Source organism: Danio aesculapii, chromosome 18, assembly GCF_903798145.1.
Source record: "Danio aesculapii chromosome 18, fDanAes4.1, whole genome shotgun sequence".
Lineage (NCBI taxonomy): Eukaryota > Metazoa > Chordata > Actinopteri > Cypriniformes > Danionidae > Danio > Danio aesculapii.
This window is the reverse complement of record NC_079452.1, coordinates 53,768,867-53,913,045: the sequence shown is the minus strand read 5'-3', so window position 1 is coordinate 53,913,045 and position 144,179 is coordinate 53,768,867. Positions and strand designations below refer to the sequence as shown.

At 34.4% G+C, this 144,179-nt stretch overlaps 7 protein-coding genes across 7 annotated transcripts in view; 4 read left to right on the top strand and 3 right to left on the bottom strand.

Annotated features, from left to right (window-relative positions):
- The first annotated feature begins 14,730 nt into the window (after nt 1-14,730).
- rcn2 (reticulocalbin 2) lies at nt 14,731-23,199 on the top strand. The gene is made up of 8 exons (XM_056478338.1): nt 14,731-14,835; nt 15,170-15,297; nt 15,396-15,498; nt 20,019-20,215; nt 20,336-20,449; nt 20,532-20,625; nt 22,679-22,821; nt 22,921-23,199. The coding sequence occupies exons 1-8, from the start codon at nt 14,790-14,792 to the stop codon at nt 23,062-23,064; spliced, it is 969 nt and encodes a 322-aa protein (XP_056334313.1). The 5' UTR covers nt 14,731-14,789; the 3' UTR covers nt 23,065-23,199.
- Nucleotides 23,200-26,815: 3,616 nt separating this feature from the next.
- Nucleotides 26,816-60,480, top strand: pstpip1a (proline-serine-threonine phosphatase interacting protein 1a). The gene is made up of 15 exons (XM_056478270.1): nt 26,816-26,971; nt 31,400-31,500; nt 31,576-31,650; nt 31,785-31,819; nt 34,307-34,413; nt 34,550-34,612; nt 38,418-38,522; nt 43,603-43,648; nt 43,786-43,865; nt 44,950-45,048; nt 50,492-50,588; nt 50,764-50,851; nt 53,778-53,860; nt 56,154-56,266; nt 58,553-60,480. The coding sequence occupies exons 1-15, from the start codon at nt 26,939-26,941 to the stop codon at nt 58,682-58,684; spliced, it is 1,257 nt and encodes a 418-aa protein (XP_056334245.1). The 5' UTR covers nt 26,816-26,938; the 3' UTR covers nt 58,685-60,480.
- An 8,294-nt stretch (nt 60,481-68,774) lies between these two features.
- Nucleotides 68,775-86,594, bottom strand: tspan3a (tetraspanin 3a). The gene is made up of 7 exons (XM_056478581.1): nt 86,415-86,594; nt 80,779-80,970; nt 77,319-77,393; nt 76,229-76,330; nt 75,982-76,134; nt 72,715-72,798; nt 68,775-69,788 (listed from the first exon to the last, which is right to left on the bottom strand). Exons 1-7 carry the CDS (start codon nt 86,478-86,480, stop codon nt 69,696-69,698), a joined length of 765 nt encoding a protein of 254 aa, XP_056334556.1. The 5' UTR covers nt 86,481-86,594; the 3' UTR covers nt 68,775-69,695.
- A 2,269-nt stretch (nt 86,595-88,863) lies between these two features.
- On the bottom strand, nt 88,864-90,813 carry ch25hl1.2 (cholesterol 25-hydroxylase like 1, tandem duplicate 2). Its single transcript, XM_056478636.1, has one exon. The coding sequence runs from the start codon at nt 89,927-89,929 to the stop codon at nt 89,099-89,101; it is 831 nt and encodes a 276-aa protein (XP_056334611.1). The 5' UTR covers nt 89,930-90,813; the 3' UTR covers nt 88,864-89,098.
- A 371-nt stretch (nt 90,814-91,184) lies between these two features.
- si:dkey-24l11.2 (uncharacterized protein LOC100034462 homolog) lies at nt 91,185-118,465 on the top strand. The gene is made up of 12 exons (XM_056478489.1): nt 91,185-91,331; nt 94,641-95,324; nt 100,852-100,911; nt 100,996-101,048; nt 101,168-101,312; nt 104,457-104,821; nt 109,032-109,260; nt 112,038-112,155; nt 115,426-115,537; nt 115,674-115,785; nt 117,643-117,755; nt 118,237-118,465. The coding sequence occupies exons 1-12, from the start codon at nt 91,302-91,304 to the stop codon at nt 118,304-118,306; spliced, it is 2,091 nt and encodes a 696-aa protein (XP_056334464.1). The 5' UTR covers nt 91,185-91,301; the 3' UTR covers nt 118,307-118,465.
- A 2,698-nt stretch (nt 118,466-121,163) lies between these two features.
- Nucleotides 121,164-125,765, top strand: ch25hl1.1 (cholesterol 25-hydroxylase like 1, tandem duplicate 1). The gene is made up of 2 exons (XM_056478918.1): nt 121,164-121,240; nt 124,701-125,765. The coding sequence occupies exon 2, from the start codon at nt 124,789-124,791 to the stop codon at nt 125,635-125,637; it is 849 nt and encodes a 282-aa protein (XP_056334893.1). The 5' UTR covers nt 121,164-121,240; nt 124,701-124,788; the 3' UTR covers nt 125,638-125,765.
- Nucleotides 125,766-131,705: 5,940 nt separating this feature from the next.
- The window catches only part of slc28a1 (solute carrier family 28 member 1), a 15,651-nt gene continuing 3,177 nt past the window's right edge, over nt 131,706-144,179 (bottom strand). The window contains exons 6-18 of the mRNA XM_056479058.1: nt 143,237-143,378; nt 140,635-140,748; nt 140,313-140,387; nt 139,608-139,688; nt 139,421-139,501; nt 137,936-138,061; nt 136,349-136,479; nt 136,088-136,256; nt 133,621-133,815; nt 133,150-133,231; nt 132,924-133,022; nt 132,626-132,731; nt 131,706-132,482 (exon numbers count right to left, since the gene is read on the bottom strand). Of these exons, the coding sequence (XP_056335033.1) occupies nt 132,371-132,482; nt 132,626-132,731; nt 132,924-133,022; nt 133,150-133,231; nt 133,621-133,815; nt 136,088-136,256; nt 136,349-136,479; nt 137,936-138,061; nt 139,421-139,501; nt 139,608-139,688; nt 140,313-140,387; nt 140,635-140,748; nt 143,237-143,378 (1,513 nt within the window). The 3' untranslated portion in view covers nt 131,706-132,370. The remainder of the gene's footprint in view (nt 132,483-132,625; nt 132,732-132,923; nt 133,023-133,149; nt 133,232-133,620; nt 133,816-136,087; nt 136,257-136,348; nt 136,480-137,935; nt 138,062-139,420; nt 139,502-139,607; nt 139,689-140,312; nt 140,388-140,634; nt 140,749-143,236; nt 143,379-144,179) is intronic.

Genomic DNA, 144,179 nt, shown 5'->3' with positions numbered 1-144,179 from the left:
ACGTACTGCTCGTGTATAAACTTGAATCAATACTTGATCAACTTTTATTCCTAATTCATTGCTGCTATTTTATAAGGTCTCTTGAAAAACATAAGAAATCTTGAAACAGGACGATTTTCAAGTTCAAACGTAAAAATATCACAATAAAGAAAAACAAAATTTATTTATTTAGATCCATGGACCCTTTATTATTATACATAATAATTATTAAGATATTTTCTGTATTTATTACCATTTAAAAAAATCTGCACTGCTCAAACACACAGCTCGTGCTGCTCTAATTGACTTGACGCTGATATCAATTATTGTGTACATTTAAATGACCCTCGTCATTCTGTCACCATGGCAACCTGAGATCGTTTAAAAATCCACACAACTGTCTATAAAGTTATCAATCCTGATCATCGCTACTCTGAACAAACCTCCTGTTGGCTGAGCTTCATCAGTTTGTCGACTTTGGGAAGTTGTTTTGAAGTTGTTCGTGATGAAACTGCGACGCTCTAGAAGGACCAGGACTCTTCCAGCACACCTGAAGAAGGACTTCCTGCTGGAGCGCGTCTCCTCCGTTGAGGAGCGGGCAGCGGCGGTCAGGCCGGACACCTCCAGCTGCGTGACTGACACTTCTCTGGAGGAGAAACACCTGAGGAACGCGGCTGTTCTTCCTGACCTCCTTCCCGCCGCCTCAGTCTCCTCAGTGGGTGAGTGTCCGCAGGAAGAGCCTCTCTCCATCCATGGCCGGAGTGTGCAAGACTATCAGCACATCTACCACAATGTGATGGGCTCCACCAAGAAGAGGCGTGGTCGGTACAACCTAAAGCAGGGCCTGGAGATCAAGCAGCGGCTGTGGGAGAAGCTGGACCGGCCTGCACTGCTGGAGACCGAGCAGGCTGATGGACGTGTGTTCATCACAGAGGTCAGATCCGGGTCCAGCGTCGCTCCTCAAATCTTGGTGGACATCAGCAAAGAGCCGCTGCCCAGGGAGCCCCGAAGAAAGAAGGCCAGGCACTGAGACATCCTAGTGCCAGATGGAGGATCAAGGGCACGTATGTACATACTGTATATATTGTATATAGTTAAAGAATAAGTTTGCAATACATTAAATTTGACTTTTCATTGATGTTTTATCACATTGCTGGATGTTTTGGTGATGGTCAGTGCTGTTGACATTCGGCTCTTGAGTTGTTGGGTTCTGTTGGATGGTTTGCTGTATGTTGGCATGCGTTTAGCAAGGTTTTCTAGGCGGTTTCTTGCGTGTTGCTGGTCTCCTCTGAGTGTTTTTTGGCACATTAGTGGTTGTTAGTGTTGGCTAGGTTAGGGTAGGTTAGGTTAGGTTAGGGTCCCTCACACGGTTTGCAGCTTGACGTGCTGTGAGGGCTTGTGTGCATCAGTGATGCTGAGAGCTATGCCACTGGTACTTCACAACTACCGGTAGGGTCACCCATAGTGGACAGGTCTCAGCTGAGATGCCCGACCAAGACAAACCACCTGATTCTGGACAGCAGCAGATTGACCTGATGCTCCATACAGAAGATTTCACCTAAATGGCTGGACGACACTTCAAAATTCTACGTTTAAGATTATAAAATTGACTCTGAAATTTCCGCCAAAAGAAGATTTCTATTCCCTATCATGTTAAATATGAAAAGAAGTAAATTAACATTTATAAAAAATAATATACAGTACATTACAAAGAAATACATACAGATTTAAATGGCATTGAAATGGATTTTAATACAGTAGATTTAAATGGAGTGTGTAAATGATGACAAAATTATTGTGTGTGTGTGAATTATACCTGTATTTTAAAGAATGAAGTTTATTGTACTTTATTGCATTTTAACATGAAAATATGATTTTTATAAATGAAAATAATCCTCAAAATAACAATCTAAAACAGTAGGTGGTGATAATATCTAATGAGTGAGACGATTTATTCAAACAACTGAATCATTTAACAAAGAAGGATCAATATCAATTTCTCAAAATAATTTAGAATGCATTTAAAACCTTATAACTCTAAGGTGAAGATATGTAATTATAAAATTTTATTTTGGATGTAATGACATTGTAGTTACATTAGTATACCATTGTATGTACATCAGAGATGTAAAATGTAATTTCAAACTTTTATCTTGTGTACAATTACTGCATCATTACATTGTAATTACATTGTTGTTACATCCAAGATAATATTTATAAATGTAAATGTTTCTTTGTATATTGCACGTACAGTATTTGGTTATTTATAGTTGTAATCGTAAATATACACAGTACTCATGTAATTACACACTTTTTATTATGTAATTACGTTGTTATTACTTTGTTATTACATTGTAATTACTTCCAAGATAATATTTATAAACAAATGTTTCTTTGTATAGATCATGTGTCGTATTTGTGTATTTATACGTAAATATACGCAGTACATATGTAATTACAAACGTTCAGTTTGGATGTAATTACAGTGTTATTACATTATAATTACTATGTAATAACATTGTATAATAGATTGTTTTAACATTGTAATTACAGCTATAATAGTATTGTAAATGTGTTTTTGTATATTTCATGTACAGTATTTGTGTTTTATAGGTATATACATAAACACAGTACACATGTGATATGTAATTCCAAACTTTTATCTTGGATGTAAATACTATGTAATTACATTGTAATTACATTGTGATTACATTGTAATTACATCCAAGATTTACAAACGTGTTTGTATATTTCATGTACAGTGTGTATTTATATTTATATACTTAAATATGCACAGTACACATATATGTAATATGTAATTACATATGTCATTACTTTGTAATTACATTGCAAATATATTATAGTTACATCCAAGATAATATTTAGAAATGTAAATGTCTTTGTATATTTCATGTACAGTATTTAGTTATTTATAGTTATTTACGTAAATATACACAATACACATGTAATGTAATTACAAACTATTATCTTGAATGTAATTACATTGCTATTACATGGTAATTACATCCCAGATAATGTTTATCAATGTGCTTCTTTGTATATTTCATGTACAATACTGTATAATATGTAATTCCAAACTTTTTTTGTATGTAATTACTGTGTCATTACATTGTATTTACTCTGAAGTTACATTGTCGTCACACTGTAATTACATCCAAGACAGTAAATGTAAATGTGTTTTTGTATATTTCATGTATAGTTTTTGTAAATTATAGTCATATACATAAATATATACAGTACACATGTAATGTGTATTTACGAACTTAAATTTTTGGATGTAATTACTATGTCATTACATTGTAATTACATTGTAGTTACATCCAAAATAATATTTAGGAATGTAAATATTTGTTTGTATATTGCATGTACAGTATTTGGATATTTATAGTTGTATATGTAAATATACACGTTACATATGTAATTTCAAACTTTTATCTTGTGTGCATTTACTGTGCCGTTACATTGTAATTACTATGTCATTACATTGTAACTACATTGCTATTACGTAGTAATTACATCCAAGATAATATTTTTAAACGTGTTTCTTTGTATATTTTTAAGTACAGTATTTGTGTATTTATATGTAAATATACACAGTACATATGTAATTACAAACTCTGATTTTGAACGCTTTGGACCACTTACCTACACTTACCTCCAATACTTTTTCCTCCGTCAGCTGTGATTGATGAGTGCACGCGTCATATCACAGGCATTCCGTCATCCCTCCACAGTCTCATCTCTCCCCTCCAATCTCTCACGAAGCATACACTTACACACAACCATTGTCTTCGTGTCTAGGAGGGTTCGGACTTCAATGCGAGACCGGCAGTCGAGTAAAGGGATGGGCAGTTTATGATATCAGAAGTCGCTCTATAGTGGTTTGCGCGCACACATGTAAGTACAAACTTAATTACTATGTCATTACATTGTATTTACATTGTTGTTACATTGTAACTACATTTAAGATAATAATCAAACAATTGTTTCTATGTATATTTGTATTTATTGTATTTATATTTGTCTGGCAGTTTATGATATCAGAAGTCGCTCTATAGTGATTTGCACGCACACATGTAAGTACAAACTTAATTACTATGTCATTTCACTTTATTTACTATGCTATTACTTCGTATTTACAGCTAAGATAATATTTATAAACTTAAATGTTTCTTTGTATATTTGTATTTATACTTAAATATATGCAATACACTTGTAATTACAAACTTTCATTTTGGATGTAATATTGTAATTACATTATAAATACTATGTAGTAACATGGTAATAACATTGTAATTACGTTCTTATAACGTTGTAATTATGTTGTTATTGTTATATAACAACGTTGTAATTACGTTATAATCACTATATAATAACATTGTTATAACATTGTAAAATGCATTGTTATACCATTGTAATAGCATTGTTATAACATTGTAATTGCCTTGTAATAACATTGTGAATGCATTGTTATAACATTGCAATTACATTGTTATTACATCTAAAAAAATATTTATCAACTTAAATCTTTTTTGTATATTTGTAGTTAAATTACTATGTAATAACATTGTAATAACATTGTATTAACACTGTAAGTACATACTTATAATGTAATCACATTGTTATAACATGGTAATTACTTCTATGGTAGGATTGTAAATGTGTTTTGTACAGTATATGTCATGTACAGTATTTGTGTTATAGTTACATACACATACACAGTACACAAGTAATATTTAAGTTTTATCTTGTGCACAAATACTGTCATTATATTGTAATTACATTGAAGTTACATCAAAGATAATATTTAGAAATGTAAAAACTTGTTTGTTTATTGCATGTACAGTATTGGGTATTTGTAACTGTATACGTAAATATACACAATACACAAGTAATTACAAACTGTTATCCTGTATGTAAACTGTTATCTTGTATGCAATTACTATGTCGTTACATTGTAAATACTATGTCATTACATTTTAATTACATTTCTATTACATTGTAATTACACCCAAGATAATGTTTAAACATATGTTTCTTTGTACATTTCAATTACAGTATTTGGGTATTTAAATGTAAATATACACAGTACATAATTATTGTAGGTACAAACTTTCATTTTCGATGTAAAGACATTGTAATTGCATTGTTTTAATTGCATCAGAGATGTAATATGTAATTACAAACTTTTATCTTATGTGCAAAATACTATGTCATTACATTGTAAATATATTGTAGTTTCATCTAAGATAAAAATTTACAGATGTTTTACAAATGTTTCTTTGTATATTACATGTACAGTTTTTGGTTATTTATAGTTGTACACGTAAATATACACAGCACACATGTAAGTACAAACCTAATAACTATGTTTTTCATTGTATTTACTATGCTATTACATTGTTTACTTCTAAGATAATATTTATAAACTTAAATGTTTCTTTGTATATTTGTATTTATACATAAATATATGCAGTACGTATGTAATTAAAAACTTTCATTTTGGATGTAACATTGTAATTACATTACAATTACTATGTAATAAGATGGTAAAAACATTGTAACTACATTGTTCCAACATTGCATTTCCTCATTATTGCTTTCTAATAACATTGTTGTAACATTGCAATTGCATCGTTATCGCTATGTAACAACATTGTAATTACATACTATTTACTATGTAATAACATTGCTATAACATTGTGATTACATTGTTATAACATTGTAATAGCATTGTAACAACATTGTTATAGCATTGTAATTGCATCACGATAACATTGTATTTACATTGTTATAATATTGCAATTACATTGTTATGACATCTAAGATAATATTTATAAACTTAAATGTTTCTTTGTAAATTTGTATTTATATTACTATGTAATAGCATTGTTATAACATTGGAATAACCATGTTATAACACTGTATTTACACTGTTATAACATTGTAATTGTATTGTTATAACATTGTAATTACATCTATGATAGTATTGTGTTTTGTATAGTTCATGTACAGTATTTGTGTGTTATATTTACATACATATCCACAGTACACGTGTAATTTGTAAATACAAACTTTTATCTTGAGTGCAATTACTGCCATTACATTATAATAACATTGTAGTTACATCAAAGATAATATTCAGAAATGTAAATATTTGTTTATTGCATATACAGTATTTGTAATTGTATATGGAAATATCCACAATACACTTGTAATTACAAACTTTAATCCTGTGTGCAATTACTGTGTCATTACATTGTAGTTACTATGTCATTACATTGTAATTACGTTTCTGTTACATTGTAATTACATCTAAGATGATATGTTTAAACATGTTTCTTTGTACATTTCAAGTACATTATTTGTGTATTTATTTGTAAATATACACAGTACATAATTACGTAAACAAACTTGGATTTTGGATGTAGAGACATGTAAATAAAGGTGAATTGAATTGAATTGAATTGTAATTACATTGTTATAACATTGTAATCAAATTGCATTGTAATACATTGTAATACATTGTAATAACATTATGACATCTTGATTACATCTAAGATACTATTAGAAATCTTAAATGTTTCTTTGTATATTTGTATTTATATTACTATGTAATAACAGTGTAATAACATTGTTATACCATTGTTATTACATTGTTATAACATTGTAATTACCTCTACAGTTGCATTTCTAAATGTGTTATATATTTAATGTACAGTATTTGTGTGTTATAGTTACATACACACAGCACACATTTAATATGTAATTACAATTACATCCAAGATAATTTTTTTAAACATATGTTTCTTTGTACATGCCAAGTACAGTATTTGTGTGTTTATATGTAAATATACACAGTATATAATTATTGTAATTACAAACTTTGATTTTGGATGTAAAGACATTTTAATTACAATGTTATAACCTTGTATTTACATCATAGAATATATTGTTACAAACTTGTATCATGTGTGCAATTACTATGTCATTACATTGTAATTACATTGTAGTTACATCCAAGATAAAATTTATGTTTCTTTGTATATTGCATGTGCAGTATTTGGTTGTTTATAGTTGTATACAGGAATATTCACAGTACACATGTAATTACAAACCTAATTACTATGTCGTTTCATTGTATTTACTATGTTATGACACTGTAATTACGTCTAAGATAATATTTATAAACTTAAATGTTTCTTTGTATATTTGTATTTATACGTAAATATACGCAGTACGTATGTAATTACAAACTTTCATATTGGATGTAACATTGTAATTACAGTATAATTACTATGTAAAAACATGGTAATAACATTGTAATTACATTGTTAGAACATTGTATTTGCATTGTATTGCTATGTAATAACATTGTTATAACATTGTATTTGCATTGTTATCGCTACGTAACAACAGTGTAATTACATTATAATTACTGTGTAATAACATTGTTGTAACATTGTAATTACATTGTAATACCATTGTTATAACATTGTAATAGCATTGTTATAGCATTGTAATACCATTGTAATTGCATTGTGGTAACATTGTAATTACATTGTTAAAACATTGCAATTACATTGTTATTACATTTAAGATAATAATTATGAATGGAAAGGTTTTGTATATTTGCATTTATATTACTATGTAACAACATTGTATTTACATTGTAATAACATTGTTATAACGTTGTAATTACATTGATATAACATTGTCATTACATCTATGGTTGTATTGTAAATGTGTTTTGTGTATTTCATGTACAGTATTTGTGTTATAGTTACATACATACATAGTACACGTATTATGTAATTACAAACTTTTATCTTGTGCGCAATTATTTTTATTACATTGTAATTGCATTGTAGTTACATCAAAAATAATATTTAGAAATATAAATATTTGTTTGTATATTACATGCACAGTATTTGGTTATTTATGATTGTATACATAAAATATACACAATACACATGTAATTTCAAACTTTTATCTTGTGTGCAACTATTGCGTACATTGTAATTACGTTTCTATTACATTGTTATTATATTAAAGATAATATTTTTAAACGTGTTTCTTTGTACATTTCAAGTACAGTGTTTGTGTATTTATATGTAAATATGCATAGTACATAATTATTGTAATTACAAACTTTGATTTTGGATGTAAAGACATTGTAATCACATTGTTATAACATTGTAATTACCTCAGAGATGTAACATGTAATTACAAGCTTTTATCTTGTGAGCAATTACTATGTACTTACATTGTAGTTACATCCAAGATAAAATTGATAAATGTAAATGTTTCTTTGTATATTGCATGTACAGTATTTGGTTATTTATAGTTGTATACGTGAAGATACACAGTACACATGTAATTACAAACCTAATTACTATGTCATTACATTGTATTTACTACGCTTTTACATTGTAATTACATCTAAGATAATATTTATAAACTTAAATGTTTCTATGTATATTTGTATTTATATGTAAATATATGCAGTACATATGTAATTACAAACGTTCATTTTGGATGTAACATTGTAATTACATTATAAATATTATGTATAAACATGGTAACAACATTGTACTTACATTGTTCTAACACTGCAATTGCAATGTGTTGCTATTTAATAACATTGTTATAACATTATAATTGCATTGTTATTGCTATGTAACAACATTGTAATAACGTTATAATTACTAGATTTAACACTGTAATTACGTTGTTATAACATTGCTAAAACATTGTTATAACATTGTAGTAGCATTGTAACTACATTGTTATAACATTGCAATTACATTGTAATTACATCAAAGATAATATTTGTAAGCTTAAATGTTTCTTTGTATATCCTTTTATTTATATTACTATGTAATAACATTAAAATAACATAGTATTTAAAATTATAAAAACATTGTTATAACGTTGTAATCGCATTGTTATAACATTGTAATTACATCTACGGTTGTATTGAAAATCTGTTTTGTATATTCCATGTACAGTATTTGTGTGTTATAGTTACATTTACACAGCACATGTGTAATATGTAATTACAAACTTTATCTTGTATGCAATTACTGTCATTACATTGTAATTACGTTGTAGTTTCATTGAAGATAATATTTAGAAATGTAAATATTTGTTTGTTTATTGCATGTACAGTATTTGGTTATTTATATTTGTATACGTAAATATACACAATACACGTGTAATTACAAACTTTTACCTTGTATGCAATTACTGTGTTGTTACATTGTAATTATAATGTCATTACATTGTAAAAACAATTCGATTATATTGTAAATACATCCAAGATATGTTTAAACATGTTTCTTTGTACATTTCAAGTACAGTATTTGTTTATTTTTTATGTAAATATACATAGTACATAAATTATGTAATTACAAACTTTGATTTCGGAGGCAAATACATTGTAATTACATTGTTATAACACTGTAATTACATCAGAGATGTAATATGCAATTACAATCTTTTATCTTGTCTGCAAATACTATGTCATTACATTGTAATTATATTGTAGTTACATACAAGATAAAATTGATAAATGTAAATGTTTCTTTGTATATTGCATGTACAGTATTTGGTTATTTATAGTTGTATATGTAAATATACACAGCACACATGTATTTACAAACCTAATTACTAGGTCATTACATTGTATTTACTATGCTATTACATTGTAATTACATCTAAGATAATATTTATAAACTTAAATGTCTCTTTGTATTTAATATATACATAAATATATGCAGTACAAATGTAATTACAAACTTTCATTTTGGATGTAACAATGTAATTACATTATATTTACTATGTAATAACATGGTAATAATATTGTAATTACATCGTTTTATCATTGTAATTGCATTGCAATACTGTCCTGGACTGTACTCCATTCAACTCTCCCAATAAACTCCAGGACTCATTGTTATTACATTGTAACTACATCCAAGATAATATTTATAAACAAATGTTTCTTTTTATATTTCATGTATACAGTATTTGTGTATTTATACATAAATACACAGTACATATGTAATTGCAAACTTTTCGTTTGAATGTAGTTACATTGTCATTACATTATAATTACTACGTAGCTACGTTGTAGTTACATTGTTATAACATTGTAATTACATCTATGATAGTATTGTAAATGTATTTTTGTATATTTCATGTTCAGTATGTTTTATATTGTGTATTGAAGAGAACAATTGCAAAAAATAAAGACATTACTAAAGCTGAAGATTTTAGTAGTTTTTAGAAATCGTGATTTTAAATTGAGTATTAACGATTTCTATTGCAAAAATAGAAATATTGAAATATTTAATATAAAATATTTAAATATAGCACTTTTAAGAGATAGCAATTTTCACAATCAAGAGATATAATATTCCAACTCATTATCTGCATTAAGTGATTTTTACAGTGATTAAAGGGATCATCTTCAAGACAATACTTTCTGTGTGAAATTTGTACAAAATCTATACTAAAATCACAGAGAAACACAAGTTACTTTTTATGTTTAGTAGAAGTGAATGAGTTGACAGAGAAGCTGACTTAAACTTGCTCAGAGAAACGCTGTTGCTGTCAAACATTGTTTACTTCAATAAGCCAGTTTAATGGTGAAGGGATTGATCCAATAGACATATTCATGGAAGGTTTGTGAAGAAATGTCATGCTCCCTTGTAAAAGTATTTTGTAGTATTTTCAAAGTACAAAAAATACAGAATTTTATTTTGATACATTTATGGCTGCTGTATTTTGTTGTTTATTTTAATTCACTTAAAATTTAGGTATTTGGTATTTTAAAAAAAATACATTTCAATATATTTTGCCCACCCCTGACTGCACGTATACACATAATTTCATACTGGTGAATTTTTAATTCATTGTTTTACTGATCTCTTTGTGTTTCAGTCTTTATTAGAATTTTGTAAAAAAAATCACTATCTAATAAATTTCCAATGGAAATAAAAAGATCAACAAAAAGAACAATTTTTTTTTTTTTTAATTCAATGTTTGCTGCCTGCCTCTCGATCCCATATGCTGGTTCATGTGAGTTCATCTACAAATACTTGGTGCCAGTTTGTTATTAAACTGTGTTTCATAAATGTACTGCAAATGGATCCCTCGTTGTCAGACTCCCCATTACATTTACAGTGTACAATTTTTCTATACCAATATTTCTATAATATATAAAATGTATTTAGTGTTACTTGCCTTATAGAATTAAATTCAAAAATAAAATATATACAAAAGTTCAACACGAAACAAAAATAATTAAGTCATTCATTTATTGTTACTATTATTGTAACACGGGGAGTGACAGAGACAACTGAGGTTTAGGATCCACGTGCAGGTTTATTCAAACTCAGGGAGGCAATGGTCAACACAGGTGCAAACAGATGTATGAAGGCAGTCCAGAATCGTAATCAGTCACAGGCGAGAGGTCGGTAGACAGGCGGCAGACAAGGCGAAAGGGAAACCAGGCAAAGATCAAAACACAGAGGAACAAGACTAAGGGAACCGCGTTGTAATGTCACTTTACAGTTAAACAAGACTCGGCAAAGGCAGGGAGTGTGTGTGTTGTTTAAATAGTGTGTGTAATCAGTCTTTGACAATCCTCAGGTGGTGCAAGTGTAATCAGTCAAAATGAGGAAGCATGTGTGTTTGTGAACGGAGTGCATGTATGAAAATGTAGTCCATGAATGGCGGATTTGTAGTCCATAGGTTATTGTGAAGGTGAGTGTTTACCAGCGACCTCTGGTGGTTAGAGATCGCTGGTAATCATGACGATTATTAGACGCCTGCATAGTATTAAAACAATCTAGAATGTAAATATTAACAGTACATATTAATTATTACACATGCTATTCCAAACTTATTTTTATATGTCCCCAAAAATAGCAATATTTTAGGTGTAATGTTTATATAAACGCAATATTATTGTACTCGTTACAATTATACAGTATATTTATATTTTTTTTTAAATCAAGATTTTTTAAATAATAAATTAATGTTTAAATAATAATTTAATGCTTTAATTATAGTAAAGATTATATCATAATATTTTGTAGGTGTTAGATGTTAAAGGGATAGTTCACCCAAAAACTTAAATCTGTCATCATTTACTCATCCTTTCCTTGTTCCATTCCATAGTGATTTTTTTCCCATGTTGAACAAATAAAGAAGATATTTTAAAGAATGTTGTAAACATGTAACCATTGACTTCCATAGTCGGAAAAATAAACTTTTGCCCTTTATTGCATATATATATATATATATATATATATATATATATATATATATATATATATATATATATATATATATATATATATATTTCACAGATGATGTTTAACATAGCAAGGAAATTTTGACAGTTTGTCTGATAATATTATTTCTTCTGGAGAAAGTCTTATTTGTGTGGAAGCCAGTTCCCCCCACTAAATAAAAAAATTATAATTGAAATATATATATATAATAAAAAAATTAAGTCAGAACAGAATTCTGAGTTACAAAGTCGTAATTCTGAGTTATTAAGTCAGAATTCTGAGTTATAAAGTCGTAATTCTCAGTTATTAAGTCAGAATTCTGAGTTATAAAGTCGCAATTCTCAGTTATTAAAACTAAATTCTGAGTTAAGTCAGAATTGCGAGTTATTAAGTCAGAATTCTGAGTTATAAAGTCACAATTCTGGGTTATAAAGTCAGAATTCTGAGATATAAAGTCGCAATTCTGAGTTATTAAGTCAGAATTCTGAGTTATAAAGTCGCAATTCTGGGTTATAACGTCAGAATTCTGAGTTATAAAGTCGCAATTCTGGGTTATAAAGTCAGAATTCTGAGTTATAAAGTCAGAATTCCGAGTTATAAAGTCAGAATTGCGAGTGTTAAAGGAATTTCCTGTTATGGCGATTGGCCATAAATGAAGTGTTAAAGACTCTTTCTTTAGGTTCTCTGCTGGTTGTACAGTATTTGGTTGACACTTTTACTGAACTGAAATATAAACTAATACAACCCTTTTAGTTTTAGTCCTTTATAATGTCTATGTACGATATGTCTGCAGCTCCCAAGTACACCACACGAGGGCACTCTTGCAATATGAAACAAATAACAGCTGCGACAAAATGTAAATCATATAATTGTTAATCATATAATAGATAAATATAGAAATCCTAATTTTAGACTTTTGGAGGAATCACACAACCTATAGCTAGTTTCAGGCGCTCTGTTTAATGCTTTATAATTGCTATTTAGACCAAATGTTAATAATTAAAAAAAAAAAAAAAATCCATACGAAAAATTCCTTTTTGAAAGCGTGATAAACAATAAAAAGTCAGATATAGGCTTTGTGTTGTGATTATGAGCTAATGTGCATGCGTCTTTAAAACTCCATTTATGGCCAGTCGACATTACAGGAAACTCATTTGTAACTCGCAATTCTGAATTACAACTCAGAATTGCGACTTTATAACTCAGAATTCTGACTTAATAACTCAGAATTGCGACTTTATAGCTCAGAATTGCGACTTTATAACTCAGAGATCTGACTTTATAGCTCAGAATTGCGACTTTATAACTCAGAATTGCGACTTAATAACTCAGAATTGCGACTTTATAGCTCAGAATTGCGACTTAGTAACTCAGAATTCTATTGAATTTGAATTCCACCTATTGAATTTCACAAATATGGTTTCCCATTTCAGTCATATCATTATTATATCGTAACGAATATTTTAACATCTCTGTTTCTGAACTCATATTATGTAAATAAAAATAATTGGTTAAACACTTATGACTTTATTCACATGTAAACATTCACAAAGAAAACATAATAGACTGTCTAATTGTAGGATTAAGTGTAATCCTAACAGATTATCTGATTATAAACTACTATCTTTTACTAAACTGTAGCAACTGTATATATATATATATATATATTTTTTTTTTTTTTAATTTTTTTTATAATTATTACATTTTAATTCGTTTGTAATGCTGAGTTTGTTTCAACTATTATTGCAACCTGTACTTTGTGGTTTAAAAACAACATATTGCTTACTATAAACTATAGCATTTAATGTGGGAAATTAATAATAGAAAAATATTAGAGAATTAAGCAACTACACACAATTAAATTGCTGCACAATTAAATACATTTATTACATGTAAAAAGATTTTTATTGCATATAAAGATGTCTTATTGCCTATATTAACTTGCTATTATTTCCTTCATTATAAATAAATACATTATATAAATAAAACCTGTCCAATTTAGAGCAAGGCCAGCAAATTATTGTCTATATTGACTCTGTCAGATAATGATGACTGATAAAAAAAAACGGTTCAGTCAATTAATGGCGTTCGGAAACACTGCTCCCCATTTGCCCGTCTCGATTGCAATATTTGTGAAATAGTACACATTATTGTTTATTGTGTACAATATTTCTTAACAATATATATAAAATTATATCGATGACGATGTCTGAGAATACGTTAATAACATTAACATCCGTCGTAACCATATTTGGTTTGCCTAGATCGCGTGAGCTGGATTATGTGTGCCTGAAACGTGTGTGGCTCTGCGGGCCTGCAGCTGGATATTATTGCCTACTAAAAAGACTCCCTGTATACTGTATATCTCTATGATATGTCTATGAAGAGACTCTGCCTCCTCCAGCCCTGCAGACGGCAGTAACACAAATTCCGACGATGATCGAAGCGCAGAAGAGAGAGTCCAGAAGATGACCGAAGCGCACCATGGCAACAAGCTCAGCTGAAAACTTTAGCAGTCCACCTCACAAAAGTAAGAGTTTTGCTCCTTATACAGTTATAATGAGCTATTATTGCAGTTGCCTAAAGCAAACAGACAATTAGCTGTTAGCTTTACACTATTTAGACGTTTTTTATGTTGCATTTTCAAAGTAAAAACATTCGTAGTCTTCCCAAAACAACTATAACATAAGTTAGCAGATAAACACAAAAGGCAAGATGTGCTATAGATATGTAAAATACTTATAGACTGCACTTACTGTCAGTATTGTACAACGCTTTAACATGGAAATGTGTAATAACCATCACAAGAGGGCTCTCGGGGTCATCGTTTCAATGTTTGCTTTGTTTGTGTTTGTGTTTATCAGGTTTAAAGATCAGATACACCTTTCTCTTATTGCTGGTGGCTTGTGTATCAGGAGCTGTTGAAAACAGCGAGGATCATGTTTTCAAACATAACCATGAACATAATGCAAATACATTCCTTGGCTCTGAGGTACAGTACCGTCTCCACGATTCTTCATCACAGTTATTCAGATCTTCATATTAAAGTGATACAGTATAATTCACCAGCTGCCTATTACTGACTTTCAGGACAAAGATGAAATACAGAAACTCAGTCCATCTGAGCAGCGCAAGCGGCTGGTGGAGATAGTGAAGAAGATTGACACCAACTCTGATAAATATCTGACTCCAGGTCAGTTCTGCAATCTGCATCACTTGATATGTTTATTCACACATACACATGAAACATGCCTGTTGTGTGCTATCAAGTTATGTTTTTTAAAATGTTTTAATCTTCCACTCATCGCTGTTGCATTTATTTAGTCAAAAATACAGTGTTATGAAAACTGATTACAATTTAAAATGTGTGTATGTATAAATACAGTGCTCAGCATAATCGAGTACAGCACATTTTGAAAATGAATGATTTTCTCCATTTCTCAGTGAATATAGGCGATGGATTTTGCTGCATTTAAACAAAACAGATTTATTAAAGAGATATATTTATTAAAATAATATTTTAGTCAACAAGCATATTTAGAAATTGCAAGATAATAAATTTAAATTCAAGCAAAATATTGCAAAAAAAATTACAACCTACAACATTTCAAGAAAAAAAAATTCTTCTCTTGATTTTTCCTTATTTTTTTAATTTGTATTTAATATTTTCTAAAACATATAAATTTGGGTGTACTTGTTTTTGGACCGCTATCGTAAGTTATTTTGTTAGATAAGCTCCAGATTTGGCTTCAGTACTGGCTAAACTAATATATATGCACAAATATAATATTGTAGAGCTTTCTAGAAGCAAAAGATAGATTTCTTAGGGATGTACTTACACATGCTGAGTACTGTGTATGTATATACACAAACCGAACGATTCGATTCAGACTAATATCTAAAAAGATAAAAGAGAATAAGTACAAAATATAATGTTTTCAGTGCAGCAACCCTCAACATGACATCCCAAATGACGTGGCAGACAACATGCTGCCTTCCCCGCTGCCATGTTAAACAGTAGAACATCGCATTTGAACTCTTGCTGCCTTCTGTGTCAGCCTGCCCGTGCTGTTTCCGCCCCCGTTTCCCCAGCAACCCTGGACGCCGACACAAAACAGCCAATCTCAATAACCTGTTCACATATCACCACACCCGCCCACATCCAAACACTACTCCAGTCAGGCACGCGCTACACTAACTCACAAAATGGCTAGTAACGTTAATGTAATCCCAGACATCCCAAGTCTCCCGGAAGTTTCGGGAGTCTCCCACAAATGCATAGAGACTCCCAGATGCCCACAAACGAACGATAATCTTCCGGAAATCTCCCGGTCCTTAAATACATCGCACACCCCTCTCCACCGCATCCCTCCCAGCTCTTAAGGTAACGTTGGGCACAGAGCCGGCCCAAGGCATAAGCGAACTAAGCGGCTGCTTAGGGCCCCGTGGCCACCAGGGGGCCCCCAAGAGTGCACGAAATGAATGAGTGACTTTCATTTTATGTTTGTTTGTTGGGTTATGGATAAGGGGTGGGACAAAACATATGCCCATTTATCATGTTATTTACGGCCGCGATACATATTCTGGCGCCACGTATCGATACTTATATAAATTTACAAAAGATATGAATTAATTACTTAGTCTTTCACACTGACTGCAACAGATTACCGCTTTAAATACAGTACACTCAGCCACCACCAGGCGCTTCCCATAATAGCAGATCATCAGAGATACACCAGCGTCATGTAAACCGCTGACAGGTGAGACATTGCAATGGTGGAAATCTCAGGCATACGGACATTCTTCTGTCCAAGCTGGACCAAAGTATTTGTGTTTCAGACATCCAGCTCCCCCGAATTTTCCGCTAGTTTCTTCCTCACAGACGCGCTTTCACTTCGCTATATCGCTCGCGCGTGCCCGCGGGCAGTGCTGTGACTTAAATGTGCTCAAACATTTTAATTCCGCCAAAATATGTATTAGATAAAGATATCAATAGGGGGTGAACATATAATTTAAAAGGCCTTGCGTTTATTTAACCCTTACAGATTTTGGCAAAGTCTTGTAGATGGTATTTTGGCTAAAAATATTAGGGTAATTAAAAAATCTTTTTAAATAGATGAGTAAATAACTGATGTTCTCCACTGCTGAAAACTTCATACGCGATCAGAGGAGTCTGTTCTCACCTCTCAGAGCATTCTGATCAGTTAAAGAAAAAATATTAATGCATAAAAAATATTACAAATATTTAATGCATGATTGTTTATTCAAAATAAACCAGAGCTAAGCATAAAAACTTTCCATGTTTTCATAAAATAAGTTCATCAAGTTACAGTTTATAGTTTACAGAAAACTAGAAAGCAATAATTGACTATTTTGACAGTGTTTTCTTAAATGCATATTCCACAAAATTGAGATTCTGCTGCTATGATAGAGATGATTGTGATTTTCAATCACAAACTGCTCTTTGCACATCAGCATTGTTAAGTTGTTTGACAGCGGAGCGCTTGTTTTACATTGTTGCAATTTTAGAAACATGCTGTCATTAAAAGAAATGGATCAACCTTTTGATGCATTTTTTCCTTTTTGCATTTTTTTATAATTTTTTTTTTTCATTTTCGATGCATTTTTTTATGATATATTTGTGATTGGTTTTCTGTTGATTTATCGCAGAATCACTGATATCGTGATTGAAGCAACAGTGCACGGCACAGCAGCAAAACGCTTCATAAACTTGGTGATAAAAAATAAGCTTCTGATTTATACATTTGTTTCAAATTTTTTATTACACAGCCATTAACTATGGATGGTAAATACACTGCAAAAATGATTTTCTTTCTTCTTTTTTTGTCTAGTCCAAATATCTAAAAAAAATTTAACCAATAAACATTTTCTAGACAGATTTTAGTCAAAATTATGTGCTTTTTTTTTTTTTTCATAAAAAAAGCTCAATAATCTGCTAATTAGGATTAATAAAAGAATATTGTTTTTGGTTTTAAGTAAGATAATTTTACTTATCTCATTGGCAGATTAATTTGTTCACTTTACAGAAAAAAATTCACTTAATTTATAATTATTTCTGAAAACTTAATTTTTTTTTTCTAGATATTTAGTAATATGCTATATGCGAATATTTCTACAAAATGCTTCCTGATTTAATTTGAATTTGATGTAAATAGTTTTAAGCTATTTGAACTACAAAATGCATTAATGTAACATTTATCCATTTTTAAAAAAATTACTTTTATTGTCACTATTTTTGACTGTTTGGCAGCGTTTTATGACTGAATAATAATAATAATAATAATAATAATAATAATAATAATAAGTATGCTATTGGCTACTTCCAACTGTTTTTGTTTCTGTCAACATTAATTACAGCTTAGATTAATGTTTTGTGTCTAATTGTTTAGTTTTGTGGCAAGTAGTCATATAAAAAGAGGGATCAATAGGCAGTTGATCAATAGGCAGTTGTTTCTGCAGTATAATATTTGGAATTGTCTTTAAACATATTTTATGAGTTAAGTAACACAACTACAGCAAATAAAATCGATAATGCATATTTTAAATTTACAGTGTGCGAATAATCAAGGATCAACGATAATTTGTCACATTATTTGCACCAAGGGGGCCCCAACTAAAATCCTGCTTAGGGCCCCCTGAAGGCTTGGGCCGGCCCTGGTTGGGCACAACTCACCCCCGCCGGTCAGGTACATCGCATGCACACGCCTCCACCGCTCTTCAGATACGTCGCGCGCACACGCTCCCACAACAGGGCACAACAAATCACCGAGATGATTGGTACGTAGCTGTGGATATGAGAGACCTTAATCGGTAGTGGAAATTTCGGGTTTTAGGAAAATGTTAAATGTATTAGAGCCCCGTTACATTATTCCTTCATAAGCCCATTTCAGTCAGATAATTCCTGCTTTCAGATCCACTAAAATGGAAGGTGACAGTCAAATCAAGCAGATCTGTGCTGTCTGAAGAAAAGGTGGACACTCATCTTTCTGAAAAAAGACTTAAAAAAAGATTGAAACAGAGTTCCATATAAAAAGGAAATTGTTCTTTTCTTTTTATTTGTTTAACTACTACAATATTATATTTATTTTTACTAATAGCTCTAACTGTCTTACTAATAGTACTAATAATATTAAAGTAATTGAAAAGGAAATATTAAATTCACTTTAAACACTATACATGAATTAATGTATAAGAAGTGCCTATTCATTTAGAGAAGTATTTAACATTAATAACTTTATGTTTGACAGTATTAATAAATGATTAATGAAATTGAGCATGCACAGATAAATACTGACCAATACTGCTACACAATGGAAATGGTTCCAGTATAATGTGGATTCTTATGTTTTACCCATATTTCAGCATATCGTACTTTGGGTCAGATTATTGCCGTTTTATTATAAAACTATATTTCAGTTAGTGAAGTTTGTTAAATTCTGCTCCATTTTTCTAATAATAATAATAATAAAAATAGTACTAAGAATAATGGGCCACGTTTAATTTTTTAATGGTATATTTTTATGATAATTATTGTTACAATTACTATATTGCTCAAAATAATAAATATATTGCAATACCACCAATGTACTGCAATATAAATATATTAATAAAAAATAACTTTTGTTAATATTGTGTGTTATAACAGCAGCAACAACAACAACAACAAAAAAGCATTTTCTGTTCTGTTGCTAGAGGAGATCACAGTATGGATACAGAGGGTGTACAGAAAATATGCACTGGACGATGCTGAGGAGCGCTTTCCTGAGTTTGACTCCAACAGTGATGGCTTGGTATCTTGGGATGAATATAATGTTGTCATGCACGGTCATATTGTGGAAGTGGATGCAGACGCTGTACTTGAAGACCCAGAGGAAGAGTCTCTCAGATTTGTAAGTTGAATTGTATCTTAACATTTCATATTGTGGAACAGCACTGAAAGCTTTTAAAATTTTATTTATTTATTATTTATTTATTTGTTATTAATTATTATAAATCTAATTCATTCATAGCTCCACGCAAAGGAAAAAAGACGTTTTGATTTTGCCAATATGGATGGATCATCTGGTCTGAATCTAACAGAGTTCCTTGCATTTACTCATCCATCTGAGGTGGACCACATGGCTGTAAGTGTAAAACTGAGTTGCAGTAAATCAAAAATGTGAGTAGACGAAATATTCATGCATGTGTGCTTGCATTTTTTTCCAGGATTTTGCCATTGAAGATGTGCTATCTGAATATGACATGGATAAAGATGGGTTCATCAGCTTGAGTGAATTCATTGGAGATCTCAGAACAAATGGTATGAATATCATGTGATCAATAATAATCAATGTAATAAATCATTATACTGCTGATTTCGATTTTATTGGATAGTTTGATTGCAGGAATTGAGGTAATTAAAAAAGGCTCCCAATATTCTCGATTTTTTTTCTTATTCTTCAAAAATATATTTGGTAACAAGTAAATAGCTGATATTATATTTCACTAAACCCTCTTACTAATAGTACTAATAATATTAAAGTAATTAAAAAGGAAATATTAAATTCACTTTAAACACTACACATGAATTAATGTATAAGAAATGCCTATTCATTGAGAGAAGTGTTTAACATCAATAACTTTGTTTGACAGTATTAATAAATGATTAATGAAATTGAGCATGCACAGTTATATATTGACCAATACTGCTACACAATGGAAATGGTTCCAGTATAATGTGGATTCTTATGTTTTACCCATATTTCAGCATTTCATACTTTATTTCATTAGAAATTGATGTACATTTATTAATTTAGCTGACGTTTTCATACAAAGTGACTTAAAATGAGGATAAAAGAAGCTCTTCAAATCACCAGAGAGCAGAAAAAGTCTTGGTTAGTTTAGCAGTTTTATTTTTATTTATTAGTATTGGGTCTTTGTAATGGAGAGTTTGCAAAAAAACCTAGTCTACTGCGTTTTTCCCCCAGCAACAAAAGATGTTAGCTTCTAGATGTAATTGAACATATATTCGGGCTGCACGATATTGGAAAAATCTGACATTACGATATTTTATTTTACCGCAATATGTATTGCGAAATGGGCATCACTGTGGCGCAGTGGGTAGCACGATTGCCTCACAGTAAGAAGGTCGCTGGTCACCAGCTGGGCAAGTTGGCATTACTGTGTGGAGTTTGCATGTTCTCCCCGTGCTGGCGTGGGTTTCCTCCGGGTGCTCCGGTTTCCCCCTCAGTCCAAAGACATGTGGTATAGGTGAATTGAATAAGCTAAAATTGGCCATAGTGAATGTGTGTGTATGTATGTTTGGGTTGCAGGTGGAAGGGCATCCGCTGCATAAAACATATGCTGGATAAGTGGGCGGTTCATTCCGCTATGGCGACCCCTAATTAATTAAGGGTCTAAGCCGAAAAAAAAATGAATGAACGAATATATTGCGATATGAATACAATTTCACCAGATGATTTGAATGGCTCTATTTGGAAAGATTTCATTTATTTATATCGACTGGGATGATCAACTCTTCTTTTCTATGCAGTGCATCTGCATAAATTATATTACATTACACGCAAATATAAATAAATAAACTGTGTTTTATGGTTTTCTGTGGAGTCTAACAATAATCAAGTTCAGAAATTGAACCATCAAATGTAAAATAGCATGGTCATCATTGAATAAATAATTTAAAAAAATAATAATATGTGTTTTAGTATTTGTGTTTTAATATTTAATAAATAATCTAATCCTGCGATATGACTATTGCGGATACACACATTGCGATGTCGATGCTCAAACATTATAATGTGCAGCCTTAATATTTATTATGATTATTTATATACAGTTGAAATCTAAATTATTTCCCAAGTGAAGTTTAACAGAGCAAGGACTTTTTCACAATATTTCCTATAATATTTTTTCTAGCAGCTTTTAATTGTCAATATAAATTTTAAGGTCAATATTATTAACTCCCTTAAGCAATATGTTTTTTTTTCTAATTGTCTACAGAATAAACCGTCATTATACAAAATGTGCGCACTTAACCACTAGGCTATTGGTCATTCATTCATTTTCTGTGTTTATGTGTTTAATAAACACATATATTCATAAATAATGTTTTCTCATTAAGTCTATAGTTTTCTTTGGATGTAGTAAAACATCTACAGATGATGGGGATCATGTCTTTGTGGCTGCTGGCGATTAAAGGATGATGCTAAGACTTTTGACCTCGCAAATGGCTGTAGAACACCAACATTTAAACAGTATTTAGTGAAAAAATATTACAAAAAAGCATGCCAAAAATGAAAGAGAAGCGTTCAGCAATGATGATGCATGAATAAGTCTGCTTGTGTGTGTTTAAGAGCAGGACGAGCCGTCACAGTGGGAGATTGAGGAGACAGTGCGGTTTAAAGATCTCTATGACCAGGATCAAGATGGAAAGCTCAACAGGGATGAACAGTTGCGCTGGGTCGCTCCAAATAGCTATGGCTCTGCAAGAGAAGAAGTCAGTCAACGTCCCATCAGTCTGCTAATGCACTTTTTTTCATCTTCAGCAAATAAAATTCTAATTGTTTTTTTTGTTGTTGTTTGTAAATGAATACAGGCCCTTCATCTAATCAAGGAAATGGACCACGATGGGGATGAACGGCTCTCGGAGACAGAGATTTTAAAAAACCAAGACACATTCATGCACAGTGAAGTGACAGATTATGGAAGACAGCTTCACGTGCCACATGATGAACTGTAATAGTATTTTTTTATAAATAGTTCTTATGGTGCCATGAAGAAAGTTTACTTTTACTGATTTTTTTTTGTAAGAAAACTGGGCCAATAGTTAAGTGCAAAATGCTAATAAAAGTTGCCAGTGGTAAATGTATCCCATGTTAGAGTTGTAATACTGTTGTGTTTTGAGTATGCCCCAAATATTTTGTATCAGAAAGGTTTTAGTTAGGTTTGTGTTTATGCAAGTGAGACAAATGTGGTGCTAGACCACTAACTATGATGAGCAGTGGCCTCAAAATCTCCCATTGTAAATGAGTTAAATCATATGCACAAGTTTTATTAGTCAAACATGGATTGGAATACCCTGTTCACTCACATTCACAGATATCGTAAGCTTGATTATCATAAGGACTATCATAAAGCCAATCAACATTTACAGTAAATACATGATCTAATAAGATCCTTCAGTTATGATAGATAATGCATGATAAAAAAAACATGTAACAACTCTAGTTACATTGAATTGTTCCCACTTCCCAGAACCCAGTATCATTGCAAATAAGACTGTGGGCACTTTACTTAAGCCAATATAAAACATGATATTTACAGTACATAGTGTAACAGCTTTGGTTACATTGTATTGTTCCCGTTTCTCATCACACACAGTATTGTTACAAACAACCTAGAATTGTTTTATTAATTCGCTCCAAACATTAAAATTATTAGACATTAATGTTTGTTGTACAAAGTTAAGTTGCAGTTTTGCAAATGTTAAAATGTTATTCTGTCCAATTTATCCATGTTGACAAATTATACCCACAAAAGCAAACCTGCAAAAGTTATTAGGATATTTTGAACTGTTGTAGACATGTAGCCGCATTCATCTTTTCTTTGGCTCAAGATAACTTTGAATTCTTAACACACAGGCACAACTCCAGTTTTCACCTGCATCCTCATGCTATGTTGATACCTGTTCTCCTGCCACAACCACTTTCATTGCCATACACAATGGTATCTCAGCACTATTAGAAGTCAATGATCAGTCATCTGAGTCCTCTGGCTCCGCCAAATGATATTGTGTTTAAAGCAAAAGTGACTTCTCTTGTAGAAGATGCATCTGCGATCATCCAGTGAAGCCTCTTCTTGAATGAAAACCATATATCTGGTTAGCAAACGGTAGATTGTACTACTTTTCTTGCTTTCTCCTCTAGTAGCCAGCAGTAAGACTGTTCTCCAGACATTGTTACAGGTGGAAGAAGAGTCTGACCCTTGGTGTTAGGATGATTGAGTGCAATTACAGCTTCTCTTAAACAATCCCTCCACTCTGTCAGATCCCATTTGTCTCCTGATGTTTTCAGTTTTTAAAACAATCCATTCCGTACACCATGGTCACAAAACAAAGACACAGGCTTGCATACCTATTCTCACTGATGCACATTCATTGTGATAGTCATCTCCAAATACTCCCATCTTGGTTCCATTCCCTTAAGTCACCTAACTCCCCTAATTTGGCAACTGTAACCCCTATTGTCCAATCCTCTAATCTCAAAAGAACAGCCATATCAGGATTTTATACTGTGCTTGGGCATTTATGAAAGAATTTCTCATAGGTAATGTCAACAGAGTGTCATCTAGATCTCCTGCATGCCCTGTAATTGCAACAACTCTCATCTCTTTTACTCTTGGGACGCCTTCCTTTAAAGTGTCCCTCCTTAGAAGGGAAGCGATCCTCATTCAGTACCAACACTGAACCAACCCTCCACCCTTTCTGAGTTCTCTGGCCACTGACTTGTACAAAGTATCTTCCCATTCGGGGAATACATCAGGCTCTGGTTCCTTAACTGTCTTGTGAAACATCTTATCAATATATCCTTCAAGAGTTCACACTTAGCTGATGATTGATTATAAAGCTTGTTTAGCATGCTGTCCTGGGAGAGAGCCCTGAGCTCATAAGATCCTCGAGCCAGTGGCTCCCTCCCGTTTGCAAGGCAAGAAGGGAGTTTGAACTCGGGTAGATCTTGAGAACTCCCCTTCTGTATAGCTAATGAACAGATAGTGATTGCTCTTAAGAGATTACTACTTACTAGGAGCTTGTCTATGGTGCTGATTTGGATTAGTCAATTAACTTAAGTTGCATGTTTTTAGATGGTTGGAGGAAACTGGGGAACCCGGGGGAACCGCACGTGAGCATGGGGAGAACATGTGGAACTTAGGGTATTTATAAGTGGCTTAGGAATCATCTGATTGATGAATCATAAACTGAATAATGTGGGACCCCACAAGCAATCATAAGCACGTGATTCTCTCAAAATTAGTTTATAAATAAACTTCATTTACAGCAACCTATGAGACCTCCTCTGTCTCACACCAAAATCACTTCAAATGTCCTACAAAACCTGCCGACTACGCCAAAATGTTTTAGTATGCCCCAAATTTTGAGTATGTAAACTGTTTCAGCATACCAAAAAGGTTTTAGTATGGTTTGTGTATTTGCAAGTGAGACAAGTGTGGTGCTAACCAACAGGAGGAGACACCAATAATGGGTCCATACACCAAACTAATCAAGCAATTCAGCTGTTTATTGCTGGTACACACAGCTGATATCAATTATCACCGTAAAGCTGCGGTCACACTGGGCTTTTCTCCCCATAGACTTCCATTCATACGCACGCGAATGCATCAGACCGGAAACGCAAGCTCATGCATCAAGTTTTGCAGGTTGCTGCGGTGCAAAGTTCAAGCTTGGTGAACTCAGACCTGCGAAATCGCATCACTTGACTGCGTGAGACCAATCGAGGATCAAAACATGACCTGTCTGGACAGAAATTTAAAACATGGAGCAATCGCTCGCTTTATTAGATGTCTAATCATCTTGTTTAATCCCGCCCCTTTTCGCAGCGCCGCACGACATAATTTTGCAAGCTCAAACTCTAGTGTGACCGCAGCTTAATAGCCGATAATCATGAATAATTGACCTGTTATGACGCATTTATCAGCATCTTAAATTCTTAAAGTTTTTATATTTCGATTTTTTTTTTTTTTTAAACATATGAATATTTGTATGTATTTATGTATGAATTTTATGATCTTTGATACAAATTACAAAACCAACACGGTTCCAAGAATCCCAGACGATGCACGCTTATGCAACCTCTGAAATTCCAATGTTTCAGCAAGAAACTTTACAGTCAAAATTTGGGTGCTGGCTAAAAGTCGGCCAATTAGGTAAGAGAGAAGATTGATCAGATGCATTCTCTCTCTCTCTCTCTCTCTCTCTCTCTCTCTCTCTCTCTCTCTCTCTCTCTCTCTCTCTCTCTTTCTCTCTCCCTCCACTAGGTGCACATTATTTCAGATTGCAAAACTGCACATTGTAATGTGAGCATGATTATCTGAAAAAAGTGTGAAGTTGAGCTCAAGGCAAGGGTGTAGACACTCTCTTGACATTGATGTCGTTGAAATTTTTATCCTTTCACCATTTCATACTGTTCTACTGTTTGGAGTCAAATGATATTTAAATCTGCATGTCTTGTCAAGTCTTCATGTAACTGCCACCAGCTTGCTATTTCATGAGTTGTGTTAAAGCAACTGAACTTTGTTTAGAATTTGATGGCTTTGTTTGTTCTGAGCCTCTTCGACACCTATAGACTGAATCATTACAGTTTCCACAATGCCTGTGTATCAGATGCCTGACTAATATTCAAATGAATGTATGTGTATTATCTGTGGTCACTAAGAGGAGAAAGAGCTTCCTCATTTGAGTCAAACCTCAGCACCACGGGCTTGCTGCAAAACACTGGTTTCCTGAGTATTGTCTGTTCTTTCTTTCTTTTTTCCTCATTTCGATTTTTGTTTTTTTGTGTGCGTCCTTTTCATTCATACTGCCGTGAACAGCCTTCAGAATGACAGCGTTGCAGTTCAAAGATTACTTTTGGGTGAGTGGAAAAGTTTGAGTTATTTTGACTACACTGAACGTTGTTGTCTGCTAGGGCTGAGATGACTGATGCTAACGTCAATTGAAGAAGTAGATTGTAAATGTGTTTAACTTTATCTTATTCAGCAGCATCAACGTATACATGCAGAAATTATGTAACAGTTGTATTTACTTTTTATTAGGAATTGATTCAAGCTTTTTCTAAAAAATTATGGTGTTTCAATTCAATGCTGGTATCGTTTTTTTTTATTGGCAGCAAGGTATTAAAGGGATAGTTCATCCAAAAATACACATTTACTCTCAATGTACTCAACCTCAAGTGGTTCCAGTTTCATTCTTTGTTAAACACAAAAGATATTTTGAAGAAAGCCAAAAACCTCTAAAGACCGACATCCATAGTAGGAAAAGCAAATACTGTTGAAAGTCAATGTTATAGGTTTCAAGCTTTCTTCAAATCATCTTCTTCAGTGTTTAACTGAAAAAGAAAAAGTCAAACCCATTTGGAAACCTGTAAATAGTGAATACATTTTTATTTTAGGTGAACTATCACTTTAAGATGGAAGACATGATTGACTAAATCCTGAAATTCTATTCTTGATTATTTGATATTTGATTTGTGAGATTAATAGTCTCATTTAGATTCTGCATTTGGTGGTTAAGTGTGTATTTTAGAGATTCATATACTTTGTCATAGAGAAGATCTGTGGGCTTCCTGTTGAGTGGCTGTCTGTGTGTCCGCTGTGCCCTCTTTTTGCTTTGATCTGTGTTGTCAGAGCGTTCATCTACAAAGCAACTTCTGGGTGGATTTGCATGTCAGCATGCCCTGCTGGTGCAGTCCAGTGTTAGGTGTTAAACACTATGATGTAAATATAGCACTGTTGTTTTCTTCCTGTTGCAAATGTAACAACTGTGAGAGAAACCAAGAGTTAATTTTTGAGCATTATTCTTATTGTAACTATACAATGTTGAACCACCCTAGATAGTTTGGTACCACATATAAATTATTGCATAGATACCAACATCTTTAAATAAGACCTGTTTTTAAACATGTATAAAATCCCTTACACCATGTCCTAACACACACACCGCGATGTACTGAAATGTATCTTTTCCTTGTCAGTAAGAGTTTTTGTTCTAATCATCTGCGATTCACAAAATTTCCATTTTAGAAACAGTTTCTATTTCCACTACCTTATTTTTTTATTGATGAGCAGAAATAGCTTAAATCTTATTTTTAATGTTTCTTGCTGAATTTGACTCTCTTGTTTCCCCTCTTAAGTTTACTAAAAACAAGAAACGTGCTATTTTTTTTTTGGTACATCACGACAACCTTTTTAAGGACACACAAATCCCTTTCTTTTCTTTTTCTTTTTCTCTGTTACATGTAATATGTTTTAATTTCAAGTAATTGTAGCCTAAACCCATTCAAGCAAACCCAAATTTTTTTGGGTTTACTTTCTTGTTGTTGTTGTTGTTGTCATTTCCCTCTCAATGTTATCTTAACACTTAAGAGATTGTCTCATTTCCCTGTTATTGTACAAGTTTTACAATTTAAAAAAATGGTGACATTGTGGCAAAACATGGCAATTATCCCTTTAGGTACAGGTTATGTGCTGTATTCAATGTTGAATGCAACCAATGTGAGTTTGAGTACAGTGTGTGGCATTTATGGCCATATTGGAGTAGCAGCAGCAGATAGTTCACCGCAGATCCTGTAGATAAAATAACAAGTAAACGGTTTGAAAATGAAAGTCAGATCTGTGATAAACCAACATCAGTCAACCAACATCTGGCAGGTTGTTTGGTGCAGACAGCCAAATTGCTTGTCGCTGGAATCTTGTAGCATTGCATGCAGTTAGGACACGGAGGCCTTCTGTTGACTTTATGTAACTTTGCAATATCCATTAGATAAGAGTATATTTAACTTGTAATGTACTTTGTTTAATATCTTCTAACACTTAATCTTGATTCTCCTCCAATGGACATTATATTGGTTATAGCCCCTTTCCGCATTTAAACTTTTTCTGTAAATTACCATAAGTAGATCATCTGTGAACAGAAAAATATATATTAGAAAGTTAATTCCATCAATTTTCTAGAATGAGAGGTTGTAACATTACCGATAAATCGCTGGAATTCTGTGAATGCAGAAGGAAAAATTGCCAGTATCAGCTTGTACAAGTTTAGAATGCAAGTGATGTGACATGTCTGCTAATTTGAGAGTACATGTTAACTTACACTACTAACTCTAGACGAGCATGATATAAAGTTGACTAAAGCCAATGAAACATATGCATTGTATTTATGTATTCATTGGATGTGAGGCAACATGAATGACAAACCATTGGGAAAAAAACTGATGGCTTTTTCTATTTATATCCTGCTGAAACATAAGACAGAATTTGCTGTGAGTTCTTCATCACATACATCCAAAGTAGCCAATAGCTCATGTGAAGGGAGTTACAATGTTGCATCCAAAAGATTCAATATCATGTAGCAAAATAAAGAATAGGCTATTCTAAGAGATTCAGGATCAAACAAATGCACAAACCTATATTCTAATAAACTCCACATGAAAAAGTGTGTGCATATATATATATATATATATATATATATATATATATATATATATATATATATATATATATATATATATATATATATATATATATATATATATATATATATATATATATATATATTTGACAAACTGTGTTAAGTATATTTAAAGTAATTTAAGTTAAAATTACTCAAGGTTATTTTTATTCAACTTAAGGGGTGGTCCACTACAATATCATATTTTAAACTTTAGTTGAAGTTTAATGTAGCTGTGTGACCATAAACAACATCTCTGAATGTAAAATGCTCAAAGTTCAATCCAAAGGGAGACCTTGGTTTTTACAGAGTTAGCTTAGCAAAGCCTACAATGAACAAATTTTGGGGACTACAAAAACAGGACTACTTCCAGGCCTGTGAGATCACAGTACCGCACACACACACTGCGCAGCTAATGGGCGTGGCCAGAGGCGCTGTAATGTTACAGCAGAGGGAGAAAATGCCATCCTGCTATTTCCACAGAGCTTCTTCTGTTTCTGTATTTGGGCTTCCAAAAGACACGACACAAAGACAGAAGTGCTTACAGTTCAATATTAATTATGTGCTGGATTCGGGTAAAATCTCCTCAAAGAAGGAGCAGCTCCAACAAGCAGAAGCGGTGAACTCTGAGCCACGACCTGTAAGTGTTTTTATTTGTTAAAATTGATCATGACATGTACAGTGTCTAGCCTTAATAGTATGAAATGCTGTTTGGCATCGCTAACGATTTAGCTACAAATTCATGTATAGCAGTCAAACTGCTTTAAACACACACACACACTTCACCAGCACTTGCAGCGTCTCTCTATGTGTGTCGACTGTGCAGTGTTTCTTTACAGGCAGCTTTTCGGTGCGTTTTACATCTCAGATAATGAACTCGCAAAAGATATGTGAACGACTCATATTACTTACACATGCATATTTTGAATATATGTGAAAGACGTTGAGTTAAAAAAATACAAGAGAGCTCGCCTAACTCGTGTAGCAGCAGAAAAATCAATCAAGGCTCACACAGGTCGTATCTCACATCTTGTGCTTTATTCTTCTGTCAACAGTGTCACTGTGTATTACAGAACAATAACTTAATCCGTGCATTAGTGAAAAATAAAAATAAACATCGGTCCTGCGCACATGCTCTTCTCGTGTTACACGCATCTACAGACAGTTTATAGTAAACACACGCGCACCTCTTAAAGGAGCCGCACCCCATTTTCACTCCTTACAGACACTTGTCAGATGTTATTTTAGAGAGCAGGCATGAGGTTGACTGACGCGCGTGCTTGGATGGGCGTGATGTGGAGCCGATCTGCGAATCGCAGCACATTATGACACATGACCAATCAGAATCACTTGAGGACGGGGCTTTCAGAGGAACTAGGAAATATATCAGTCGTTTTCATGTTAGCAGAGTAGCTGTATATAATCAAAGTGAGATTTATGAAAAAATAACGTGATTTCCTTCAAGTGAAACATAAGCACACATTGCTTTGCATCTTATAAACACAACCAAGCCTTAAAATTACATTCTGGACCACCCCTTTAAATATATAATATTGCAATACACTACAGTATATGGTAGTTAAAAACTAAAGTGTCCCATAGTATTTCAGTTGTACAATATGATGCTGCATTCATTAACAAACAACACATATACAGTATATTATATATAAACTTTACTATAGTAAGATTCCAAAACTCTTACTTTCAAAACCAAATTACTATAGCACTTTTTCATGCTACAGGGGAATAATTCTAAACAGAAATAAATTACTGTTATCATTATTGATCAGGTTAAATTAACAGTGTTAATTAAATCTAATCCCGTTGCTTCCAGGGCCCGGAATTTACTAGTAACACTGGATATGAGATTCTTATCCAGAGGCTGTGCGATGGACGGCGAACATGCAAAGACATGGAAGAGCTTTTAAAAATGAGGTAATGAAAATTGGTTAAAAGTATTGATGTTAAGGTCTCCTAAAGCCAAAAGATAATGCATTCCTCTACTCATAGGGCAATGGCAGAGGAAAGGTACGGCAAGGAATTGATTACTATTGCACGGAAGACAGGAGGACAAACTGAAATTGGGTATGCAAATAGTATTTCTTGTTTGTTTTATGTATAAATTGACTTCTGGTTTTAATATTTTGCATGATACACTGTGCTTATGAGCATATATCTGTTAACTGCATGTTTATTATTTTCTTGCTTTGGTCTTGTAGCACTTTAAAGGCATCCTTTGACCAACTGAAAGCTCGTAAGTAACTTTGTAAATGATAATTGGTAAGTCTTTACAATAAAGTTTCATTAGGTGATGCTTGTTAATGTATTTACTAACACTATGCTAGCATTTACATTGCATTATATTCATCTTGGTGACATCAGTTAATGAAAATAAAGTTGTTTATTGTTAGTCCTTGAACTCAATGATTTAAGTGAGGGATAATCAAAGTCCTGTCTTGCATTAAAGTATTTTAAATGCACGCTGTGGATGCAAAGAACCACTCAACTTAAAGTGCATTCAAAATCTTTAGAAACACAGCAAGCCATTGGTTAGATAGATTATTGCATGGTCATTTGCCAAGTTATAGACAAGGTAATACTAGTTTTGCTCTTTGCAGTGCAATATTTGATCTCCGAGTCCCCATTTTTAATCAGTCATAGGCATCATGTCATCATGTGTGTATGTACTGTAAATAACACAAGCATGTCTAATAGCTCATAGTGTGATAGCTACCTCTTTATAAATAACTGACTGAAACTACCCGTGCTTTAAACAATTTTATTGCATACCTTTCAGCCAATCATAATCAAGAATTTCAACAAACCACGAAATAACTAATGTTATTACACTGCTCTCTGGAATTCTTGATTCTGATTGGTAAATCCTGACATGCCAAGGTATGTTGTTCCAACACAATCTTATGCCAATTCCTCACTTTTTGATTTAGTATCTAATTCAAATGAATTTGGATGATCTCTCATTCATAGATTTCAGTAAGTTTAAGTTTATTTATTTTTCACAACAAGGGACAGTGTACATTAATCCACTTTCACGAAAAACTTAAACGAAAGATTTGTTCATCCCCCAATGACGATTGGGTTTAAAGGTGTGGGAGCATGCCTCCTTTTAAAAATAGAATTGAATACATTTGTACGAATAGGCCAAATAAAATAGTTTACAAGAATAAAACAACCAGTAAAACTACCCTGCAGGCTCAGCTGGGTACTTAGTCATCTAGACTGTTAATATATATATTCACGTATGCTCATGCGTCACTCCCTTGTTGGTGGCAGCTTGAAGCCTTTTAGTGACTTAATAATAAAAGTATTGGTATCACTTTATTTTGATGGTCCCTTAAATGTATTTTGTTGAATTTAAGTTACATTGAATCCACATGCCAACTAAGCAGACTGCTAGGTTGGGGTTAGATTAGGGTTAGTGTAAGTTAACATGTACTTGCAAAGTTTCTTATAGTCAGTTAAATGTCTGTTGAAGCAGAATGAACAGATATTAAGCAGACAGTCTACTAATACTCAAATGAGAAGTAATTGGCATGTAGTTGCAATGCAACTTTTAATCAACAAAATGTGCAATGAGGACCGTCAAAAAAAGTCTTAAGTATTTTAAGTATTTTAAAAGTATTTTAGTGTAAGGTGTGGCACGGTTAGCACTGTCGCCTCACAGCAAGAAGGTCGCGAGTGCCGGCTGGGCCAATTAGCATTTCTTTGTGGAGTTTGTATGTTCTCGCTGTGTTGGTGTGGATTTCTTCTGGGTGCTCTGGTTTCCCCAAGTCGAAAGACATGTGCTATAAGTAAATTGAATGTATTAAATTGGCTATAGTGTATGAGATAGTGTATCAATATGAGAGTGTATGGGTTCCCAGTACTGGGTTGCTGCTAGAAGGCCCTCCACTGCTTAAAACATATGCTGGAATAGTTGGCAGTTCAATCCACTGTGGTGACCCCTGATAAATAAGGGACTAAGCTAAAGAAAATTGAATGAATGAAGGAATTTTAGTGTAAACCGCAACGAGCCATTTTTCTTTTTGCATGCATTAAAGAGTTAATAAATGATTACAGCTAAGACCAATTCATTCATTTTCCTTTCGGCTTAGTCCCTTTATTAATCTGGGGTCGCCCCATCGGAATGAACCGCCAATTTATCCAGCATATGTTTTATGCAGTGGATGCCCTTCCAGCTGCAACCCTGGGAAACATCCATACACATCATTCTCACACATAGACTATGGACAATTTAACTTACCCAATGCACCTATACCAAGTCTTTGGACTTGTGGGGGGAAAACGAAGCACCCGGAGGAAACCCACACCAACATGGGGAGAACATGCAAGCTCCACACAGAAATGTCAACTGACCCAGCCGGGGCTTGAACCAGCGACCTTCTTGCTGTGAGGTGATTGTGCTACCCACTGTGCCTCCCAGACCAATGTTTGTGTCTAATTGCTTAATTTTGCAGCTAGTAGCCATGTAATATGTACATCTAGGTAATTGTTTTTGCAGAATAAAGCTTTTCAGTCTTACATAACAGCTGATAAGCTTTATAAGTTCTAGATGTACATTATCCTTTACTTAATAAAAGTTATTCATTTTCAGTTCAGGTTAGTATATGCATTAACTGACATTAAGTAATGGCACCAAAGTCTGACGTGCTAATGTACTTAACAAATAATAAGCTCATAACTTTAAGACCACGAATGAATAAGTTGTGTTCTCACCTAGAAATGGAGAACATCGGAAATTTGCACATTCAGCTTTCTGGGATGTTACGAGAAGAGGCAAAACGAATGGAGCACTTCAGAGAGCGACAGAAGGAGCAGCGGAAAAAGGTGTGATGCTTGATTTAGCCAAACCACCAACCACAAAATTGTCATAGACAGTTTTATATGGGGGAAAAGAATGTGTACTCAAACCAGACTGCTTCTTGAAACCTTTATGACCTGCGTATATAACTTATTTTCACAGTTTGAAGGCGTCATGGAAAAAGTTCAGAAGATTAAAGTTTCATTATATAAGAAAACCATGGAGGTGAGTCTTGCACTCATTGAAGTGACTTCATTTTTATTGGTTGCTCAGCGAATCCGGTATTTGCCTAATAGAGACTAAAAGCAGAATATCAGGAAGAGGAAAGGCGAAATGAGAGTGATTTAAATCATCAGCCTGGTGTGTGTGTGTGTGTGTGTGTGTGTGTGTGTGTGTGTGTGTGTGTGTGTGTGTGTGTGTGTGTGTGTGTGTGCTGGGGGATGGGCCTTCAAAATGTTGTAACTGTCACCTCAGGAAGTCTCACTTCTCTACTATAAGTGTATTTCTTTTTTGCCTGCACACTTCTGTTTGCCCTCAGCAAGGCAAACTCTTTTCAGTGTTAGATTTTTTCTTCCTCATATATTTGCAGTTTCCTGAAAACAGACAAGTGCTATTGTCAAAGTAGATGCGTTTCCGTTTTTTCTTGGTATTCAGAATGCAAAAAGTGTATGTTTGGAGTCCTGAGGAGATACGATGTTAAAGTTGCCTATTTTCAGATCATTATCAGATAATTTTTAATCTTATTTATCTACGTTGATGTTGTAGAACGGAACTCTCAGGGTGGTTTTGTTGTTTTAGTGGTTAACGATGAGGGTTACAAGGTAATTTAGACATAGTGGTTCTTGAAGTGCTGCCATTGTTCATAAGCAGACTAAATGATGAGTGGGACTGTCCCTGTGGTAAAATATACATGTTTTGGATTAGCAGTAGTGTACTAAATAAGAGCAAAGTGAAAGATGTGTGTGATTTAGTTTGTAAAACATCAGTTATTGGCTGATAAATTAGATCCAGACTGCAATTGCTTTTATTTAAGTTTATTTTTATACACAATAAAAATCCTTTTTTTCAGAGTGGACTTTTTTTATTTATTTATTTATTTTAGTTTTTCCAACAAAACAGATTTTTTTAAATTGTTGATTTTACTCACATACCCAACATATTACACCCTTTTTGTAACATACTTTGACATTATACTTTTCTTAACGGTCCCTTGAAGTGCCTTGAAACATGCAATGTTATTCAGTGTCTTGACTTAATTTGGAAGTGAGAAAGCATGGTAGGGTATGTTAAGCATCTACTCGTGTATTTTTTTTTTAAGCCAGTAGCATTTTTAAAATATATCTTTATCATTTCACAAAAAAGCCACATTCGAAGACTTATAACAGCCAATGTGAAACCTGTCGTCTTTTTTTAAGTGAAGTTTATTTATAACCTAATTTCAAGAGGATCACGTGCTTATGATTGAACACGGCTGGTCTTGCATTAGCTATGTATGATCCATCAATCAGACGATTCCTAACCCACTATAAAGAGCCAAGGTTTCTCACTACACTACAGTCATCTTCGATTTGAAGAATCCCCCCTTCCACCCCTACATCTCCACCTTTATCAGGACGGCCGTTGTTTCTGTGCAATCATTTTAGTCATCAGCTCTTATCAAGGGACAGTTGTCGAGATCTACCTGAGCTCGAAGCTCCCCTCTCGCTCTGCAAACGGGAGGGAGCCCTAGGGCTCAAGGACCTTTTGGGCTCAGGGCTCTCTCCCGGGACAGCATGCCAAACTTGCTTATAATCAATTATCAGCTAAGTGTGAACTCTTGAAAATAACTTGAACGCTATACTAATGTGTAACAACACTAATAGACACTGGCATGAAACCAAACTTTACCATTTCATGTGTGTAGGGCCCCATAAACTATATATATAGTTTATATATATATATACTACCTGACAAAAGTCTTGTCATCAATCCCAGTTGTAAGAGCAACAAATAATAACTTCTAGTAGATCATTTGGAAAAGTTGCAGAAGGTAGATAAATTGTCGGTTAAACTGCATCCCAATCATCACAAATACTGCAGAAGACCTACTGGAACTTGCAGGGACCCAAGATTCTCACAGAAATCAGCAGGAATTAGCGCTCCTTCTCATACTTCAGCCTCCACATCAAAGTATCTGAAAGCAAAGAAGGTCAAGGTGCTCTAGGATTGGCCAGACCAGTCACCAGACATGAACATTATTGAGCATGTCTGAGATAAGATGAAGGAAGAGGCATTGAAGATGAATCCAAAGAATCTTTGCAAGAACATTTTCTTTATTTGAGTCATTGCAAAGATGTATGGATGCAGTCCTCCAAGCTCAATACACCGATTCAAGGAGAACCTAGGTCAACTGGGAGATTGCAAAAGATCAGCTTCAGCTTAACACTGGACTGACTAGATATTTACTATTAAATATCTACTATTCAGAAATTTACAGACAAATGTAAAATACAGCAAATTAAAACACCCCTAAATCTGTTGAAACGCGTTGATCTAATGGCGGTTGAGTTTGCAGCTGAATGTTATTGGGAGATCACTGACAAGGACAGCAAAGAGCTCTGCCAGAGTGCGTCTGAAGCTCATATGCAAGTTTATTTTACATTTACAGGGACAGTTTGTTATTAAACAATCGCAGGACATTAATTTGGACAACTATGTGGATATATTAAGTAGTTCACACAAAATACACAAAGAGAGCCTTTCACTTCACGCACAGTTTGTGAATGAACAGATTACTTGTAGTTGCAGACACGATCATGAGGCTGTTTTTGCATTGAGTTTGAAGTAATCAACCAGAGAACAGGAGAAAGTGCGTTACTTAGATTATTTTAATATAGCATATTAATAATGAAATACAAAAATTATAGTATAATATTGAGAGTTAATTTAATTCTTGCAGCCCACCTGCAGGATTGCTGAGGCCCACTAGTGGTCCGTGGCCCACCGGTTGAGAATCCCTTTGAGAGGCCTTTGCCTTTCATATAAGTTACTTCTGATACCAAATCAACTAAAAGTCAAGTTAATATTTGCTGTGCTTAAAACTTGGATAGGTGACAAGACTATTGTCAGGTAGTGTGTGTGTGTGTATATATATATATATATATATATATATATATATATATATATATATATATATATATATATATATATGATTGTTGTTTTTACTTGTGTTTGTTATTCCTGGTTATTTCCTCATATGCAAATGAATCAGAAGTTCAAAAACAATAACAGAAAAGAGTTTACTTCTGCATTGCAGCATAAGGTCAATACATACGTACATAAATATATTCATTGATACACATATATCTATGTTCACCAAATGGAAAGCAGTAATTTTGTAAATGAAAGTGTTTTAGCAACAGCTTCTGTAGCATCTTTATACTGTATATTAAAGCTAAAAACATACATCTTTATATCACTATTATCTATCCTCTTTTCTTGCATGATCATTTTCAGAAAAAACCTTGTTCCCTGAAAGAAGGAATAGAGATTTTACAGATTGGGGATTCACTTAGAAACTAGCAATTCATAGCTATAGAGATGGCACATAACATCTCGGTTCCCTCCTGAACTTCTCAAGTTGTTACTCTGTAAATGATAGTTTAATGTTGTTGTGAGGGATTTGATAATTCTCACCTATTGTTTCATATCAAACATAGGATTAGTTTTTAGCTTGAACCTGCTGTACAACCATTCACATTGATCACCACACAGTTTCTGTAAGAACAAATAATGCAATTATGATGATTGTTTTTTAAAACATTCATCTGTAGCAGAATTGGAAGTAATTGTGTGTGAGATTGGCTATATGAATTGGAGAAAGAATTGCATAATTTAAGCTCAGTTTCTGTGAGATTTGGTCAAGGATACAAGTTTAAAGGCTTAGAGAAGTTTCCAGTATATTCATTTACATTTTTTGATTGCATATATTTAACTTAAAAAGGTCATTTGTGGTTCATGTAATCACCATGTTCTTCTCTCCATTTCACAGTCTAAAAGGACATATGAGCAGAGGTGTAGAGAAGCTGATGAAGCTGATCTGACTGCTGAGAAGCTCAACAGTACATCCACTGTCACTCCTAAACAATCTGAAAAGGTAAAATATGGATTATGATGGGCAGAATCTGTGTGGCAAATTGAAATATTAGAACATATAATACCATTCAGAAGTTTGTGGTCAGTAAGATTTCTTTTTCTCCGGCAAAGTAACACTTCAGTTCAGCAAGGTTGCATTTAAACTGATCAGAAGTGACAGTGTAATTTAACATTTATACTGTATATATACTGTATTCATCATAGAATACAGATTTTTGTGTCCAATGAGCATATAAGAATGATTTCTGAAGAATCATGTTACACTGATGATAGTAGTTATGATGCTGAAAGTTCAGGTTTGCTGTCTTAGAAATATAAACATTTACATGTATTTACTTAGCAGTCACTTTTACTCAGAACGATTTACAAATGAGAAGAACAATAGAAGTAAACAGATCAATAAAAATGCAACAATTTTGTACGTGCTGTGACAATAATTGCTTCAACAAAATATACACAACAAGGCCATTTAGATGAATTAAATGAAATACAGAAAAACGGACCGAAAAAAAAAATGTGTCTAGCCATTTATTGAGTACACAATAAATATTTTAATAATTTATAAAAAAATCTAATGTTTTTATTAATTTTTCAAATTTTTTACTGTCTTTTGCTGTACTTTTGATCAAATAAATGGAGCATAAGTACTGAAGCTCATTTTTAGCATGGAAAAAAAATTATATATATAGTTCTCTATAAACTGTCAGAATTGTGAATTTCATTCAGTTGTGGATTTCTAGCAATTTGTATGATTTTCTTCTTGATATTTATTCTGTTTAATTGATAAAAAAAATTTGATAAAAATTGTTAGAGAAAATTCATTCAGGTTCATTGGAAATATCTGTGTCAGCCTAGAATTCTGTGGAAATTTTTGCAAATCTGAAATAAATTACTTGCCGTACATTTTGTTGAACATTTCAGATGTACAACCTTGTACACGTCCACGAGAAGGCAGGGTTTGTTGTAGAGATCACCTAGACCAGAGGTGCCCAAGCTTTTTTGTATAAAGAGCCAAAAACCAAGTAACATTGATAGCTGTGGGTTGAAGATAAACATACCAAACTATTTTACATTAAAGTTGCCATGGGTAATTGCTTAGTTCCTTTCATAATATATAAAAAATAGAAAACATTACTGTGAATCGTATTAACTAATGCAGTATAACTGTTTTAAATGATAACTTATTTCGATAAAGACATAATCACATTTATTACACAGTGGAGTTTAATGCTGAATACACTATTCAAGCAGAAGCTGCCTTTGCCTTGATTTGCTCACCAAAGTCTTTGCATTGTCCTCTATGCATTGTATGTACATGTTAAACAAAATCTGATTCATTTAAACCTTTTAAATTGAAACATTTAATTTCAGAAAGCTTTATAGCTTAAAGGTGCAGTAGGTGATCTGCCAAAATGCTAACCGGTTAGCATAATAGCTTGGAAACGCAGTCCCACCCCTGCCATCCAAAGCCACGCCTCCTGAAACACAAGCGCACGCATGACAGCAGACAACACACTAGTTTAGCACATTCGCCAGTTAGAAATGTAGTTAGTGGTTGGCCGGCGGCATGCAGGAATTAGACTTATTACTAAGCCATAGTTACATGCTATTTCAGACTGTATATTCAGAGAAGCGTGGTAAACAATATAGGGAGCGTGTCACAGGTTGTCATTGTTCAAAAATGAACCAATGTGAATATAAAGCCAACTTCACCTCAGTAAAGCAGGCGAGGCTGAATAGCGCTATTTACTTCTGTTTTGTTGTTAAATTAAATAAAAATCTACATTTTCGATGCTGTAAAAGATCCCTTATGAAATTGAAAATAGTCACATCAATTTTTCACAAGAAAATTTCAATGGCTGAACAACACTTCCGTGCATATAACCCATTCGTAACAACATCTATATAAGCTCTGCGTAACTAAAATAGTTTTAAAACAGAACATTACCTGTCTAAAAGAAATACTTCAGCCATGGTGTCATCCTTTCTTCAGCTGCAAAAGTATCTCCAATATTGATTTAGGAATTTTAAGTTTTGATTCAGCATTTGATTTTACCGCTGTGAACTCATGTGTCTTGTGTGTACATGAACTCGTGGCGCGCATGCATGCACTAATGGCAGATATGCGTGAACAGATGCACAGATGTACAAATCTACATTTGTTGACAGACAGTTTGGGCTACTTATCAGAATTATGAGAATTGTCAGCCCGACAATATTTAATTGAATGAATTTTTTTTTGTTTTATACCTTACCCAGAATATAAAAATACATATAAAGTAAATATGTTTAGATCATTTACTTTAATAATTTCTATTGGAATGTGAAAAGACTTTCAACCAGCACAACAATAAATGTTTCTGAAGACAATCACCTACCGCACCTTTAACAATAAAACAAACAATAAATAAAAGGTTACATTAAAATTGAAATGACAATCTCTAAATCAGGGGTGCCCAAACTATTTCTTATGAAGGGCCAAAAACTAAACTTGATTGAGGCTAGTGGGCCGAATGTAAATATAGTTGCCATGGGTAATTTCCTAATTTATTTAATAATATTTAAAATTAACTAGAAATCACTGTATCATATTAACTAATACAACATATATATTTTTTACTTTTATAATGAACTTATTACAGTAAAAACAAAAAACAATCTCATTTATAGCAGAATGGAGTTACACTAGTTTTTTCCCTGATTTGCTTACCGATGTCTTCTGCATATTCCTCTGTCCGTCGAGACATTATTTACATTTCAAAAAATCAGATTCATTTATAACATTTAATTGATACATGCTTTTTTTTAGCTCAGCAATAAAAAAAAATAAAAAAAATTACGTCAAATTAGAAATGATGATCTCTTTTAAAGGCATTTTCCCCTACCCTCTCCATCATTCTCACTCTCTTCTCAGATGGGATGGTGGGTCAATTCAAAGGTTACCATAGGCCCGCGGGCCCTAGTTTGGGCATCTCAGACCTAGACCTAAACCTTTCCCTAAACACAACCAAATGTGCTTTCCAAAGCAAGCGTTAGAAAAAAAATGCGTTGTTTTATCTTGATTTTGCATTACTTTTTTCTCGTTTATGAAAATCTGAAAAATATTTATGACTCTTTCAAATTGTATATTTAACAGAATCAGTGCATCAGATTTTCTTAATTATATTTTGTATACCAAAAGATGTTATCCAGCATAATTAATTGCAAATTTAAAGGATTCTACTAGCAATTTTACATGTATGTGTTTGTCAGAATTGCGAGATTTAAAGGAGCAGTATATGTAGGGTTATTGCAGTCAAAATATAGGACTAAATAATAGTGGACTCAGGTCTTCTTCTTCCATTCACCTCACTGTTCCCCCTGTCCGCCCTATCACCATAGGGAGCAGAGCCTTCAGCTGCTCTGCTCCTCAGCTTTGGAATTATCTTCCTCCTTATCCCTGTAATTTAAACTCTCTATTACAATTTAAATCCAAACTCAAAACACATCTATTTAAAACAGCTTATTCTCTTTAACTCAACTGCACTTTTTTAAAATTTATATTGTATTCTATTGACTTTTATTGTGTTTTTATTTGAACTGACTGTTCTTGCTGTCCTTTAAGGTGACCTTGAGTATCAAGAAAGCAAAAATAAAATGCATTATTTATTTTTTCCCTCCTCCGATGACACAAGTTGCCTGATTGATGACACAAACAGAAGCGAACGTGACTGAAGTTTGAGCCAAGATGCACCAAGCTGCTGCCAAACAACGAGCAACTGTTTTGTCATTCCACAAAACAAGTTTGATAATCTAATAATCCATATTTGAGAAATGTAGCGAAAATACATCCATCTATCTTTGTTCTTTCTTGAGTTAAATTGTTTACTTGGTTGCGTCACATCAGTTTTTCTTCTAGTGCTCGGATTCATTGCTGATTAACCAATCAGAGCACTCCCTTTAGCCAATGGCCAACGTTGATCCTAATAAATAAAAAATTGATCTATTTATTCATTTTCCTTCAGCTTAGTCCCTTTAATCATCAGGGATCACCACAGCGGAATGAACTGCCAACTTATGCAGCATATGTTTTACGCAGTGGATGTTATTCCAACTGCAACCCAGTATTGGGAAACATTCATACACACTAATTTACACACATACACTATGGCCAATTTAGTTCATCCAGTTCACCTATACCACATGTCTTTGGACACTAGGAGAACATGTAAACTTTACACAGAAATGCCGACTGACCTAGCCGGGACTCGAACCAGTGACCTTCTCGCTGTGAGGCGACAGTGCTAACCACTGAGCCACCGTGTCGCACCCTAAATAAAAAAAAAAATTATATATTTTATTTGCCAATTAAAAACCACCTCATGTGGATTTTTATAACTCTGAATCTGCGTCTCTGTTTGAAGGCTGCTGCTGTTTTTTAGATGTTGCAATTTTCACCTGCAGCCACATATATTGACTGAAATAAAATGCGCTCTATTTTCCACCAAGGGAAGTCGCTGTGCTAAAATAGTCAGCAGTGGGCGGAGTTATTTAGACCAAAACAAAGACAGACATTCTGACAAAGACAGACATTCTGTAAAAAGCACATTTTCAAAGGAGAATAACTGACGACAGCATTGTTTTTCAGATGAACAAGTATGCTCATTTAGCATGTTTCTTAAATAGCTACAAAAATATTATGCGCTTTTATGCTTTATGTATTTATGTACACACAGCACCTTTAAACTCACAATTGCAAGAAACAAACAATTCTGAATGTAAACTCCATCATTCCATTGTATTTTACACAGGGTAAGCCTAAAAACTCAGAGTTGCAAAAATATCTTCTGAAAAATAACTTCTTTAATTCTGAGAAAGAAACATCACAACTGTGACTACTTCTTGAAATGCTTATTTGTGTGCCTTATAATAATGTTGCGTTTAAATATTTATCTTGTATGACATTATTGAGATCTTTCAAATTTTCTGTGCATTTTTTCATAAATGTTAGTAATGTTTTCCATACGATTTTCTGATTACACTGGATACCTTTTGAATTTGTAGACCTATTTTAAAAAATGTTGTGTTCTATGCCATAACAGACACAAAACAAAGCAAAACAGTGCAGGGATGCAGCAACAGATGCAGGTGAGAAAAAAAATGCATTTTGTTTTCACATATTTCACACCTCTGCTTGCAATGCAACATAATCATAACCAAGAGATTAATCAATAACGCTGAAGTTCTAAAGTGCTGCAGTGCTGATACGTTTTCTTAATCAACAGAAAAACAGTACATATCTAACGTAGAGCAGCTGGATAAGATTCGTCAGGAATGGGAAACCACACACGAGTGCACATGTGAGGTAAAACAGAAAAGCACACACTCCTCCTTTTGCTGTCCTTCAGAAAGGAATCTTTTGCTCTGCCGAAGCTGAGAACATCTCAGAGAACACTAAAAATGAACTTCCCGTTTTTTCGGTGTTTTGCTCACCACGTACCACAAACCACAAATACTGAACTAAACTCTAAAATAGACTTTGCTTTGGCCTATTTAAACAAGTATCCATAACAGCTATCTTTATAGTCTCAGCTAAACTAACTCATCATTAATTAAAGTCTGTGTCAACTTTCTGTTTTATTTTGGCTTCGGTCCATACACAGGCTTTTATAAATTCAATTCAATTCACCTTTATTTGTATAGCGCTTATACACTGTAGATTGTGTCAAAGCAGCTTCACATAAAAGGTCACAGTAAATAGGAACAGTGTAGTTCAGTTTGTAGTGTTTAAGTTCAGTTCAGTTGAGCTCAGTCCAGTGTGGTTTAATAATCACTACTGAGAGTCCAAATATTGAAGGGCAAATCCAACGATGCGCAGCTCTACAGATCCCGAACCATGCAAGCCAGTGGCGACAGCGGAGAGGGAAAAAAAACTTCACTAATGGCGGAAGTGAAGAAAAAAAACCTTGAGAGAAACCAGGCTCAGTTGGGCACGACCATTTTAATTTCTCCGCTGGCCAAACGTCTTGTGCAGAGCTGCAGTCTCAGTGGCGGAGGCTGGAAGCTGGCCTCAGCGAAGACTCGTCTGTCTCTGGAGCGTCACAGGAATCAGTCTCATGTTCTCCACTCTTCCATGACCATCACAGTAGCTGCTCAGGATTCGGCCTGGTCCAGGATATGGAAACCTTGGGATCATCTCGTCGTTGGTCTTGGATCGAATCAGTGACTCTGCATAGTCTGAGGGCCTCGGGAAGAGTATCCCCAGGTGGAAATGGAGAATAAAGAAAATTATTAGCGTAGCTGATGTTCACAGTGTATATCAACAAGATGCATAACCTGTGTGGAAGCCTGTGTGGATGCATAACCTGTGTGGTTTTATAAACCACACTAAGAACATGCAGATGTATTTAAAAGCATGATATTAAACTGAATTCTTTAAATTTCTCCAGGTCTTCCAGCAGCAGGAAGATGATCGCATTAACATTTTGAGAAATGCCATTTGGGTGCACTGTAACCATTTTTCCATGCAATGCGTCAAAGATGATGAGGTCAGTATTGCTTCATGCAGCTTTAAAAGGGATGGCTCACCTCACGTATCCTAAAAATATAATTGCTGTAAATTTACTCACCCTTGTGCCATTTCAGTGTAAAGATATTTTTAGCTGAAGCCTGAAACTGTGGTCCTTGGTGTTCATAAAATGCAAGTCAATGGCTACTGACACTTTTAGAGTTAAAAAAAAACATTTACAGGCAAAGCAAAACTAATACCTCTGTCTTCTGTTGATACATTGAGATAAATCTAAATTTACAATGTTTATTTTGCTAGCTCACATTAGCTGCATTTCTATCCACCTATTTTTATGTGCATTTTGGATATGCGTATAAAAAATCAGTTGATGGAAACGCCAATTGTGCAGAAATTTTGAAAATGCGCATAAAAAACATGCGCATAATGGAGTAGGATAAACGTTTCATTTGATAAGAAAAGATGCCCTCAAACTACGATGGAAACACTTATAGCGAACAAATTCCAGTATGCGCATTAAAAAAAGTCATGTGGTTTTGTTATAAGAGAGCATGTGACTGAAAAAATGTGTGTGAATGGACAAACCGGCTGGCTGAGCACACTGTAAAACATCTGAAAGCTTGTTTTGGTCATTCTAAAATGCATTAACTGTTTCAGTATTAGTGTTATTATATTATTAATTACCTCCGGAATTGTTAAGAGCATCTGTGGTCTGTGTCTGGCACCGTCAAACACCATCACACGTTCAATTGCATGTCGGCATTTGTCTTCTGAGGCGCGAGTAATTTATTAAATATGAAAAGATTCACATAGCTTCTCCTACCGCAGCAAATTCCATCTTTACTGTGGATATTTGGCGCCAGATAATCAGGAAGTGACTATTTTGTTCTCTTTGACTCGTTGGATGGAAACGCTGCTTTAATCGCATGTTTTATATGCAATATTCCAGTTACAAGCATAAATTTAATTCGCATCTTTGGATAGAAACTAGGCATCGGATGATAACCGTTTTCAAGGTATACCGTGGTTTTGAAATGTCAAGGTTTTAAAACCGCCAACATATTCTGCAAAACCGTTCCTAAGGAATATGTATGTTTTTTACGTTTTTTTTTTTGTTTTTTGGGACAACAGTATCTCAGCAAAGAAGATATCCAAAGATACCGTTTTAAATTGTTATGTAATATTTGTGTTTGAAACTAATGAAGAAAGCAGAAGCCAATGATTCATTTCAATTATTTAGTCTGACATGTTTACTGCTCCAAAATATTTTAAATGTTTTCCAAATTTAAAACAAATTGTGTTCAAAGTGGAAAAAAAGTTCTTGTTTTTTACCCAGACATTTAAAAAGAAAATATTTTAGAGCAGTAAAATATATTTTACAGCAATGCTAAAATATTGTGAAACTGTGATATTTTTATCCAAGGTTATCAAACCGTCATAATCTCATACCGGCCCATGCCTAATGGAAACATAGCTAGTGTTATTCTTAATGTGAATAATTAGTCTGTGCAAGTTAATCAACTAAAAAAAATAGATTGTTTTGGTAATATCAAAGACTATAGAATACACAAGGCATGTCACTCTTATGGTTTTGAATGGGGAAAAGTGTTATGTCAATAATGGCAAATGAAGCCCCGTCTACTAGTACAGGAGTACTACTAGTACATTTCTCTGGGTTAAAAGCTCAGACCAGACGTGTGTTTTTACAACAGTTTGGGGGTTCACAGACCTTAAAGAGCCCATATTATACATGAAATAGGGTCATATTTAGGTTGTAAGGGTCTCCAACAACAGTCTAATATGCATGCAAGGTCATAAAACACTTTGATGGTCTTATAATCTGCATTTATTTTTACCTAATTATCCCAACGACTCCCATATGAATCGTTCAGCGATTCATTTGTTCCCAACCCCCTCCTCAGCGCGAAGATAATCTGCGCTGATTGGACCGATGACAGCCTGCTGCGATTGGTCGACAGTGACAGGCTTCAGCACGAGACAGAGTGAAATGCCCAGCTGGTAATCAACTATATAAAAGTAGTCACAGTGCACACGCGCTTCATAGTGTAAAGCTTTTTTCACATACACACACAACCCTCCTCAGAAGAACTGGGGAGATCGACGCGAGTCTCTCTCTCTCCCTCTCCCTCTCTCACACACACACACACACGACGCTCCTCAGAAGAACTAGGGAAAGCGACGCGAGTCTCTCTCTCTCTCTCTCTCTCTCTCTCTCTCTCTCTCTCTCTCTCACACACACACAACGCTCCTCAGAAGAACTAGGGAAAGCGACGCGAGTCTCTCTCTCTCTCTCTCTCTCTCTCTCTCTCTCTCTCTCTCTCACACACACACACACACACACAATGCTCCTCAGAAGAACTAGGGAAAGTGACACGAGTCTCCTGTCTCCTAGCTTACGATCGATCGCCATAGCAACGACAAACGGCAGTGGAACGCGAGCTCACAAAAGCCTTTAACGTTAAATCCGTAAACAAAGCGGCACGCGTCGCGTTTTTAACGTGGCTTACATGTGATAAGAGAATATAAAGAGTAACCGCGTGTACTGTACCAGGTTAACAACTCATCTTTGGGTAGAGACTGTCAATATTATCCATCTGAGCACAGCGTGACTTCATTCGACCGGCGGCGTCTGTGTGTGTGTGTCTAGTCTTTTTTCTGTGTTAGTGGGCGGGGCCGCAGGTTTCAAATCTCCCTGGTTTGCGCGCGTAACTACTGGCGAGGCTTGTGTTTCGTGGCTGCGTCATCGCGAAACACCTAATGACTCGTTATCAAGGCGACTCGTTTGAAGCACTATGAGTCGACTCTTTTATAGATGAATCAATAGTTTTAAACACTGTACACTTACAGATTTAAGCCTTAGCTGGATATTTCACTTCACTTAAAGCTGTGTTACACACTACATGGAAGGGCATTTTCAAAAACCCATAATATGGGCTCTTTAAGAAATATGTCCAAATAAAGCTTTAAATAAGTATTTTAAATGAACCAACTACACATGAAAATAAAATTTTTTTAGTTTTGTAATCTGTATTAAACAAACACAAGGTAGAGCCCATCCTGTTAAACGCATGTCATATGACAGCAACTACTCAAACGCCCACAAACTTGTAAACAAAGAGTCGCTGTCATTTCTGGATGAGATTCGTCATCATGACCAAGAAGTCAATTACTTCAGAAGACTAGCATGATCAGACGAAGCATTCTTCAGAGGATGATAATGTGTAGAATGGTCATAAATGAGGTTGGTGTTGTGATTTCGTTCCTTTTGAGTGCACATGCGCATTAGCTCGGGCAACCTGACGATATGCAGGTTTTGTTTGATTTGAATGTTTAAAAATGAAACTTATGAAATGGATTTGTTTAATTTTACTGGTGACAAAATGTCAGAGGCATTTCAAAGATGGCTGCAGAGTGAAATGATTTGCCTTAAAGGGACTTTGGTAATATTAAATGGAACTCTTAAAAGTTGCTTCTGCTTTTGGAGTGGCGGTCTTTTGTTGATGTCAACGTGAGGACTTCCATAGCAACTGCATATTCATACTCTCTTACCGTTATGACGCACAAATGAAAGCCCCTTCCCCTACTCAATATTCTGTGTCAGTCTGAAGTACATCAACATACTGAAATAAAAGTTTCAGCAACTTCCATTTCACACTGACTTTAATACTGAATGTTTCTTTTCATAAGACCTCAGTGTGTTATTATGATCATTTTCTTTGCCTGTTTGTTAGTATTTGTTATTGTTGTTTTGTGTTGGTGATTTTACTTGTATCACCAGGACTACAATTTCAGCTGAAAATCTTTCTTAATGTTATGTTAAATTGCTTTGGACATTATTTTTGTTTGATGGAGTGTAGGGATGTAAAGATTAACCGATTTTTACTATTAACCATGCTTTAATTAATCACGGTTAATTAATCGTAAAGGCTTCTCAACACCGCGTTTCTGCACAGAACAAACCTGCTGCGATTGAACAAAGTTATGCCAGCTGTGTGCTAGTTTAAAATTCTGAGCCTGTACACCAAGACAAGGCTAATACCCATGCACACTGGATATAGTTGACATAATACTGTATGTAGTTGATCAGAACTTCCTTTCAGACAGAGCTTCAGCAGCCTTTGACTAGATTTATTCTCCTTTAAAGAGAAATACTTAGCTAATGTGTAGCTTAGATTTACATTAGACAAATACTTTCTTTTAATTTATTCTTATTTAAATTTTTTTCTTTATTAATTCATTTATTAAGTCATTTATTTTCAGTGTAAAATTATAACATATGTTTAAATGCCAAAAACCTTTTTAATTATTTTTAAGTCCAGAGAGAAATGGGCTATTGTTTGTTTTTATTATTATTATTATTTTGTGCTGTATTATTTGGGTACTGATCAGCAATAAATAACACGTATAAGGAGAAATATAAGGAGTTTTGATGTGATTTTGTAAACTAGTAGTGTATTGAAATTATTAAATGCATAATAATCTTGATAACCGTGATTATTCCTCAGATTATAATCCTACAACCAAAATCTATAATCGTTCCATCCCTAATAATGAAGTGATAAAATATGATATGGGTCAAAGACAAAAAGGAATCTTCAAGCATCAGACAAAATAAGAACTCATTATAAGATCACAATGAGTCACATTTGTCATACAAATATAAATTTACTGTATCTTTAACTGAGGATAGAACATTATTTCACACATTTTATTTGGCATCTGTTTTTATTTTTTACTTTATTTGTACTGCTTTTAATTTAATTTAAAATATTAAACTAGACACTTTACTTGTATTTATTATACTTTCAAAGTATTTTAAAAAATAAAGCACTTTTGTAAATTTGTCATGAACAACAACACTGATGGTTGTGGAACAACACTGACTTTCTGGTTTTTGACCTATAATTTCACCCTAAATTATCTGATTTCAGTTCTTCAAATTTTTGAATATTAGTGCACATTTACTCAGATTAGTCTTTTTTGCTCATTTAAATGAGATGACGCACAAAAAGTTGTAATACAAAATAACTGTCTTGAAGTATTGCAATTGAGTAAACTCAGAAAGTGTGGGGAAAACAATCAAAAATTCTATAAATGTTTTTACGAAATTATGTTACAATGTAAAGTGTTACAGTAGCAAACTTGTGAAACTGTTTCTGTGAGCATTGATTTAAACTTCGACGTTTTATAGAAAATGACCAAATAATTGGATGACATAATCAGCTTTTACACAAATGCAGCAAAAAGGATTTTATTGTATTCAAATTCAGTACTAACTCATTGCAAGGAACCATATATATTGTAACTTCAATAAAATTGATTACAATAAAATTTTCAAAAGTCTTGTAATAACTCACAGTAACACTCCTGGGTTTTTCTGTATAGGCATGAGTATGTTAATTTAAGTAGAATATATTGTCAGAGTGCTTATGATTTTTTTGTAGTGTTATGAGGACGTGAGGACTACTTTAGAAATGTGTGACATCACGGAAGACATAAACAGTTTCGTCAAGACCAAAAGCATTGGCAGCACTCCTTCAGGTCTGTGCTTTTCTGTATTGTTTCCATTGGGTTCTCATGTTAAACTTTTAAAAAATCACAAATCACCATTATGGTGTAGTGTAGGTAACTGCATGATTTTATGATGATATAGTATAATGATATACTGTGGAAGTTTCAGTAGAGTGTTTAAAGTTGATCAAATCTGTGTCTGCAGTGCCTATTGTGTTTGAGAACTATTATGACAAAGAGCCACAGGCAGACAGCAATGGCATCATCCGCTTTGGAGGAGGTGTGATGAAGAGGTGTGTTTTATAATTCATAATACATTTCCTTTGCTGACAAAACAATGGAAAGTATAAGATGCATTATGCTATTTTTACATACATATGTAATTATACTTGGGGTTGTGTGACATTAACATAAAAATCAACATTTTCATGCCACTTAATGTTGGCTAATCATTCACAAACGTACTAAAACTACCTTCTAAATTGCATATTTTATTTTTTTTTTATCTCTAAAAGTATTTCACAAAGCATTTTAGGACTTTAACTATCTTCTAAATCAGGGAAACCTTAGAAGTAGTGGAGGGGATTCTTAAATCACTAAAACCAATGCCAAACTATGCTAAAATGGTTGTTGCTGGCAATCTGTCTAAAAAAGAAAACATTTTAAAAACATTTGACCACAGCTATTGCACTTTTAACAAGTTTAATCACTTTAATTGTGGATACAGTCAGAAATATATTTTCATATATTTTTTTTACGTTTATTTTAAAAACACAATAAACAGCCAAAACATATTTTCTCAAATGTTTTGTCAAATTTCTTTTGACTGTTTTGGCGCAATCTTGTAAATGAGTGATAAGTAGGTTAGTTGATGCTCCATTCAACAATATTAATTTTTGTTAGCTTTGTGTTTAAGGTAAAGAATTATAAAACTATTACGGCTCCGAACAATGTTTTGTGTCTAATTTATATGTTTTTTTTACAAGTAGCCATGTAATAAGCAAGCTAAAGTACATTCAGCATGGTTGTTTTCTTTAAATAAAGCGCCTTTGGTCTTATACAGCAGTCCGCCGCTTAGCATCAGGGAGCTGATATGCCTGTCAGGCTTTATTCTGCAAGAACAACCTCCTGGATGCACAGTACTTTATGCCTAATATAACAACTGATAAATCTACAAACACAAGGCTCATCTGGGTACTACCTATCATCTTAGTGGATATGCTGTACAGTGCATCCGGAAAGTATTCATAACGCTTCACTTTTGACACATTTTTTATGTTACAGCCTTATTCCAAAATGGATTCAATTAATTTCAATTCATTTTTTAAATTGTTGCAAATTTATTACAAATAAAAAACATGAAAAATTACATGTACTGTATGTACATATGTATTCACAGCCTTGACATTGAGCTGACATTCACTGCATTGTTGTGAAGCCACTTCATTTATATATGTATATATATATATATATATATGTATATATATATATATATATATATATATATATATATATATATATATATATATATATATATATATATATATATATATATATATATATGTATATGTATACATGTATTTGTGTGTATATATATATATATATAAATAAATGAAGTGGCTTCACAAAAACTCTGTGAATGTCAGCTCAATGTCAAGGCTGTGAGATGCTGTAAGATGAACCGTCGCCCCAGTCTGAGGTCAAGAGCACGCTGAAGCAGGTTTTCATTCAGGATGTCTCTGTACATTGCTGCATTCATCTTTCCCTCTATAATTAGTAGTATATGTATAATTAGTAGGGCTTTTTTCCTGCTGATGAAAAACATGCCCTCAGAATGATGCTGCCACCATCATGCTTCACTGTAGGGATGGTATTAACCTGGTAATGAGCAGTTGCTGGTTTTCTCCAAACGTAATGCCTGCCGTTCAATCAAAAGAGTTAAATTTTAGTCTCATCTAGGAAGAGTCCTGGTGGTTCCAAACATCTTCCACTTACGGATGACGGAGGCCATTGTGCTCATTGAAACTTTCAGAGCAGCAGAAATTTTTCTGTAACCTTCACCAGCCTTGTGCCTCGAGGCAATCCTGTCTCTGAGGTCTACAGACAATTCCTTTGTCTTCATGCTTGGTTTGTGCTTTGACATGCACTGTCAACACTGGGACCTTATATAGACAGGTTTATGCCTTTTCAAATCATGTCCAATCAACTGAATTTACCACAGGTGAACTCTAATTAAGCTGCTGAAACATCTCAAGGATGATCAGTGGAAACAGAATGGTCCTGAGCTCAATTTAGAGCTTCACGGCAAAGGCTGTGAATACTGATGTACATGTGATTTTTCAGGTGTTTTATTTTTATTAATTTGCAACAATTTCGAAAAATCTTTTTTCACATTGTCATTATGGTATTGTGTGTAGAATTTTGAGGAAATAAATTAATTTAATCCATTTTGGAATAAGGCTGTAACATAAAAAAATGTAGAAAAAGTGAAGCGCTATGAATACTTACCGGATGCACTGTAGGCTATTCATTCGTATATGCTAATTATGCTACTGTTTGGCACCATCTTGCCTCTGAATATCAAGTATGCTGGTGTAAGCTACATCCAACTGTTTAAGCTTTAAATTTATACAAAGAGCGAGCAATTTATTACAGTTCAAATCAATGTTTTATGTCCAATTGTTTAGTTTTATGGGAAGCAGCTGTGTGTTAAGGACTTTGCATCGGCTGCTGATTAGCCCGTCAGGCTTTGTTCTGTGAGAACAACCAGATAGATCCCAGTGCATTTAACTTCTGTGTCTTCAGTTTTTGTCTTGTTTCATCTTTTCTATGTGGTGTTTATTTATTTTTTTTTATTATTTTTTGTCTTTGCTCACAAACCATGACAAAATGACACTCAATAATGTAAGCTCACACAGTGTCAAAACAACATGATATTATCTTTCATGATACATTTCACACACCCAAAACTTACACACTTTAATATGTTTGAACATGTTGTCTTGGCTCATAAAGCTGCTATTTTGGAGCAAATGTGTCACGTTGAGAGCAACGCAGGCTGGGCTGTGATATGAAGTGCAATAAATTGAAGTACAAAAATAAATCGTTTAATGGGTCTGTGGTAATCAGTGAATACACGTAGACATCTAAAAGTATTCTTTATATAGAAAAGGCTTTGTACGTGTCTTTTAATATTCTGTGTTATTTTCTATTTGCAAGGTTTTCAAATCTCTTGCAAGGCAACTGTGCTGTTGGCTCCAGGAATAACAATGAATGTATTGTGCCGTCAGCACCTCCATCAGGTAAATATTACAATAATGTCTTGACATTACATACACTACAATGATAATTTGCACATTGCACTGGTTTGAATTAAAGCCATCTTCAGCTTGTAGTTGAAGGGTAGTTCACCCAAAAATAAAAATTCTATCATCATTTACTCACCCTCATATCATTCAGTCCACCAGTCCAAGTTTGGGACACAAAATAAGATATTTTGAAGATATGTTTTTGACCACATAGTTTTGGTTACCACTGATTTACTTTGTATTGTAAAAATATTATAGAAGTCAGTGTAAGGTAAGTATTCTTCAAAATATTGTTATCCACAAAAGAGTTTTGGTGAACTAACCCTTCAACCCTGAAAGACTAAATATGGGAAAATAAAGAACAACCTTTCAGATGTCAAAATGTCATTTTTTTTACATTATTGACATTTTAGAAAGTTTTTAGGGAAGTTTTGTAATATTGATTTGCAACATTGGGTCTTTGAGGTAGCAAAAATTCTGTAATTTTACTCACTTTCTCAATAAATTAAAGAACATCCAAAAGCTTTATTTACAGGATGTAGTGCTTATGCAAGCCTTTTACAACATCCTATATATCATGCCAATGATTATAAATTATTTTAAAATTATATAGAATATTTGTTCATACTAATATTTATGAAATCCGATTTAATAAATAAACTTCGATATTACCTGAAAAAAAAGACTATTTTTCAAGCTAAAAATTCATTTAAAAATCACAAAGGAAAATCCACTTTTTTGCAAATAGGCTCATTTTCCATTTTCCAAATTCCTACAAATATCCAGTTAAGTTTGAATATTTTTCAATCTATTCAGCCGATTTTCAGCCGAAAGGCAGGGGCTTAGCATAAATCATTGAATTGGATCAGACCGTTAGCATTTGATCAAACAATAAAAAAAACTCTTCTGTAGTTCCATTATAAAAACCAGCATGTATCCATAAATAGGTTTTTCCACATTGATGAGATGGGAAGCTTAACTCTATGTACAGTTGAAGTCAGAATTATTAGCCCACTTGAATTATTAGCCCCCCTGTTTATTTTTTCCCCAATTTCTGTTTAACGGAGAGATGTGTTTTCAACACATTTCTAAACATAATTAGTTTTAATAACTCATTTCTAATAACTGATTTCTTTTATCTTTGCAATGATGACAGTAAATAATATTATACTATATATTTTTCAAGACACTTTTATACAGCTTAAAGGGCCATTTAAAGGCTTAACTAGGTTAATTAGGTTAACTAGGCAGGTTAGGGTTATTAGGCAAGTTATTGTATAATGATGGTTTGTTCTGTAGACTATAGAAAAATATATATAGCTTAAAGGGGCTAATAATTTTGACCATAAAATGGTTTTTAAAAAAATAAAAAATGCTTTTATTCTAGCCAAAAAAACAAAATCAAAATAAGACTTTCTCAAGATGAAAAAATATTATCAGACATACTGTAAAAATGTCCATGCTCAGTTAAACATCATTTGGGAAATATTTAAAAAAGAAACAAAAATCATTGGGGGGGTAATAATTCTGACTTCATCTGTAATGTTCAAGATGTACAAGAGAATCTTTCTACCTCTTTGACCTGTGAAATAACAACATCGACACAAGATAAAAAAAAAAGAAAGCATTTTAAAAGCTTTGAACAGTATTTAAACATCTGCAGGATTGACACAGTAACTGAATATTAACACCTTTTGATTGTGCAAACCACGTTCACAAAAATGTGAGCAGGTTTATTTACAGTAAGTACAGCTAGAACTGATGTTGACTATGACTATAAAAACAGTCGGCCTGAAAGGGTTAAGTAGTTTTTAGCAGCCCAAAGTAGCTGTTTAGCTGATATTCACCACAAGGGGGCACTTCAGCCCAATGTATAATTTTGTTATCCAGAATTAAAAGTGTTTTCCATCTTCATCTTCAAAATTCTACATTAAAATTTTATTGAGTACAAATATTTTTATCAACTTTTATCTCTTTCAGAACGAGTGATAGGAATATTTATATGTTGTAGCTTTTGTTATTATATTAATTTATGTACAGTATTTATTAATATTTGTAATTAAATTAACTTTTACATTTTTTAACTGTTGGTAATTATAGTTAGTTTGGCTAATTTTGTAATATTTAAAAATATGTCTTTATTCTTAATTAACTTTGTTTTTAGCTTTTGTAATTTTAGTATTTCAGTATATAAAAGAATATTATTAAATGTCATTATAGGAGGATCTTGCTGACAGAATAGACAGACCCCTATCTGTTAAAATAAAAAAAACTTTTCTCTTTTCAGCTGACAACTCAGATGGAGTTTATGCCTCAATTCCTGGATTTCCACAAGAAACCTCGAACATCACTGCTTCTGAGAACGGCAAATACCAGGCTCTATATGACTATGTGGCTCAGGTAAAACAACACAAGAGGGAGAAAAAAAATAAACTTGCTTTAAGGCATAGTTCACACAAACAATGACAATTCTGTCATCATTTACTCAAACTTGATTTGTTCAAAGTTTATTTCTTCTGTTGAACACAAAAGATGGTGGCACCGATTGACTTCCATATTTATTCATTTCCTACTATGGAAGTCAAAGAGTGCCAACAACCAGCATTTTTAAAATATCTTCTTTTACATTCAAAGAAATAAAGAAACCCATAAAAACCACAAGAGGTATAATTTTGGGTGAACTATCTCTTTAAAAGCAATAGTATAAAATATGCATTCATAATAATAAAAATGTTGTATCACTTTATTTTGATGGTCCCTTTAATGCATTTTGTTAAATTTAAGTTACATTGCATCCACATGCCAACTCTCAATAGATTATAAGTAGACTGTTAAGTTAGGGTTAGTGTAAGTTGACATGGACTGGAAAAGTTTCTTATAGTCAGTTAAATGTCTGTTGAAGCAGAATGAACAGATATTAAGCAGACAGTCTACTAATACTCAAATGAGAAGTAATTGGCATGTAGTTGCAACTTTTAGTCAAAATGTGCAATAGGGACCATCAAAATAAAGTCTTACCAAAATCTTAAAAAAATCTTAAAAAAAGTTTTTATTTTATTTTATTTTTTTAATTACCTTTTTTTTTTACACGAACCAATTATTTAACTTCTCAAGACCTCAGTATGTCATCAGGAGCCATGAGTATTGATTTGGACTTGTGTTTATCAATAAAAAAAAACTGTCAACATTCACTACCATTACATGAATCACCAAGGATCACAGATTGAGCTAAAAATAATCAAATCAGTAAAAATCGATTTTCTTCTGAAGTAAAAATAACTCACCAGCATCTTGGATGATGTGGGTGAGTAAATTAATAGGATTTTTCTTTTTTTTGGACGAAGCATCCCTTTATGCATCGGACTATGTGCAAGCTTTCTGTGCATGAGAAATTTTTCAGAAACAAATACGAAAAAATGCAACATTTAACACTTCAGCATGTAAAGACCAAATCAAAGAAAGACAATTCAAGAGTTCACACTTAGCTGATGATTGATTATAAAGCTTAATTGGCATGCTGTCCCAGGAGAGAGCCCTTAGCTCACAAGATCCTTGAGCCTGGAGCTCCCTCCCCTTTGCAAGGCGAGAGGGGAGTTTGAGCTCAGGTAGATCTCGAGAACTCCCCTGCTGTAGTAGCTAATGAACAGAGATAGTGCTCTTAAGAGATTACTACTTACTAGGAGCATGTCTATGGTGCAGATTTGGATTAGTCAATTAACTTTAGTTGTTAAGTTGCATGTTTTCGGATGGTGGGAGGTAACCCGGGGGAAATGCACGTGAGCACGTGGAGAATGTGTAAACTCCACACAGAAACGTCGACTAGCTTGGTGAAGACTAGAACCAGTGACGTTCTTGCTGTGAGGCAACAGTGCTAACCATTGGGCCACCGTGCCACCCATCTTGTATTCTTCAAAACAAAGATGGTTGTTTTATGGAACTTAGAGTATTTATAGTGGCTTATAAATCGTCTTATTGGTGAATCATAAATGGAATAATGCGGGACCAGCCGCAAGCAATCATAAGCACGTGATCATCTCAAAATTAGTTTATAAATAAACTTCACTAATCGAAAAAGAAGAGGTTATTACTTCTAGATCGCAGCAGGGGGCTTCTAGTGGACACATTTACTTTTTATGGAGAACACTCTAAACTGACGCAACTGGGTTTGTCACTTTTTAGGGGTCCCCTACATATTTCTGTTGTCTGTGCTGTTTGCTGTGCATTTCTGTATTTGCATGTGTTGTGAAAATTTGCCATTTTCTCACTCAGTTTTGTTATTTCTCAATTATTAGTTTTTACATTTGTATTTTTTCTTAACTTTTTCTTAGCATGTTTAAACTCTCTGAGCCACCGTAGATTCTCATATGTTACCTTTAACATTCTACTGAAGCAGAAATAGTAATAATATTATTATTATTACTACTACTACTACTACTACTACTACTACTAATAATAATAATAATAATAATAATAATAATAATAATGATAAAGTACACCTTGGAAATTAACTGGAAAAGTTCAATTTGGGGTGAACTATACTTTAAAAGTTTGCATGTTTATTCAAAAAATCTCTATTAGCTGTTACCTAAAAGCCAAAATATAATAATATGTATAATGTGTTTATAATGTTAGATGATGATGTTTTGTTTACACCATGTTTTGGTGATTGTGTGCGTGTGTATGTAGGGTCCAGATGAGCTCTCCATAGCTGTGGGTGAAGTGCTGCTGGTGGTGGAGCAGGGTGGAGACGGATGGTGGACGGTGGAGAGAAATGGTCAGACTGGACTGGTGCCGGGCTCATACTTGGCAATAATATGAATCAACTCTCCATGTCCTTAAACGCCCCTCTAATAGCACAGCAATTAAAGCCATTCCTATGAAGCTTTATGTTTGCGTACATCCAAGCCATAAAAAACTATCAATAGAGTAGTGCGTTATTTTGTATAATAAAAATATCAATATTGTTGAAATAGAGATTTATATTTATTAGACAGAGTATTTATTGTGAATAAAAAACATCAACAACAAGAGAATGTATAAGACAATAACAAGGCACTACGGAACTACCATGATTTCGTTCATGTGAAAATAGTATAAACAGTGTACACTACCTGACAAAAGTCTTGTTGTCGATCCCAGCTGTAAGAGCAACAAATAATAACTTGACTTCTAGTTGATCATTTGGAAAAGTATCAGAAGGTAGATATTTCCCATGAATCATCTGTTGAACTGCATCCGAATCATCATAAATACTGCAGAAGACCTATTGGAATCCACATGGACCCAAGATTCTGACAGAAATCAGTCAAGTTTGGTGAAGGAAAAAAATCATGGTTTGGGGTTATATTCAGTATGGGGGCAGCCGGGAGATCTGCAGAGTGGATGGCAACATCAACAGCCTGAGGTGTCAAAACATTTGTGCTGCCCTTTACATTACAAACCACAAGAGAAGGCAAATTCTTCAGCAGGATGGTGCTCCTTCGCAAACGTCAGCCTCCACATCAAAGTTCCTGAAAGCAAAGAAGATCAAGGTGCTCTAGGATTGGCCAGCCCAGTCACCAGACATGAACATTATTGAGCATGTCTGAGATAAGATAGAAGAGACATTGAAGATGAATCCAAAGAATCTTAATGAACTCTGGGAGTCCTGCAAGAATGCTTTCTTTGCCATTCCAGATGACTTTATTAATAAGTTATTTGAGTCATTGCAGAGATGTATGGATGCAGTCCTCCAAGCTCATAAGAGTCATACACAATATTAATTCTTTTCCCACTGCACCATGACTTTATATTCTATACTGTACATTATTTCTGTTAAGTTACAAGACTTTTGTCTTATCAAAGTCAGACCTTACTGTCCTAAATAAATAATTTAAAAATCAAGGCATGATCATATTTTATTTTGGTAAAATAAGCATTATCTAGAGGCCTTTGCCTTTCATAAAAGCCACCTCTGATTCCAAATCATAAACTAGAAGTCAAGTTATTATCTGTTGTTCCTAAAACTTGGATAGGCGACAAGACTTTTGTCAGGTAGTGTAATGTACATATCTTTACAGAATGTCATATGTAGTAAGGTTTTTAAAGTTAAACAATGGGATAAACATGAGGTCAGATATACATTTTTTACATATTAACCACAATAGTTAGTTGTTTATAACTTCTTAACACAATTTTATTTTATTTTTGTTGTCAAATTCAATCAGATTGTTTTTTTAAAGTTTGATTTTGCAACAAAGCAATCCACAGTCAGACATTTCAAATCAAACTATTGATTTTTGAACATTATTTTTTTTGACTTGTGAAATGTGGTGAACAATAAAGCTGGATAAAGGTAAAGCACATTGCCTTTGTCTAAATGTAACTTGGGTAGTGGTTTGTATGTTGAGAAGGTCAAAGTTTAACTGACCGAGAGCACCGAAAGAAGAAACTATCCCTTTGAAACTTTTAACAGACTGACCTTCTTTGTGTCCTTAAGTTTCAAGTTTCCAAAAGGCGAAGGAATCAGTCCGCGGACATTTAAAAGCATTTCTCAGTGTCATTTTTTGGAAATGTGAAGGATATTTTAGGCACATAATGTACATATTTTATAATCTGTCAATATCTGCAAGATAGTAGGAAGCCTAAAATACAAGATGTATAACAGTTTTTAGCATTAGTGAATTTATTATATACATTTGAGTATATGCTATCTATAGATTTACATTTACATTTACATTTAGTCATTTAGCAGACGCTTTTATCCAAAGCGATTTACAAATGAGGACAAGGAAGCAATTTACACAACTATAAGAGCAGCAGTGAACAAGTGCTATAGACAAGTTTCAGGTGTGTAAAAGTCTAAGAGGCAAAACAGTAGTAGAAAATTTTTTTATTTTATTTTTTTTTTTTTGAGAAAGAGAGAGAAAGAGGGCTCAGTTAGTGGTATAGCCAGAGAGGCAATTGCAGATTAGGAAGGAAAGTGGAGACTAAACAGTTGCGTTTTTAGTCGTTTCTTGAAGACAGCAAGTGACTCTGCTGTTCTGATGTAGTTAGGGAGTTCATTCCACCAACTGGGCAGATTGAATGTGAGAGTTCGGGAAAGTGATTTCTTCCCTCTTTGGGATGGAACAACGAGGCGACGTTCATTCACAGAACGCAAGTTTCTGGAGGGCACATATATCTGCAGAAGTGAGAGCAGATACGAAGGAGCAAAGCCAGAGGTCACTTTGTAAGCAAACATCAGAGCTTTGAATTTGATGCGGGCAGCAACTGGCAGCCAGTGCAAACGGGTGAGTAGCGGAGTGACATGTGCTCTTTTGGGTTCATCAAAGACCACTCGTGCTGCTGCGTTCTGAAGCAGCTGAAGAGCTTTGATAGAACTAGCTGGTAGCCCGGCTAGCAGAGAGTTGCAATAGTCCAGTTTGGAGAGGACAAGAGCTTGAACAATGAGTTGAGCTGTATGTTCAGACAGGAAGGGTCGGACCTTTCTGATGTTGTAGAGTGCGAATCTGCAAGACCGAGCAGTTCTAGAAATGTGGTCAGAGAAGTTCAGTTGGTCATCAATCGTAACTCCAAGGCTTTTTACCATTTTGGATGCAGTGATGGTTGCTCCATCCATCTGGATTGAAAAGTTATGGTGAAGAGTCGGGTTGGCAGAAACTTCAAGCATTTCCGTTTTCATGAGGTTAAGCTGGAGATGATGATCTTTCATCCAGAGTGAAATGTCTGACAGGCAGGCTGAAATGCGAGCTGGAACCGAGGGATCATCAGGGTGGAAAGAGAGGTATAGCTGGGTGTCATCAGCATAGCAGTGGTAGGAAAAACCATGTTTCTGGATGACTGTTCCTAAAGATGCCGTGTAGATAGAGAAGAGAAGTGGCCCAAGCACAGAGCCCTGAGGTACCCCAGTGTTTAGATGCTGTAGGTTGGACACCTCTCCCCTCCACGACACCCTGAATGACCTGTCCGAGAGGTAGGAACTGAACCATTGAATAACAGTGCCTGCGACGCCCAGTGACTCAAGCGTAGATAGCAGGATCTGGTGGTTTACAGTGTCAAAAGCAGCTGATAAATCCAGCAAGATGAGGACAGATGATTTAGAGTCTGCTTTAGCCAGTCTGAGATCCTCCACGACCGAGAGCAGGGCAGTCTCAGTTGAGTGGCCTTTCTTAAAGCCAGATTGCTTGTTGTCCATGAGGTTGTTTTGAGTAAGAAAGTCTAGGACTTGATTGAACACTACTTTCTCCAAAATCTTGGCCATGAATGGAAGCAGGGATACCGGTCGGTAGTTTTCAAGTAGCGTTTGATCCAGGTTGTGTTTCTTTAGCAGAGGGGTTACCCTAGCCTGCTTAAATGAAGTAGGGAATAGACCAGAGTCAAGAGATGTGTTAATTATGTGAGTCAGTGTTGGTATGACTGCAGGAGAAATGGCTTGCAGATGAGAGGGAATGGGATCTAGCGGACAGGTGGTTGCATGGCTTGATAGCACGAGATTGGACACCTCAGACTCAGAGAGCTAGGAGAAAGAGGTGAGTGTGTGTGGTGTTGGTGGTGTATCTTGCGTGTTTGTTGTAGGTGCAGCAAATTGAGCACTGATTTTTGCAGTTTTGGTGCAAAAGAATGTAGCAAAGTCATCAGTAAGGAGTGTGGAGGATGCGGGTGGAGGAGGAGGGTAGAGGAGGGAGGAAAATGTTTTAAAAAGCAAGCGAGGATTGGTGGCACTGTTGACTTTCTGACGGAAGTATGTCTGCTTTGCAGAAGTAACCTCAGTCGAGAAAGAAGACAGAAGAGTTTGGTATGTTAGATGCTGCAGTTATTTGATTAAAATACAGTGAAAACAGTAATATTGTACATTTTATCAGCATTTATATTAAATTAGTTTCTTAAAATATTATTTATTCTTGTGATATGAAGCCAGATTTTCCTCATCATATGAGCTTTCAGAAATGTAAATATTTTAAATGTATTGAAATGTTTAGGAAAGATATAAATGAGCTATCTGGAAGCAGTCAAGTTTACAAAAGTGATTTAATGTGAAAATAAATGTATGCATGTTCCATTCGTATGCATCGTTCAGTTTTTAAAATGCATTAAAGAATGAGTGAGGATATAAAATGTTCTTAAAGTTTAAAGTAATGAAAACCTCTTAACCTCTTCTAGTGAGACCGGCAGGGGGCGCTCAACCTGTGCTCTGCGTGGTTCCTAACGCCCCAGAATATTGATGGGCCTATTATTTTTCAATGCATCCTACTCCTCCTGCCACGTCTTTAAAATGTAAACGTTGATAAAAGATCTCATCTCTGAAGGAGGAATTTGACATTTGTTCACCACTTGCTTCAAAGCGTCCTAGCAGTAGCAGTTTTCAGAACATATGAGAAGCGCTCTTGAAAACAACACCGTGCGTACTCTTTATTAGGTTATCTAGTTTAAAGGTTTCACATTGCTCTTTTTTCACAGATCCTGTTTCACCTCCAGCAGGTTTTGTTTCCTTACAGTGTGTTTAACTGTAGAGGGGAAACCCTTATGACAGCCACATTAATTGCGTTTCAGCAGTCTACTATTAATAACCTGCAAACGCTGTGTGCTGTTATTAATGGATCCAAGAACACAGCCATCTGACTTACCCCCTACTCTAAATAACGTGTGCTGGTATGTTGGTAAGCATGCACCACACAGTGAGCAGATGGACACACACACACACACACACGCACACACTTCCCCCTCCCTGGGAAACCACTGAACTCTGACCCCATCGTGCAATATTAAGTGTTTGGAGCCTGACTGAAGAAACACCCCATGCTGTTTCTGAAAGCCTTTATGCATTATGGAAGAGCTGAGTTACAGCTATGAATGAAACTTCAAGATGTTACACAGTCATGTGAAAAAGTCAGGACACCACAACCTTCCAAAGTTTTCCATATCAGGAGATATACAAATACCTCATCTTTGGCAGGTCTTAAAATTTGGAAATTAAAATTTCAGTTGAATAACAACATACAGCATTATCTAGTGGTGTAGTTCACAAATCTCACGGTTCGAATCACGTTATGTTTTTTTTAGTCGCGAATCAGACCATTTTTCAGATCAGCCAAAAAGGAGGAGACAAATGTCATATGCTTTCCATTTATGACAAAAACAGTAACGTATGACACTTTTAGTTTTAACAAAAAGAACTTAGAACCTGTAATTTTATTACAAATAAAATGAAGAAGTAATCAGCTGAATAAAAATAAAGAGTAAAATATTCAGTACTGTCATCAATTAACTATCACTACCAGGGCATAGCAACCGTGGGGGACGTGTCCCCCTCACTTTTAGAGACAGACCATTTAGAAACAGGTGATTAATAATTATATGAACGTATGATCTCATACAGCCGTCCCCCCCACTTTTAAAATGTCTGCTACGCCCCTGGTTACTACTACTGTTGCTGATAACGCTGAATGTAGAAACCTAACATTTTAATGTGTACAATTCCTATTTATTTTTAGTTTATTTACAATAAATGATTCAGTTATTCACTCATAAAACTTCATGTTTCATTGCTGGATGTGTCAATTTTAAAGAATTATTCAGTGGCATATTTTTTAATGGCTGACTGTCGCCACCTATTGGTTAAATAATGTAATTGCTGCCTTCAACTTTCATTTTTGAGCACATGAGGGTGATTTTAATCTTTGCCATAAACATCAGTGGTTTTATCTAAACTATAAACTGTTCTCCCAGTACTTCTGTGTTATTTGACTGTTTGTAATTTCATAACTAACAAAAGACTAAAAACAGAATCTCTTGATTTTTGTGTTTTTAGATTTGAATGCAGCGATTTGTAATATTAATAAACTTATGGAAATCGGCTGCAGCGCAATCTCACGGCAATTCGTAACTTTTTGATTTAGTGGCTAATTTGTATGAATTCGTACGATCTAATTCCTACAATTTAGTAAGATTTACTCATCACCCAATGACGGTTGGGGTTAGGGGTGGGGTTAGGTGCCACGCCTCCTTTTTAAAATCATACATTTTTGTACGACTGAACTCGCCACTAAACTTACAAAACGTAAAATGGTTACATTTCCTCTGTATAAGTTGTTGCATGGATGTTGAGATCCCGATCTTTAAATGATTAATCGTGCAGCTACACTAAACTTATTAATGCAAGCTAAACGAGTAGTGACAGAAAACACCTATAATAAGAAACCCACCACATCCTGAATAACCTACCACATCTTCTTCCCATCATTATATTTTACAGGAAAGCCTAAATGCTTTCATACATGTGATCTGAATGATGCGAGAGGCGATCTCTGCAATTGTTACAAATTTAGGATTAATCTACAAGTTAAAAAAAAAGTATTATTTTGCGGGTCACGTGTGTTCTGAATTGTGGGTTGTGATCCATACGAATCACAGAGCAACTATGATCTGTTACACCCCTAGTAATAACCAACATAAGTCAGGCACTGCTAATTAAATTCCTGAACTGACCATCAGCAGAAGAATAAAAAAAAATTATTCTTGGCCACAGATGGCTACTGAAATTGGTTTCAACAAACTGCTAAAAAGTTTGTTGGAACCATGTTCAATGGCCATCTGATAGCCAAGGACCACATCATTTTTAATTACGTCCCGAAATGGAAAACCATGAGATTCAATAGTGTGTTCTAGCCAGAGTGTGAATGGAGTATTCGTGAACGGAGGGTGTGTGGAGCACACAGACTTTTAATTTCAGCCAGCTAGCCTCAGCACTTGCGGTCAACTGTCTTTCGATTATAAAATTGTAATGTTTAAAGTCTGATTTCTTTAGAAATCTGTGATCTTCACTGCCTGATAGATATATACATATAAAGTGGGTCTCAGACTGGACAAGAAGCACTGCATCAAATTCCATTTCCCCCAGTCACGTCTTTAAAATACGACAGTTTATTTTACCTCAGTATTTTCTGCGCTAGCCTGCTGCTACTGAGGGCGCTAGCGGTTTACAAAGTCTTTCATCTTGTTTTACGCTTGAACAACTTGATGAATGCTGAAGTCTATATAACTGAATGTATTGTAATTACATTTTAACATCGATGCTGTAAAAGGAACCTTATGAAATTGAAAACAGTCACATGAACTGTTAATCGGAAGTTTATTATTGGCTGAAAAACGCTGTGTATGTAACCCATTACAGGGTGGTTTAACCCCGAAATTATTGCTTGATTTAATCAAACCTTTAATTAATGAGAAAAGGATTGCTCTTAAATAGTAACATTAATATTTTAAATATTAGATCATATAAATGAACATTTGACCCAGTGTTCCCATCTTAGCTCTTTTGTTGCTAGATTTATCAACTTTTTGTTCTACCATAACAGCTAGGACTGCAGGATATTGAAAACATCTGACATGGTGATATTTTGCTTTTCTGTGATTATATATTGTGATACAATCTCACCACATGACTTGAATAGCTCTAGTTGGAAAGAAATCATTCAATTGGATTGATTAAGTTGATTTTGTAAGGGTGCAAATGAGCAAATTGCAGGCAAAATTATTACAATAGAGTAGGCATGAGCCGGTATAAGAGTCTGACGGTATGATAAACTTGGATAAAAAGGTCACGGTTTCACGGTATGATGGGATTGTGAACACTGCTCTAAAATATTGTCTATTTTTAAATGTTGTGGTAAAAAAAACGACAACTTTTTCCCCCATTAAACACAATATATTTTACTTTAATAAAAATGTTAAATATTTTGGAGCAGTAATGTTAGGCTAAATAATTAAACTAAATCATTAACTTCTGCTGTCTTCATTAAATTCAAAAACACTGATTTCTTTACATCTCTGGATCTATTCTTTGCTTTGGATATAAAATAAATCCTCTGCCCAGTTTAGCTCTGTAGCATCCATCTTGAATGTTGGTTTAAGCGATTTGTTTTTCAGATGTCTGCTGAACCGTGGCCTGACCAATAGCTTTTGATGTGGAGAAACTGTTGTCCTAAAAAACTAAATAACAGAAAATTTTGGCGGTTTTAAAACTTTTCCAAACCGTGGTAAATGTTGAAACCAGTTATCGTGCAATGCCTCCAATAGAACAATAAAAAGTCAAATAAACAGTGCGTTGTGGTTGGCCAGAGAGTCAAACGGTGTTCCGCTGCAGAAACTGTAGTCTTTACTGTATTAACTCAGTAAAATAATTTTTGTGTCCAAATGCTTTAAACTCTCTTGAAATGCCTTTAAAATGCATGCAAAATGATAAAGTTTTACTCTGTTATGAGCTGCTTTTAGCAACTTTGAAAAAGTGACTCAAATCAAAAGAGCAGTAGTGGCTGCAGGCTTACCATCACTTTCACACGGCACCCACTGGCAGTGCAGAATCAGCATGTTTTCTTCAAGGCCTATATTTAGAGATTACAGCTTTCATACTGCCCACAATAGCAGTGATCATTTCAGTGGAGTCAATTTTTGCAGCGTTGCACTTCTTGCATGTCTTTGGTTGTGCGATGTAGTTTGGACAAAGTTGTTGGTGATTTTTCCTATTGTTAAGTCATGCAGTGTGAACACCCCAGTCGCCGATCTGTCCTACAGTGTAAATGCAGCACCGGCTGAACGCTAACCCAGATAGTCATACAGTGTGAAAACATCCGTGACATTATTACTTTGAAAATCATGTAGTCTGAACTCGGCATTACTCTCGAGAGCAGCGAAACCGAAACGAATTCGAATATATAGTACAGTACATTAAATGTCCAGTAGGTGGTGGTCAAAACCACAAGTGGCTATAGACGAATTACTGATTTGTAAACATAAAAGTTGCAGAAAAAAACAGGAGCGCTAGCATTTACAGTAAAGGAATGACATCCGATGCGGTACAGAGATTGTTGTTGTATTAGAGAGAAGTTATATTTTTTTTACATATTATTTACATAATGCCGGCGTATTATAACAGCTTGTCACCCAGTGATAAGCACAGTTATTCAGTAAAATTAACGGTGAAGTGAGCGGCGTTCGTCTGACAGGTTCATTTGTGATGGCACCCTTTGTGAGCGTCCAGTCCGAAATATACAATTCTCATTGAAACTCCAAGTGATTTTACAGGAGAGAAGTTAAAGGCCTACAAGTCTTTGGATGCCAACAATTTTGTTCTGTGTGGTCATGTGCAAGAAATAATGTTCCGTGATTACCAGATTCAAAACTATGTAGTGCTAAAAAACTGAGGTTCTGCCAAGCCAAAGGCAAGGAAAGAAGATGGAACTGTACAAGGTAATCATCAACAAGCAAAACAACTGCATTCTGACATTGAACTGCACCTGTACGGCAGGGTATGTGAACTTACATTTTTACATTTCATTCTTAGCATTTAGTGTCCGCAGTTTAATTCACCATTTTCAACCGTTTTTGCTGAAATCATTGCTGCAATCAAAAACGAGTAATGATTCAGCATAGCGTGAACTTACCTGATATGAAATGAGAACTGCAGAGTCCAGCATTTTTAATTAGGTCCTCACTCCAATCAGCTCTTCTGATGGCTGTTAGCCAAAGACGTCTGCGATTGGCATTAAAAGCAGTGTGGTGTACGGCAAAATTTTCTAAATTTGGACTTTCAATTTTGGCATCCTAGCACACAACACGACATGTTTGCTATTGCAACCGGTCTTTTTTTTGCAACCGGTATGTGTGGTTGAACCCGTGTGACGTAGGTTGGTAATTCCCCTTTATGTGACTGCACATGATAGCGAATCAAAAATATATGTTTTTGTGGGCCAATTTTTGACGTCAGTTGCGAGCTGGGGGGAGGAGAAGGGGGGCCGCAAATGGCCTGCGGGCCGGCAGTTTGAGACCCCTGGTCTAAAGTAACTTTCCCCAACACTGGCCATGACACACAGTAACTTGCATCCTTACAAATATCGATTGGCATCAATGAAGTGAAACAACATAAGAGGTGTCAACTTATGAAACATTTATTTTTAAGATTGAAATGACAAGCTTATTTCACCATTTTCCTCCTCCCTATGTACATTCATTTTAAAATAATACACTGTTGACCCTGTTGTATATACCTACATGTTATCCAAACTAACTATAGATTACTAGACTAGTAAAGTTCACACTGTAAGCAATGGAAAAAAGAGGAGGAAAAGAATATAAGGATCGGGTAAATGGTAGGTGGTGCATGTAAAGCCGCCAGCCCTCCCTCCCACAACCTGTTCACACGTAAACCGACGTGACCCTTGTTTCAAAACACACAGCCGTACGACTGTACCCACAATGCCTTGCATGGTCAGTCTAGATCTGTCTCTCACACTCCAGCTATCCCAGACTGGTGATGGGTGGCGTCTGAGAGACAGCCAATCCTCTCGTATCAAAGCATTTCAGCCGTTTTACCAGATTGCTGTTTGTTAAGGTAATATAGAACTAAACCATACACATAGTGCAAAACTAACCAAATGAGGAAAGCATACATTCCACATCTTATTCATACCATAACAGCATCTTCCACTCCATTTAATAGAGGAAAAAAAAAAGGTTAACGATCCATGTTAAAGTCTTCTCAACGGGATTATAAACTCGCCATTTCGCAGTCTGGCTCGACGCCTTTGAGAGAGAGAGAAAAAACAAAGGTTTCAATTAAAACGCAGTCGTTTTCAGTGACATATACTGAATAAATAAATAGGACGCGCTTCGTTTCACCCATCACCAGTGCATCGTGTGAGCAAACCCTGTGTAAGATGTACAGAAAGAGAGATAATTCGGGCATATCCAGTGTGCCACCTCACACCGACAGAACCCTGAGCCCAGTGTGTGTGTGTGTGTGTGTGTTAGAGAGAGAGAGATAGAGAAGAGAGTCTGTCTGCTGGGGTTTTTTTCATGCATACGTCCCTCCAGTCATCAGGAGCTCATAAGCCGGGTCTCGGCTTCTGCGGCACAGAACCACACAAGCGCACAGCATTCCCAGCATCTGGGGGAAACAACAGCTAGTTAATACTCCAAAATGTATATGGTAATGAATAGATATTGCAATATTTGAAATGGCAGTTATAATATTCCCTAATTATAAATAATATGTTTACATATCTAATGATCATTCATTTTCTTTACAGCTTATTCCCTTTGTTAATAGAGGTCACCACAGTGGAATGAACTGCCAACTTATCCAGCACGTTTTATGCAACCAATCACTGATCACAATATCTAATGTATAATACAGTTGAAGTCAGAATTATTGGCCCCCTTTGAATTTTATTTTTATTTTTTTTATATTTCCCAAATGATGTTTAACAGAGCAAGAAAATTTTCACAGTATGTCTGATAATATTTTTTTTCTGGAGAAAAGTCTTATTTGTTTTATTTCGGCTAGAATAAAAGGAGTTTTTAATTTTTTACAAACCATTTTAGGGTCAAAATTATAAGCCCCTTTAAGCTATATATATTCGATAGTCTACAGAACAAAACCATCGTTAAACAAAAATTTGTCTAATTACTCTAACCTGCCTAGTTAGCCTAATTAACCTAGTTAAGCCTTTAAATGGCACTTTAAGCTGAATACCAGCATCTCGAAATATCTAGTCAAATATCATTTACTGTCATCATGACAAAGATAAAATAAATCAGTTATTAGAGATGAGTTATTCAAACTATTATGTTTAGAAATGTGTTGAAAAAAAATCTTCTCTCCGTTAAACAGAAATTGGGAAAAAAATAAACAGGGGCTATTAATTCTGACTTCAACTGTACGCATTTCTATTTATTTCATTAAATGATAAACTGTTACATTTTAATATCAGCCGATAAGGTTTAAAAGCATATATTATCTACACTACACTGTTTATGAAGAAAAGAAATGACTTTTGCTGCTTGTTTGTAAGCTACTTATTTAAAATGAGTTGAAACAACATAATTAAGTTTTTAGGGTGGACACATTGTTTTATGCTCAATCAATTTAAATTCTTTAAAAACAATTAAGTTAACTGAATTGATTTGTGTTGGGACAACATGAAGGAATTTTGGTTGGAACCCAGCATTTTTTACAGTGCGCTAAAAATAAAGAGTGAATTTGGGTGGCACACGTGTACAATAGTAAAATAGTGTTACATAACATCATGAAAAATAAACCTTTTATTAATCAAACCATTAGTTTGTTTGTGAATAATAAAATGTTTGTGGAGTATCAAATTTCTATATGAAAATGCTTTTTAAAAATTGACAAGAAAAACGTATCTGCAACCACTGAAATTAAATAAATAACAATCATTTATAACTGTAAAATTTTTAAAGATTACATTTTTTACTGTACATTAAATCAAATTATGCATATTTGGACAGTGTCCTTTCAAAAACATTTAAACATTTTACAATGAATTTTTAAAACCTTACAACAATTTGAACAGTCTAATTTTGTGGGTCTTATAGTTACTTAAAAATTATTTTCCTGAGTGATGTTTGTTTAACAGAGTAAATGGTGTTTCACGGAGTAATTTTTCATGGTATTTCTAATTATATTTTTCTTCTGGGCAAAGAAAACCATTTCTTTTAGTTTGGCTGGAATAAATAAACATATTAATCAACAAAAATGATTATGGAAGTCAATGGGTCCCAGAATTTTTCAAAATATCTTGTTTTTAACAGAAGAAAGAAACTCAAATAGGTTAGGAACAAGTTAAGGGTGAGTAAACCATGACTGAACTATCATTTTTGGGTGAACTGTCCTTTTAATAAATATATTAAATTTAAATTGCACTTTAAGATGAATACTAGTATTATGTACTAAAATATTAGGTACTGTCATCATGGCAAAGACAGGAGGTCTAATCATTTGTTCAGCAGTTGTTTATAGTGGAAGTATATTAAATAGAGGATCAACCCTGTACAGTTTATTATAGTTAAAGATAGGCACTGCTGCCTGCCATCAGCACAAACAAACCAGAACTGTGAGCACTGATTGAAACTAAAACTGCCTCACTGATGCTCAATTTCAGCTAATCATGCTTACAAAAACAGCTTGCTTGTGGGAGGTAAATTGCCTTTGTGACAAATGTCTATAAAAGAGCAACTTACTTACAATGGCACCAAAAGAACTTAAAAAGTCAAATAACGACCAAGAATATGTGGCGAAGTTTAGGCAATTTCGCCAAGAACAACCTCACCTACTGCCCTGTTTCTCACTCTGTTAATTCGGGCAGACTGAGTCAGTCAGGGGCATGTGCTGGCCTTGCCAAGACTCATTTGCCTTTACGCCCCAGAGGGTATTTGGAGCAATCTGAATGTCAACGTCTGTGATTCAGCAAATGTAGAGACACGCTGCCTGATCCAGAGCAATGGCAGAACGAGAAACGCTAGAGCTGCTCAACAAGCTTGTCTGTCCACTTCAATCTCAGAATATTCATTGCTAATAACACTCAAACTCAACTCATTGCATTAGTAATAATATTGTTTTAAGCATGCAAGACCTTTTCTAGCCCTCCTGCAAAATTATAATTCTTTTTTAAACTTTCCAAAGTGATGTTTAACATGGCAAGGACATTTTTTTTGATTGGCGACAGAACAAACCACTGTTGTCCAATGACTTGCCTAATTAACCTAACTGTGCCTTTAAATTGCACCTTAAGCAGGATATCTTGCAAGATAACTAGTAAAATATTATGTACTGTCATCATGGTAAAGACAAAAGAAATGAGTTATTAGAAATTAGTTATTAAAGCTATTAAGCAAAAAATGGTTAAAAAATCTTGGGAAATCACGTGGGAAATTGTTTTGTATATTCTATTGGAGATAGATTTCACTTTTATATATTAGGATAATCTGTCAAAAATAAATAAGTTAAATAAATTAAACAGCAAAGAGACTAAGCCGAAAAGAAAATTAATTAATTAAATAAAACAGCATACCTGAATTGCAGCAAATGTCAGGGCAGCCCAGATGACGTACATCATGATTTCTTTCAGTTTCTTCACCACCAGCGCTTCACATCCCTTAGAGATTCAACACATACATAATTATAAACAGTGTAAAGCATAATGACACGCGTATGCATTTATATAAACTTTCAAATACGTTTCATTTTAAAAGTATACAAAAAAATGAATATATACAATAAAAAGAAAAACTCTGATAACTTATATGGTACTGATATATATTATGTATATCTAGAAAGTTGCTTTGCGAATAATTAAATGTTTTTTTTTTATTGACAGAAACACATATGTAATGCAGACTTCCCACAAGCCACTAGATTCAGTTTTGTTTTAAAGGGCACCTATGGTGAAAAATCTACTTTTCAATCTGTTTGGACAAAAATATGTGTAGGTATAGTGTATAGGCGGTCATATTGGGGTGATATAAAGACTCAAGAGTCCTTTTTTTTTCAATTTAACAACATAAAAACGGTGGACCAAATGGAGTGGTTTTCAGACCGACCGCAACTTGACATAGGAGTGCGCCCCCCCCACCCACCGAATTGATTGACAACTGCGTAACATGTCCCGGTAGTCACGTGTATAATCATATAAACAAGAGAGGACAAGCGCAAAGCAACCGGGAATAAAAGGTCTGTTCAGTTTGCTAGGATCATCAATCATCATCAAATGTGATCAAGAGTGAGTTTCACAAGTGTAAAATGTTTTAAAACAGAGCATGTGTGTAATGAATTACAGCGATTTACTTTAGCTTTACTTCATCAGCACAGCCGCGTGTCAGGACATATATGAAAGAAGACGCTTCAATCCCGGTTTGTGGACGTTAAATCAGGTTTATTTTGTACATTAACATAACAAATATCCATACAGCAGTGGAGATTAAACTGTATCCTGTCACATTTGTGTCCAAAAAGAGTGCAAAGCTAAACGCGCGCTGTCTGTATGTACGTGCGTATCATGTCAGTGCTGGGTATGTGTGTGTGTCTGTGTGTGTGCGCGCGTGAACTTTGTAACGACATAGTGTGTGACTCATCGTTGTAATTTAACACAACACATGCATCAATTACTCATTGGATATTACATGAGATCTGCTTCCTTTATGTCTGTTTGTTGTCTGATGCAGCCGAGGGAGGAGATTAAGGCACGTAGAAACGGTGGGCGGGGAGGACTAGCCTTCTGAGTTCTGACCACGTAAAAATGACAGGATTGTTTGATCACTGAGAGGAACTAAAATACATGTTTAGAATGTTTGTAAACATGTAATTTTATTTCAGGCTAACTATTGCCAACCGGTTAACTATCTTCAGGCTAACAAGTAAAGTATCTTACATTCTTTCATTACTTATGTTAACATTCTCAAAAACACACACATACAATTTTGACTAATCTAAACTTATTGTGGTGTTAAACAAATACTCCCCTTACAACACTTATTAAAGCACTTAAAAGTCAATAGTCAATACCAAAAAACAGCCAAATATTGGCCTACATAAACTTTAAAAGGTAAAAGCTACAGTGTTTCCTCAAGGATTTGTTCCAGCTGTGGCGGCAGACTGTTGGGCCTTTTACAGAGATCTATCAACTATCTGTGTTGTTATTTCAATAACAAATGTTGTGTGCGCAGTATTAGAAGTTGAGCGCATTCATGTAATACGAGCATGCTACTCTCTTTGCTTGCACGCTGATTTCTTCTGTTCGTGCACAAAACTTCTTGCACGCCCTCAAATATATGCTGCTCAAGTGTAGATTCTCTTGTGCGCTCTTAAATAAACGCTGCTGAAGCGTGATTTAGTTTATCTAACAAGTATGTCTCCAACATTCATTAGATTTGCTCTGAATATTTTGGAATTTCTTCAATAGATCTACCGAGCAGCATTAATGCATCCTGAAGTAAAGAGAAACGGAAACCGTGTTCATCTTAACTGAAAGCTTAGCCGTGTTTGCTAGTGTCATGCATCACGCGCCTGTCAGTCAGTCAGCATGTCACCCTAAAGGGTAAACAAATGACGCACAGCACTACTATGATTACAGAAAAGGCCACACTGTTATAATTCACTTACCTTTTAACGCATTTTGGTGAGATTATATCCCGCTATTAAAAAAACAACAACGACTAAATGTTTTGAATGAGAAGTAATGTAGCAGTGGCGGGGTGAATTTTGGTGTGGCGCCCCGCCCTGGAAGAATGAATGCAGCGGAAACCATGAGCTATCAATAAAAACAAACAAATAGAAAATCTGCATGGCTAGAATTATAGTGAGAGAGTCCATGTGAGAGAGTCAGGGGTAATATCACAACTTTCCTATTTGTCAGTGTTATAGAGAAACTTAGATTAACCTGACAGTTAAAAAATAAAAAAAGCGATAATATTGTTTTCCTATTTGATCTAATTGCATTGTTGAATCGAATGTAAAATGGATTGTACTATATTGTGATAGGAGTGAATCGTGGCATATCAAATCGCTAGCTGCATTATGTGCGTCTTTAATGTACCATATTATTGGCTACGCATTAAGATACATTTCTTACATGTATTGGCCTTGGGATGTACACATTCATATATACACAGTGGTGTGAAAAAGTGTTTGCTTACTGATTTCTTATTTTTTTGCATCTTTATCATACTTTAATGTTTCAGATCCTCAAACAAATTTAAATACAAGTCATATAACACAAGTCAACACATCATGCACTTTTTAAATTAAGATTTCTATCATTAAGAGAAAACAAAATCCAGAATTACATGGCCCTGTGTGAAAAAGTGTTTCCCCCTGTTAAAACAAACTTAACTCTGGTTTATTACACCTGAGTTCAATTTCTCTTGCCACAACCAGGCCTGATTACTGACACACCTGTTCGCAATTAAGAAATCTCTTAAATAGGAGCTGCCTGACAAAGTGAAGTAGACCAAAAGATCCTCAAAGCTAGACATCATGCCGAGTAGTGTAGTCAAAATATATATAAGTTCAGAAGCAAAAACCATCTGAATTTATCCTCTTAAACTAGCTATTTTTAGCCTCCTGTGTTTATGTTCAGTTATTTCACTTAAAAGTGAATGAAAATGATATATTTTCTATAAAAGTGAAATTGTCGAACCTACACACAATAGACTGAGAAAAATGGCCATTTTAGAGGAAAATTTCATATGGCACTAAGAGGTTTTTGCATCAACTCTAGTCTTCCTATATAAAAATCAGCTTTGACAAATGATCTGATTCACAAGAACCCATTATGTCTCACCTCAGGATAAAGATCTCCGGGGCGCAAGAGGGAGCCTGTGCAGTTGCTCACATTGGGTTTGCAGCAGCTCAACGGCACGCTGTTGTTCTTGGACTCCTTAAACCAACGTGTGTTCTTCCAGTCGGAGAAGTTGGTGATGCCGCAGCAATGGAGCTTTAGATCGTAACAGAGTCGTTATAGATTTCAAAAAAGTGTCAAGAATAACTTGCCTTAAAAATAGGATAATATAATGCTCTGAACGTCTCACCTGTCTCTGCACATAGTCAATAGCACGGCTGGGAGCATCTGTGTTGGTGCCGTTATATTCATTATATACTTTCTGGATGGAATGATTGACCTCATCTTCTACCTAGAGTGAAAACAGAAAAGAAATTGTGATATCAGCCCTTTTACAATGCCTTTTTTATAACCCCACAAAATTTATTAAACACGTGTGTTGTTTTCATTCTTATATGTATTCTTTTATATATATATATATATATATATATATATATATATATATATATGTATATATATATATATATATATATATACACATATATACATATATACAGTACGTATACACATATATACATATACACATATATACATATACACACACACACACACGCACACCTTAATACAAATTAATTCAATTACAATAATTAGACAATATTGAGTTTTTACAATTACATCAGTATAAAACAAGTTAGATTTATGGATTATTTAATGCAGCTCAGAGGTGGAATTAATGCATTTACGCTGCAGCTACAATGGCATAATTAATGCTATGAGATTGTTAAATAAAATATTTAATTATTCATTCCAGCAAATTGTACAAATGGCTGATTCATTCAAGAGTTCAACAAAGTGACTATATGAATCATTGAATCACTCTCTCAACTAATAGGTTCAAAATGTGGACTCATTCAGATATGAGGAACCAATCTGTGTAGCTTTGAAATGTTCAAATGGTCTGTTGTAGCATTGTTTTGTGAGCAAAACCTCACATATTGTCTAAAACGTAATTCACTTAATATTAACTTTTTATTCATATATAAAAAAAGAATTCATAAAGGGGCATTTAGCTTAATATTTTGTATTTTGATATATTTGTTATATTTTAACTCCAATCTATCATTAATTTCTAACTGTGACATCCAGCTTTCAATAAGTGTATTCTCTGTGTAGGAGGAGTGTCTTTGGCAAAGACAACACTGTTATAGACTGAATGCCTTGCTCACATTTGAACACACCTGAAACTGCCCAAAGAGTGAACAGGGCTTTCATATAAAACAAAAGACATACAGGCACTCCTTTTTCAATAAACATTCACTTCCTTTATAGTCAGGACTTACCTTCGCTCTGTAAATATAGCCAAGAACCACTACCACCACCTCAGTAACAAATACCAGCATAAGAATGATGACAAACTGTGAAAGAAAGATTCAAAGAAAATAGACTGTCAGGAAAACTAACATTTTCATACTTCCACCATAAAAGGTATCATTCCTGATTTTATTTAACCCAAATAGCTTTCCTATAGCTCAAATAAAAAAGCATGGCACTGACAATTTGTGGGTTCGATTCCCAGGGAAAGCAACTGATAAAATGTATGGGTGACTCTAGATTTGCATTTTGCATCTCCAAGTTTTTCAAAAACAAATTTTTAAATCAAACAGTTTAGAATAATAACACAATTTTTTTTTATAATGTTATCTCTAAAATAGTGTCTTTATGTGCATTTAGGGTCATTTGGCCTCAAAAATATTAACTTAAAGACTTCAACTATACACCTTTTTGACTGCCTCTGCCTCCTGAATCATACATTCTGATTCAATTATCATGAAATAAGCTCTAGAAAGTTTAACAATAATATTTCATGAGAATTTTATGAGAAATTATGTCTGTACCTATGTTTTGCTCAACTCTTTAAATTTAGTTAAGGGGCATAACATTCTTTAAAGAACTAATGAAACTAAAATGGACTTGGTCTAAGTGATGTTACTTCAGGGTATATGCAGAAATCCTAAAGGTCATTTCAAAACCTTTTTAAGACATTTTACATCTTCTCAATATTTTAAGACCTTATCGCCACTTCAAGCTCTAATCAGTATCTAACCTTTAACTTAATAAACAGTTGTTAATAAAAAGTTGTAGTTAAATAAATCAATGGAGTACAACCATGCAGCAGAACTCAAATAAGCTCAGAAGAAACAAAGCTTGAAAGAAAAAAAAAAATGCGGTTTTCTTTCCCCAACCAGAAGTACGCAAACGTACATTTTCCCATTTTGCTTTTTTTGGAGTCAAACACTTTGTATTGAACAAAAATTAAGACCTCGTAAAACATGATTAAGACTTTAAACCTTTTGAGGGCCTTAATTTACTCATAATTGATTTATCAACTTTAATACTTTAAGACCCCGCGGACACCCTGTATTTCCTCTTGTGGGAATTTCTGAAAGGCATTAGGGCACGTCATTATTCTTCTCCCATTAGTTTGTACAAAATATTTACGACGCAAACATTTTGTACAAAATGTATGATAACGGTCAACACTGTCATTGAGATCTTTTAGTGAGTTTATCTTTCCCTTTTTAAAAACTATAACATCATGACAATGCATTAAATTCTTTTTTAGATGTGGCATGTTCTATCTGGTTTGAGGTTAGCATTTCGAGATAAATCTGAAAATAGTGGAAAATGTCAACTCTGTTATTGCCAACTCTGTTAAAAGCTTAAAAAGCAATTAGTTACAACGATATGCAAAATGCTTAAATGACGAGACCATTGTTTTACATTAACAATAGATTCAGTTTACTGTAAATTATCCATTCTTGCATGTCATTCCAGTTCAAGAAAAATGAATGGAAAATGCTTAAAACGTAACTGCAATTCTGGTAAGAGTCATACATATATGCGGGTCTTGACATTAACACCCGCCAACCTGCCAAATGTGGGTAGATTTCATCTGTCATCGGGTAAGACAGCCACTTTGACTGGTTGAAAACTACAATTTAAAAATTATTTTCTTAAAAGCAGGGTTCGACAATAAAGATGGCTCAATGTGCAAATGTGATCTTAGAATCGAGAAGCAGCATGACTGACAAAAAAAAAAAAAAGCAAAAGGAAGCAGGTAAATACCGAATGAGAGAATGATAACTCGTGCACACAGGTGATGTTTAAAAAGTGTGGGCGAGTTATCATTCTCTCATACGGTATTTGCCCCCGTTTCCTTGCACAAAGCAACTGTGCCTGGAAACTCAACTGGTGTGATCGTTTCTCTTTGAAATAGACTGGACAAAAGATGATGCTCTTGCACCAGCATTCCACCTGCTTTCAAGAGAAAATGTAATTTTTGTAAGCAGCTGCAGTCGGTGCTTTCGCTTTAACCATTCTCTGAACAGATTATTTACAGGCCTACTGTTAACATGACCCTTTCATTATTACACATGGTATGTTTTTCACCTGCTATCTTTTGCTTACAGTTATTTTTTTTAATATAGTTTAATTGTATTTTTTTTAACAAATGATTACTTTATTAGGAGATTAACTCCCCATTAAGTTAACTGGTGATCTGAGACCTTTAGCGAGGTCACAGACAATGCATTGTTTTAGATACTGGACAATAATTATTTTTAAAAATGGACCATCTACAAATGGACCGTCTTTTTTTTTTAAAGTTAAAGTTTTGTTGAATAAAAAGTGCATGTATCCAGCTACATTTTGCTTGTTTTGACACATTATTTAAAATTTATGGATAAAAAATAATTATTTATTTTTGTGTGGTCAGAGATAAATTTGGTAAATGCTTAATTTTGAGCCTTGAAATGTGAAGAAAAACTAATTGCAGTGCGACACTCTGAAACCACAACCCATCATACACGTTAAGCCAGGTCACACACAACACACAGAAAAAGTGAAAGGCATGTGGAAATAACACAAAATCTAAATCAAGTCATTTTAGCATGTCAAAGTCAAATTTGTGCATATAAAATATATTTTCCCAACAACAAAACTGTGGCTAGTGAAAATGGCGAGTGGCTTGTAATGTTGGAAAACTACTGGTGAAAGTGGCTGGTGATCAAAAAGTTAATGTCAAGCTCTGCATATATAGTTGAAGTCAGAATTTTTAGCCCCCCTTAATTAATTGCTCCCCTGTTTATTTTTTTCCCAGTTTCTGTTTAACGGAGAAAAGATTTTTTTCAACACATTTCTAAACATAATAGTTTTAATAACTAATTTCTAATAACTGATTTATATCATTTTTGCCTAAATGACAGTACATAATATTTTACTCAATATTTTAAAGACACTTCTATACAGCTCAAAGTGGCTTTTAAAGGCTTAACTTGGTTAGTTAGGTTAACTAGGCAGGTTAGGGCAATTAGGCAAATTATTGTATAATGATGGTTTGTTCTGTACACTATCGAAAAAATATAGCTTAAATGGGCTAATAATTTTGACCTTAAAATGGCTTTTTAAAACTAAAAACAGTTTTTATTCTTGCTGAAATAAAACAATCAAGACTTTCTCCAGAAGAAAAAAAATTATCAGACATACTGTGAAAATTTCCTTGCTCTGTTAAACATAATTTGGGAAATATTCAAAAAAAAAAAAAAAAAATTCAAAAGGGGGCTAAAAATTCTGACTTTAACTATATGTACCTTCAATCTAAGTTACTTTGGATGAAGCCAAACACATAAATGTAAATAGTTTTATATTTTATAGTCAATAAATGATGAAAAATCTTTTTGTGAACGGTCCCTATAAGAGAAACCCTATAATGCAATGCTGGGAACTTAATAGTTCGCTGACCGTGGCAAGTCCGCAGCGACTCTCTCGAATAGTAGCGCAGCAACCAATGAGCCCAATAATAAACAGCAGTGCTCCAACTGCAATGATGACAACAGCTGGGATCAGGGTGTACACGTCCTCAAAGAAATGGTCATAGTCATCGTATGTGATGAACACATAAGCCCCGACATAGCACAGAATGCCAGCAGCGGCCTAAAAGGAAAGAACACAGAGGGTTATAAATCATAAACATGTTTTTGAATTGATTTAATGCAATCATCTAAAAGGCAACTGAGTATAAAGCACTTTTTTGGAGTCAGATACTTCATGTCACGTTGACATTTGAATATTTGGAATGCTGACAAACCCATGTTGAAGGTCAACAAAGAAAAAGAGTATGATCACCAGCTCATAAGGAAATGGGACAGGAAAAAATAAATGCACAAATAACTAGTCTGCATCCTCAAAGGACTTCCAGCCATTTAGAAAACTGGTTTCAGAGGCTTTTAGGGGCATCTACACAACAGCATTCCAAATAAAAACTGTTTTTGGATGTGTTTGCTGTTTATATAAAGAAAAATATTATTTACGGGGCTAAGTTTTTAAAAACTGTTTTATAATACATTATCACGTGAGCATTAATGGTCAAGATTGAGTACTAGACAGTCAAAACAACACGGGGGGGATACAGAACTTTGGGTGCATATCAATATCCTTCCTCATTTACTCGCTCGTCCATCCCGAAAACTGATGGAGCTCAGCTATATTGTAGGACATCTAAATTCTATATTGGCACCAAAAGGAGGTGAGGATTAAGGAGAGAGGTGGTTTCCCAAGGGGGATTGAGGGAGGACACACAGGTGTATCCTTTGCGGAAGTGTTTTATATAGACAAACGTGACACACAATGTAAATTCTCCTCCCCTTTCACATCTGCACCAATCATAGCGAACTACAGCAGAACAACAAAAATTGTATACAAAATAAATACATAAATGTGAATTTTAAGATGTTGTAAATGAATGGATGTTTTCACAGTTCCTTTAATTTTGATCTAGAACATACTTTAACAAAAAGCACTTAACAACTTTAATGAAATAAAACTTATTAACTTAATTATTTATTAACCTAAATAAAATTAATACAATGTGGTGTTTTGTGAAGGTTGAAACTATTACAACTTTTAAGTAATTATAAAAGGCTGTTAAAACGACAATGTTTTCAGCCAAAAGTGGAAAACTTGTAGAAAGCAAGAGCCAACAAACACACAACAATGGTAGAGTACATGTTCAATTGTTTGCTACCAATTCTTCATTCATTTTCTTTTCAGCTTAGTCCTTTTATTAATCAGGGGTCACCACAGCGGAAGGAACCGCAAACTTATCCAGCTTATTTTACACAACGGATGCCATTCCAGTTGCAACCCATCATTGGGAAACATCTATACACACTCATTTCACACACATACACTTCGGTCAATGTAGCTTACCCAATTTACCTATAGCACATGTCTTGGGACCCGGAGGAAACCCACGCCAACAGAGACAGATTTACACATGTAAAGTTTACACATATGGTAAATTCTACATACACGTCAGTGAAGAGTCACCGACAATATGTTGACGACTTGCATGTATTTTGAGGTTACACACGTTTTTGGCCCTTGATGTGTAAACATAGGGCTGGGCGATATGGTAAAAAAAAATTATGATAATTTTTTTTCATATCAGTCGATATCAATAGTTATTACGGTAAATGTCAAACCTTTATATCTATCAATTTTAAAGGCTTTTCAGCATAGCAATCCCTTTTTTTGCAGCCGATTTCACACATTTTGTGAATTATTGTGACAACATGAATAAAAAAAAATTATAAACAAAAGAACAATGTAAATAATTTTTTAGCATTTACTGTTCAGGTTTTCAACAACCAAAGACATTACCCTACAAGTAATTGTATATTATTGTTCAACATCAGAAAAAAAGTCAAACAGAAAAGGGGAGTTAATGTCGACGGAATCTTCAGTTTTAGAAAGTTTCAGTAGGTTCTTCCGATGTAATCTAAGAATACTTTCAGTACTGTGAATAGACAAGGGACGATAACCATTTTCAAGGTATACCGCGGTTTGGAAAAGTCAAGGTTTTAAAAATCGCCAAAATTTTCTGTAATACCTTTCCTAAGGTATGTGTAAGATTTTTTATTTACTTGTTTTGTTTTGTTTATTAGAACAATAGTAACTACAGCAGAAAAAAATTATCCAAAGATGCCGTGTTAAATTGTTAAGAAATCTGTGTTTTTGACACTAATGAAAAAAGCAGAAGTCAATTAATCTTTTGAATTATTTAGCCTGACATGTTTACTACTCCAAAATATTATAAATCTTTCAAAAAAATAGAATATATTGTGTTCAAAGGGGAAAAAGTTTGTTTTTACCCAGACATTTAAAAGAATATATTTTAGAGCAGTGAGCACAATACCGTGAAACCATGATATTTTTATCTATGGTAATCATACCATCAAAATCTTATACCGGCATGAGATGAAATGAAGACATGAGACTGCTGGGTAGTTGCGCTGATGCTTGTAGATGGTCCATGTTTACAAACACTTGTTTGGGTCTGTAATTTCTTAGCATCTTCATATATTTATTCGATAGGGTGCATTTGTTTTAGATGATGAAACAGGTTTACGTGTTGCCCGTTTTTGATGGCAAGAGTCGTCTGCACAGTTTGCTCTGTCACATTGCTCTGTTTTGTGTCGGATTGCAAAAAAGTAAGTAGCTCCAGACTACTGAAGCTTAGTGATGCTTCTTGTAAACAATGTCTGTGATTTTTTTTCCCCTTACTCCTCCAAGTGCAACTGACACTATATGGCTGTAAACTAATACTACCTGTACATGCGGGATCCGGAAGTGCAGGCTGCAAAATGCGTGCACATCTTTACGCATAGTGCATAAACATTATCGAGCAATTATCGAACAGTCATTAGCTTTCTTTTTCAAAAAAAAAAAAACATATATTGTGATAGTTATCGTTATCGAATTATCGCCCAGCCCTATGTAAATTCATGATTCCTGACAAGCAAGCAAAGTTTGTAGTGTGGTCAGCACTATGAGTATTCATTACATATCGACACATTGAAGTGCTAAAGGAAGCGAGGCTCATTTTGCTTGATTCAATTCCTCTGTCCTTTTTTTTTGCAGACTTCCCTCATATCCTGAGGTGGTGGAGCTAAGATATGAGAAAAGGAACTGATTTGTTTCTTTAAAAAGTGACATCACCAACTACTGGCCTGGCATGCATTAAAGAACATTGTTCAATATTTTCATGGATCTATGTGAATGGGGAGCATTTTGACAATGTTGTCATTTGTACGGGAAATTTTTAAAATCACAAAGGAAAAATCTCTATCCCATTTGCAAAGGTACATTGCACCCCTCTTTGAATCGATGTAGCACAGCTCTCAGGTTCTGAAACTAAACAAAAATTTAATTAAGCAGCCTGATCCCTAAAAAAAGAATAGGATAGAGTCATGCCATCTCTGTTTGTCAGGTGGAGTGTTTAAACTTCATTCTGACACAGATTAAAGAGATTAACCAAATGCGCAAGGAAGAAAGCTGATAGGAGGAGTACAGTTTCTACAGCTCAATTCAAGTCTTAAATTTAAAACTTTACCCTCAGTGACCCAGTTCTGTCAAACCCAATGCGCACAATTTCACAAACTCTGAATTACCGTTTTGTATGAAATGTGCAATTTAAATAAACTGGGCTTGCTTATTTTTATCACTTGTTTTTTCTTTTCACAATGGCTTCTCACTTGCAGGGTATTATTTTTTTTAAATAGAGGATCTCTGCCTTTAATGACACACTGTACAACCTACACCTTCATTTACCTTTAAAAACTAATAAAAAATAGAATAATGTTACCTTCTGAAAACTTCCTGACGCTATACATGGCATATATAGAGATTGTCTGTTCCCGCAGGAAGCTCATTCTCTCATTGAGTGTGTGATTCAACACGATTTCACTTATTTTAATTCAGCAAACTATTGTTTAAAAGTGTATTAATTAATCTAAAAAGTAACTCAAGTTACATTTTTTAAAAAAGTAACAAAAATATTATTACTTAATTTTAAGTAATGTGTTACTTTACTCATTTCTTATAAAAGTAATATTATTACGTAACTCATAAATTTGTAACGCGTTACCCTTAACTAGGGCTGGGCGATTTGACCCAAATTCAAAATCTCTATTAATTAAACATTTTAACTTGATTACAATTAATGAATCGTGACGTGTTGTTAAATAAAATCAGGCATCAGTCATGTGAGGGGTATGCGCAGGATTGGGCTTGCCGCAGAAATGTAAACAGAGCCAGGTCTCCACACGTGGTAGGGAAAGCAATTGAAAAAAAAATTACCTGGAAAAATTAGATCGATTATAAGTTGTGAATATCGATTTCGATTACTTTTTTAATTAATCACCCAGCCCTATCCCCAACACTGCACTACGGTCAGCTATCAATGCAGGAATGAACAAGGATGAAGGTGATAAAAACTGATAAATGGCTCAAACATTAAGATAAACAAACACTTTGTGCCAATATATGGCTTAATGTGTTCACTGAAATTTTCCACTAGATGAAACCTATTTTCCCATTCTTATCCAAGTTTTCAAATTTTTGTGTTCACAAGCCACTTATAAGGATATTCACGTCATTCTGACAAACGAAAACATGACCAAAAAAACTATTGGGAGTCAAAAACATCTAAACAGCACCCGAGGTTAGTTTATCTATTTATTTGTACATCACATTTAACACAAAACTTGTCAGTTTATTTAATATAAGCAAGATTTTAATACTGGTATATATCTATTTTAAACTCATCCAAAATCATACAATTGCATAAAAATTTACTTGATAAAGTTAAATTCCTACATTTCTTTTTATGACTACATTTTGTAGTGTTTAACTAAATTGAAAGATTGTTATACTTACTATAATAAAGTCAAAATGTATTATTTCGGAACAGAACAGTTGAAAAGAAAATACATTGAGATATTTTTATATTAGATTAGATTTGATTATTTTGATTCCATAATAAAGACCAAACTGTGAATTGTTTTAATAAGACACACTTTTTACTGTTTTTAAGATGTAATTATATTTAGATAAAAAGACAGAAGACCGAATTTTCTAAAGGAACTGCTTAAGGATGAAAGCATGTTTAAACTCTCAAAGAGTGAAACTACCCCCAGCTCATTTGTAGAAACAAACAAAGAGGATGACTAGCCAATTCATTACTTAGCAAAGCATGCTTAACTAACAAACAAATAACACCAGACAGAAGATTACGCTGTCGTTGTTTATAAGGAATTGGGAATTGTTTATAGGTCGAATCAATAAGACTTCAGCGTAATATGTCAACAAACATCGTGAAACGCTGCAAAGGAGCATTTTCTTACGTAATCACTCATACATTAACATTACAATCAGCATTTCAAGCATTGCAAAGTAAAGCTGATTTGAACAGACTGCAGAAATGCCTCAGTGATATAAAGGAGTGTGTAATAATGCAGCTGCTCGACACCTGACTGTGTCCATCCATCTGACAACTGACGCACTCCTAAATTCAGCCACAAACCCCTCAAACTTACCCAAAATATCAGGTTCAGGAACACCAAGACGGTCTTAGACGACGTAATCCCGCACTGACCCATCATTAAAAGATGGAATAAAGCCGTTTAAGTTGCAAATGTAACAGACAGGCTGCGGATTTATAAGATGGCTGTCCGTTTCCTGGCTGCCATAACACTCCACTGCTGTGTGTTTAAAAGGAACTGTTCCAGGAACAGCGCCACACAGCGATCAGAAATTCGACAGTGTCATCTTTTTTCAAATATCTGCTAAAACCTATGGCTAAAACGCATGAGTGCTTTGGTATTTCTGTTCAGGTTGGAACAACACAGTTGTTTTGTTATGTTTGTATTAATAGACTTTTATTAGCAACGCTGGCTAAGCAAAACATCACCACTGTTATTATCTGACAGGTTTTTAACCATTTTGAACAGGTTTTTTTGCGCACACCACTCACATTTTATTCTGAAAGCAGCAAATTTTCGACGATTCCTGCCTCATAAATCCACATACATAATACATGATTTCAAATACATGAAGCTTAGAAGCAAAACTGTTACACAAAGGCATTCAACAAATCTCTTTACCGACACCTGCTGTTACATAATTGTATTGCATAATCACAATCAATCAGATCAATGTTAAGCCTGCATGCATATAAACACATGACTGAATCTGAAGCTCACTGAAGACTGCAGGTTTGCAATATCAACCATAAATCACACATGTAGCCAATCAAACAGTCAAATCCATAGTCTACTTGCAAAGCCAAAAGAACAATACTGAGGAATAAACATCAGATTTGGAAATAAAAGGCAACTCAAAAACTAGAATAAAAAATATTAACTGCAGTGCATCTATTTTGAGTTTGAACACATATGCAAATATACTTTCCTTTAATAAACCATCAAGTGGAATTTTTAAAAATACATTTTCTTCCTCTTGTGAACATTTGCTGTAAGATTTACCATGCATGGTTAGACATTCTGTCATGTGAGAAATACAGAAAATAATTAGATTGTTTTGATTTACATATTTTCCTTTCCATACACCTTTTGAATTTTTAAATAGCCTATATATTTTGAATTTTAAATGGTTTATTAATGCATTTCATATTGTAGATTCATAAAGAATAAAATCTTGTTTATTCCAGTGAATGAAATAATAAGAAAAAATAAATAAAAGGTAGCTGAATACAATTTGAAGATGTACTTTTACATTTTGCAATTCCCTTTCATCAGAATTGTGTCTTTATTTGTCACAATTTCACATATCAGGCTTTTCAAATTCTTTGATTATTACTTGCAATCATGAGAAAAAAGTTTGAAGGAAAAATATAAAGACTGCGAGTCTGTAAAAATGCTAGATAAAAGCCACACATATTTTTTTTTTTCTGTGGCAGTAACAGGTAAATCGACAATGAGATAGATAGATAGATAGATAGATAGATAGATAGATAGATAGATAGATAGATAGATAGATAGATAGATAGATAGATAGATAGATAGATAGATAGATAGATAGACAAATTTTTATTTTAAAAACAGCAATTAACACACTGAATTAAACATTTTCATTAATAACATTCCAATAATCTTTCATTTACTACTCTGAAAAATCATATTTTACAGAGCTAAATCATAACATGAATATAACTTTATTTATAACTATGTAATCATATATAACTGTATATAACTAAACGTGTAACTTCAACTATATTTACATCTATCTGTTTTTATGTTGATAAAATGTAGATTTTTAAAGTTTTGAAAATGTTATAAATTCATCATACATAAAACTAGTGTTTAAATATCTGTAAAATATCCAGATGTATAGTATAAATATATAGTAAAATTGTAAATATGCCTATTTGTATAGTTTGTTATTAGATTAAATATTACTACTGATTATTGTAAATTCAGGAGTAACGAGTTGTTTTTTAAAGTGCTCTCAGCTTAAAATCTAAAATAACTCTAACACGACTCTTTTATAATAACATTCATTCATAGTAATGAATCATACATAATACAAGTGTTTAAATATCTGTAAAATGTGTTTTTTCTAGAAATTTATTGCATTTTATATGACTGATTGTTGTAAAACTACCTGGGTTCAAGAAAAAAAGCTTTAATTGTAAAGTGCTTTTAGCTTAAAATACACTGTAAACAATCATAAAGGCATGTCAACATGTTGAAACTTTTTAAATTATTAACATTATTTAAGTTTATTAGGTTTATAGGGTTAATTATGCAAAGTGTAACTTAAGGTTTATTTCAGTTTAATTGATTTAAGCTTATAAGCACTTAAGTAGTTGATGTATAAAGTTAATTTATTTAAAATTAACTTAAACTTTTAAGGTAGCAAAAAAATTTAAGTGTACAAGATAAAATTAAAAGAACATTCTTCTATGTCAATGGTGAAATTTTGATTTACAATAAATTACATTTATCATTTTCACAATTTACCAGTTACACTTACTTTCAAATGTCACTTACAATAATACACTTTTTTTTAAGAAAAGCCTATATAATAACCTGATATGCAAAATAGCCTGAGCTGTAATCTCTAAAGTGTATCGCTGTAGTTTTTGTGCTTAAATCATACTTCTTGTACTCTTCCTCTGCAAATAACTGACGTTTTTTCTAACTATGCTTGAAGCAAAGAAATGGCCATTTTACAATCCATTTACACATTTTTACATTCATCATTCCTGAGGTTTAGAAAATCTAAAATCAGCATGAGTGCCAAACATTTTATCCCAGTGACTAAAATGGGGTGCAAAGTTAGTATTAGGTTTCTGATGGTGCACATCATGCTTGCTCGGACCTCCATAAACACCAAATGGGATCAGACGAGACGTGGACCAAGGGAAATCGTATCCACAGTGGTCTTCCACAGACACATACACGTGGACCACCATGAACATCCATGTGGTGAGCAGATGACACCTCAGCAGGACGGGATTGAGGGTGGTCCAAAAGCCCACTGTCACCAACTCCCATCCTCCAAGGCACTGTGTGGCCAGAGCAAAGGGGGCAGAATAATTATGATGGATGGCATGGAAAGTCACATACAGCCAGCGAATCTTATGGTGCAAGAAGTGCCAGATGAAATATTGTAAGTCAAAAAGAAGGAGGTTTCCGGTCACTCCACCAATCAGTTCAAGTAAAGTAGGTGCTTGTTCGGGAAGGGGAATCGGAGGTCTCCACATCCATTGTGCGACTGCTGCTGGAAACACCAGAAGGATGTGGTTATAAAGAGTCACTCCACTGCAGTGAAGGAGCATTGCAGTTGTTGGCAGCTTGTCAGGTTGGATTTTGTAGCGGTAAATGGCTGGCCACTTCCTTCCCAAGATATCACAGGCTAGGTAGGGCAGGACAAGAACAAAATAAGACGATACGGTAAGAACCACTGGAAAGAGAGGAGAACGGAGAGTTTCTGAGTGGTTGAGTCGCACGTAGTCCCAAACAGGCTGCAAAACAGAGTCTTTTGTTCCAAAGTCCCAAATTGTCTGAAAAATGTGTGCAAGTGTCATTTTCAGTTATTGTTTGACTATATTTCTGTCATAACAACAAATAAAACAGCCTCTCTGCTAGATGTTTGATGCGACCCGGGTGCCTTGCTTAGATATCTAATGACTAGCTCTGAAATATTTATATGCTAGTTCAGTTTGTTAATTATTTAAATGTTTGAGGGGAGCATTTTGATATAGGTGCTATTTATAAAAGGTGTTAAACAGCATTTTAGGAAGACAAAGATGTGTTTAGGTCAGTTTGGATATTAATATTCTCTGTACTTGAGCTTGACTAGATTATCATTCCACTCCGTGACGCGAGAGGGCGTCGATGACGTTTAATTCAAAACATGGAGAAATAAAAGCAAATAGAATGGTAAACAGCGTACAGAATGTATGCAAGAATGTATGCAGTGGGCGTGGCTTTGGCCCATAAGCAGATCCTAATTGGTTTGTTATGATTGGTCGAAATATCCAATTCTTCGCTAGGTATTTTTAATTCGGTGCTTATCAGAATTTCTTCACTTACATCAAGTTATTTAATTATGAGGCCAGGCAGGTACAGAAATCGTGCCGTTTCTAGAGCAGGCGATGATGATGCTATTACAGGGAAAAGTGCCGCTTTCTTCATCAGAGAGCTGCAGGCGTACCGAAAGATAGAGGTTTGCACAGTTCACATTCTAGAGAAAGACAGCAATGTGGATGGTCACGCATCAAACCCACACAGCAGCATTCGAATGACAGCAGTCTGGTACAGAGCCGCATCCGCCCACATTCATCCTCTGAACTGATCCTGCAAAACAAAGGAGAGCCAGGCGTCCTTGTCGCTGCTTCCTCTATCGATTTTGTGTGATGTAAGACCGCTTTTGACATCCACAGCACCAGCCACAGAGCCTGAGAGAGAAACGCTGCTTTTCCAGTAGGGCACAGAAGTGTTTTGAAGGAGGTGCCACGTGGAATGTGTTACTTTCCTCAGCGCTGGGCAGAGCCAACCAATTAGATTAGTTTGTGATTACGTGAAAATTTTATTTTGGAACTCGGTTAATATGAGTTACGGTCGCAGAGTTGGCATTTAATTATGTAATACGTTTGTTAATAACTAATCAATTCGAATGATTACTGTTTTAAGTTCGCAAATTTCTTAGGCAATGCAAAAAACGTATTGATGTTTGAATGCGTTTCTATGGAGGATTGGGATTTTTGAGCCGTTATGACGACCCCTGGAGGAAGACGACATTTGAATTCGTTTTGTTCGTTTAATATACACCTTCCAATCTTAGAAACTCATGTTTATGCTAACGCAAAGGTAAACGTAGTCATTGACAGACAACGACTGCTAAAAGCGTTGAAGTATTGGACAGTTTACATTGACTACAAGGTGTTTGTCGATCTAATGGAGTCAGAAAGTGCGGGTGTGGCGCAGGTTAGTGGCTAACCTCAGTTAACCGACATCCACATGTGGTTTTGATATGTTGCAATTCAGAACATTGTTAGTGGCAGTTCATATAATCGCCAACACAAGTAATCCAAAACTACAGTGTTATAAACTGTTACATTTCAAGTTTAACAGCACTTCCTGATCGCAAATTGCATATTAGCGATGTTCGATTCTTCAGTGAATCGAATCTTTTGGATGAATTTTTTGAATATGTTCATTTCGATCTGCAATGTGTTAGAAACACAGTGTGCTTAAGACAGTTAATACAAATGCTAAGTAGTATAAACGAGAACACAATGAAATGAAAATATATGCTTTCCAAAACTCTGAAAGAATTGTTTTGCAAAATGTTTCACTTTCGAAACACTCGAAACACCACCTGCTGGACAAAAGCGCGTGACTGCAAGACTGCCTTATGGTAGCCCAGACGTGTATGAAAGTTATTAAATGTAATCTAAACCATAACTACCACTGACCCTGTAAAGACTGACATATGCAGCAATAGGCACAAATATATATCTGGAACAGTTACAAATTTTAACATATTGTAAGAAATTGATAATAATGAAAGAAAAGTTAAAAGGTCTGTTTTACGTTTTTAGCACAGCCTTTTGATGCATTATGCTGTATTATACAGTGAGAAAATGGAGCTCAATACTAAGGCCTAATAATATTTAGTATGCAGGGCGGACTTAGTGATTTGGGGGCCCTAGCACTGAAACTTAAATCATGCTCTTTTTCTGTAGATTAATTTATTTTTTGTTTGTTTGTTTGTAAATAAATTGCATGTTTAAAATATATTTAAAGTGCAACCTTTATTTTCTTAAAGTAAAATTTAATTCAGAAATAAAGAAACAAGTTCACAAACTAACTATACAGTTAAGTAGCCCTGGATTTTAATATCTGTGTATCAATTTCTGAAAACTGCTGAATTATCTTAATGTAAAATTAAATCAAATTTAATTCCCAATCAATCAAACTAATCTTTTCACCATTTGAACTGAATAACTGCATTTTGTGAATCGGCGACCGTCACTGTTCACTGGGGAATCATCTTTTATTTAAGCAGGCCATCTCTTAACAAGCTCACAGTGCTCATCATCTGACAGGTGTTTGAAAAAGAAGGCTGAAAAGAAGTAATAATGTTAAAATCTTAACAGTTGTAGACAGATTTTACAACATATGATAGAAAATTTCTAAAAGAGCTACATGATTAATATAGGCTTCCTGGTATTTGTTGAGGCCCCGTAAAAGTGGCTGCTTACTGTACCTCGCTTATTGGTTAAGTCCGCCCCTGTTAGTAGGTTATGTATTGCATTGTCTTAATGATTGAAAGATGTATAAATATTATACAGGTGTAGGCATGGGCCGGTATAAGGTTCTGACAGTATGATAACCTTGGATAAAAATATCACTGTATTGTGATTACTGCTCTAAAATATATTCTTTTTAAATGTCTGGGTAAAAAGCAAAAACTTTTTTCCCTTTGAACACAATATATTCTATTTTGAGAAACATTTAAAATATTTTGGAAAAGTAAACATGTCAGGTTAAATACTTCAAATAAATCATTGACTCCTGCTGTCTTCATTAGATTCAAAAACACAGATTTCTATACCATTTAAACGGCATCTTTGGAAATCTTTTCTGCTGGAGATACTGTTGTCCTAAAAACCTACAACAAAAAAAACAAATAAATAAATAAATAAATAAAAGTAAATAAAAAAAAATCTTACACATACCTTAGGACAGTGTTTCCCAACCCTGTTCCTGAAGGCACACCAACGGTACACATTTTCAACCTCTCCCTAATCAAACACACCTGAATCAACTCATCAGAAGATTAGAAGAGACTCCAAAACCTGAAGTTAATGGGTCTGATAAGGGAGACATTCAAAATATGTACTGTTGGTGTGCCTCCAGGAACAGGGTTGGGAAACACTGCCTTAGGAACAGTTTTACAGAAAAGTTTGGCGGTTTTAAAACCTTGACTTTTCCAAACCGTGGTATCCTTGAAAACAGTTATCGTCCCATGCCTAAACAGGTGCATGTATTATTTTTGATAATTGCATTTTAACAGGATTTTTTAAAGTACAGGTAAATATGTTGCTTCAGTGTCCAACCCAGTCTTGTTATATTGCTAATAATATAAAAGTTAATCATACATTAAATTTACTTGTAAAAAATCATAAAGACACACATGTAAAGGCCGTTTTCCCCTAATATTAACGGATCAGCTGTCAATCTGAAGGCAAAAGGTATTTGGTAAACTTTCAAAAGTTGTCAGCATATTTTTGAACATGATCATTTAGAGGCCTTTGAAATTCACATCTCAAATATGACACCATATAGGTGTTAGACTGTAGATTTTAATGTTCTTCAAAAGTTGTTTTAATAATGTGCTGCTTGTTTTCATGTCTAATTAAGTGTTTCAGGTCTTGGTAAACTTGAATCATTTAAAGCATTCTTCTTTTTGAGTTATATTTGCGCAAGTATTCAAATTCACCAAAAAAATCTTGCATTATAAACTGACCTAGAATCAGTTGAAACATTTAGCCATTATTCATAGACTCATCAATTGCATTTAGCCACAAACCATCAGGATTAGTGTTCAAACCATTGAATCAGTGTTCGAATCAGATTTCACCTGTGTTAATTAACTAAATAATAATACAGTGTATGACTGCACTTTCCACCAAATCAGAATGATGATCCAGTTCAGTGAGACACCATAATTCAAGGAAATTATTCAGACTTCTAGTCACCAATTGCGTAATCTCCATGGGTTCAAGGTTCACTCTGAGGGGTTATATAAATGCATGTTTATTGGTTTAAAGTGTGTTAAGGGTAAATACAATGCAGGGAAATCCGTGGTACTTTATGGTGTAATGCCATCCACATGAGTCAGGTTTAATCAAATATTTCCAGCAGATTATTAGTGCTTCCTAATGCTCTATTCTTTGCAGTTGAATGCAGAGCACATTTTTACCCCTCATTAGAGCTTTACAGTTACGCATTGCTGCTTAAAAAACGTTATACAATATTACAATTAAGCACTGTAGGTTTTTTTTTGAGCTTGAATTTATTTGCTTCAGTGGCCGGTTGAACTTTAGTCACCCATAATTACGCAAAGTTAATGGCTCATTATTGTGGGAATGTGGTTTTAAGATCCAAAAGCCTCTTTTGTTTATTCATAGCTACGATCTCAAAAACAATTCCGCATCTCCTATTGAAACTGTGCATTTGCAGTTCAATGATATGGTAAAACATAATTTTTTTTTTTATCTTTTACAGTCACTAGATCCTAAGGATGAACCAACAACTTCATCTGTGTCAGTTGAGACTGAAAAGGAAAACTCAAGCCGTGATACTGAGATAAGCAGCAAAGATGTTTCCCAAAAGGCTGAACGGCAACTGTGTCGCTTCTACTCTCAGGGCAGGCGATGCTATTATGGAAAAAGGTGCCACTTTCTTCATCAGAGAGCTTCAGGTGCACCAAAAGATGGAGAAAATGGTACATCTCATAAGGAGAAAGAAGCAAAAGAGCAACAGCAACAGTTAAGTGAAAACAGCCAACTGACTACAGAAGATCTTCCACCTCCATCCAACCATAAACCTGCTCCTGTGAGGCAACAGAGAGCCAGAAGACCCTGTCGCTACTTCCTCTCTGGGTTTTGTGCTATGGAGGATCGGTGTCGTTTTTTGCATCCACAAGAGTTTCCGTCGGTGGAGGACAAACATCAGGGTCCGAAAGAGAAGAGCAGCTTCAGGCCTTCCGCTCCAGCTATGCGTCCCGCTAAAAGTCACGAGCAAGTCAAACTGGCTGAGCTCACAGGAGAAGTCTGCAAGCAGCTGCGAGAAACAGAAATCGCTCAGCTGATGAAGAGATTCCCCAAAGACAAGCTCATCGTCCAGGAGCGAGAAGATGGACAGCTCACTTACTACAGAGTCACAGTTGAAGCCACCGATCCTGACTGGGTAAACACTGATTTACTAAACCATTAGCGAAGATTAGCATTCATCTGCAGTCCCATAAATTCACCAAGGGGGTTGGAAAACTCTGTGGGTGATTCTTCTGATTAAATGAAAGAACACAGAATTCCATAATGACCCATGAGATCTATCGAGTGCAGAACAAATTTTAGGTTCATTCATGCAATATATCAAAATTACAGTCATTTGGAAACCAGGTCATATGGGCTTTTGAAAATTGTCCTATACTATGGGTCTCTAACTCGATTTCTGGAGGGCCGCAGCTCTGCACAGTTTTGCTCTAAACCTAATCAAACACAGCTGATCCAACTCATCAAGGTGTTTAAGACTACTAGAGACTATTAAGCACATGTGTGAGTTAGAGGTGGTTGTAGCAAAAATCTGCAGAGCTGTGGCACTCCAGGAATTGAGTTTGAGACAATTGTCTTATACTATCTAGCAGTTTTTATAACATAAACGGTCTGCAATGTTGTTAAACCCAGAATAGTTTATTCACATACAGTATTTGCGGCAAAAATGGATATACTTGGATATAAACAACAGCATCAATTGCAGTATAATCAAATACTGAATACATTTTTCTGCTTATGTATGCTGTCTAAATCACAGTAAAATGTGTGTAATCTGCTGAATCATACTGTATAGAGGAGGACTGTGTAAAAAAAGTGTAATATTTTGACAAACTGAATTTAATGGTGTTTATTCTGCTTGATTTTAACTTTTGGAAGTCTTTAGGTCCAATTAATACAGTCCAACTCATTAATACACACCAAAACATGACAATAATCGAACATTTTCAGAGCTCCAAACTATGTGAGTTTTATTTGATTCAGAGTAGGGCTGCATGGTAAATCGTTTCAGCATCGTGAATCTGCAATAGTCACATTGCAAAGATATGCAATGTTGAGTTAGCATTACAGTTTATTTATAGCTAACAATACCAGGAATCACAGGTCAAAACACATGAGATTTGTGTAGTCACTGCAGAACTGAACCACAATAGAGTGAAAGTTTGTCATTTGTATGTGTTTTTAAGGGCTGTGACTGTGCGAGCATTTTTATGTTGTTTAAAGTATTCAGGCACAAGTAATCGTACCAATTCAGGGCTCAACAATAAGGACTGCCCGATTGCCCGGGGCCAGTGTGCGAGAAGCGCGGGTCAGTAGACAGAATAATTACTGGCCCGATCGGTGCTGCCTTGATAGTTTAATTTGCCTGCAACTATTTGTCAATTGCATATAAATACAGTCTTAGAATCAAGAAACGGTTTACGCTTTTAAGCCTTTAAATGCTACCTTCTCTGTGATGTCATAAACACCATATTGCTTTTCAGGTCCTCTTATATGATTGGATTTTGTAAGCATGGCTGCGTCCGAAACCCCCTACTACTCAGTAGTACTGCATTTGAATTTAACAAACTACTCAAGTGTTAGAAAAGTACCTCCTATACAGTATGAATGTGAGAAGTATGAATGGAATTCGGACGTACTACATTTGCCATTTTGTCATGGTCACGTGACCTACATGCGTCAATTGCGTCGCTTTACTCCTATTCATGAATTCGCTCGCGGGGCATCATGGGATATCGCAGCATGCATGGGATGCGCACTGCAGAATATCGCCGGAAGTAGTAAGTCATCTGGGTACTTCATGCATACTGATTTTCAAATTCTATGAATTCAGACATGCTACTCGGCTCGCATACTGATTTTAGTGTACTGTATAGTATGGAAGTATGCGGTTTCGGATGCAGCCCATGTCTTTTTTGTAACCTGGTAAAAACCAGTACAGCTAAGTGACAGCAACATCAAATTATGAGACTAAAAGAATGTTTTGTTAGCAGACATTTACGTGGGTACAACACACAGATTTGCTCATTATACATTTATTAACATTTTAAAAATATTCAAATTCTAGAATCAAACACACATTTCACACATTATTTAAAACATGTGGCAAAGAAATAGCTATTAACTTTTCCTTTTTTTTTTGGTGGGGCAGTGAAAATATTGGCAGGGCAGCCCCTTCAGAAGCTTTCTTTACGCTCTACTCCAATTTGGCTGATTAATTTTGCACAGTGAAAACATTTTATAAATATGGAGAAGCCAATCAAAACAGACTTGGTCAGCTGACCAATCAGAGCAGGGTATAAGCTTATTGAAGCAAATCTTATCGAAATCATTGCAAAATGGTTCTAAAATTAAATGTTTATACTGAGAAAATTACAATGTTTCTTATAACCTGACCTAAAATTCATTTAATCTTGTTGTAGGGGACTCCAACACAATATTAAGACACTATAAAATACCCTATGACATGCAGTTTACTCAGCAGTAATATTGTTGGCATTGAAAAGCATAATTTCCCATCAAAGTACTTGAATAGCTCTAAGTTAAGGGTCACATGCTGTTATCTCAAAATTATGATAATCATGACATGTGAAAACAGCTTGGGTCACAAACAACCAGAGATGATGAAAGGAAAGAGTGGGATTCTCCAATCAACACATATGCAAAATGAGTTAAGCCATACTTTATAGGGTCTTAGCACAAATATTAGTAAACTGACTTCCACAAACATTAACAAATTAGACTGCATTAATTGAAATACTTTTCTTTAAGGTTCTTAATAATGTCTTAATTCACCCTTCCCTATTTTATGGCCGTAAAATGTTTTAATTGATATCATATGGTCACATTTATAATGCAAGGATTGCAAAAAAAGAAGAATATTTTCTGTACAGTTAAAATATATTCATTAAGATATCTTGTTTTTTGAGAAACTGGTCAATGTTGCCACAGAAACCAAACTGTTAAACATATATCTGTGGAATGCCCTATTTGTAATGTTATCAGACAACAAGTTTTATCTGTTTTTAAATGTGAATCCATCCAAAATTGTAAAATTTTATAAAAAATAAACCTTAAATAATAATTATAATAATAATAATAGTAATAACAATTATTATTATTATTTATGAATTTTATTTTATGTATTATTTGTTGCTGTGAAAGGCTTTTAATCATAAAATAGTTTTATAATTATAGAAAAGTGAAATTTATAAAATGTGGTAAACTTGATCTGTTGTTGTTGTTGTTGTTGTTGTTTTTTGCCACAACATAGCCAGAGAAGCTGATATGGCAGTACACACAAACTCACTCTCTCTCTCTCTCTCTCTCTCTCTCTCTCTCTCTCTCTCTCTCTTCTGAGAAACTAAACAAAATTAAGTGTGTTTATGACTTAAAACAAGAACAAATGTTGTGTCAAAGACAGAATACAGTATGAAATATTAGTTTAAATCAGGTTGATTTCTCTGAACTAAATGGCTGCCATTTCTTTTTGTTTTAATCATAAACTACATCTACATTTTATTATGTAAGTTTGCTTTTCAAGTAAATATTTCTTTAGACATATGTACTGGAAAACAAGTGAAGAATCAATCTTTTGCAGTGTGGCTAGAAGGTACAGTAAAAACATTTCCATATTCTATTGGATCAGTTATTGACAGCTTTATATATCATTTATTTTGCTAGTCAGTTAGTTTTTAAAATGAATTAAAGGTAATGGAAATCAATACAATTTTCTTTTTTTTTTCAAACCATTTACAGAGATAAGCAATCATGTGCCAAAGTTCTGGATAGTATTAATGGAATGAAATTAAGGAGCACTGAAGTGTTTGCCAGTACTTAATATTGTATCATTCAGCTAATTGTGCAAAACAAAATGGAAGAAGATCAAGAAGGGATTACGTTTGTATTATGGTAGTTTGCAAAACTTATTTAAAGCTATTGGATGTTACTCAAATCTGGATGGACTTTAGTAAGGTTTTTAAACAATGTAGATGTTTATTTAGCCTAATCATTTTGAAGTCCTTGTAAAATTCCTATGCTTTTGGGGTTGATAAGTTTCTTGTTAATATTTTTGAAAGAAGTCCCTTTTGCTCACTAAATCTTTGTTTATTTGATCAAAACAAAATACACTAGTATGAAATATTATTAGGGTAATGGTATTATAAAATCACTATGTTCTATTTTAGTATATTTTGAAAATGTAATTTATTCTTGGCACACAATCTTTTAAATTTCAACATGCAGCATTTCAACATGCTGACTTGCACCTCAAGAAACGTTTCTAATTATAATAAATGATGAAATCAGTTCTTCTACATTACAAGCTGAACAGGGCGATGTAGTGCACAGTAGGATGTGCTGTCGCCTCAGAGCAAGATGGTCGCTGGTTCGAGCCTTGGCTGGGTCAGTTGGGATTTCTGTGTGGAGTTTGCATGTTCTCCCTGCATTTGCGTGGGTTTCCTCCGGGTGCTCCGGTTTCCCCCACAGTCCAAAGACATGCAGTACAGGTGAATTGGGTAGGCTAAATTGTCTGTAGTGGATGAGTGTGTATGTTTCCCAGAGATGCGTAAAACATGTGCTGGATAAGTTGGCGGTTCATTCCGCTGTGTCGACCCCAGATTAATAAAGGGATGAATTAAGAAAATGAATGAATTAAAGCTGAACATATGGCCCATATGGGCCATAAAATGGACTAACCCTAATATGTATGTTACAAATATAACTGATATCTCTGTTGCAAAATCATATAGCTGACATGGTGTTTAGAGTTATGGTATCATCATATATCACCATATACTGATAAAGCCTAAAGCTTTACTGATAATGTTAGCTATCAACCTTTTTTACATTACTTTGTCCTTTGTTCCAGTATACTTTTTAATAACAAATCCTTTTATGGAGATTCCTGGGGTATGAATAATTTTTGGTTTGACTGTGGGTAAACAGCAAGTTAAATAAGTATTAAACACAAAGAAAGGGCAATTAACAAATTAACATTAGCTGCTTCAGTCCAAACACCTACTGTACATTACCAGGATGACAAAGAAAGAAGACATTCAAGCAAGACCATGAGTAAAGATAATAAAGCTGCGCTATACAGTGGCTCAGTGGTTAGCACCATCACCTCACAGCAAGAAGGTCGCTGGTTTGAGTTCTGGCTGGTCCAATTGGCATTTCTGTGTTTGGAGTTTGCATGTTCTCCCCATGTTCGTGTGGGTTTCTACCGGCTGCTCTGGTTTCCCCCACAGAACAAAGACATACAGTATAGGTGAATTGAAAAAAACGAAATTGTCCAGGATGTGTGTATGGGTGTTTCCCAATACTGGGTTGCAACTGGAGGGGCATTCGCTGCGTAAAACATATGCTGGAATAGTTGGTGGTTCATTCCACTGTGGCGACCTCTGAAATAGAGACTAAGCCGAAGGTAAATTAATGATTGGCCTAGCCAATCACCTGACCTGAATTTAAGAGAAAATAAAAACCAAGTTGATAGAAGAGACCCATAAAATGTTGAGGATTTTTGGACTATGTTGAAGTATAGGAAAATATTAGACAGAGTAATTCATGCATGTATATTTTCCAAGGATTTCTATGCAAGTTATAGATCAGGACACTGTGCTGGCCCTTTCTTTATTTTTGATTCTTGTATTTCTGTTTTGTAGCCATTTGACCTTAATGAAGTGGACATCATGGTCAGCTTTCCTGAGAGTTACCCTCAAGAGGTGTGGATGTTTGACATTTTTCAGATTTATACTGTATATTAAATGTAAACTATGGAGTTGTTAATGAAAGCTAATGTATCACAGGTTTTCACTGTGGATGTTCCTGAGGACCAGGACTTACCGTCACTAATGGGAAGGTGAGAAGGCATGTTGCAGTTCTGAATTGCACATAGGAATGTAGACTAAAATCAGCAACTTTATGCTTTAATGCTTTATTTTATGCTTTAATGCTTTATTTTATGCTTTGTGAATGCAGACATGTTCAGAAGGCCTCAGAGGAATGGCTGAAGGCTAAACATGCCACCAATCAGCTGATGGGGAGGGTTGAGCTGCTTTTCAGGCCTTACTTGCGCTGGCTGGACCGCAGTATGGAAAAACTCTTTACTGAGGGAGCCAGACAGGTTAGAATATATACCAGACAATGAGGATGCTTCAGTTGTAAATTTTCTTTTTTTTTTTAATTTAACATGGACAGTGCTCATCAATCAAAGCCAGAGTTAGCCACAAGGGCTAATTTTCATTTATTGTTCCCTGCCAGATTTTTTGAAAAAGCAACCTAAAATCAAAAGTACATTATTACACATACAATATAATATATAATATCATACACATACAAGATGAGAAAAAATTGTATTCTTGAGCATTCTGAGCTTTTTATCATTGCAACGAGATATTATATATGTCCTGTTGTTGGTTCATGATTTTGTTACGTAGCTCAAATGTGTATATGAAAATAGAAAAACACTGGCATACTGAGAAAACAGCACAGCTTGACAAAACACACAAATTCTCACAACACCTACAAATATAGAAATGCACTATAAATGGCGCAGACCACAATTGAAATGTTTTAGGTGAAATATGTGGTTCATCCCAAATGTGATGAACCAGTGTTTCCAGTTTTGTTTAAGTTTTTTTTTTTTCACTGAAACATCAATTTGTCTACACACGTCTATGCAAATTCTCAAAGCACATGCAAATACTGAAAGGTAAACCCAGCTGCTTCCTGCTTCTTTATTTTAACGTCCTGGTCGTACATTTCCTTCTTGTTTGTACATTTTTGTTCTGTAAATGTTGTTGAGTAAATCCTGCTAACATGGCATTCAAGTTATATTTCATGTCAAATGAAGTGTGCAATTTGGCAGATTATTAGGGCTGAAAATGTACAAACAACAAGGAACTGTATGATCAAGACATTAAAATAAACAGACACGAAGCAACTGGGTTTACCTTTCAGTATTTGCATGTACTGTGAGATTTTGCATGGACGTGTGTTGACAAATTGATGTTTTTTATTTGTCAGTGCTTTTTTTTTTTATTCCAGCATGTTTAAGCTCTCTTGACTCTTGACCACCAAACTTTGGTCCGTTTTGTTTTCATATTTCAGTCAAACCACACCAGAGGTGAATTGGAAGTGGGAAGAGACGCATATTTTCAGAGGACTCTTTCTTCTTGTTTGGTGTTTAAAAAAAAGCATACAAAAAAAGAAAGAAAGAACTTTCTAAGAAAATAAAGAAACAATTTCTAAGGAAATGGTCAAAATAATCAGTAAGCAAACTGAAAGTAGTTGGATTCAGAGAATCTACTGTAAACCAAAAATTAATACAACATTTGGGATGATGTTCATTGTGATCGGTCCACTGGTTAGTCTAGTTGTCTGTCACATGATTTGCTGGAGCAAAGTTTTTGTTGCTCAAAAATTACATAAATGGGACCCTGGACCACAAAACCTTATGTTGCATGGGGTTATTTGTGGCAATAGCCAAAAATACATTATATGAGTAAAAAAATATATAATTTTGTGACAAATCATTATTTGATTTTTATTTTGGAGTATTAATGTTCCATGAAGATATTTAGCCAATTTTCTTTTGTAAATACATCAAATACTAATTTAATTAGTAATATGCTTTGCTAAGAACTTAATTTGGACAACTTTAAAGGTGCTTTTCACAGTGTGTACATACAGTGCATCCGGTAAGTATTCATAGCGCTTTACTTTTTCCACATTTTTTTATGTTACAGCCTTATTAAAAAATGGATTAAATTCATTAAACCCCATAATGACAGTGTGAAAAAAAGATTTTTTGACATTGTTGCAAAAATATTAAAAATAAAAAAACCTGAAAAATCACATCTACATCAGTATTCACAGCCTTTGCTTTGAAGCTCTAAATTGAGCTCAGGACCTTTCTGTTTCCACTGATCATTCTTGAGATGTTTTAACAGCTTATTTAGAGTTCACCTGTGGTAAATTCAGTTGATTGGACATGATTTGTAAAAGCATACACTTGTCTATATAAGGTCCCAGGGTTGACGGTGCATGTCAAAGCACAAACAAAGCATGAAGACAAAGGAATTGTCTGTAGACCTCCGAGACAGGATTGTCTCAAGGCACAAGGCTGGTGAAGGTTACAGAAAAATTTCTGCTACTCTGAAAATTTCAATGAGCACAATGGCCTCCGTCATCCGTAAGTGGAAGATGCTTGGAACCACCAGGACTCTTCCTAGAGCTGACCGCCCATCTTGGCTGAGTGATCAGGGGAGAAGGGCTTTAGTCTGGGAGGTTATCAATAACCCAGTGGTCACTCTGTCTGAGATCCAGGGTTCTTCTGTGGAGAGAAGAGAACCTTACAGAAGGACAACCATCTGTGCAGCAATCCACCAATCAGGCCTGTATGGTAAAGTGGCCAGACGGAAGCCACACCCCGCCTGGAATTTGCCAAAAGGACTCTCAGACCGTAAGAAACAAAATTCTCTGTTCTGATGAGACTAAAATTGAACCTGATAGAGCTTGAGAGGTACTGCAGAGTATTGCAGGTACTACAAAGAGGAATAGGGAAAAATTCCCAAAGACAGGTATGCCAAGCTTGTGGCATCATATTCCAAAAAGACTTGAGGCTGTAATTGCTGCCAAAGGTGCATCAACAAAGTATTGAGCAAAGGCTGTGAATACTTATGTACATGTGATTTTTCCAGGTTTTTTATTTTTAATATTTTTGCAACAATGTCAAAAAATCAAACAATGCAACAATGTCAAAATGGGGTATTGTGTGTAGAATTTTGAGGAAATAAATAAATAAATAAATGTAATTCATTTTGGAATAAGGCTGTAACATAAAAAATGTGGAAAAAGTGAAGCGCTATGAATACTTTCCACACACAATTATTTTTTTTTTTTTGAAACCACAGATTCTAAGTATTCAAATCATTAAAATAAACAGACAGGAAGCCACACATCACTGGAAAATTAATTCATTCAGTTTTCAGGTCTTGTAGAAACCTTAGTTTCCAAAAAAATGCAATTAAACTTGTTTTGTGGTCCATGATCGCAAATGTTTTCTTCATTGTTTATTTGGATTACTTTTTTGTTATTGTAGAACAAATAATATACAAATTAATTGTATATGTTGTTTTTAATGAGGATGTTAAGATTGCATGCATCTCTGTTTTCCCCAAAATGTGCGTAAAAGTATGTTGATGTGCTTTGAAACTGTATTATCAACAAATCTGACTATCAATCCCTGTCTTATCGATCTTTTCAGCTGAAAAAAGACATTGACCTGGAGAAAGCTGGAATACAGTTTGTCCCCTATGAGCAACTCAAGGTCACGGTTTTTAAGAGCACGTCTAAGAAATCAAACACTCCTGAGCGTATAGTGTCACTCACTATGGCCTCAGGAGAAGAGCTGGAGGAGGAAGAAGAGCATGATGAAGGTGGAGAAGAGGAGGAGGAAGGAGATGAAGAGGCTCTTGATTGTGATGGAGAGGAGGGTAGCCAGCAGGTGGAGAACATTAAAACCAGAGAGCGGCGGAGAGGCACTGAAATTAAGCTGCTGGGTCTGAGACTGGGTGAACAAACAGCTACTGTGGCGGCCAGACAGATCGCAGTGTCTCTGAAGTGCAACAGGTGATTACAGTCTTGCTTTCAACTACAAACATTTTATAATTAGAGTTGCAGATGTTAATAAGACTGCTGGTCTTTTAAAATACTTTTTAAAATGAATGTCTTAATAATATAAGATAATCTTATCATAAGTGGCGAAAACAGATTTTTGTTTACTCTATTTTAAGGGGTTAGTTCACTCAAAATGAAAATTCTGTTATTAATTACTTCTCTTATGATGTTCCAATCCCATGAGACCTTCATGAATCTTCAGAACACAAATGAAGATATTTTAGATTAAATCTGAGAGCTCGCTCAACCTCCATAGGCAGCAACGGTCCAAAGTTCAAAGTCCAGAAAAAGAACCAATAAAATTGTCAAAATATTCCATGTTAATTCACTGGCTTAACTGTAATTATACGAAGCTCCAAGAACAGTTTTGTGCAACAAATATTCCCTGTCAGGTGTTAGATATACAGCTTTTCAAAGCTTCTAAACAATTGACTCATTTTTTCCCAATCTTACTAAGGACACCTGCTGGTCAAAACCGTTTTATGCAACATGAACTCTAAAAAATAAGCTCTCTCAAACACACTTCAAATGCATTTATATAATTTAATATCATTGAATATTAAGTGTCTGCATTATATGTGTTCTTTCATCTACTTTAAATGCTTATATTGTCTGTTCAATTATGGACTTTTTTTTTATAATTATTTTTTCGGTGTTTACACCTTTAATGGATAGGACAGTAGAGAGTATTGACAGGAAAGCTTGGGGAGCAGAGAGAGGGGAAGGATCAGCATAGGACCGCGAGGAGCGAATCGAACTCAGGTCGCCATGAGCACTGGAGTGCATGTGTTGACGCACTAACCACTACACCACTGGCGCCGACTTATGGACTCTTCTAAACAGGAGAACAAAAGTTTATCTAGTATTCCTTTTTGAATCTGCACGATTCGTGTGGATTTGTTTCAAAGCAGTAATAACAAGGAACCACCGTTTACGGAAATCACATGACCTTGCCAATTTGATTTGTGCTTTGAACCACTGATTTGAAACAAAAGATTTGTAAAGGTTTCAAAACTTCGTGATGCAGTGCTTTGAAAGCAACAATCACTACTTTAGAGAGCTCCTGGATCTCATGTAAAATATAATACTGTATGTGTTCTGAAGATGAACAAAGGGGTCAGGGGATTGGAGTAGGGTTATTTATATTTTTATTTTTGAGTGAATAAATGCTTTAAGGCCTGTTGACACCAAGCACCATAGGGGGTTAGAGATTTTTTTCCTTATTTATTTTATTTATTTATTTTATTGATTAAACAGGGGAGTACAGAGTTATACATAAAACTGTATACATTTAGCAACATAAGTTAATCATGTACAATAACTATAAACATGTACAAAAAATGTTGATTACTATGTATCGAAGTCAGTGAATTCTAAAAACTATTTAAAATAATAAAAAAAGAGTTTACAGTTTGGTAGAGTCGGCATACATTTTGTTTTGTGAATGTGGTACTTCTCAAATAACATAAGGGGCTCCATTTTAACGAATGCAAAGTCTAAAGCCTAGTTAACACTACAGGATTTTAGGCCTCATTTGAGCCTGATTTGGAAGTTAACGAGCTCGTCGACAGATCAGGCTGTGATCGGGAAAAAATCGGCGGGTGCTGGGCACTCGGCAGTCTTTATGTGTGAACTACTGAACAACGCATCAAAGAGGCTCGCTGAAGCGTCGCCGACACCTCGCAGATGGAAATCTAATATCCAACATACTGAATATTCCAGTGCAGTCAGCCGACTCGACCCCATGTGCGGTCAGATGTAGTGATGAGCTGCAGCCAATGAGAGAGCATATCAACATGAGAAACGTCTGTGATTGGCCAGAATGGGAATTGATGCACTTCATTCTGTGTTAACACGGAGAGTAGGCTATAATAACAGTGGAACTAGCGTTCTGTAACTGTTAGAGTTACCAGGCAGGTCATTCTCATATAAAACGTCATATTGTACTGTCATATTTACATTTAAAACTTCTATTGAGATATTAAAATTGAGCTTTGAATGTCTGTTATCATATTTTATGACACCATTACCCTAAAATATTATCTTTTTGGTAATACAACCTATAAATATGTAGTTAAGATATTAGAACACGCAAAGGTCTGGCCCTCGCATTCATTTTCACTTTTAAACAGGAGCTATTTCACGGCACAGAAAATGCTGTTTTAAAAGATATCTGAAGTAATTTTATGTTTTTGCTATCAGAAAGGTATGTTTATGTTAGCAGGTAGTTTCTAGGCAAAAAATGCATGCATATTTAAAGTCACAGCGAACAGTAGCAGACATGCATGCTGTCATTTTGAATTAAAGGTAGAAATGCTCAGTTATTTACTGCTTGTAATTTTAAGAAATAACAATGTTATAAAGAAATACACAGATATTTAGGAAACGTCAGGGTGTTATAGATATGTTAGTTTTATTTCAAAGAGTTATTAAATTACAAAAATTAAAAACTCTCTGTGTATCTATCCACTTGAACCTTGCAGATGAGCGATTGATCTGCTCAGCTGATTGACGATGTTTTTAAATGCTCCCTTGAAAGCTTGAAACTGTCAGTGATGTAATCAGCACACAAGCAGCCAAGAGTGTTTAGCTTTTTCTGACGGCTCCTCCCTCAACATTTCCTTGGCTGTGGTTTGCTAGCTTGACTGAGCCGTTGTCAAACGAGTTAGATCATGTAGTGTGTGTTGCTATTTAAACAATGTGGTGCAAAATATAAATATTAGGGTTGCGCTGGTCTAAAAATTGTAATAAATCTCACCAAATACGTCTTGCACCTTATTGTGTCAGGTGTATGGTAGGGCCCAAGGGTTTTAGGTATTTTTTCCTTTTTCAATAATCCAGGGTTGCAATCCATAAATACATCAATTTTTATCAGTTAAATCGATACACTTATAGTACACTTTAAAAGAAAACTTTGGACCAAAAACAGTTTTGACTCTTGATTTGGTCAGTTATAGATACTTACAGTATGAATGACCACATTGGTGATATTTGATGTACACAACTTGATGGATTACTCTGTTCATTTACTAATGATGACTTTGTTCTTCCTTTTTATTAAATCACAAAAAGAATGTGCAAAAGCTGCTGAATCTAATTTAGTTAGTAGTTACCAAATGTGCATTGATTCATTAAGTTAAATTGTTCACTATCATTTCTATTGTATTATATCTACAGAGTATGTAAACACCTTTTTTTCCTGACAGTTTTTTCTCCTTTCTGATTGATTTTTGCAGTCTATAGTACCCTAAGGTACCCTTTTTTCTAATCCCACCTATTAGTACATTCCTAAACCTCACAATAATTGATCGTTTTCAGCAGCTATGATCAGCAAAATTTGTGAATTCAGGCAGGGTCATATTTTCTTCTGTTCTTTCTGTATGGCTGATTGAAACACACATTTGATACTAAGCAAGTTCATACCACAGCTATATCATTCTTGGCTGTGCAATCTACTGTTTCGGCATTGGTATTAGATTGTCTGCAGCAGTCACAAGTCTGATGTCAAGAATGGATCACGATTGACTAGGCACAACAGTTCAGATCGCATGTGATTTGTGGATTAATTGCGAAGTTTAATCATAGTACAGTGAAAGTTTATTATTTGTGCATTTTATGGCCTGTTATGGTGTAAACGTTTCAAGCACGTTTAAAGAGCGTTTAAAGACCTGAGAACAGGTGTGATGTTCTCTGATTTTCTGGTTCTGGTAAGAATCCTGGCAGTAGCGTTCTGGATGAGCTGCAACTGTCTGACTGTCTTTTTGGGAAGGCCAGTGAGGAGTCCATTACAGTAATCCACCCTGCTGCTGATAAAAGCATGAACAAGTTTCTCTACATCCTCACTGGAAACAAAGCATCGGATTCTTACAATGTTTTTGAGATGATAGTATGCTGATTTACTTACTGCTTTGACATGACTACTGAAATTCATTTCTGACTTCAGAATAACACCAAGATTGTTGACCTTTTTTTGTTGTTTAACCCTTAGAGCCAAGGTACACATTCACCTTGAGAAACTCATCTCTGTTTCCAAATGCAATGACTTCATTACTTCATTACTATCTCCAAATACCATCTCCAAATGTGGTCGCTTCTTTCTTTAAATGTCTCATTTAGCTGCCTCATGCATGAGTGTAAAGTATCCATCTGCTTCTCTTTGTAGGTGTAAAGTGGACGCCGACCTGACCCTGAATGGACATGTGACCTGTACTGCTCAGTGTGAGAAATGTGGAGCAGACATCAGAGCTGCCTTCAGGCCCAGTATGCTGCACCACTACAGTGATGTTTTAGGATATCTGGACCTACACGCAGCTGTTCCTGTCGATCTGGTACTGCAGGACTCTCAGTTCAGTGTGGGCTGCCTCAACTGCAACAAGGAGGATACAATTCAGGTCTGGCATAGATAGACATAATATTTCAGGGTATCCGTGGAGTCTTAAAAAGTCTTAAAATATCTTAAATCTCAAAAGCTAAATTCAAGGCCTTAAAAAGGCTTAAATCTACTGAAATATTGTGTTGTTGGTCTTTAATCCTATTTTTGCTTCATTCATGTATAACTACCCAATCTGGCCATCAACACCTATACAATCACAAACAATCCCAATCTCAGTATTTTTTATTTAAAAATAGCATTTTACTCTTTTTACCATTGTTTAAATAACATTTATTTACTGCTGAGGAAAAATTTTTATAAGGAGAGTACTTTGATGGACATTTTTAAAAAGGTACCACCAGGAAGAGTTTTAAATTTTTTTAAAATCAAAAATAGAACTGAAAAATCATATTTAACTTTGAATAATTTTTTTTGTTAATTTTATCTATTTATATTTTAGATATTTGTCTAAGTAACTTTTTTAGTATAATACGAATTTGTTTTTATTATGTAATATTTTAATGTATATCCATTTGGCCACGCAATAGCCATAAGTTGCTAATGTGGCAATAAATATGTAATAAATAAATAAATACTGCTGAGGATACTATATATATATATATATATATATATATATATATATATATATATATATATATATATATATATATATATATATATATATATATATATATATATATATATATATATATATATATATATATAAGCAGCATATATATATGCAGCATACCATATATCTGCATTACTGTCTTTTTTAAAGACACATTTAAGAAAAAATATTCACAAAAATTTAACACCAAAATTTTTGTTCTCAACCCTCAAGTGGTTACAAATCGTTTTTTTTTCTCCTTTGTTGAACACAAAAGAAGGCATTTTTAAATAATTTTAGTAGTCATTGACATTAATTTTCTTTTCGACAACGGAATGAACCGCCAACTTATCCAGTACATGTTTTACGCAGCGGATGCCCTTCCAGCTGCAACCCAACACTGGGAAACACCCATACACTCTTGCATTCACACACATACACTACGGCAAATTTAATTTAAATTTAAATTTTATTCAATTCACCTACTGTATAGCGAATGTCTTTTGACTAGGGGTGAAACGCATCACTGTTTATCTGTTTATCACACCCCATGGTTCGGAACACACATGTCCCGTGGAATAATACATTTTTGAACATGTAGGTTAATCCAACATTTATAACAATTGCAGAGAGATCACCTCCCACATCATTCAAACGTATGAAAGCGTTTTGGCGTCCTTGTAAATTATAACAATGGCAGAAAAAGTTGTGGTGGGACCTAAATGCTTTTTTAGGCTAATAATTAAATGTGTTTTCTGTCACTGTTTGTTTAGCCTGCATTAATGCATTCAGTGTAAAGCTGCACAATTAAATATTAAAAGATCGGGATCTCAATTCAAACCTGCGCAACGTGAACGAAAAATGATAATGATTTGCATATGTTTATTAATCCTTCTAATAAGCGCTGCATTCAAATCTTCGTTTGATCGAGAGAGATTCAGTTTTTACACTTTTTCAGTTAGTTACAAAAAATTAAATAACACAGAAGTACTGGGAGAACAGGTAAAGATTAAAATCCTTGTTTAATGGACTTGACGCTGGTGAAAGCAGTTACGTTGTGTAACCAATGGGTGGCGACAAACAACCATCAAAATTGTGTCACTGAATAGGTTTTCAAAAATGATCCACCTATAATGAAACATGAAGTTTTATGTGTGAATTGTTGAATCATTCATTGATAAATATGATATGTTGTATATAGCATTTTCAGCAACAGATCATTTTTTGTATTGAATATTTTCCTTTTTTCAGCTGGTTCTAACTTGATGTTTTTTTTTCATAAAAATTACAGGTTCTAAGTTCTGTTTGTTAAAACCAATGGTTAGTAATATTTTTGTATAAATAGAAAGCAATGCCATTTTTCTCCTCCTTTTTTTGCTGATCCGAAAAATGGTCCAATTCGTGACTCAAAAACTGTTGTGTGATCCGGACCGTGATATTTGTGATCCGTTACACCACTACTTTGGACTGTGGGGGAAACCGGAGGACTCGCGAACATGGGGAGAACATGCAAACTCCACAGAGAAATTCTTACTGACCCATCCAGAGCTCGAACCAACGACCCTCTTGCTGTGAGGCGATCGTGCTACCCACCGCACCACCGTGACACCCCTGAAATGATATTCATGCTATAAAAAAATACTACAGATGTCAATCAGTTTCCAGCATTCTTCAAAATATCTTCTGTTGTGTTCAACAAAGAAATAAACTCAGATATAATTGGAACAAGGATAAATAATTGACAAATTTAAAATGTTTATTTTATACTTCAAATAATTGCTTTAAATTCATCAAAGAAACAAATGTTTAAAAAAAATATAAAGCAGTATGACCATCTTTAAAATATATAACAATAAAAGGTGTTTTTAATCAGAAAATCAACGAGAGAATCATCACAGAAATAAATTACAATATTTTAAATGCTGTATTTCTGTATGTCATTTATATATCAAGTGCATCTGATATGCAGTAAACGTTAGAAAAAATAATCGCATATATATATATATATATATATAATTATTAGCATATTTACGTATTAACTTTCACAGCTCTACAGTTTAACAGTCAGATAAAAAATACATCTCTTTTATATATTTCTCAATGTATATCTTTTCTGAGAATTTGTAAGAAAATGAAACGGTAAGAGAAGTAAATTTTAATGTCAGGTTTTTGTTTTGTTCTTATAGAATCTGACCTATGGCCAAAACTGGGAGCAGAACTGCCAACATTGTCATTTCAAACTCAGCATATTTGTGGAGGCGACACGTTTTCAATTCATTCAGCCGGAGACCAAAAATCAGACAGGTCTGGTTCTTGTCCTTCATCCTCATTTATTGTGAACATGTCTCGTTCCTTGTACACTGAATGCCCTGTGTGCAGAGTTGATCTCGCTGTGAGGGATTATTTACTGCCAGCACCTGGTTTCCCATTGAAGATTAGCAGGGACAAATAGTGTTGGTCTGGATGCCCCAAATTCACTGGCACAGTGACCTGGAGGGCAAAACATTCATAAAACTGCAACACAGTCCTTTTGAGCCACAAGTATTCACATCACCTCTCATGAGAAGAAAAACTAAAATATGCAAACAAACAGGTTTTGGACACCTTCAGTCTGTATGTAGGACGTCCTGAAACATTGCGTTATAGAAAAGAAAATGATTATTATTCAAACCCGGGGCTGTAGAATGCTTGATTCCGATTGGCTGATGAACATTTTAAGCTACGGTATGTACTGTTGTTTTGGAAAGTTCTTCCAGGCAGGTCATGAACCACATAACAGCTCTAATCACTACACTCAATCACTAAAGCTGTCAAAAATCAAGTCAAAACTTGTATTTGGTTGCATCTGAAAGCTTAAGATCGGGACACAAACATGTTTGTCAAAAAACTAGCAGCATTGAAAATCGACTGTTGTCACCTTGCGTCTGGTCTCATCTGGACCATAAAGCAGTGCGAGAACACACCAAATAGATGGCAGCTGTTTGAAAACAGAATGTACTTGTACGTTCTGTGCCTCCATTAAAGGATGAATCTTTTCATAGCTGTGAGTGGTAGCAGTCTGTATTGTCATTCCCCAAAAGGATACCAGAAATTGTGCTGCACACATACACACTGTAAACAAAGCACCATTTACATACCATTTTCAAAGTACTTCTCGCTCACCACCGAGGGATTCACTCGTCCAAATATGTCTGATAATATACATATTTTGGAAATATTTAAGAAATGTGACAAAATGGCATGGCTTCTTCATGTTCCCTCTTGTCATGCATCATTTGCTTAGTTTCGTCACTTCTGTTTGTGTTCACATGCTCTGATTTCTTGTAATATTGATTGTACAGTTTTGAATGGGGAAAAGTGTAATGGTCAAGATGGCGAATGAAGCCCCGCCTTCTAGTACAGGAGCCAATCATCAATCTTTATAGACTGACGGGTCTCTGGTAGAGGGGCTCAAACCAGATGTAAACTTCTGCAGATTTCATGTGATTTAGAATGTTTAGAAATTAAACTAAAGAGACAGTTGTTGTTACGGGTTATGGGTCTAATGGGTTTCTTTTTGGGTTTTTTAAAATTATTTTTTAGGGGTTTTCCCCTTTAATGTTATAGGACAGTGAAGGACAGACAGGAAAGCATTGGGAGCAGAGCGAGGGGAAAGATCGGCAAAGGACCTCGAGCCGGGAATTGAATGCCGTGAGCACCTTGGTGCTACACGTTGGCGTACTTAACCACTAGGCTATTGGCGCCGACTTTTAATTAGAATGTTGAGTTCTAATATGAAATTTTGTCATAAGCTTGGCAAGCAATTTTGGAAAATTTGATGTTTTCCCATTCAGACACACTGCCCGAGAGGTGTTTCAAAAATGGCCAACGAGTGAAATGACTTGGCTAAAAGGACTTTGATACAATGTAGTCAGGAAGTGAATCAGGAGGCAGTGTTTTTGCACAAGCACCTAGTAAAAAGGATTTCTGACAGATTTCTGAGACGGCATAACGATGTTATGGCAAACAACAAAATAGAGAGAGCTTTGGTGATAACTAAAGGGGTAACTAAAATAAAGGGGGTCGCACACCGGATGTGCTGTGCAGTACCACGCTGTGCACATGACAGTTGAAAGATAGGCATGTTCTCTAACTATTCACTCTGTGGCACGGCAGAAATGTAAACAGTGTCCTGAATCTTAGCTAGGTGGTGCAGAAAGCTGCCAATTTGCAGTGTGCGTACCCTGATAGAAATCCTATGTTTACAGTTCTAAAATGCATGACGATGCGTGGCGCGGTGCATCCGTTGTGCGACCCCTTAAGGGGATATTTGCTTACTTCAATAAGAACCTTTCAGCATGCAAAAATGGCAAATGTTGGTCAAAAAATTTACATTTACACACAAATTGCCTCTTAAGTGTATAGCTGGGCGATCTGGTGTAAAATCAAAATCTCGCTCAGTTGAACATTTTAACTGTGAACGATTTTATTTATTTTATTTTTTGCTCTCATAGTTCACTGACGGGTTTTGTACAGTAAATATGCTCACATATTACAGGTGAGCGATTTCTGAATGTAGGGTGCATGAAGTGAAATCTACTATCTGTGATTATTTATTAAACATCAACGTTGAACAACTGAAATTAAAACACACATTGCCTAAAAAACTTTTCTTATAAAGAAGTCAAAATAAATAACTTCCACTTTTGGAAATACTTATGGAAATAATTTTCAGTGTTTTTCATATTAAAAGTTGAAAATAAGCAGTATTTCTTCTAAATAAAAGAAGTCTTGCATCTTTTGTAAACAAATATTTTAATGTGAATAATATGGAAAATATGCCGTCACAAGATATCTCAGCGCAACTTCCAATCATCGTCAATGAAGTGCAAAGTAAGGCTCAGGAATGGGTCCATCGTCCTACCTGACCAGAGATTAGATGTGGCTGTAAAATGTATAAAGGCCACAGAAGTATAAATAGGCTTAACAGAGCAGGGTCACGTGACTCCACACGTAGAATGGAAAATATTTGAAAAAAATGACTTGGAAGAATGAGATCAGTTATAGGTTCTGAATGTCGATTTCGATTAATTTTCGATTATTTGCCCAGCCTTACTTAAGTGGCATTCAAGATGCCATTTTTTTAGATGAGCTGTTAGTAATGGATCGCACAGGATTGTGGGATATTGTAGGACACATCTATGCTGCCTTCAAAATTTGATCAGAAAAAGCCACCTCAGAAGCCAGGGAGAGCTGTGGACAAAGCTTGATGCCCTTGCAACACTACCTCTGAGAGCAATATTTAAGAGCTTTCAAACATAGCTTCTAATTAAGATCCGTAGATAGTTCTACACTCCAGGAGCTGTTTGAGAACAAAAACCTTCAAATTTCTTTATGTACAACGTATGAATACATCTGAATCATAGTATAAGCAGAATAATTGGCTCTGGTTCGTCAAATTATAATATAATGCACACCTGTGGTGTAACAGCCACTTCTCTTCATGTCATGGCTTCATCACTACCTCTGTTGTGTGTTATTTTCTGATAATTCAATGGCTTGTCATCAGTTTTTTCTAACGTACTGAATTTACAGGTGCAGCTGGTCAATATCCTCGACGTTACAGAGACCCTGCAGTTCAGCAAGGAAAACCTCTACCTGATAAAGGTGCCTGCAAGCATTTCAGACAAAGTCACCGGTGGCTAAGGTAAATATCAGAACAATGCGCTGACTATAAGAGGTTTATTTTCTTGCTGTGTGTACCACATGTTGTATTTGACCTACAAAATGCCCTTGGCTCTGATTTAAGGCTTCCATCTTGTATTAATGGTCTGTCCCACCAGATTTCCATGCTGTGGTCGGGCATACCCGTGTGACGCATGCCATGATGAAGACCAGGACCATTTGATGGAGCTGGCCACCAGAATGATCTGCGGTTACTGTGCCAAAGAGCAGGTCAGCGACAGAAACTCCCTCAGACCGACTGAAGCAGGATTACATTCACCTCAATCCCCCTTAACCCAGATATTCTATTAAAATTAGACGCCAGTTAGCCAGGTTTTCCCGCTCGTTAAACCTTTGGAAATATTACAACACTCAGGTGCAACACTTGAAATTTGACCCACATTTTGCATAGACAAAAACATGAGACATTTGTTGCAAAGGAAAGAACAAACAATCCCATGTGGTTTTGCGGCAAACCAGTGAAATCCAGATTTATAGTTGATCGCAACTCAGGAAAACAGTATTGGTAACATTTTAAAACACGCTTCCACAAGGTAACATTATGAAACACACTAAAGGCACTGTCCACCAAACACTGATTTGCACCATTCACCTCAAATGTGTTTTCCCCATACTATGAAAGTTATTTGGAGACCAGTAACTGTTTGGTAACCCAGTTTTCAAAATATCTTTTGTCTAGACCAGAAGAAAGAAGCTCATACAGTATATGTTTGTAAGAAATTACAGTGAGTGATGATAGAATTTTCACATTATCACTTTAGCTGTTTTTGTTATAAATGAATGGCAAGTTATTATTTTTTTTATTATTTCATGCAATGATTGTTATGCCACGTGACTCAGAATGACGTAACAAAAAAAAGATGGACACCGAAGAAAGACAATTATAAGAAACGCTTTTAAACAACTTAATGCAAAAATATGTAAATGTAGTAATCAGGAATCAGTAGTGTTTCAGATGTAGGTGTATGCATGAATATGTAATGTAGTGTAGCAATGTTGGGTGTACAAAGTAATTGAATAAAACAATACGAAACAAAAAGTCCAGTACAAAACAACAACAACAGTTCCAAACGCCAGCCATGTGATTTTAAAGGGTCCAGAGTAGTAAATGACAGGTGTTTCCCATTGACCTTATTCTTCAATGCTGAAGTGCACTCGGTTTTTGCGATTGTTTTTGCAATTGTTTTAGAACTTTCAATTTAGTTTCCTATGGGAGAAATAACTTGGAATAATAAATGGCAGAAAACGGTCAAACTACTTGCTCTACAAACAAGTGTTTGCTTGACTATACAGACCAAGTAGAATCAAATAATATATCAGTTTGCAAAATCGAGCAGTAAAACGAGCTGTTTTTAATCTTGAAAAAATGAATGGAAGTCAATGGGACCGGAAGTCTTGAGTCAAAAAGATTCAAATGGCTGCGCCCGCTCATACGCACAAAATAAGGTGAATAGCAATTAGATTAAGGCCAACCGTCAATCCCAACCAGGCAGACTCCTTGATCATAGGACATCACGATGATCTAGTTACCTTATCTTTTTGCTAATGTCTTATATTTCTGTACATAAATGTTTGCATTTTCAGATTAACACCTACGAATTTGGACACACACATGCTAGCAACTTGCCAAAACATGCCAACATGTTAACATATGCCAACAACTTGTTAAAATATAATAAACATGCTAATAAATCTGTTAAAAACATGTTAGTAAAGTTAGAAATTGTGCTAGTACTCTGTAAAAGCATGTTAGCAGTATATTTAAAATGCTAGCTTGTTTTTTTCAGCAGGGAGGATTGTTAGCAATGTGCTAAAACGTAAGCAACACGAACTATTTATGCTTCTTTTCTTCTTCTGATAAACTATTACCTTCAAATGTAAGGTTTTGAAACCTTAAAACTACTTTTGGAGTAGAGTGCTCAATATAGTAGTGCTCAATACTCAGTATAGTATTGATTTATTTCTGTATACATTTTTCATTTCCATTAGTGTTGTTATTTTGCTGCTAAAAGGCTCGCGAGTGACCCATTTTGGTGTGTAATTTGCCATTCTATTGTCTCCTTCTAGCCATACAGCAATGGTAAGCCGTGTGTTGGCTGTGGAGGCATAATGACAAGAGGAGCCTTTACAAGCTACTGGGAGGGTGGACAGGGCTGCAGGAACAAGATTAAGATGAACAGGTACTGCTTCTGCTTTTCCCTCACGATATAAAACTATTCTGCACTGAAATATTGTAGAATATTAAATGGTTACACTTTAAAATGATCTATTAGTTAATGTATTAACTAACATGAACAAGCAGTTATTACAGTACTTGTAATAAATTGTAATAATGCATTAGTAAAGGATTAATAAATGCTGTTAACTAATGGATAATTTTATTCATAAGTGTTACATATAAAATGAATCTTCCACCTACTTTCACAGTAAATATGTTACAAAATGTCATCATTCAAGTTGATCCATATACCCCCCATAGAGATAAACATATTTAAACCTTGAACTAAAAGTTAAAATGTAACTGTTTAGTTTTTATTGCATGTGTAAACTGTTGGTGACCCATGCGATTTAAAATGATTGAAAACGACCAGATCATGAACTCTTTTTATTGCTTCTGAACTGTGTATGAACTTTTGCTCTAATCTTATTTTTGTTATGCAGGAACGACCGGCACAAATATGCCAACACATCGAAAACGGTGCCAAAGAAAGCGCAAAAAGAAAAAAAGTAAATAAAGACACCAGAGTTTTAGCTCCTTTTTCCTGATCTGATTCAGATCATCATCGTCATATTTTTTTCCTCCTCAGATGATTTCACAGAATTGTTTTCTTGCGATGTACAGTTCATTTTGAAATAAAGCAGCTGACAGATTTGCAATATTCAGCGTAAAGATCTGTGTCCACTTTTTGTACTGTTTCATCCGTCTTTTTGCTTGCTGTTAGAAATCAAGATTAAAATGTATGTAAATACAAGTGCACATTAATTTGTAAATTGCTCAAAGGAATAATTTGAACTTAAAATTTTGAACTTGCTACAGGTTCAGGTCATTATGGAGATTTTTGTAACAATTTAAAATAAAAAATTCCTGGTAATGCCTTTTCATAAAGCACTAATTTAAAAAGATTCAAATTATTGATACTTTTATCCAAAATACATGTATAGTGGTGCAATGAGCAGAATATGAAATGCAAAATATTGCTGTTTTCCATCAGTCCAAATGAAATAAACCTATGTAAAAATATATATGTTGTTTGTTTTTACTATGTGTGTCCGCAGGGTCTTAAAATGTCTTAAAATTTTAGGCTTTAAAAAGTCTTAAATTTACTGAAATATTGTGTTGTAGATCTTAAATCATTTTAAACAGGTCTTAATTTCTGTATGTCCAAGTAAAGCTACCTAATCGGGCTGACACCCAATCACCAATGATCCATCTCCATCTCTTATTTCTATATATATTTAAGTTTTTTAATGCAAAGAGATACCATTCACAACAGTTGTTACACATTTTTACAGCAAATTCTCCATATTAATTTCCCTAATCAGTAAAAGAAAACTAAAGCAACACATCCCTTTACATGATCTTTGATCTTCGTTAATACAAAAACTATTTACAGAAGTAACTGGGCCATTAGAAAAAAAAATCTTCAGTGTTTAGCCCCGTATAAGTCAAAAATCTAATTAATAATGGTCTTAAAAGGGTCTTAAAAAGTCTTAAATTTGATTTGAAGAAACCTGCAGAAACCCTGTCTATTTATTATTATTCGTAGTAACAAGATATGACCAAAACTGCTTGTAGTGTTGAATTAGGTTTACATGCACTTTGCAGAATCTGTACTCTCTAAAAGACAAAATAATTACTGAATTTACACAAATGTCACAGTAGAAACGTTTTTCACACCCTTGATTCTTTTACACAGGAGGATTAGTGGAAATATTAAATTTTTATTTAGTCTAATAGACATTAGAACATCTTTATCTTATTGTTTTTTTTAAACTGCATGCTTTATTTATTTATTTGGTTGCCTCAAGGCCTTAGATTCAGTACCATGAAAAGATATTTTGTTGTTTTAAGCACCACTGTGAATAAATGTTTACTTGACGTTTTGCAATTAATCATGCTTACATGGCTTTGGGGACAAACCGTTTTGTCAAGCCCAGAGCCAGATGGGGGTTCAGGTAAGACCCCCCATCTAAAAGTCCAGAATTTGGCCCCTATATGAGCTCATTTGTCCCATTTTTGACAGTATGCCATCATAAATTGTGAAAATAACCAATAGAAGAAGGCATTAGGAAGTATAACCAATAATATAACCAATAAAAGAAGGCTTTTATTTTTTGAATGGACAAAATCTAGAAATGAGCTGGCCAGTTTGTTATTTGCCTATAGGCCACAGTTTTTCATTTAAAACAAGTTTTAACAGATTCCCATTTTTGTTGTTTGTTTGTTTGTTTGTTTTTTTGTTTGTTTTGATGATGGATGATAATAAATTAGCATTCAGAAAAATACATGTTTTTCCATATTTCCATATATCTCATTAAATTATAGCTTACAATTTAAATGCACATTTCTAAATAAACATACATTTCTGTAAACAAAAAAATAGTATGATAAGCACTTTGACAAATATGTAGGAAGTATTTTTGTTGCATCAAAAAGTGTGGTAATATCCATCCGACAAGCTAATCCAACACAAATTATTGCGTAAAATGTCACTAAAATGCAGTATTTGAACCTCAAATAACTGCAATATGTCCACTTTTTGAGAAAAAAAAGAACGACCCCTTTTAATAGTCTGGCTACAGACCTGTTTGTACATTTATTAAACAACAAATACGGCATTTTAAAGCATTGTAAACATAAAGAGTTTTTCAAGTTTAGTCGTTCTGATAAGTCTGGGGATCGAAATGGACAGTTGTGTAGGATGACAGATCTTTCGCGTTTAGAACTGGTTGTAGCGGTTATGGAATCTGATTTGTTTCGTGATTAGCTGATAATACTGCGAACGTGCTCTTCACTTTTGACAACTGATTCTGTGATAATGCTAGTGAAACTTCTCAGAAGTCACTGGAGAAACCGCTTCAATTTTCAAAACCAATTCGACTTGACATATCAATGTCAAATGATACACGTCAATGTATTTAAATAGCCTACGTCTAATGACAAACTATTTTGCTATTATTTCGGATCAGAATTAGTTTTGAAATAGACATAAGCCTATTGAATTTTGCTACAAACATCCCAAAGTGTTATGATAAAAATGCGATCTTAGTTTACCTAACCCTGAGTTTAGGTCAAGTAGCATAAATGATCATTTTGCTTCCATTTCTGTATGTTACATATCAGTTAAATTTCAGTAATACTTTTTAAATTTAATTTTGCAGCAAAGCGTTAAAATTGTAATTTACATTGTGGCTAAAAATGGTAATGTAAAATTATAGGCTATATTTTTAATGTGCACCAAACCTCATGAAAAAAACTGCTTAAAAAAATAAAATAAATTAAAATACATTTCCATTGTACATCATATAGCCTACAGGTGTGCTACGTACCGAAAAGCTCGTGAAACGCCCTGATGTTTTGGTTTGGTCACATGACATGGGTGTTTCACACTACAGTGTTTTTCGGGATTTTGCAACATCAGTTTGGCGTCAGTCATCCTTAAAGGTAAGAGCTGTTTTGACAATTATACTCGTGTTGTTTTTATTTGTGTTTGTTCCAACATCCATGGTTTAATGTACGTTTTTTGATACATACTGCTTAATGCTGACAAAAAATCATATTGACCTCATATGCCCTCTAGAAAACGTCTTATTCAAAGATAATTTGTGTGATATTTGGAGATTATTGTAATTAAGTGTGACTGAGAGGCAATACACCTGAGGCCTGGTGCAAAAAGCCACTTTGTGTTTTTACTCATGTAAGTTCAGGTTAAGTTTGAGCAAACATAAACATAGTTTTCAGGCTTAAGAAGAAAGTGGAATGATGTTAATCGTGTTTCGTCGCCACAGTAATTTAATATTACGCCATACCGTTTACCTGCTTTGGAGCAGGTTATTAGAGGTCACAAACCCAAACTAACGCAATCACTTTATGAGAACCTGATGCATCAAAATTCAAGCACAAGTAGTCATTCACTTTTTGACTTAGTCCCGGACAATTTCGCTTACCCAATACACCTATACCACATGTCTTTGGACTGTGGAACCCCACGCGAACACGGGGAGAACATGCAAACTCCACACAGAAATGCCAACTAACCCAGCCGAGACTCGAACCAGCGACCTTTTTGCTGTGAGGCAAAGGTGCTACCCACTGCGCCACCGTGTCACCCTACATGTAGTCGGTCACAGGAAAATAATAATGCAACAAATATGGAGATTGTTTTATTTGTTTGAATCATGTTTGTTAAAAGTTATTTAATGACGTTAATTAATTTCTGCAGCTTATTTGCTGTAACAATAAAAATATTTGAAAAACATTTAAATTTAAGTAATGATGAAATCATTTAAGTCTATAGTGAAGCAGAATTCAGTGGATGTAAGATAATTTTCTTTTCATCTATTACGTATCTCAACACATTTTCATTAATGTGATCGAGCCCTTCCCAGGGAAGGACGGCTCGATGGCTCTGAGGTTTTCTGTGTGGAATTTGCATGTTCTCCCCATGTTCGCATGGGTTTCCTTCGGGAGCTCCGGTTTCCCCCACAGTCCAAAGACATGGCTATAAGTGAAATGAATAAGCGAAATTGTCCATAGTGTATATGTGTGAATGTGAGAGAATATGGATGTTTCCCAGTACTGGGTTGCAGCTGAAAGGGCATCCGCTGTGAACAACAAATGCTGGACAAGTTGGCAGTTCATTCCGCTGTGGTGACCCCTGATGAATAAAGGGACTACGCTAAAGGAAAATGAATGAATGAATGATAACAGGGAAGGAGGAAAAAATCATCATCACCAGTGAGAAACATAATGGTTTTCAGTGGGGTTACCCAGAAGTTACATCAGTAACACTTTTCATGAAAAAATCATTTTACAAATTTCTGCTGCAAATATTAAAGAACATGATGATAATAATAGTATACTCTCTAAATTAAGTAGATTAATTCATTTTTGTTTTACAATTCCTTAACAATAAAGGTCACACCAACTAAAAGCTTCATATAAAATCATGATATAAATGACAAATTTCTGATAACTGAAAAATGTCAGTGGAGTTACAATAAGTTAAATGTTTAATCTAAGGAATATTTATTGATCTGGTGATTTGATTTGGACTGAGAGTGTCTTAGACAGAAATCATAATGAACTCTGTATGGCCTCTAGAAAGTGTTGTCTTCACATAATTAAACATGATGTATGTGATTTTTGAAATGGGCTTAAAAGGTACCACACCTGAGGCCTGTTGCACAAAACCACTTGGGGTTTTAACTCATGTAAGGTCACGTTAAGTTCGAACAGTTTCTGAGTTTTCGGTGGAATGCTTTTTAGTCATGTTTCATGGCCACAGTAATTTATGCTACACAGCTAACCTACTTTGGAGCAGGTTGTTCTGGTTTAGAGGTCACAAACCCAATCTAAACTAATCGGTTGTGAGTAAAGTGACATACTGATGCAACAAAACCATTCTCAGTCCCAGAGCGTCTTTTAAAACATTTTTGAGTAAAAATTGTCTTTTGTTATTGATCATTTATTGATATGATATGAATTAATTATTTGTACTTGTATTATATTTGAGTATGATATGGTGGTTCATTCCACTGTGGCGAAATCAGGGACTAAGTAAATAATATATTCACATTTTTTGAATTGTCAAGTAGGCCAACATTATTCATGTGTTTTTATTAGTTTTACATTGTTCAATAATTACCAAACAAAAAAAAAAAAAAATACACGAAAAAAGAATAATACAAAGAAAATAATTGTAATAATAATTATAAAAAATTTATTAAATTAATTAATTCATTCATTTTCTATTGGCTTAGTCCCTTTATTAATCTGGGGTTGCCACAGCGGAATCAACTGCCAACTTATCCAGCACATGTTTTACGCAGCGGATGCCCTTCCAGCTGCAACCCATCACTGGCAAACATCCATACACACTCACTCACACTCATACACTACGGACAATTTAGCTTACCCAATTCACTTGTACCACATGTTTGGACTGTGGAGGAAACCGGAGCACCCAGAGGAAACCCACGCCAACATGGGGAGAATGTGCAAACTCGACACAGAAACACCAACTTGCTGTGAGGCGAACGTTCTACCCACTGCGTCACCGTGCAGCCCATAAATAAAGTTATTATTAAAAAACAATTAGGGCATATAATCGGTTTCAATAAAAATACAAAGAGGCAGTCAATAGGGGAAGTGAGCATATTAAGCATTACACTGCTGCTCAGAATCTGCATTATACTGGTCCAGGTGACTTATCAAGATATCAATAACTCCATCACGGTCTCTTTCCATGATCAATATTTGAGTGAGATAAGTTAACCATGGCTTAAATTGAGGAATAGAATCAGATTTCTACAGTTTTAGAATGACACGTTTAGCAATAATGATTCCATAAATGATGGTGCTTTGTTTGGACACATTATAATCCAGCAGAGAACGACAGTACCCAAATAAAGCAATTTCTGGGTCAGGTGTAAAGGTAAAACCGTACATATCAGAAATTATTAATGGTTTTTAAATAAAATGTACATTTAAATAGTCACAGAGATATTTTATTTAATATATAAACCTTTTTTGATGGCTGTTTTTTATCAGATATTTTAAATATGTTATTAAAATCAAATGATTAATTTGCATTGATATAATATTTCATTTTTTAAAGACAAAAGTTAACTTGCCTCACTTGAATTACAGAGAAGAAAAAATCTATATTTATAAGTAAACCTGTAGATTCAGCAAAATGCAGTCCGTTTAATAACCCAGATATTTTAAAGCGAGGCAGAGTGTGGGGTATTTGTGAAAGCTTTTTGTTTTTTGCGCCAGGATTTGAAGTAATCCAGAATAACAGTGGTTTACTAGCAGTCTTGTTTCAAGTCTGGGAAAGGTGGGGTATTTGGCTGAACCAAATGAAGAGAAAGTGCCTTATCATGTGTGTGTTTTTTTTCAGAGTTCCAAGTCTGGTTCAGCAGTATAAATAGGGCAGGGTTGTTTCCTATTGGAATTCACTCTCCAGTGTTGCTCAATCCAGCAGCAGGATGTGGAACATCAGTAAAGTGGTTTTCCAGCTCCCGACCTCCAGCGCTTCAGATCACCTCCTCCAGCCCCTGTGGGACTACCTGCTGCTCCGTCACTACACTCTCATCTCCTCGCCGTTCTTTCCAGTACTGCTCGCTTTCTCCAGCTATGTCATCTTCAGTGTCCCCTTCGCTGTGCTGGATGTCCTGGGAGAAAAAGCTCCTCTGTTTGAGTACAAGATCCAAAAGGAGCGGCGTCCCACTGTCGGGATGATGGTGAGGACTCTCGGGACGGCGGTCTACAACCATCTGGTCTTCGTTCTTCCAGCCGTGTTGATCACCAACATGGTGATGCCTGCGCCTCCTCTTCCCACTGTTGCTCCGACAGTATGGGAGATGTTTTCTGGAGGTTTGGGAGCTTTGCTCGTCTTCGACACCCAGTACTTCCTCTGGCACATGGTGCACCACAAAAACCCGCACTTATACAGGTGGGTCCATGCCATCCATCACGATTACATGTCTCCGTTCTCCTGGTCCACCCAGCACCTCAGCGCTGTAGAGCTCATGACGGTGGGCTTCTGGAGCAACATCGACCCCATCCTGCTGAAGTGCCATCCTCTGACCGTCTGGACCCTCACCGTTTTCAGCATCTGGATGTCTGTGGAAGACCACATCGGCTATGACCTGCCTTTTTCCCCCGGGCATCTGGTTCCATTCGGGCTTCTTGGAGGAGCGATGGCACATGACATGCACCATCAGAAACCCAGCAGCAACTTTGCACCTTTCTTCAGTCACTGGGACAAAATTTTCGGCACTGCGATCACTGTGAAACTGACTCAGAAAAGCGAGAAAGAGAAGCAGTTGGCTTGATCAGCAGTCGGTTTAAATTTTTAAGTTGTGTAAATATTTGTATAAAAGTTGTATTTTTGTATTCGGTGTTTCTACTGGTCTGTCTGCATTATGTATAGGGGAAATTATTAATAAAGAATTGTTGTATATATCTGTGTGGATATCTTGTGATTTACAAAAAAAATGTGTTTTCTCTTTATCTTGAGATATTTTGCTGTAGAGTGCAGAAGAGTACACTGAAATACCTCTGCGATGAAACACTTTTTCACATAGAAATTGCTTTTAAATATTAAAAATATATATTTAAAAAAATGCAAAAAGTGAATATTGCAAAAAAGATATAACTTTGCTTCTAGTACAAATATCTGACAACTAAAGTAAAATGATTGTCTTGTTTTCAGAAATACAAAATGAAGTCAAAATTAGCTTGTTTTAAGGAAAAACTTTGTTCATTTTGACTTTTTTTCTAAAACCAAAAATGCTTCAAGAAAACTAGAATCAAGTCAAAACAGTGAAGTACAAAAATCTTTTATTTATTTGCAGTGCACAGTAAACATGGAACTTTCTTTCAAAAATGAGCATTTTTCGTATGTTGCTATGTGTACAGTAGATTTAGTCATTTCACTTTTGTCAAAGAACAAGTTCTTCTCATTGCCTTTAAAGTGAAATATTTGTATATAAACATACAGTGCTCGGCATATATAAGTACACCCCTCACAAATCGATTTTTTTAATTCAGATTTTTAATAGGAAGCTATACACTATATTTTATTGGTGCATATACTGTACATTAGTTTAGTCAGTACTGAAGCCAAATCTGGAGCTTATCTAACAAAATAACTTATGATGAACGGTCCAAAAACTAGTACACCCAAATTTATATGCAATAAAAGAATATTAAATACATTTTTTAAAAAAGAGGAAAAATCAAGAGAAGAAAAAGTTGAAATTTTGTTGATAATTTTTTTTTGTCTTTGCAATATTTAGCTTGAATTTAATTGTATTATCTTTCAGTTTTAAATAGGTTCGGTGACTAAAATTATTATATATTATATAATTATAATATATTATATATATATTATATTAATTATTTTAATAAATATATCTGTTTAATAAATACATTTTGTTTAAATGAACCAAAATACATTGCCTAAATTCACTGAGAAATGGAAAGAAATTTTCAACAGAGCACTGTAGGAGGCTGAGAAAAATACTCATTTTAGAAGAATATACCAGACAGCACTTAGAACTTGAAACCTTTTTCACAGTGTACAGTATCACTAATTCCTCAGAAGTCTTTAAATCTCAGTTATTTAATGAGCTGGAGCCAGAAGGTGGTAGTACATAACAGCCCTTGTGTTCCCCGTATTACCTATTTGAGTTTCAAATTAATGATCTTATACAAAACCACATAATATCACATAACAAACCCGATTACTAAGCTGGTGCGGTTTAAAAAGGAAGGCATTTCCATAAACCTCAAAGCTAGTGCTTTACACAACATGATTATGAATTTGCTTGTTCCAGGCTAAAAGATCAAATATTCCTCCAACAGATATGACAGTATCTGACAATATTTCCTTAATTTCTGTGAGAAGGGGATGGATAAAGTCTTTTATTTATATAAAATAACCTTAAAATGAATAAACGAAGATCACTGTACATGGTGCAAGCATTGACCTACTTATGATAAAAATAGGCCTAACTGGAAACTTTGAGAAATTTCATAATATGTTTCACAATATAAAAATAATCACTAAATCGTTAATTACGTAATGCTGATTTAACATGGATTCATTGACCACTAAATATGCAAAGGAATGAGACTTTTTAATAAGTGATTATATTTTAAAGTAATCAATACAATAGCATTCAAACATGGTCAGTAAGATATGTTCACTGAAGCTGCATTTATTGATTTATTTATCAAGTTTAAATTAATTGATTTCTATATTAAATTAATACATTTTAAAATGTAATTTGTTCCTGTGAAGGTAAAGCCTAAATTTCAACAGCCATTTTATTAGTCTATAATCCTTAACAAATCACTTTAATTTGGTGCTCAAGAAACATATCTTCTTTTTAGGGTTGAAAACAGTTGCCACTAAACATTTTTGAAGGGATTTATTTCCTTTTTAAAATAATAAATGTCTTAACAGTTTTTTCTCAGTCACTTTGGTAGATTTCTCAGGTCAGAATTGACATTTGCATTTCTCAAAACAGCACATACAAATAGCAAAACCATGGATTACCTGCAAAAGCCAGTCTCTTGCTCAAAATCCTTAGTTCATCTTAAAAAAACAAAATTCCTGTGTCAATGAATGTGTCAGTGCCATCAGAATGAAAAGTCCTTGTGTCATTGTGTACGGATAAGACAGTCAAATTACTTAGTCATGTTGTCAATATAACAGTCTGCTCTGTAGGGGCATTCTGATGTGAACTCTGAAGGGGTTTTCTGATTTATTTATTTATTTTGCTATTTGTGGGGTAATTTGTTGCCGCATCTTGTCATTCTGATACAGAAAGGAAAAGACAGCACTGCGTAGCACAAATAAAAAAACAAAAAACAAAACTAAAGTAGAAATGTGAACATCGGACAAGCTGCTTTGAGATGCACCTTCATTAAAAGAGGAAATGTACCAACTCTAGACAGATTTAGAATAAAAAAGTCTATTAGAAATGTATAGACAAGTGCATTATGACAAAATATTATGACAACTTTTTCAGCCATTTTGATTTGCACAACTGACACATTGATGTGAAGATAGAACAGGTGGTATTGAGAATTTCAATTCTGATCTGAGAAATGTATCAACTGAGAAAAACTGTAAATCCATTTAATGCGTCTCTACTGACTGAAGGTAGAATCATCTTTCAAGAAACTAATAAATCTGACTCTGCACCAGAAAAGTTGTTGCAAATGATACCAAATTGGTTTCTTCTGTAACAATTTTTGGTGTTAAACAGAACTATTTTTATATTCCCTAAAGATCTATGATTTGAACATGCTATTTAATACTTTAATATTGTTATTATCTGTTATAAGTTGTTGAGAAACATGCATTTGGCAGCCGGTCAATGATTTAAGTTTATAGTTTTAAAATCTGATTTTCTTTGTTATAAAAACACATCAACCCACTTCAGACATGTGTTAAAGGGATGGTTCATCCAAACCTGAAATTCTGTCATAATTTACTTTTGAGTTTGAGATTCTTTTTTTCTGTTGAGCGTAAAGGAAGTTATTTTGAAAAATGTTGGAAGTATTGACTTCCATGGTATTTATTTTTCCTAAATGCAGGCCTGTAGCCGGGGGTGGGGGGGACCTCACTGGCAAAGATTTAGATTCATTCATTCATTTTCTTTTCGGCTTAGTCCCTATGGGTCACCAAAGCAGAATGAACCGCCAACTTATCCAGCATATATTTCATGCAGCGGATGACCTTCCTATCGCAACCCATCACTGGGAAACACTCATACACTCTCATTCACACTCGTACACTACAGACAATTTAGCTTACCCAATTCACCTGTACCGCATGTCTTTGGACCTTGGGGGGAACTGGAGCACTCGGAGGAAACCCACGCGAACATGGGGAGAATAGGCAAACTCCACACAGAAATGCCAGCTGACCCAGCCGAGGCTCGAACCAGCAACCTTCTTACTTGTGAGGCGAAAGCACTACCCCATGCACCACCTTGCTCCCTACATAAGCTCATTTTAATTTTATTTTATCATGTTTTACTTTTATTCTAAATGTTGGACCTTACTCTTGAAACTAAAAATGACCAATAAAAAGGTGTAAAGCACCAAAAGCGCCCATATTAAGATTGATTTAAAAACTATTTTGTCTATTATTGTTATCTATGAATTTTCAAATGTACTTTTTTACAAGTGAGACTAGAAAATTGAAGCTCGCCTTTTTAGTTATTTTTTATTCTGCCAAATTCTGACTGAGGAAAGTTAAATGCTGGTCAGATTATTTGCCCAATAAATGACAGACTAGGCCACAGTTTTTAATTTAAAACTTTAACAGATTCTTCTTTAACTTTTTTAAATTTAACTGATATTCTAATGATGTAATAAATTTTTATTTTAAAAATAAATATTTTTTTTCACATTTCATTTTTCTAAATCTTTGGTGCATCAAAAAGTGTGGTTATGATGACCATCCGACAAGCTAATTCAGCTAAAATAGTGCTTAAAATGTCACTAAAACAAAATGCAGTATTTAAGTCTCATAATTAAATAGAAAATGAAGTGAATTTCTGCAAAAAGGTCCACTTTTGGAGAAAAAAGAACCACACCTTTTAACAGACTGGCTAAGAGTCTGATATGGAAGTCAGTGGTTCCGGGTTTCTAACATTTTTAGATGTTTTATTTTGTGTTCTACAGAAAGGTATGGAACCACTTGAGGGTGTGTAAATGTGACTAAATCTTCATTTTTGGATGAACTATTCCTTTAAGCCTATTCCTTTAACCCCACTTATTAACGATTGATGCTTGATTCCCCTCGAAACACATAAAAAAAAGATGTGTAGATGGCTCAGACCTTTATTTAGTGAAAAATAGTTTGCTCTGATCTGTATCTTAAATATATTAATAATTAAAAAATGTATGATATAACTATACATTTGACCACCCCTATAACGGTTCAAACCATTGTGAATGCAAGATCGCGTCTTCATATAGGAAACTATTTTACCGGCAGATCTTCCAGAGCTCCAGTAGAGGCAGTAAGTGTTCACAAGACGACACCTTTCTTGTAAAGTAGTTTATATAAAGCCTAAAATCAAAGTAAAATTAGAAGAGTAGTTTTTATTTATTTTATAAGACACCTATGCTCACCTTGAAGTTTAAAAAGTCAAATAATAATTGCAATCTTTCATGGTCATCCATTTATTGGTGCAGGTATGTTAATCAAACTTCACCATTTGTTTTATATCAAATAGGTCGTCTTTGAGAATAACTTGAATAACCAATCAGAGGTTACTGTAGGTCAGAATAAACATGCTATCCCTCAAAACATTGAAAACCTGAAAAGCTTTTTTAATACATGAATAATTCAAGACTGCTTGTAGGTAAGACCTTGCCAGTTGTAGAACATACACACATTGACATATGACTCATATTCACAGAATGCATTTTTAACAGTCGTAAATTAAGATTACGTTCAAATGCACTACTGGGACAATACGCTATTTCACTGCTGCTTCGTTTCTAAATAAATCGGCCAATTTTAACAAATTATCTGTGATTTTGTTCAAATGAATAATTCAATGAATCACTCCTCAAGGACTTGCTGCCACCTACAGGTGGTTTAAATGTTATGAAAGTTAAACAAGGAATCTAGTACACAAAAAACACACTAATTGTTTGATTACTGCTACAAAAACAATACTAAAAATGACCAATATATGGATTGTAATTACTGCACACCCTGGTAACACCTGTTCACTGCTCTAAACTCAATGTTTCCAGCCAAAGATGTGCATTAAAAGTGAAATGTCCCATAAAACATTTTCAAATAGTTTCCAGATCAAAAAATTGTCATTTCCTCATAAACTAGCACCAATTATCAAAAAGACAAATTTAATTTGTTGCTTTATGAGAACACTGCCTTTTTTTTTATTAAACCAAATTACTCGCGTACACAATGCAATGAAGATGTGGTAGTGAAACTGTTCTTTAGGAGCACAGGCACTGAAGACACTTTGGTGACAGACTTTGGCTAGGTCATTTTAGAATGACCAAACATTTAAGATGTTTTACAATGTGATCAGCTGGTTTGACCATTAATGCTGTCTCTATTCATTCATTTTTTTGTCATCGCATGATCTGTTGGAACAAATATGACTTATTCTGGTGCGCATGCTGACATGCTGAACTTTATTTGCTAAATGTGTTTCCATCGTACACTGAAAATATTGAAATATTTCTGAAAAATTGTTGCAAACAATTTATTAGGGCTGAATTTAAACAAATAAATTAATTTAATAATTTTCAACTTAATTGTTTGTTTAAATTCAGCTGATATAAATTGTTTACAACTACTTAAATACATTTTAAAAAGTAAATCCAAGGAATCCTCTTTGAATCATTTTTAGCTTATGCCCTTTTTTATTGGATAAAAAGTTTATCCTACTCAGTTGTGTGGACACGTTTTTTTATGCACATTTTCAAAATGTATGCACATCTTGGGGTTTCCATTAAACATTTAATAAACATTGCAATGTCCCAAAATGTGCATAAAACAGGTGGATGGAAAGATGTAAAACGGTTTTCATAAAACCATAAAACAACACTTAAAACATAATTTTTCCTCACATTTCTCTGGGAACACACACACACGCACACGCACATACATACATATATAGTTTATACTGTATACTATAAATCATAACATAGAAATTGTATAGTTCTTTTAAATAATAAAACTGCACAACACAATGTTCTATTTGCCAACGATAACAATGTAATTGTATGTAAATTCGAACAATAATTACAACATTTACATGAGACAGCATTAGTAGAAGAAAAATAAAATACTTGCACATTCATTGCTCTCACACATCTGTTTTATATAAATGAAGAATTTTAAGTTTGAATACATGAGTAAATAAAATCAAATACACTGTGTACATATATCAACAGAACATACATTTCATAATGTGATAATTTAATAAATAACAACATTATATTTAGATGAGAGAATTTTTACATTTCTATATTATACTGTGTTACCTCTTGGCCTTACTACATGCACACAGTTGCATTATAGACACCACAACAGTTTTCAAAATAAATTGTAGCGTTTGTCACTACACTCCAGGACCCCTCAAATGAAACCGTTCCATTGTTGACAGTGCTGCAAAAAATAAAAATACATCAAATAAATAAATAAATAAATAAGAAGACTGATGGTACCTGAGTGAATATTTTCCTCATTCCATATTTCAGTGCAGAAGTCCAGTTTGGGTGATAGCAATGAAGTGATATTCTCTGCCCTACCTTTTAAAAAGATCATAACAGCAAGTTTCAAGGTTTGCTGTAGTAGGTTCGAAGACTGCATTTTGAAGCAGACCCACACAGTCTAGTGGAGGTACAAAAAGGATACCTACAAAACAATCAAAACAAACATACAAAATTCTCACAACATATTACTTTTATATTGACTTCAAATGAAGCCACAGAGAACATCCGACGAACAAACCATCTAATTCGAAAAATGACACCTTAATGATACATAAAGCTGTGATGTTGGCTTGACTAAAATGAAAATAGATTTTGGAAATAACTGATGACTTACCTGCAATACAGGCATTAATCAGAGAAACACATGTGCCTGTGAACAAGGCTCTGAGCACTAAAGAAGAAATTACGCCCTTCTTTTGTGGACAAATAGAGGCTGTGGAACAATAAAATTTTTGAAAGCATCAGTCAGTGATGTTATATAAATATCTACTGAAAAAAAATGCCAATAAAAAGTCATAAGACGCATTGTTAGGACTTTAATCATTTGAACAGATACTCACACAGGCCTCCAATCACAATCCCAAGAGAGCTGAAATTAGCAAAGCCACACAGGGCATAAGTGCAGATAATTTCTGATCGAACCTGGAAAAAGTTTGGACAACATTCATTTAAAGAGATAGGTCACCCAAAACAGAAGATTCTGCTATTGTTTACTCTTCATCTTCTTGTGCCAAACATGTCAAAAGTTCTTTCTTCTAATGAACACACTAGAAAGAAAGTATATTTTCATGAATGTGGCAAACCATTATCAAATGACGTCCATAGTATTTTTTCCTACAGCAAATGTAAATAGCTACAAGTTTGCAACATTCTTCAAAATATCCTCTTTTTGTTTTCAAAAGAAAAAAAGAATCTCATAAAAGTTTATTGTTTTTAAGGTTAACTATCCATTAATGCACCTCACAAACCACAGACTATGTTTGTTAATGGCGTATTTATACATATTTTGATGAGACCACACAAATACTTACTGAAATCCAATTTGGATCTCCGTTGTCATCTAAAATGCCGTTAAGCCTGTTGTTTTTGAGCTCTGACAGCTTCTCGTAGGCTATAAACTCATTGAGGAAGAGTTTAGTGCCGATGAGTTCAGCCACTCTGAAAGACTCATCGTATGGAATTCCCATCATGAAGGCCACCGGCATGAAGACAAAAGAGCAGATCAGCTGAGGGGTTGAAGATAAACATGCTTTTAAAAAACTTTTGAATATAAAGCCAAAATTAAAGTTTTAAATCAGATGTCTAATCTACATGTTAAAATATGCTTAATATAAAACAGTTATTGTCTAATAGCATTTTACAATTGTGCTGTTTATTCCAGTAATTATTTTTGTTAAATAAATGCAACATTGTTCAAAGTAAATATGTTAACTATATAATATATTTAAGGGCACCTATGATGAAAATCATCTTTTGTAAGCTGTTTGGACAGAACTCTGTGTAGGTATAGTGTGTCCATTGTCATATTGGAGTAATACAAACACAACAAGTCTCTTTTTTTTAAATTTCCTGATGATAAAATAGGATCCAAATCCCAGTGATTTTGAGGCCCTCCACAACGTGATGTAGGAGTGTGGTTTTCCTGCCCACCGAATTGATTGACAGGTGCCATGTCTCCATAATAACATGTACAGATGTCCACAGAACTTTTTTTTGCAAAATAACTGGGGTTAAAATATCTGTTCCAACTCTCTGTGATTTTTATACGTTGTCTAAGTTTAAAACATCTTTAAAAGTGCATGCTTGTAATAAAGACAGTAAAATTGCTATCTAATTCTTAACTGCTATAATCACCACGGCCACATGGTGTCAGTAAATGCTAAAATGTCTGTGTGTGTACTGCAGACCGCAGTTGTTTGAGACTCATCACTTCAGAAGGGCTTGAATAAACTGCACCACAAATACATCAAATAAACTTACTAGGTATTTTTGACTAATGAGCTGTATCTCAGCTTTATCCGTGTCTGTCTCTATCACTGACTGCTGTTTATCTGACGTAACGCATGATGAGAAGCAGACACGCATGTGGGAGCGGTGGGCAAGGAGAAGCAGCTCATTTGGATTTAAAGCCACAGGCTACAAAAACAGCTGCACTGTATTCAGACACCAAAATGAGTAGATTCTGGAGGCTAATAAATTATCTGATGATATTTTGAGCTGAAACTTTACAGACACATTCTGTAGACTTATCTTACATCTTGTAAAAGGGGTAAAATGTGTGCCCTTTAATAAATGAATCAACCGTAAATATAAAAAGTAAAGTGCTCATGTGAAATTTTTATTCTTTTAAAAAATATTGTTAAAAGAAGAGAATATTGCTTTCAACACATTTTTTTTTAAATATAATGGTTTTTAAACATAAAAGCATAACACTTCATTTGTAATGACAAATTTCAGTTGTCTGTAAATTTTACTAGTTATTTTGTAAGACACTAGTATTCAGCTTAACGTGCCATTTAAAAGCTTAACTAAAGATTAATTACATTAACTAGGCAGCTAATTAGGGAAGTCTCTGATTTGCTCTGTATTCAGTTTAAAAAAAAAATAAAAAGGGGCTAATAAAATCAATTAAAAAAAATCAAGCCAAACTAAAAGAAATGACTTTCTACAGAAGAAAAATATAGTAAACAATGACTATGTTTACATAGACATCCGCAATCAAATTATTTTCCTTAATCTGAATAAGACGATAATATGATAAAGGTGTTTACAAGAGCTGCTTTTTGAATTTTTCTGTCATGATGTTATAGCACATAATTTGATTAACATCATTGCGTCACCATCCACATTTCCTCCATAGTTCCATGTAATTTTGGGTGTTTAATTTTTAATTTGTTGACTTTAACTGTACATTTCTTGCATGCCCCCTATGACAAACGAGATATTGAATGTGTATATGAACTGCTGGAAGAGTGTTGTTTTAATGGAATGTGATATCACACATCAAATGGGAAAAACCTCCGCACGATACAGGTGTCTTTGGTCCTTCACTGACTCGGTAGGTGCAGAGAAAAGTGTCAAACACTTGTGTGTGTATATAGACTATCTTAGTCGCAAAATGTGACGATAATCATACACGATGGTAATAGTTTAATTACGATGTTTACATGTCTGAACTGCACTTAAATAATGCGACTAAAATCGGCACACTCCAGATGTCTTAATTCCATTTCTGTTTAGTTCGATTATGACCTTAATGGGATTAATTTAGTCAAAAAAAAAAAAAAAAAAAAAATTCGCTGTATATTTGGTAGACTCTTTATCAGAGTATAATCTTAAATGTATCAAAATCAGATTATTGGTGTCCATGTAAACATACTCACTGTGAAAATGTCTTTTCTCTGTTTAACATAACTTGGGAAATATTTGAAACTAAAATTTCATATGCAGGAGGACTAACAATTTTGTCTTCAAACAAATAAAGATGATGTTACACACCTCAAATGTGACATCTGGGTATCCCACCATGCCCCCCAACCATCTGAGAGTAGCATTAATGAAGCCCAAGATGGCAAGAAAAGCAATCAGGTTAGCAGCAATGTTGGCCACAAGCCCTATAGAAGCAGACGCACCGCCGCTAACAGCTTCCAACACGTTCTGCTCACCTCTGTGAACAAACAACATGGCATTACATAAAGATATTTCTACATGACACACATGAGAAAGAAACTAAATCTCATATGTGACAGGTAAACCCACCCACTGTCCACTTTAATCTGACTTTTAGATGTGAACTTGCTCTTTTCCGTTTCAGGGTAGGACAGCTTGGAGATGGCTAAAGCACATGGAGCAGCCATCACTGAAGCAGAAATCAGAGACGAGGCATCAATCTGAATACAAAAGACATTCATTATCCCAAAACATACTGTGGTAAGAACCAAGCCTGATCATTTCTAAGTTAAATAGGTAAATGCTTTTTTTTACATGTATAGTTGATATTATTGGTAAAGGTAACTAAATGGTAATTAATGGCTAGTGAACTTGCAGCATCACTGGAATCATCCTAAAAACAGTAAGCACTTAACCCTTGTACACTGTTCAAATTTACTACACTTTAGTTATGTCAGGGATCAGAACATCCACAGAATTAAACTGCTGTAAAAAGTGAGTCAGATAAAGATTTTTTTTCTAATTATTTGCATAAATCTGTCAGTCAACCTTAGTTTTGATCAAAACTGTTGTGCTAAATTCATTCATTCATTCATTTCCTTTTCTGCTTAGTCCCTTTATTAATCTGAGGTCGTCACAGTGGAGTGAACCGCCAACTTATCCAGCATATGTTTTACGCAGCCGATGCCCTTCGAGCTGCAACCCATTTCTGGGAAACATCCACACATACTCATTCACACTCATACACTATGGACAATTTAGCCAACTCAATTCACAATTAAAGTTAAACAGTGACAAGTTTTACCTCTTCCCAACAGGGAAAACCACCAACAATAAAAATGCATGGTTATATAGTGTCATGGTTATTACAAAATGTGGTTATAATAGAAGTCAATGGGGCAAAAACAGCCAACTTATTATATTGAAAATACATCATTTTGTGTGTTTTTTCACCAAATCAGTGACATCATTTATGAATTTGGCAATTAAAGAATTATAATCCTGTAATTTGCTAAGCAATTGATTGAGGTTGATTACAGATTTATGCAAAACATTTGCAAAGAATAATTATCTGATGCATTTTTACAGCAGTTTAATTCAGTGGATGTTTTCATCCCTAACATAACAAATGGGTAGTAAATTTACCCAGAGCGTATTGTTGAGTTTTTTAAAGAATTCAAAACATTTTCTCAAAATATGTGTCAAAATAAGATTTGTCACCAAAAATCTGTCTGTTAGCTGAAACACAGAAAAAGTTAAGCCAAATTAAGACAGAAAATCATTATTATTTAGCCTGGTTAAATGTCCTTAATATACAGTATATGGTGAATAATCGTAAAAATATACTTTTTCCGGAACTCCATGAATGACACTTCACTCTTTCTGTTTTTTGACATTATAGTTGTTTTGCTCATCTGTATTGCATTACTTCAGTGTCATGTATGTTACCATGTCATGTAGAAAAAACTGGAAGTGTTGAAATATGGTATCTAATGTGATATAATTAAAAATATATGTTTTGCAGTTTATAATAGTCTATTTAACTGTACAATTCTGGCAACCAGAGCGACTGTTTTTTAACTGTAGATTTTCTGAAATTTCTTTAAAAGTGTAGATGATAGTAAATAGGATTTCATATGGAAATTTTACTAATAAATAGAAGTACAATTGTCATACCCCGAATGAGATGAAAGCACCCATTACACTTCCAGCAATGGTAGCAAATCCACCAGTCATTACAGCATGAATCTCAGACTTGGTCATGTCCTTCAGATAGGGACGGATCAGAAGAGGAGCCTCTGTCTGGAACAAAACAAAACATAAGAACGTTATGACAGTGATAATATGTTACAATCAATGAATACATTGTAAAATAAATGTAACTGCTAAATTTTTAACCCTTGTGTCTTCAAAATCAATCTGTATAATATTTTTGCATTCTTTGGGTTTAAAAAAATTGTTGTTTAAAAAAAACAGCGATGAAGTATTATTACTAAAAGTAATAGCTAAAGTAAAAACTATAGTAAAGTAATAAACTAAAACCACAGTCCATCTCACAAGCAACTAATCAGTGAATGTGAGATTTTTTTTGTTTAGTTTTTTTGTGAATGGTACCATGTTATTACCATATGTATTTATATTCATGAAAGCATACTATTTGAGAAGTATTAGAAGGATATACCAGTGGTAATTCCTTTGAATTGAATGGAATATAATTCAGATTAATTAGATTTACATGTTTAACATTGTAAATTAAAATTTATTGCATAGTTATTCAAAAACAGTCTACCTTTAGAACACCTATAATTATTCCTAACAAAACAAAATAAATATTACTATGAAAGGTTTTTAAAAAACTTCAAAAAAAGTGATTTAGACATACATTATCAAAAAGATTCTGCTCCAAATATGTGTGACATCTGAGTAAAAGACTAAAATAAATTCTACAGAAGCGTTATACTTTCATAGATAACTATACAAAAAGTATTTTACCACTTAAAGGCACAATTTTTTTTGAGATTTTGAGGGCTTTAAAACGTTAGCAAAATTTCCTTCCCTTACCAAAAAATGTTGTTGTTTTTTCTTTTTTAACATAAATTCCTGAACACATCACATATGGGATAAAGGAGCATCTTTCTTCAGAAAAAACTTGATGCACCTCTAAATTTCACAAGAATTGTTTTAGAAATTTGAGCTGAATCTATCGTGTAACTAAATGTTTATTTATTCATTCATTGATTTTGCTTCGGCTTAGTCCCTTTATTCATCAGGGGACGCCACAGCGGATTGAACCGCCAACTTATCCAGCATAAGTTTTACACAGCGGATGCCCTTCCAGCTGCAACCCATCACTGCGAAACATCCATACACTCTCATTCACACAAATACACTACGGACACTTTAGCTTACACAATTCACCAATACCACATGTCTTTGGAGAACATACAAACTCCACACAGAAATGCCAGCTGACCCAGCTGGGACGCGAACCAGCGACCTTCTTGCTGTGAAGCGACAGTGCTAACCATTGAACCATCATGTCGACCCCTAACTAAATGTTAAGTGTAAATATTTATATAGTGAGACATTTAATTAATTCTAGTTTTTACATTTGTTTTTTAAATAATTATGTGAATCACAGAAATGATAACAGAACATTACCTGGCCAACAAAGATGTTTCCTGCTACACTGAGAGTCTCTGTGGAAGACGTTCCCATTGTTACTTGCATTACCCAAGAGATCTTGGAGAAAAACAAATACATTCATATTAATTTATTAATGTTAACACAATCAAGAACAGATCTTGTATAACACAAATTAAATTACTACAAGACTGAAATGAGTTACCTTTGTGATGACCCACTGCATTACCCCTAGGTAGTACAGAACTGACATTACACTGCTGAAGAACACCACTATAGGCAGAGCCTGTGAGGATTGAGCAAAATTCAGTTGAACCAATCATTTTTGCAAATAAAAATAATGATTCTAATGCATTTGAAAATAACAAACCACCTAAACTGAAGCAACTGTGTTTGTGTAGAGAGGTAGAGATGTGATGCAAATGTTTAATACATTAGTTTAATCATTCATCGTGGTAAACATCGTGTTTTTAGGTGATTAACCATTGTTTTTTAACCATTGTTTTTTTGCCCAAAAAAGACAATTCTTTCATCATTTACTCACTCTCCACTTTTTCCTGTTTGACTTTCATTCTTCTATTCAACACAAAGGAAAAATAAAGAATGCTGAATAAACAACCATTGACTTCCATAGTATTTTGGTTCCTATGAATGTCAGTGGCTGCTTTTCCCCAACATTCTTCAGAATATCTTGATTTGTGTTCATAAGAAGAAAGAAACTCATAAAAGTGTTGAACCACTTCAATGTGAGTAAATGGTGATCTGTTTAATCTGAGTTTTGTTCATGATTTGTTTGAAATAACAGTGGCTGTTGTTTTACTGCCTCCAGTGTTCAATCCAGCTAAAAATAGCAGAAAACTGTATGTTTTTGGAGTTTGGCTCATTTTATCCAGTGAGCCATTATACTAACCTGGAACGCAAATATGTTGTCAATGAGGTCTCCAAACACAAACCCGGAACCAGCTTTTGTGTAGTCCAGAAAAATCTGAAAAAAAAGAAAGAAATAAGCACATGGTTTATCACTTTCTATTTTATCTTTCTTCCTTGTGGCTTAAATAATCATTCATCTTTGTCTGACTTCAATAAGTTACCACAGAGTGTAACATATTAACTTTAACATTTAAAGAAGTATCTTTCAGGTGTGATGGACAATAATTTAGTTTGCATAATACTATACGAACATCTAAACGAATGTTTTCTATTACTTAAGAAGGATGTATTTTATGTCATACCTGAACTTGCTTTCCGAGCCATTCGAATGCTACGAGACCAGGCTCTGTCCTAATAACAAACAGACCAATGGCAAACTGTAAACCAAGACCCCAGAAGACAGTGCTCCATCTCACCTAATCACAATTCAACACAAACAACCATTCAGTTAGCAAACGCATTGAGTGTGCATTTGTGGATGATTAAAATCAATAGGTCTCATTCAATGACAATTCTTAAAGGAACACTCCCAGGGTGTTGGGGGTCTTAAAGTTTTAAATTTCAAAAACTAAATTTTAGGCCTTAAAAAGTCATTTCATTAAAATATTGTGCTATAGGTCTTTTAAAAAAGTATTAATTTTTTTACTAAAGCTATCCAATCGGCCCAACACACATCCAATTATCAAAAATCCATCTAAATCAAGCTTTTTTTGCAAAAAGATACAATCACAACAGCTGTTACAGAACATTCTCTAAATTAAATTCCCTAATCAGGAAAAGAAAACTATAAACAATTGCATTATTCCCCATGACAATAATAAGGCAATATATGCAATTATATGAGTTTCCATTTTACAAAAACTATTTACAGAAGTATAGGCGAGTGGACATAATATTTGTAAATAGACATAAAGCGTAAGTTTTAATAACTGAAGTAAAAAAACTACATTTAGGTTTTTTTTTTGTGGCAAGCGAAAAACAAATTCCATTGCAAAAAAATTTGAAATCCTAAGTGTGTATAAGTATATAAGTATAAGTGTGTATCTCTGTATAAGTCTAAAATTACATTCATCCTAAAATTCTCCTAAAAAGTCTTAAATTTGACTTGATAAAACCTGACTTCACCCTTTTTCGGAATTTTACAACTCCTCTATCATTAAACAGTGAAGTTTTATCATTTTTAAATCTATTCAGCTGAACTCCGGAGTACTTTTAAAAGCAGCTTAGCTTAGCATAAATCATTTAATTGGAATAGACAGTTAGGATTGGATCTTGCTCAAAAATTAGAAGTGTTTCTATAATTTTTATATTTAACCCTTTCACACGTACATTTAAAATACTACTGCTGACCCCCTGTGTGAATTTTTTTAATGTGACCATTCTTTAGAGTGCCTTGATTTAAGTTTCCATAGTGATGCATCAAGCTTATCACGTGACACACCACACCCCTGACGATTTATGTATATATTGTGCTTTGTTTCTTTTTTCTTTACTGAAATATTGATAAATATCTTATATTTCAATTCTCAAAAGATTTCAGCATTTAAACAGCTTAATAATAATCATAATGTTTGATCAATAATGAATGATGACTACACAGCAGGAGAGATCAGAGCTGCTGGATTTACAACATGATAATTCATAATTTTCTCCCAAAATATATGAAAGTTAGTGGCTGTTTAACTTGGAGAAAAATAGAGTTAATGTTCTAGTAACATAAACAGTGTGTATCTGATGTGAATGAAGCACTTCATCCAGTTATATTTAAAAATAATTATCATTGCCATCTTATAGACTTCAGCATGTATTTACAAAACTTGTTTTGCTTGTATTTATGTATATTTGAATGTCTGAAACTGAAAAGGAATGTTATTTGTTTTAGAAACAATGATAAATGTGAAGACAGGCAACATGCGCCTCTTTTTATTCTTCTGCGCAAGGGAGAAGATTTGAATTTAGTAAATCGAATCACACCGGTGTGATCGTATGTGTGAAAGGGTCAAAATTTGACACTTCTGTAGTTCCATCATGTACTACAACTGATGAAAAAAGTTGCAATTTTCTAGGTCGATATGGCTATAGGAACTATACTCTCATTCTGGTGAAATAATCAAGAAACTTTTCTGCCGTACCATGGCTGCAGCACGAGCAATGATATTACGCAGCAGCTGAAAATAGTACCCAGTTATAGGTAACTAGGTAAAAGCACTGCCTAATATCATTGCCTATGTAGTCTAAAGCAGTGGTTTCAAACTCAGTTTCTGAAGTGCCACAGCTCTGCAGATTTTAGTTCCAACCACCTCTAATGCACACCTGCTTAATAGTCTCTAGTAGTCTTGAACACCTTGATTAGTTGGATCAGCTGTGTTTGATTAGGGTTGGAGCAAAACTGTGCAGAGCTGTGGCCCTCCAGGAATACAGTTTAATACCTATGGTCTAAAGCCTCCTGTAGACTACATATAATATATATATATATATATATATATATATAATGTTCTATAAAAAAAAAAGATTCTCTTCTACATCCCACCTTTAATTGGACACTGTCCTTTTATGAAAAATTGCATGCACTTTCAATAAATAAGACATGATTTCACTATGAAAAGGGATTCACTATAAGATAGCAGGTGCAAACAGTTCTGTTGCTTAAAAATAATGTTGTTAATCTGTCATAGATTGTTCTCAGGAAGCTTCTGAAAAACAAATGAATGAAAATTCTTATGAAGATATTGGTGAATGAGGCCCAATTTCTATTAACTGTTTTATTGTTGGGAAATAATAGGAGGAATAGCCTCTACAATGTGATAAGGTTTGCAGGAATTCCAAAGTCTAAATTAAAATGTATTTCAAGATAAGTACGTTCAATAAAGCATGTAATGCAGGCGCGTGTGTTTTATCACTCACTGCAGTTCTGTGTGCAGAGAAGAGAAATATGGCAACAATGAACAGACAAACGCCACCAAAAGAGATGAGCTGCTCTGGGCGCTTTCGTGTGTCGACTGCCAGCCATGCCACCAACAGACCCACCACAATTACTATGAACACCCTGCAAACATACAGCATCATACAGACAGGTGTATAGCATAGTAGACTTATGTACAGTGGAGAGCAAAACTAAACCAACAGAAGTACTTCAATTTCTAGAATACTGGATGTTTACAATTTTATTCATTCATTCAAGTCTCCTAAAAGCCTGAAAAAAGAGAATTTGAACTGAAAGACCACCAACATTTATCAACAGAAAGAATCAAAATGCATTGAATCCCATTACAGTCAGTGAACAATGAATCCGATCAAATTTACAACAGAGAAGAGTGAGGGACTAGTGATGTCTGAGAGAGACTGGTGATGTCCAGTATAAAAGACAAATAAAAATCTTTTATCCAACTTTAAAAATGAAAGTGGAAAAAAAAAAAAATTACATTAGTATTGATGCAGTAAATTAATTAAACGACAGCTTAGATTTTTTGTTATAGTTTTGTTACTGTTTCTGTTAACTTGAGTTGAGTTAAAATTGCTGTTTTATATTACAACAGGAATTAAACCTTCAAAAGATCATTTTGGCAAACAAGTTGCCATTTAAGTACATAACTCCCATTATTGTGCTAGCTTTAGGCATTATGTAGCAGCCTGTAATCAACAAGGATTATATTTTAAAATGCCAAAGCAAATTCCAGTGAGAATGTTTTTAACTAATTTTAAACTTGTGTTATGACAAAATGCAGTGCATTTCTTCAGTTGTTTGTGTTGTGAGAATTTGCAACATGTGTGCTTTCAAATTGATGAAGATCGTTTCTTAATTTGCTGGTGTTTTTTGTAATTGCATGTGCTTTCTTAAATTGCAGCG

Coding starts and splice junctions, on each gene's coding strand:
- ch25hl1.2 (XM_056478636.1), bottom strand. CDS start 89,929: ATGACACTTGCACACATTTTTCAGACAATTTGGGACTTTGGAACAAAA.
- rcn2 (XM_056478338.1), top strand. CDS start 14,790: ATGGCAACAAGCTCAGCTGAAAACTTTAGCAGTCCACCTCACAAAA. Junction 15,298..15,395: donor ATACATTCCTTGGCTCTGAG/GTACAGTACCGT, acceptor ACTGACTTTCAG/GACAAAGATGAAATACAGAA. Junction 22,822..22,920: donor ATGGCTCTGCAAGAGAAGAA/GTCAGTCAACGT, acceptor AAATGAATACAG/GCCCTTCATCTAATCAAGGA.
- si:dkey-24l11.2 (XM_056478489.1), top strand. CDS start 91,302: ATGGAGTCAGAAAGTGCGGGTGTGGCGCAG. Junction 101,049..101,167: donor TTACCGTCACTAATGGGAAG/GTGAGAAGGCAT, acceptor TTGTGAATGCAG/ACATGTTCAGAAGGCCTCAG. Junction 109,261..112,037: donor ACAAGGAGGATACAATTCAG/GTCTGGCATAGA, acceptor TTGTTCTTATAG/AATCTGACCTATGGCCAAAA.
- pstpip1a (XM_056478270.1), top strand. CDS start 26,939: ATGACAGCGTTGCAGTTCAAAGATTACTTTTGG. Junction 31,820..34,306: donor CTTTGACCAACTGAAAGCTC/GTAAGTAACTTT, acceptor GTTCTCACCTAG/AAATGGAGAACATCGGAAAT. Junction 50,589..50,763: donor CATTGGCAGCACTCCTTCAG/GTCTGTGCTTTT, acceptor CTGTGTCTGCAG/TGCCTATTGTGTTTGAGAAC.
- tspan3a (XM_056478581.1), bottom strand. CDS start 86,480: ATGATGGGTCAGTGCGGGATTACGTCGTCTAAGACCGTCTTGGTGTTC. Junction 77,394..80,778: donor GTCGCTGCGGACTTGCCACG/GTCAGCGAACTA, acceptor TTTCTTTCACAG/TTTGTCATCATTCTTATGCT. Junction 72,799..75,981: donor CCGGAGATCTTTATCCTGAG/GTGAGACATAAT, acceptor TGAATCTCTAAG/GGATGTGAAGCGCTGGTGGT.
- ch25hl1.1 (XM_056478918.1), top strand. CDS start 124,789: ATGTGGAACATCAGTAAAGTGGTTTTCCAGCTCCCGACCTCCAGCGCT.